Here is a 109,251-nt window from a genome sequence, read left to right as displayed (position 1 = left end):
TATGAGAGTCTCCCTTACATCAGGTGTCTCCATCATGCTGGTTCGTGGATCAGCAGGTGCATTATTAGTAACGGGTGGGGGGTACGACTAAAATCTGGGGGTGGGGGGACACAGCCCATGGCAGCACCCCCCCCCCCCCATAGATCTGGGCATGTTTTACCTTGTGAGTTTTGATTTGAATAGACTTTAGATTTAGCTGTAAAATATCCTGATCTCCAAAAATACTTTTACATGGAAAACTCTGCACCATGCCGTGATAATTCACACAGAAGAGCACTGCCCGTTTGCCCCATGCCACTAGGGGGCCCCCCATCAGGGTTGCCAGCCTCAGTAAAACCAGGGACAGTGTTTTTTTTTACATCTGTCCCTGAAATGTCCCTTACCGGCATCCTTTGGGTCTAAAAATCCCGAGATTATAGCTCCCCAGCCTCTCCAGTACCTTTTCAGTGTGTATGTGTGTGTATACTGTGTGTGTATACTGTGTGTGTATACTGTATGGCCCCGTAATCTATTGCCTGTGGGCCCCATAATCTCCTATTGCCTGGGGGCCCCATGAGTTGTCAGTCCGCCCCTGCCACCGAGTATCTTTCGGGTTGTGAGAAGGGTGACCACATTTCCAAACAGATATGCAGATATAGAACTCTTCTAGGAACTGATACCAGGTCACCAGCGCTGCAGGACATTCTAACCACAATGCCAGGTGGACGGGCAGCAGTTGTCGCCAGTGAGCCGCCAGGGACGGGCAGGCAAGGGTTAGCACGTTAGTCACCGGCAGATCAGCGTCTCATTTCCTGAGTGGAATTGTGAAATGTTCTCCATAAAATAACAGGTGATTCTGACACGCGGTCTGGAAACGGCGAGACGGACAGATAAAGCAATCGGAGGCAGATGTAGGAGGGCAACTTGAACAACAGGAAAGGGAAAAAAAACACTATTTTTAGGCCTCTCTATATTCCCCCCGCACATGTGATCTGCCCCCGGGGAGGAAATCGGCAAACGCCAAACAGATGTGGAGAGTCGGCGGCGTTTTCGTGTTTAATGCGCGGCGAGATGAGCCAACGCCAAAGATAAGCTGGAATCAATTAAAGGCGGAGCAGGAATTAGTATAATGTTGAGTATCGGGTGGGGAATTGTGTATCTGGCTACAACGACAAGGGGGGGGGGGGGGGGGAGGCGGAATAAATCGGAGGTGGAAGAATGTTACAAATTATATAACGTGCCGCCAGATCAGCAACACGTGTTTTACTAAACCGAGACGTGCGACTTATAAAATCGCCGCAATCACCAGAGATGGCTGTAAGGCTCCAGGCAGATATCATGATTGGTTCACACCTACAGGTGGGCGCGTTTCTCAGCATTTTTCATGCGCTCGTCACTTGCAGGGCAACCTACTTTTTTTTAATTAGTTGCCCTAAGCCCGAAAAATGGGAAAAAAATAAGTCCCTGGCTCTTTTACAAAAACGTGCCGCACTGAACGGCGTGGTGCTACGGCACCCAACAGATTGCAAATGCACGCGTTTCTGTGTTGGGCTGATAAAGACGGCTATGGATTTTAAAGGGGACCCCATGCCAAAAACATATTTTTTTTTGTGGTTTCCCCCCTTAAATCCATAGCAGACCCTTATCCTAGCATGCAGCCTGGCAGGAAATGTGGCAAGTGCCCCCCCCCCCACCCATCTGAACCATACCAAGCCACATGCCCTAAACATGCCTCTGCCCCAAAGCACCTTGCCCCCATTGATAGAGGGAAAGACGGGGTGGACAGCCGCACTACGAAAAAAACATAAGGTCGTCTTTATTGTAAAAAAAAATGATAAAAAAATACACTACAAAGCAAGCGGAACACAGGGAAAACAGCCTACGCGTTTCACACTCCGATTAGTGCTTAATCATGGCTAGCTACCCCCAACACCTTGCCCCCATGTTGGTGTTGGGGGTAGCTTGTCAGAATCTGAAAGATTCTAGCTTCCCCCATGTGAATGAGTGGTGGGCGGTGGAATTTTTTTTTTTTTTGGGGGGGGTGGCAAACAGTATGCCAGTCGGTAGCCCTTACCCCATCACTGGCGGCTTCCCCAGCTTGGCCTCCCTTTCTCCTGCTCTCATACGGGTCATCACAGCAGCGACGGCGGCGGCCTCCAATTCCTCCCTCCTCCTGCTCCTCGGCGTCCAATCGGGAGACTTCTCTTTTCAGGCCAATCGGAAAACGGGTCTCACACCCGCTTTTGATTGGCCGGATCGAGGATCAGTGTTTCCACAGCGAATGTTCATTTGCTGTTGTGACACATATGGGTGGGCTCCGTTGGCATTCTCTGCGACCCGACCCCCCCCCCCTATTTTGAAGACTATTAGAGCCTCCGGCTCCAATCAGGTGCTTTAAAAAATAAATAAAAAAAACCTTGGCCGCTGTCATTTATGCACCTGGTGTCCTGAAAGGGGCGGGACGCATGAACAGGGGGTGGCCACTGCGGCCGTGGATAGATTCAGGCTATGCCGTGGAGAGAGGGGGCTGCACCCAGGTGCCCCTAGTGGACGGGCCGGCACTGGTACATAGTACTCCTACTCATTCACAAGAACATGTCCCCCGATGTACACCGGCCGCCAACAAAACATAGGGGTATGAGCCATGACTAAGCACTAGTTAAGTGTGAAACGCGTCGGTTGTCCTGTTTTGTGGTTGCGGTGACTGTACATGTTCCAGCTTGAAAATAAAGACAACTTTCTTTTAAAAGTTTTTCCGGAGTGCGGCTGTCCATCTCTCTCTTCTCACTGCTATAGGGGTGGGGTCAGTTAAGAGCCTGGTATGGATTTGGGGGGGGGGGACCAGCCATTATTTATTTTTGGTGTGGAGTTCCTCTTAAAATCCATGCCAGGACCTGTTCTAGATTGGGGGAGGACCCCCGCCCCCCCCCCCACTCATTTTTTTTTATATATAACTTTCTAATGACAGCTCTTCTTTTCTTTACATTCTGCTGTCAGCGGGGAAGCCCACTGACAGCAGATGATCTATGGTCGATAAGGACGCGGCTGCCGCACGCTGCCTAATAACCAGATATTCACAAATTTATTTGGATCATTAATTACTTCGGATGCTTCAAACATCTGAATGAAACAAATGCATTTCGTAGTTTTGTTATCATTTATTTTGAAATTCGCTACAATTGTATCTGAGTTTCTAAATAACGGAAACTTCGTCCGAGTTTCTATTTGTAACAAAATGAACCGCAGACGTCTATTCATGAATTGAATATCTCAGTGCTGCCGACTGAATGCAAAATGTTGAATGATATTCTATTCTGGGCGCAGTGGCGTTGCTAGGGGGGTGGGCGATACCCTTACCTGGGTGACGCCCGCCAGAGGGCGACACCAGGCTCAGACTGGTCTGACTGGCACAGTCGCCACGGCTCCCTCATCCCCCACTCTCCCTGCAAATCACTGAAGGGAAGGAGGGAGCCGTGGCGACTATGCCAGTCAGACCAGTCTGAGCCTGGTGTCGCCCTCTGGCGGGCGTCACCCAGGTAAGGGTATCACCCACCCCCCTAGCAACGCCACTGCGTAGCAGAGACAGAGGTGCCCGGGGTCCGACTGTCACACATGCTGCAATCATATCTCTCTCTACGCTGGCTGCACCCGCCTCCTCCTCGGCTCTGAAGTTTCAAGTACACAGGTCAGGAGGAGGAGCCGAGGAGGAAGAAGAGGTATTAGCGCGCTACAGCACCTGCCCGGGGCCAAGGTATGAAATAACATGGGTATTGCCCCATATGATGGGGGGGGTTGCAGCATAGGCAGGTAACATCTATGCTGCCAGCAGTCATTTTAGAGGGGGAGAGTTGAGGATATGCACTAGGGGGTGCTTTGTTTTGGGTTAGAAATGACTAGAAGTAGAAGGAGGGGGGCAGATTTAAAGTTTTACCCCCCCCCCAGCACAATTCCTCTCCTCTCCCAAAGCACCCCCTAGCACATATTCTCTAACCAATCCCCCCACCCCCCAAATCAAAGATCCCATCTCAGGTCCATCCACCACCCCGATCCCATACCGGCTCCATCCACCGCCCCGATCCCATCCGAGATCCATCCACCACCCCGATCCCATCTGGGATCCATCCACCACCTAGATCTCATCCGAGATCCATCCACCACCCCGATCCCATCCCGGCTCCATCCACCACCCCGATCCCATCCCGGCTCCAATCCACCACCACGATCCCATCTCGGCTCAATCCACCACCCCGATCCCATCCCGGCTCCATCCACCACCCCAATCCCATCCCAGCTCCATCCACCCCCCTCAATCCCATCCTGGCTCCATCCATCGTGGCGGGTTGAGGGGGGAGAGCCACATGAACGCACTAGCCTGCTTAGTCCGGGGGGGGGGGTGACACCATGTTTTACCTCACCAGGTGACACCAACCCTAGTGATGCCACTGTCTGGGCAACTGACCCGCTTTGGTCGAATCCATCAAAAAACGAGCCTAAAGTGATAGAAAAGGAAGTTACGGCGACATAATCGTTTGCAGATTCGATTGTTTTCATCCAATCGCATGTTGGTTCGATATAATAATCAAAGCTTGTGTGGCCCCCATCGCTGTCCGGAGACAGATCGAGAAATGGTCCCCTTTACGGGTCAAACGGGAGCAAAGTGCGAGGTGTATGAAAATATTTTCACATCCCTGTTTGCCGAACGCGTCGCCTGCCAAGTCCTCCTGCCAACCATCGGTGGTGAACCACGCTGGTCAGCCCCGGTGAGGGGTCAGCGGGGGGAGGGTGGACTCTGCTCTCCGACATTTCCTGCTTTCCTAACAGAGGTGCAGATTTAATAACGAGGTCAATAGAGATCATTCGAGTGCATCTCCAGATGTTCAAATCACAAATCTGCCCACACAAGGGCCATAAATCCTCATTCCCGTCCAACTAGGAATATTGGGCGTCCCAACCTACCTTTGTGTGTTCCAGTTCCTCCTGTTATATTCTCCATAATACAAATCAATCCATCAGGAATGGTGGGAACCCCTCATAATGGGGCACAGGAATGGTGGGAACCCCTCATAATGGGGCACAGGGATGGTGGGAACCCCTCATAATGGGCACAGCGGGTGTACAGACCCAGGAACTCAGCACAGGGATGGTGGGAACCTCTCATAATGGGGCACAGCGGGTGTACAGACCAGGGAACTCAGCACAGGGATGGTGGGAACCTCTCATAATGGGGCACAGCGGGTGTACAGACCCAGGAACTCAGCACAGGGATGGTGGGAACCCCTCATAATGGGCACAGCAGGTGTACAGACCCGGGAACTCATCACAGGGATGGTGGGAACCCTCATAATGGTGCACAGCGGGTGTACAGACCCGGGGACTCAGCACAGGGATGGTGGGAACCCCTCATAATGGGGCACAGGGATGGTGTGAACCCCTCATAATGGGGCACAGGGATGGTGGGAACCCCTCATAATGGGGCACAGGGATGGTGGGAACCCCTCATAATGGGGCACAGGGATGGTGTGAACCCCTCATAATGGGGCACAGGGATGGTGGGAACCTCTCATAATGGGGCACAGGGATGGTGGGAACCCCTCATAATGGGGCACAGGGATGGTGGGAACCCCTCATAATGGGCACAGCGGGTGTACAGACCCAGGAACTCAGCACAGGGATGGTGGGAACCCCTCATAATGGGGCACAGCGGGTGTACAGACCCGGGAACTCAGCACAGGGATGGTGGGAACCCCTCATAATGGGCACAGCGGGTGTACAGACCCAGGAACTCAGCACAGGGATGGTGGGAACCCCTCATAATGGGCACAGCGGGTGTACAGACCCGGGAACTCAGCACAGGGATGGTGGGAACCCCTCATAATGGGCACAGCGGGTGTACAGACCCGGGAACTCAGCACAGGGATGGTGGGAGCCCCTCATAATGGGCACAGCGGGTGTACAGACCCGGGAACTCAGCACAGGGATGGTGGGAACCCCTCATAATGGGCACAGCGGGGGTACAGACCCGGGAACTCAGCACAGGGATGGTTGGAACCCCTCATAATGGGCACAGCGGGTGTACAGACCCGGGAACTCAGCACAGGGGTTGCTACCGGTTCCTTTCACATTTAATGATTTCTGTCTCTCAGAATAGTAAATAATGACATCAAAGATCTTTTTAACCATCAATAAATGAGGTATCCAGGGCCACCATCAGGGGGGTACAGAAAGTACACCTGTAAGGGGCCCGGTGGTCCTCAGGGCCCCGGATGGCATCCCCCCCTTTAATTTTTTTTTTTATATATTTTTTTTTCATCAGCATCCAAAACCCCCCTGACCTCTAAGGGGCCCGGTAGTCCCCAGGGATGGCATCCCCCTTTTTTTTATAATTATATATATATATATATATATATATATATATATATATATTATATATATATATATTTTTTTTTTCCCCCATCAGCACCCAAACCCCCCCCCCCACCTCTATGGGACCCGGTGGTCCCCAGGGCCCTGGATGGCAACCACCTTTTTTTTCCCCGTCAGCACCCAAATCCCACCCCCCCCCGACCTCAAAGGGGCCCAGATGCCCCCCCTTTTTTCCCCCCCATCAGCACCCAAAGCCCCCCCCCCCCGCTTCTCTGCTACAGGGGGCCAATGCCTGAAGCTGTGTAAGAGGCCCCATGATGGCAGCCCTGGGGGTATCTATCCCACTGTCCATCAATGTAGAGATTGTAGCTTATAATTCCTGAGATTGGAAAGTTGTTTGAAAGTTTCCTCCATATTAAAAAAATGTGGAGAAAATCCGCTGTATACTATATAAGAATGATTCACATTTATTCCTTTTTTATCTCAAGCAGCTCTCTGTTCATCTCTGGTAGACCGGTGCTCCCTCTAGTGGCCATTCTACATATGAACCCAAATAAAAGAACGATGATGACGACCAGAAGCCACGGATCTCAGAAATATGCACATAAGTATTTCCGTGCGAATGCGACCCAACTACGACTAGTGAGGGAAGGAGAAGTTGTAACCTCACACTATTTTTTACAGTACAGACCCGTCATTTACAAATAGGAAACGGAATCTTAATATTCACAAACTTATTTGGAGAGTAATGTTGGATCTTCTGTAAATTGCCAACCTTGGAGATCCCCGCTCCCCCCCAACTGGTGGCTTGTTATACCGCGTTTCCCTGAAAATAAGACCGGCTATTATATTCATTTTGGATAAAAAAAATTAAAAAAAACACACTAGGTCTTATTTTCAGGGGATGTCTTAAAAGTTCCCAGTCTTCTCCTCCCCCCCCCCCCCGTCAGGTCAGGAGTCAGTATTTTGACATTTTAATTCCCCCCCGAAAAAATCTTCATTAAAATCATTATACAATTCTGTGGTCTGTTTTATAGGGGGATTGTGCGGGTATAGGGTGCAGTGCGTTTCCATTTGTGGCAGTTTCATGAAAGAAGAAGAAAAAAAAAAACTGCCCGAGAGCCCCATGCCACTAGGGGGCCCCATCAGGGTTGCCAGCATCAGTAAAACCAGGGACAGTATGTAAAAATCAGTTTTTTTTTACATCTGTCCCTGAAATGTCCCTTACCAACATCATTTGGGCCTAAAAATCCCAATATTATAGCTGCCCCGCCTCTCCAGAACCTTCTCAGTGTGTGTGTACACCGTGTATATTCTCCTATTGCCTAGGGGCCCCATGAGTTGTCAGTCCGCCCCTGATCCCAGGTGACGTCAGCCCGCTCCGAACACTGCAGAGGGAGGAGCCGCAGACCTCAGCCGGAAAGAAGAAAGGAAGCGATGCAATCCCCGCTGACGTCGGCCTGCTCCAAACACTGCAGAGGGAGGAGCCACAGACGTCAGCGAGGAGGAGCGGCGCAGAGAAGAAAGGAAGCGCCGCAATCCCCGCTGACGTCAGCCAGCTCCGAACACTGCAGAGGGAGGGGCCGCAGACGTCAGCCGGGAGGAGCAGAGTCTAAAGGAATTCTGCAATCCCCACTGACGTCAGCCTGCTCCAAGCACCAAAGAGGGAGGGGCCGGGCAATTGTCAGTTAAAGCGACGCAGCGCCGAATCGCAAAAAAAGTGGCCTGGTCTTTGGCCAGCGTAATGATCCGGGGCTTGAGTGGTTAAAAGGCGCGGTCTGCTGGGATTGCCGTGCGATCCTGTTGCACAACAGTCATGGGAAAAAAAAAAAAAATTGCATTGCATTAGGAGTGGCATTGAAGGCCAATGGCACCCAAAACGCACGCCGCTCGTTTTTCATGCAATTTTGGAATCGTGGGCAGAATGGTTGCGATTCTGTTCACAGTTACAAATCGCAGAGTTGTGGGCGGGACCTCAAAGTACACAATACTGCCCACAATGACATAATAATACTACTACGGGTCCATTCAGTGATCTGGTACCGACAAAGAAATCTTTTTATTTCAGAAATGTAAAAATATTTTAAAGGTCAAAAAAAGAGTTTGGGACAAATGAACAAATTCTGTGTATTTAATAAATATCAGAGTTCTATCTTCTCCCTGTTGCTTTCCAATTCTTCCTCCTGTAAGAGAAAATAATAAAAAAAAAATGAATAAAAAAAAAAAAAACACAAATGGATACATAATAATACATCACATACAAAAGGAAAAATATTTATTGTAACCAAAGCTGATGATTTTCTGAATGAGGACTGAACTCCAAGCATGAAAAAAAATTCAAATATTCCTCAATAGTCATAAAAGTAAATAAATTCATGTTGTGAGAACCAAATATTGCCCGGTAATAGAATCAGTGACATCATCACTGGGCTGTACCTCCTTTGAAGAGCGGAGGGAGGGACCCAGCAGGCTTTACCAACTATAGAAAACGACAGGAGGGGCGGAGACAAGACCAACCACCCTGAACAAGGAGTGTAAGCAGCTGTAGGAGGGGCCTAGCAGTTCCACCCACCACAGGATGGGGCGGAGACAAGACCAGCCACCCTGAACAAGGAGAGAGCAGCTGTGGGAGGGGCCTAGCAGTTCCACCCACCACAGGATGGGGCAGAGACAAGACCAGCCCCCTTGCACGAGGAGAGAGCAGCAGTGGGAGGGGCCTAGCAGTTCCACCCACCAGAGGAGAGGCGGAGACAAGATCAGCAGTGGGCGGACTTTATTACAGGAAGTCTCACACTGGATCACTGCACAGATCTGGAATGAATACACAAATCACTGAGATTCAAAAATAATTCACGTGATTAATGGATTTTTTATTCCGGAGATCAGATTTATACTTGGTGGTGGTGCGGTGACTGTAATGGTGGGGTTGAAGGTGATTGCGGGGTGAAGGTGAAGGTGGTGGGGGTGAAGGTGACGGCGGGGTGGGGGTGAAGGTGACGGCGGGGTTGAAGGTGAAGGTGACGGCGGGGTTGAAGGTGAAGGTGACGGCGGGGGTGAAGGTGAAGGTGACGGCGGGGGTGAAGGTGAAGGTGACGGCGGGGGTGAAGGTGAAGGTGACGGCGGGGGTGAAGGTGGCGGCGGGGGTGAAGGTGAAGGTGGCGGCGGGGGTGATGGTGGGGGTAAGGGTGAAGGTGACGGCGGGGGTGAAGGTGATGGCGGGGGTGAAGGTGACGGCGGGGGATGATGGTGGGGGTGAAGGTGACGGCGGGGGTGAAGGTGACGGCGGGGGTGAAGGTGACGGCGGGGGTGAAGGTGACGGCGGGGGTGAGGGTGAAGGTGACGGCGGGGGTGAAGGTGATGGCGGGGGTGAAGGTGACGGCGGGGGTGAAGGTGACGGCGGGGGTGAAGGTGACGGCGGGGGTGAAGGTGGGGGTGAGGGTGAAGGTGACGGCGGGGGTGAAGGTGACGGCGGGGGTGAAGGTGACGGCGGGGGTGAAGGTGATGGCGGGGGTGAAGGTGACGGCGGGGGTGAAGTGGTGGTTGTATTGGGAATTATAAATTGTATTTCTATGCTGTGACTCCTTTAGAAGGGTCACTATTGGGCGCTCTGATCTGCACTCGCTCGTTTCTCTCTTCCTCTGATAAAAGAAGAAGCTGCCAGAATTGTGGCCCTTCCTGAGGTTCTGCCTTTTACTGGAAGAAATTCTCATATATATCCCCCCCCCCCCCCAATGTGACCCCCCCCGCCCCCGAGGCTGCATGATGAAGGGAAACGAGATTGTAGTGTTTATAGAAGGACAGAAATATCTTCGGCCGAATCTCAGATGTGAGAAGGAAAAGATATTCTCGTGTTTGGAGGAGAACAAGCAAAATACATTCCTTTTCCCTTCTGATCTACAGGAACATCCAATGATGAGCCACCATGTCTGCCATGTGTTGAGCCCCAGCAGCTTCTCTCAATTCTCGATGGCCAAGTTTGGAGTTGTAAAAAAAGAAAAAAAAAACGGATACAGTGTTTGTAAACACTATTCAGACAGGAAAACAGAGATACAAAGTAACGTTTATAAACATTGATCAGACGGGAGATAGAGAAAGAACATTAGTTCTCGGGTTCCGGCTCACCGTATAATCCCCGGAGATGAACTTCTGGCAGAATTCTTTCACCGTCTCGGCGGTGATCTCCCCGCGCGGCATGATGAGCTTCTTATTGCTGTCTGTGTTATATATGGAGATCAGAGGGAGGTCACTTCTCTGGATCTTAAAAAACCCGGCAATTTTCCGTGTGTACGGCTTTCCCAAATCCATCTTCACAAAGAGAACCTGAAGAAGAGGAGGAGGAGGAGGAGACCCCGACCGTCCAGAATTACCAACAGAAATCTATAGAGTGTTACATTGTTCTCAAAACTACACCTTATCACCACCTTATCCCCGCGTCCACTCTGCTGGAGGACTCCTTCCTCTATAACTCTCCTCTCCTGATATACTCTGCTGGAGGACTCTGCTCCTTCCTCTATATCTCTCATCTCCTGATATACTCTGCTGGAGGACTCCTTCCTCTATAACTCTCCTCTCCTTATATACTCTGCTGGAGGACTCTGCTCCTTCCTCTATAACTCTCCTCTCCTGATATACTCTGCTGGAGGACTCTGCTCCTTCCTCTATAACTCTCCTCTCCTTATATACTCTGCTGGATGACTCTGCTCCTTCCTCTATAACTCTCCTCCCCTGAAATACTCTGCACTGCTGGAGGACTTTGCTCCTTCCTCCAGAACTCTCCTCTCCTGATATACTCTGCAGGAGGACTCTGCTCCTTCCTCTATAACTCTCCTCTCCTGATATACTCTGCAGGATGACTCTGCTGCTTCCTCCAGAACTCTCCTCTCCTGATATACTCGGCTGGAGGACTCTGCTCCTTCCTCTATAACTCTCCTCTCCTGAAATACTCTGCTCTGCTGGAGGACTCTGCTCCTTCCTCTATAACTCTCCTCTCCTGATATACTCGGCTGGAGGACTCTGCTCCTTCCTCTATTACTCTCCTCTCCTAATATACTCTGCTGGAGGACTCTGCTCCTTCCTCTATAACTCTCCTCTCCTGAAATACTCTGCTCTGCTGGAGGACTCTGCTCCTTCCTCTATAACTCTCCTCTCCTGATATACTCGGCTGGAGGACTCTGCTCCTTCCTCTATTACTCTCCTCTCCTAATATACTCTGCTGGAGGACTCTGCTCCTTCCTCTATAACTCTCCTCTCCTGATATACTCTGCTGGAGGACCCTGCTCCTTCCTCTATAACTCTCCTCTCCTGATATACTCTGCTGGAGGACTCTGCTCCTTCCTCCAGAACCCTCCTCTCCTGATATACTCTGCTGGAGGACTCTGCTCCTTCCTCTATAACTCTCCTCTCCTGATATACTCTGCTGGAGGACTCTGCCCCTTCCTCTATAACTCTCCTCTCCTGAAATACTCTGCTGGAGGACTCTGCTCCTTCCTCTATAACTCTCCTCTCCTGATATACTCGGCTGGAGGACTCTGCTCCTTCCTCTATAACTCTCCTCTCCTGATATACTCTGCTGGAGGACTCTGCTCCTTCCTCTATAACTCTCCTCTCCTGATATACTCTGCTGGAGGACTCTGCTCCTTCCTCTATAACTCTCCTCTCCTGATATACTCTGCTGGAGGACTCTGCTCCTTCCTCCAGAACCCTCCTCTCCTGATATACTCTGCTGGAGGACTCTGCCCCTTCCTCTATAACTCTCCTCTCCTGATATACTCTGCTGGAGGACTCTGCCCCTTCCTCTATAACTCTCCTCTCCTGAAATACTCTGCTGGAGGACTCTGCTCCTTCCTCTATAACTCTCCTCTCCTGATATACTCGGCTGGAGGACTCTGCTCCTTCCTCTATAACTCTCCTCTCCTGATATACTCTGCTGGAGGACTCTGCTCCTTCCTCTATAACTCTCCTCTCCTGATATACTCTGCTGGAGGACTCTGCTCCTTCCTCTATAACTCTCCTCTCCTGATATACTCTGCAGGAGGACTAGAACTAGGCGCATGCACTGAATTACTGACCTTTCCACGCAGATCATTGGCAGCCTTTCGCAGTTCCTTTGTTATTTCAGCTTCGTTTTCAACATTGCTGTCACTGAAGAAGAGAAGGTGGACCTCAACCTCGCAGGCGATTAAGCCGATCGCAGACTGATAATAAAAAAGGAAGGATTAACAGTAAACCGGGAATCTCTTTTGGAATGTCAGTTATAGGGAGGAGAATAGGGAGAAAAGATGAAGAATGATAAGAGGACCCGAGCACCACAGCAAAGCATTAAAGTCCAGAGAGACACTTTTATTACAGTCAAAAGGTTCAAGCTGAATCTTTATCTGAAACTCTCGCGTTTCGGGGCTTCAGGACGTGCCCTCTTCTTCCAGAGGTGCCCTCTTCTTCCAGAGGTGCCCTCTTCTTCCAGAGGTGCCCTCTTCTTCAGGGTTTGAGAAAGGAAAAAAAGTGGCTGGATTGTGGACTTGGGGTATGGAAATCACAATCAGGTAACCTTTAGACGTGTCAAAACACTTTGATCCTTATACTCCAAGTCCAACATCCACCATAGTGCCCTGATGAAGGAGGTACCGCTGAACCTCCAAAATGCATTGGCTTTGTATTTTTTTTATTGGAATGAACTTCTTTGGATTTCGAATCCTTTATTGGGGTGCTCCAGCCCAATATGGAGTCGCCCCTCCCCCTTTACAGCTACAACATCCTCCCACTTTTCTTAGAAGACTTTCCACAAGATTTTGGAGGGTGTCTGTGGGAATCTGTATCCATTTGTGAGGTCAGGTACCGATGTTGTGTGACCTGGCTTCCATGTTGAGCCTCACGTTGGGCGCCAAAAAAGACTTGGCTCACCATCAACTTTCCAATTCATCCCAATGGTGTTCAGTAGGGATGAGGTCAGGGCTCTGTGAAGAACACTCAAGTTCCTCCACATTAAATGGATCAGTGTTTAAACCAGTGGCGGCTGGTGCTCGATTTTTTTTTATCGGGGAGCAAAAAAAAAAAATCAACCCCAGCCACTGTGCCAACTTGCTCAGAGGCGGCTCCTTAATTAGGCGGTCGCCTAAGGCCTGGCACTCACAGGGGCCTCGAAGCTGCCTAACTTACCCAATGCATTACCCCAGTTTTAAGGGACAGAGGACCTTAACGCTGCTGAGCGGGGCCGCCAGCGCCCCTAACAACCAGTGAATATCGGTGACACCACCCCTTGTGACGTCAATGACCCAGCATGCCCTCAGTCAATGACGTCACAAGGGGTCGGGTTCACCAGGTGGCCCCCGCCCCTTAGTTATTAAATAGCAGGATCTGGGGGCCACCTTCTTAAAGGGGACTTTAAGATTCCAATAAGCCCCCCTGCCCGCAAACCCCCCCACAACCACTGGACAGGGTTGTGGGGAAGAGGCTCTTGTCCTTTCATTATTTTTCCCCATCATGGGGGTGAGTGAGGCCTCATGTCAAGTTTTGCCTAAGGCCTCACAAAGCCTAGAGCCGCCTCTGCACCCGCCAACCTACCCTCCTCACCTATTGCACCTGCTACCCTACACAGGAGGCAGTGCACAGAACTCGGCCTCTTGTATCCCAAGGCTCCTGTATCCTCCCCCCCCCAGGATAGTCCAGAAGGGCACCGTGTGATCCTACCATGGGGTTGTAGTCCGCCACCAGCCTCAGCTCATTGATGGTCAGGAACCGGTACAATTTGGCTGTGTTGATGTTTTCGTTTTCGTTCACCACCAAGTCATCCCTCCAGTTGTCAGCCTGGAATTAAATGAAATATTAAAGAAAAAAAAAACTTCAGCAGAAGAATTTCCAGAAGTTTATATCAGTGCCATTTACATTTTAGATTTAGGGTTTATTTTATTGTAGCAATTCTTTATAGAAACCCAAAATATTTTCATAGTAATCAATAAAACACTGAGGGGGTGCAGCCAACGTCCTTCATCCGACCTTCCCAGCACGCCCCGTCTTTTCAATGTACCTTGGAAAAAAAAAATATATATATATATATATATTATATATATAGCGCCATTTCCACATTTTTTGTGTTGAATTCCCCCCAAAAAACAAATTTCCTGCTCCTTTGATTGGCTGATTGCTTTTTATAGCTGCGTTTCTCTTTTTACTATCCTAAGTCAGCTCATAGGATCATTTTCCAATATGGGAAGGTACTTCTCTTGGCGATCTTTGCCCAGGAGACTTACCTTGCGGAAGATGGTGATCGTGTTGCTCTTGATCTTGTAGTGCTTTAAGACCTGCGGGGTGGTGCTGGTGCCGTAATCCCATTCTGGGTGATTTTTCACCAGAGTCTCAAAGTATTCGATTTCTGGTTCCTCCAAGTCCTGCGAGAGATACGTACAGCATAAAAAACACCGGAAATCCTTGCTTTATCAGAGACTATATCCCAGAGGTTTTCAAAAGTTGTTCCCTCAAAAAACGTTATATGTAAAAATATGGACGTACAGGACGTCAGCGCGAGAGTAGCCGAGCATGCCCGACAATACACGAGTGTACTGCGCTTAGTATATGTCGGCGCAGTATTTAAACTCTGCGCGGGAAACGAGCGGGGAGGACGCCGCAGAAGGACGCCGGACCCCACGAAGAGGACACCCGAAGCCGCAGATGGACACCGGACCCGACGAGGCCACCGATGGACGCCGCGCAAGACACCAAAACTAAGTACAAAAAATAACTTTTTTCCACAGGAATTCGGGGCAACTTTAGGGGTGCGCGCTATACCCCGATAAATACGATTATATATATATATATATATATATATATATATATATATATATATATATATATAAAATTTAATATAAATGTAGTTTAAAAAAAGATTGACATTGAAAATAAATAAAACTGACCTCAAACCTGTAAAGTTTCCCCTAAAACACATTTCTATTGGATGTTGTCTGAAAATTATTGGACAGAAAAATGGCGACTTACCGTAAAAAAGCCGACCACGGCTATGTCAGTGGAATCGATGAACGCTTTGGCTGAAGGCACATCAGATAATACTGTCGCTTTATTTTCTGGAACTGCAAGATAGAAAAATATTTTAATGCCCGTTAATTTAAAGTGAAAAAATCTATACTACATTGACACAAGTATTGAGACGCCGACCTTTACACGCACATGAACTTTAATGGTGTCCCAGTCTTAGTCCGGAGGGTTAAATATTGAGTTGGCTCCGCCCTTTGCAGCTATAACACCTTCACCTCTTCTGGGAAGGCCGTCCACAAGGTTAAGGAGGGTGTCTATGGGAATGTCTGACCATTCTTCTAGAAACGCATTTGTGAGGTCAGGCGCTGATGTAGGATGAGAAGGCCTGGCTCGCAGTCTCCACTCCAATTCATCCTAAAGGTGTTCTATTGGGTTGAGGTCAGGACTCTGTGCAGGCCAGTCAAGTTCCTCCACCAAAAAAAATTGTGCGTTTCCCCCCCCACAATCCATACCAGATCCTTATCCGAGCAAATCAGGGCCGGAAACCTGAAGCATACCAGGTCAAATGCCCTCAACATGGGGGAGGGACGACGACAACATTCCCCCCCCCGTGTGGTGGGCGTCATGAATGACGATGGATCTACATCAGGGAACAATGTTTCTTTAATACAAGAATTTGCAAAAACTCTTGTGGCGTCTTTATTGCCTTTTTATACTTGTTGGTGACTGGGTCAGGGTACTATGCACCCCATACTTATCCACATAGGGGGGACACCGGGAGCTGGGGGCCCCCCCTTGTTAAAGGGGGGGCTTCCAGATTCTGAATAATCCCACTGCCAGCAGACCCCCACTGGCTGGGGTTGTGGGGAAGAGGTCCTTGTCCCCATCAACATGGGGGGGCCACAAGATTTTTTTTGTGATTTTGTTATTGCCGACAATTCTTGTTTGTACATTCAGCTGTCAGTGGGGAAGCCCGCTGACAGCTGATGACTCATCAGGAAGCCGCCGCGTCCTTCACAACCAGCTATACACAGTTTATTAGAGAAGAAAAAAGGAAAATGCCTGCAAAAATGTATCAAAAACATAAAAAAAGGATGAACTTCAACTTCAGAAGAACATTCTAGAATAATTTTTCACATTTTCAAGCCACAAACACCGTAAAATGATGAAACAATTTAATAGAATTACCGATGTTCTGATGGATAAAGGAAGGAAGTCCGGACACTAAACATTGAATATTCCCGGCGTGGATCTGCCTCGGCTTGGGACGCCTTCAGTCGGTCGGAAAGTTTTACAAAAGATAAAATCCGACCAGAAGGAAACTTTGTTACTATTCCTCTGCGGGAAAACGGCCAGCTGGGTCCTTGGAGACATTTCCTGGCAAACGCCGGAAAATATTCACTTGTTACTATTACAAAATTCTACTTAACGAGGCCCCGGGGGAGGGGAGCGCCGTCTGCTCCCACTGGACACTAATTTTCCCATTTAGTTTTAATGAGGAGCGATTATAATAATTTCCTTCCATCTCCTGGGACCTCAGATCCGTCTCTCCGCACCTGACGCCCTCTGCACCCGACGCCCTCCGCACCTGACGCCCTCCGCACCCGACAATTTGTAATGTGAGACAGATGATGGTTTTCAGAGATAACAAACCTGCAGGCAGCCGATACAGGTGAAGGATATCGGTGAGAGTGCGCGGAATGCGAATACTTTTGCTGGGGGGGGGGATAAAAAGGACTGGACTCTCTCACTTCAATGAAAAGCTGGTTTATAAAAAAAAAAAAAAAAAAAAAAAAAGCGTCAGTATGAGGGTTCCCACCATCCCTGTGCCGAGTCCCGGGTCTGTACACCCGCTGTGCCCATTATGAGGGGCTCCCACCATCCCTGTGCCGGGTTCCGGGGTCTGTACACCTGCTGTGTCCATTATGAGGTGTTCCCACCATCCCTGTGCCTAGTTCCTGGTCAGTAGTCCCGCTGTGCCCATAAGGGCCCCCCCATCTCCGTTCTGAGTTCCTGGTTCTGTACACCCGCTGTGCCCATTATGAGGGGTTCCCACCATCCCTTTGACAAGTTCCCGGGTCTGTACACCCGCTGTGCCCATTATGAGGGGTTCCCACCATCCCTGTGCTGAGTTCCCGGGTCTGTACACCCGCTGTGCCCATTATGAGGGCATCCCTGTGCTGAGGTCCCGGGTCTGTACACCCGCTGTGCCCATTATGAGGGGTTCCCACCATCCCTGTGCTGAGTTCCCGGGTCTGTACACCCCGCTGTGCCCCATTATGAGGGGTTCCCACCATCCCTGTGCCGAGTTACCACATCTGCACACATCTGCTGCTCATTATAAGGGTTTCCCACTATATAAGCTCCGATTTCCCAGGTTGGCACACCTGCTGTGTCCATTATAAAATATTTTCACCCTATTTGCACTGTGTTCCTGGGTCTGAACACCTATTGTGCCCATTATGACAAATTCCCACCATCTATACATGCCATCGAGTTCCTGCTTTGCCCAGCCCTTTATGCCCCTTTCACACTGGGGCTGGAGGCGCGTCGGCGGTAAAGCGCCACTATTTTTACCGGCGCTTTACCGCCAATTTTGCGGCGCTTTTCAGCCGCTAGAGCGACGGTTTTACCCCCTGAAAGCGGCCGAGAAAAGGTTAAAAACCACCTCAAAGCACCTCCGCAGATTTCAATGGGCAGTAATGGTATACACACACCGCTCCAAAGCAGCTGGATCTGCGGCTAGCAGGACTCTTACCGTCCTGCAAGCGCACCACTCCAGTGTGAAAGCCCTCGGGGCTTTCACACCGAATACACAGCAGCGGCTGGCAGGCGCCATTTTTAGTGCAATAGGCTATTGCCAATAGCGCTGCAAACTGCTCCAGTGTGAGAGGGGTCTAAGGGTGACTTGGAGAAGGTAGCCATGAGTTCTTAAAAAAAGAAGTAGGATTCACCAAACCAAAAATCAAGGGCCCCTCTGGAAGGTCACCCCAACTGGTCTTCCTTTTCTTCCTTGTCTAGAATATAAAAAGTCTTATCTGGTTGTGTCCCTCCAGCTCCAACACCCCTGAAACCCCAACTCCATTTCCTTCATGGAGCACAACACTGTAGATAGAAGCTCATGGTGGAGCTCCACAGATGATAAAAGGGGTCCTTGGGTTTAACCATCAGATTTAGTTTAAAAAACCGACCCCAGACCCACCATACCCCATCTCTTTAATTTCTTTCAAGGCCTTGAATAAAGAACCCCCATCATGGGGCGAGCACGTTGAAGGGCGGAGCCCTCCGATGGATGGAGGATTGGGGAGCTCATGGCACCATCGCCTTTTACATCCAGGTCTAGTTTTCACATGTATACAATAACAAAAACACCCAATATCAATTGGAGCTGCACAAATAATCGTTAAAAAATCGTGATTTCAATTCAACCCCCCCCCCCCTCACAATCTCTATTGCAGAGTTTCCAGAATCTTTCATGTAACAAGTGTAGAGACTTCTCTGCAAACTCTGGCAGTCTGCTTTACAAACAGTAAAGTAAGCCCAATTTTTTAGTTTAATGTGAGATGATTTTACGCCATGAGAGAATCGCGATCTGTCTTCTAAGCAAAAATAAATAAATTGCGATTCTCATTTTAGTCAGAATTGTGCCGCTCTAATATCATATACAACAATATCAGGATCATACATCAGGTACCTTCAATAGAAGTGACGTTCCCATCCTCTGTACATAGCGAAGTCTTCACCAAGTTGAGAAGAAGTAAAACCGATAAGATGGAGAGCATTCTTCTTCTTCTGTCCATTGGGTCTGGTGGTGGCCGGTCGCTGCTCGTCGTCTTCAGAAGTGACTCATTACACAGAGAAATGGTGACGATGCCGAAAGACCTTGAAGCTCTGAGAACCCAACACCTGTTCTCACATTCGACTCTTCGAGATAACAGGCCAGAGGTGATTGGTGGAGGCAGACCTGGCCGATTTCACACACGGCTTTCCCTGAATAATGCCGGGTCATTCAGGAGGAATTATCTGAGAACTTTGGAGATGGTCAACCTTGTAAACCCCCCACACACACACACAAGGGATCCCAATAGACAAGAACTCCCAGGCTGACAGTGATCTGGTTTCCATTAAAAAAATGGGATCAAAGAGGCAATTATCAAATAGAATTTTATTATTGCATTAGATTTTAGCACAGACGTTACAATTTACAGTAAGGATTTTCATAGAAAGCTCCAGAGACCATTCATGGGGGGGGGGGGGGTCAGGTTGAAATATACATTTTCCGAAGCTACGTATTAATATTTTAGGAAACTCATTTAAAAGAGGTCTTTGTATCTCAACCAAGATATTCGTTTAGGTTTTTGAATGAGCTGCATGGAGAACTCCTGCCTATGTGTTTTTTTTTGTGGTCAGGAAACCATGTGACCTCCCTGTCCCCCCCCCCCCCCCTTCTTCTCTAGAACTGCATGCTTTGAGGCCATCACTGAAGAATAATCATGTGCACACCAGGGGCGGACTTACCATTGAGGCACTCAGGCACTGCCCGAGGGCCCCATGCCACTAGGGAGCCCCATCAGGGTTGCCAGGCTCAGTAAAACCAGGGATAGTATGTACAAATCTGTTTTTTTTACATCTGTCCCCGATATGTCCAAAACCGACATGCTTTTGATGTGAAAATCCAGAGATTTTAGCTGCCCCGCCTCTGTACGGCTTCCTGGCTTGGTGGTCATCTGTAAGCCCGGGGGCCCCATAATCTTCTATTGCCCAGGGGCCCCCATGAGTTGTCAGTCCGCCCCTGGTCCACACCTAAAATATACTAGACCAGTGCACTGCCGAAAAAGGTGTTCATTTTCGTTATATTCGTTTTTTTGCATTTTTCAAAAATTCGGTAAATTGGAAAATTCTGAAATTTTCTAACTACCGAATTCTGAAATTTTCTAACCTCTCCGAATTCTGGAATTTTCTAACCTCTCCGAATTCTGGAATTTTCTAACCTCTCCGAATTCTGGAATTTTCAAATTTCCAAAAATTAGGAAATTCGAAAATGTCAGCATTAACAAAATTTGATAAAAAAACTAAATTTGGAAAGAAACGAATTGCACACGCCTAAAATATACCACACTATGGGATAAAAGACCGGGAAGCCAGTGGCAGTGATGGAGCACGGTAGTTGGGGAGCTTTGCTCATCATCACAATCTTGCAGGAAAAGGCTGTAAATTTAGCTCAACTGCCCGATGGAAAATCCTTAAACATTAAAAAAAAGAAATCACTTGTTCATATTTCAAAAACAGATTATATTTAATTGACCCATCAGAACTTATTTCTACATGGTTAGTCAGTGAGTGTAAATATATATATCAACATAAATAACCAGATTCTTTATATTCAATGTATTTGGTTGGGCAAGGGATCATCTGTAGAGGGACAAAAAATAGATATTTGCCAGCACACCATAGATTGACAAAAAGTAGCATCCAAATAGGCAATTTATTGCATGATCACAACATTAGAAGAGTGCAACGTTTCGGAATCACGCAGGACCCCTTTGTCAGGCATGTGATGACCTTGGATACCTGACAAAGGCGTCCTGCGTAACGCCGAAACGTTGCACTCTTATGTCGTGATCATGAAATTTGTTGCCTAAGAAGAGTGCAACATTTTGGAGTCACGCAGGACCCCTCGTCAGGTATGCAAGGACTCCGAAACGTTGCACTCTTATGTTGTGATCATGCAATAATACTACTTTTTGTCGATCCACGGTGTGCTGGCAAATATCTGTTTTTTGACCTGAACCAGTATCCAGCTGGTTGTTGCTGCAGCACCCAAACTTTGAGAGCTTATCCAGGAAAGTGTGCGATTGGAATATGAAGTATTACTATAGGAGGGACAAAAACACATTCATCCATTTGGTCAAAAACGAGCAAGCAAAAAAAATCGATCAAATTGGTCCACGTTTGAGTAGCTTTATGTGTCTCTGAGCTGGAAGGCAATTAAGCACGTTGGGCAATACAAAACAAGGGGAGGAAGATGGGTCCAGACAGAAGCTGCGGGAATAATGGACACGGCGGACACTTCTGGCCAATGAGGGACTTTAGGAGGCGTCATCCCACTCCTTACGGATGGACAGATTCCACTCCCAAGTTAGATGGTTGTGATTGTCATCGTCGGTGAAGAAGGACTTGTTGCGGTACGTTCCTCGCGATAACATTCCTTTGGGGGCTTCTTCTAAGGGGGTCAGAAACTCGTACTCTTCCACTCGGGGTCCGTAGCTTCCCACCATAAACGTGGCTTTGGCAACTGTGAGGAATAACCAGATAAAAAGAATTACATAGTTAGTCAGGTTGAAAAAAGACACAAGTCCATCCAGTTCAACCACAAAAAAATAAACAAACAAAATAAAAAAACACAATACAATCCCATATACCCAACTCCATACCCACAGTTGATCCAGAGGAAGGCAAAAAACCCCAGCAGAGCATGATCCAATTTGCTACAGCAGGGGAAAAAATTCCTTCCTGATCCCCCGAGAGGCAATCGGATTTACCCCGGATCAACTATACCTACAAATCTTAGTACTCAGTTATTTTATGTACACAGCCACAGAAATTGCAAATAAAATGGACAAAAAGGCAAAAAACGAAGGACAAAGGCATTTGGTTTCGGGGAGCACCGTGAGCTCTGCAGTTTCTAGATTAGTTCCTCATTTATTGCAAAAAAAATAATAATTATTTAGATTCCAAACGGCCAAGTGCAATAACGTGAGGAACTTCTCTAGAAACTGCGGAGCTTACAGCGGTTACTGGAACCGAATGCGTTTGGTCTTTCCCAAGCGTGAATGGAGGGCTGGGAAACCTCTACCTGTTCTCAGCCACAATGGAACTTGCTTACGTGTGTTGTGCATTTGTCGGTTGTGTATGATGGATGGTTGCCACACACACACATGATCAGTTACTTCCTCCAAACCTCTTCCTTCCCCATCACACAGCTGGAAAATGTTGTAGTCTTAGAACTAGTTCTTCATGTGGTCAGAAGTTCTGTTTATTGCTTGATAGAGTAGCCAAAAATTGTTCAATCCTCTGCCTACTTGAACACCAGATCAAGGGTTGTGCCGGTGGTTTGGGGGCCATCTTAAAGTGGTTGTAAAGGTTCAGTTGTTTTTCTATGTTTTAAACAACATGTCTAATCCTCTGCTAATTGCCAGGTGTGTTTTCCCCCTTTATGCCAAGGATTCATTAAGGGGGAAAAAAACACAAACCTTTACAACCCCTTTAAAAGGGGTTGTAAAGGTAAAAAATGTTTTCCCTAAATAGCTTCCTTTCCCTTAGTGCAGTCCTCCTTCACTTACCTCATCCTTCCATTTTGCTTTTAAATGTCCTTATTTCTTCTGAGAAATCCTCACTTCCTGTTCTTCTGTCTGTAACTCCACACAGTAATGCAAGGCTTTCTCCCTGGTGTGGAGAAAGCCTCTTGAGGGGGGTGGGGGCGAGCAGGAGAGTCAGGACGGCCACTAACACACAGCTCCTTTCTCTATCTGCAAAGTAGAGAGTGTCCTGACTCTCCTGCTCGCACCCTCAATAGGCTTTCTTCACACCAGGGAGAAAGCCTCACATTACTGTGTGGAGTTACAGACAGAAGAACAGGAAGTGAGGATTTCTCAGAAGAAATAAGGACATTTAAAAGCAAAATGGAAGGATGAGGCAAGTGAAGGAGGACTGCACTGAGGTTATTGAAGCCATTTTGGAAAAACTGTTTTTTTTTTTACCTTTACAACCCCTTTAAGGCTAAATATTGCATTGACAGCAGATGATTGCTTCTTCTACTTTCCACCCCCTGTACTATGCAGAGTAGCAATTTCCTTTTCAGTGCGCTTAGTATCCAGCCTCCCAATACTCCTCAGCTAATATAGGGCACACAGGCCCCCAATCATACTGCATACTGGGAGTATGGATTTTGTTCTACTTTAATTTATTTTCCCCATAATCCATTAATATGGGAAAGTCTACGATCACTAACCAGCCAACTTTGTAAAAGTAAAAAGTAATTTGTCAAAAACACAGGCAAAAAACAATTCCTCCACTGGCCTCTGCTAATAATCTCTCCACTCACTTCTGCTCAGTGTCCTCCACCCCTCTCTGCCAATCCCTCCACTGGCCTCCGCTCAGTGTCCTCCACCCCTCTCTGCCAATCCCTCCACTGGCCTCCGCTCAGTGTCCTCCACCCCTCTCTGCCAATCCCTCCACTGGCCTCCGCTCAGTGTCCTCCACCCCTCTCTGCCAATCCCTCCACTGGCCTCTGCTTAGTGTGTCCTCCGTCTGCTCACCCAATGAATAAAATGTAACATACGAAGCCGCCACACAACCAAGCTACATCACCAATCTTGTCTCAAAATATCACTCAAACCATCCTCCCAGGACTTCCTGCTCTCTATCCCTCTACCATTCTCAGACAACAAAATAGCTTTTCATCAACGTAAGCAAGATAAAAGAAAAAAAAAAACAGTCCATAGCTACTGGTATACAAAACTATGGCTCACTGCCACCAACACTTGTCCCTTGACAGGGTTTTAAAGTCCCCGCCGCTTCTAGGGTTCCAGAAAGTGCCCAAGAGCCTAACAGGGTCTCAGCTGTTCACAGCCTACAGTCTTCTCACAACTGTACTTCACAGACACCCAATGACTCCTTCCCGTTCCTCACCCCCCTTTCCCACAGGCAGGCTAACTCTTTCAATTTCAAAGTCCCCGTAATCAGGGTTGGAGGCCCTTTCCAACCCGAAAATCTATCCAAGACTCCCAATTCCCATGTTCCATATAACAATCTTGGGGAAAACTATAAGCAAGTGTTTACTGAACCACCCAGAAATCCCTTGCTCTGCATAGGCGAGATCCCCTGAGTACTTGTCATTCCTTTAAAGGGACACCACCCCAGAGGGGACACATTCCTCCCACCCAGGACAGATTCCTGGGGTCCTGTACACCACCTATTCGATAAACAAACAAACACACACACACTGTGTTACCCTCTCAACCCCTTTCAGACTTTGGCAACAAAAAATAATATTTGCCAGTAGAGCTTTACCTTTCACGCTGGTCCTGAAGGTTTGTTGCACATACTTTAGTCCCGACACGATCTCTCTGCACACCTTTAAAGACACATAGCAAGTTTTTTTTTAGTTCTTTATATTACAATGGATGTAGCAAAGTGTGTATTGTAGGTCATAAAGAACAACGAACCGTAAAGTGGATTTTCACTCGGTACTCTGAACCTTCTTTTAAGACAAACGTCGTCTTCTTGAGCGTCTCCAGGTCCTCTGCAAATGATAACCGGAGATGAAACAGAATCTGTACCGACTGGAGGAACTCAGTCACACTTCTATACGAATACGAAAGAGCGATGTATAAAAGCACCGCGACTGACGGCAACCAGGAATTATTTTTGAGGAAGATTATTGGGTGCACACAAAGTAGGATTTCTCTCATGTCATGTCAGAATGCACAACATGTTCCACCTTGAGGTGGATGGGCTACAACAGCAGAAGACCATATCAGCCTCCATGCCCATCAGCCAAGAACGGAAAGCCAAGGCTGCGGTGGGCACCGGATCACCGAAACTGGACAGTCTTTTTTCTTTCACACACATGGCCCCCCCTCCCCCCCGAAAATGTTTCCATTGAGAATAATAGCACAACTACCCCTCTACTCTTCATATCCGGGTGCAATCCTGGACTTCAACCTCTCCTTTCCACACCACGTCCAAATCTTGATGCCCTCATTGCCATAACATTTCCAAAATTCACTCCATGTTGACCAATGACACCACCAACCTACTAATTTACTCTCGTTATCTCTCTCCTTGACCATTACAACTCCTTCTCATTGGCCTTCCGCTACACAGGCTATCCCCCCTCAGTCTATCAAGAATAACTCAAGAGTCATCCACCTCCCCAACCACTCTGTGTCCTCCACCCCTCTCTGCCAATCCCTCCACTCACCTCTGTGTCCTCCACCCCTCACTGCCAATCCCTCCACTGACCTCTGTGTCCTCCACCCCTCTCTGCCAATCCCTCCACTCACCTCTGTGTCCTCCACCCCTCTCTGGAGGGATTGGCGCTTAGTGTCATCCACCCATCTCTGCCAATCCCTCTACTCAGTGTCTTCTGCTTTGTTTCATCCACCCCTCTTTGCCAAACCCTCCACTAAGTGACTGCCCCCCCCGACGTCAATCCATTGGTTGGCGTCTGCTCACCCAATGAATAAAGTTCAACATACAAAGCCACCACACAACCCCGAGCTACACCACCAACCTCGTCTCAAAATATCACCCAAACCATCCTCCCAGGACTTCCTGCTCTCAATCCCTCTACCATTCTCACCTACAGGACTTCTCCAGAGCCTCTCCTGTCCTCTGGAATTCCCATCTCCTACTCTGTCCTCATTTAGGTGATCCCTAAAAAAAGGGTGGGGGGTGGACCTTGGTAAAAAAAAAAAAATCTGAGGTCTAAACAGACCACTGATGTCTCACATTTGAGCAGGTGCCCCCCCCCCTCCTTTTGAACTGATGGCAGCATTAGTACTCACTGGGTGTATAGCATTGTGGTGTACTTTTTTTTTTACTAATCTGAGCTCCTGTGGACAAGGTATTTTCACAATCAAGGATATACACAAGAGGAATACAGTTCCACCAGCTAAAAAGTAGAACAGAAACCTAGGGCTCCACCTGCTGTCTACAAATGGTAAATATAAAAGGACTAAAATAAAACAAAAAATTATCATCTTCGTCAAAAAAGAATAAATAAAAAAAAAGGAGGGAATGAAAGTAATACTATTTTATTATAAAGGAAATGCAAGTCAGTTTATTGCCTGGCAAGTCATAACTGAAAAAAAAAAAAAAATTGTCCAAATTTTCATTTAAAATGGCCTTGGACTTTACAGAACAGTCAGATAAATAGAATATTCTGTTTGTATAAAAATAATAAATTTTATATTTGCCTGGGCTGTCATTTCCTTTAAATAAAATAACAAAAATTTAGCACATGAAAGATGTCACTTACGGGTGAGGTCCATGGTGATTGGTGCGGGGGCCGTGTTACAGACCAGCGTGAGCCGGATCACCTTCACATTTGGAATTGATGGATCTATAAAAAAGGAAAAATAAAAAATGTAATTTCAATATACATTTCAATAATTGTGTATTTATCAATGGAAGAATTGTTTTTACTGCACAGGTGCTGTACAGCATGTCTCATATCTGTCTAGTCTTTCCCACATAAATAAATGTTTCTTACAATACAGCTACAACCAGGCTAAAAATATTTGCTTACAGGAAACATTTAGGACTCAGAGACACAAGGTAGCCGTGGGGCCCAACGACACAACGTAGCCCTGGGTGTAATAATACAATGTATCCATGAGAGTAATGCTACAATGTATGGACGGGTATAGCACAGCGATGTAGAGAACATACAGGGCCAGATTCTCATAGATCGGCGTATCTTTGCGCGGGCGTAACATATCCGATTTACGTTACGCCTCCGCAACTTAGATGGGCAAGTGGTGTATTCTCAAAGCACTTGCTCTGTAAGTTGCGGCGGCGTAGCGTAAATAGGCCGGCGTAAGCCCGCCTAATTCAAATTTGGAACAGGGGGGCGTGTTTTATGTAAATAACTTGTGACCCAACGTAATTGACGTTTTTCACGAACGGCGCATGCGCCGTCCGGGGAATATCCCAGTGTGCATTGCTCCAAAGTACGCCGCAAGGGCGTATTGGTTTCAAAGTGAACTTAAATGACGTCCAGCCCCATTCACGGACGACTTACGCAAACGACGTAAAACATTAAAAATTCGACGCGGGAACAACGTCCATACTTAACATTGGTACGCCACCATATAGCAGGGGTAACTTTACGCCGGGAAAAGCCTAACGTAAACGGCGTATCAGTACTGCGTCGGCCAGGCGTACGTTCGTGAATTCGCTTATCTAGCTGATTTACATATTTCTAGGGGTAAAGCAGCGTACACGCCCCTAGCGGCCAGCGTAAATATGCAGTTAAGATCCGACGGTGCAACAGACTTACGCCGGTCGGATCTAATAGAAATCTATGCGTAACTGATTCTAAGAATCAGGCGCATAGATACGACCGCCCAGACTCAGAAATACGACGGCGTATCTGGAGATACTCCGTCGTATCTCCTTTGAGAAACTAGGCCACAGTGTATCATTTTACAGGAAGAGTTGTGAAATTTCCCCTCTGCTCTTCCTGTAGGTGACCGCACATCCTGATTGCAGAGTCAGCTCAGTGTACTGGGAATGCATCGAGTGTTTCCTCGGCTAGGACTCGGCTCATCTTTCTTCATTGCAGGTTCAATGAGAGCGGGAGGAAAACACGCACAACCCAATCCCAGCTCTGCACTTTGCCGCCATTGCTTCTTGTTAATGGTGATCAGATCCGAGGTAGACCCTCACACATTTCAGATTCATCCGAATATCTGCGAGGAATCTCACAATTTAGGGATCATCTGACTAGACATGTGCACACTGAAATATTTCGTTTCGCAATTTTGTTCGAAAAATACAGTTAGTTACTCCCAAAATTCGTTTTAATTTATTTAGTTTTTCGTAAAAAAAATGCATTCGTCCGAAAATCCAAATTAAGGTCTATTCTGTCATTGAAGGCTTATGGTGTCTGTCGAATGTTCTAAGAAGAAGAAGAAGAAGAAGAGAAAAAAAGAAAAGAAGATTCGACAGAATCTTTAAAAAAAAAAAAAAAAAAAAACACAACGATTCTCCATGTCGAATCTTCTTCATGTCTCTAAAATGGTCGAATCTTTTCTCTCCATGTCGAATCTTTTCTCTTTATGTAGAATAATATTGGACTAACTAATTAAGGTTAAGCACAATTAAGGTCGAACCTGCCATTGAAGGCTTATGGTGTCTGTCGAATGTTCTTTTCTTTTTTTTCTTTTCTTCTTAGAACATTCGACAGACCCCATAAGCATTCAATGACAGATTCGACCTCAATTGTGCCTAACCTTAACTCCATTAGTCCAATATTATTCTAGAGAGAGAGACGAAGAAGAGTCGACATAAGGGAGACATGAAAAGGAGTCGACAGAGAGAGACATGAAGAAGAGTCGACAGAGAGACATGAAGATTCAAATCTTCTTTTCTTTTTTTTTTTCTTTTTCCTTCTTAGAAGATTTGAATCTTCATGTCTCTCTCTGTCGAATCATATTGGACTAATAGAATTAAGGTTATAGGCACATTCGACCGCAATTAAAACTAAAATAAAGCATTTGTTTATGTCGGATCTTTCGGTTTTTGTTTTCTGTGCTTTCGTTGTCATTTGTTAAAATAACGAAAATAATCGAAATTCTGACAAAAACGAATGCACATATCTACATCTAACCAATAGTGACACACACACACTGGACATATCTACATGTATATACATTGATACCACTTATTGATATTATCCTATAGTATTTAAACATTTAAATACTTTTTTTTTTTCTTTTTTTGGGAGGAAATAGTGCTTTTCTCGAATTTATTCATGGACCTCATATCTCAAAACGAAAAAAAAGGAAAAAGATAAAAAAAAAATCTCCCTTTTCCTAGTAAGGTAATTATGGAACATTTTCTATGAATTTATGAAAAATTCACACTTCCGATTTCCAGGCAGCTGGTGGAGCTCTGAGCTTCCTTTCTGTAGGTTTACAACTCCTTTAGAAGCTCGTCTTCACATGCAGCTAAACGAGCCACTGGAACGATACCCCAACTAATTTGCATGGTTTCAAGTATAGATGGGGGGTCCAATTATAAAAACAATTCCCTTTGCAATTGCCTAAAAAATTTGCACTGGCATCACAAATATGTCCAATATGTCCATTTCCAGCTCCATCTAGTGGCCACAATGTGATGTTTTCCTGACAAATTTTTCCAAAATTGACAAGAAAAAGAAAAAAGACAAGAGAAAAAAAAAAAAAAAAAAAAAAGGACAAGACAGACAAGAAAGAAAAAGAAAGAAGAAAGAAAAAACAAGAAGAAAAGACAAGAAAGACAAGAAAGAAAAAGAAAAAAAGAAAAACAAAGAAAAAGAAAAAAAGACAAGAAAGACAAGAAAAAGAAAGAAAGAAAAAGAAGAAAAAAAAAAAAAGAAGGACAGAAAAGAAAAAAGACAAAGACAAGAAAAAGAAAAAGAAAAGACAAGAAAGACCAGAAAAAAAAAAAAAGACAAAAAAAGAAAAGAAATCGGTTTTCCTTTAAATATTTTTTTTACCTGCGATGACCGGCCCATCCCCCAGAAGGGATTTCTTGTACTTTTCTAGACTCTCGTCATCCTTGTCCATCTCCTGGATTTCCTGCAGTGATTTTTGGGGTGGAGGTTTATAGTTCAGTTTGGAATCCACCTCGTCATCGTCCTCCACCTCGGGTGTTACCGGAATGTTCTCAGACATCTTCACCTGCAAAAGAGCCAAAAAAGAGGTCCGTCATTCCGAGCCCACCAATCACTTTCCTCTACAGGGGAACACAGGAAGGGATCCTACAAATAGAGATCTGTAATGGTCACCGTAGAGGAGATCCCATCATTAAATCCATCCTCCGGCATCCCCTTCAGTTAGAACATGCAGAGGGGACACAATTAACCCCCTTCCCACATTTTTATAGCACTGATCGCTGTAACATTTTCAATGGTCCCAAAAATGTGTCAAAAGTGTCTGATGTGTCCGCCATAACGTCGTAGTCATGATAACAAGTCGCAGATCGCCGCCATTACTAGCAAAAAAAAAAAAAACATAAAACTATTCCCTATTTTGTAGACGCTATAACTTTCGCACAAAGCAATCAATATATGCTTAATGCGATTTTTATTAAAAATATGTAGACGAATACGTATCGGCCTAAACTGAGGGAAAAAAATATATATTTTTGGAGAAAAAAAAAAGAAAAGTTGGGATATTATAGCGAAAAGTAAAAGATAGTGTTTTTTTTTTCAAAATTGTCACTCGATTTTTTTTTTTTTTTTTTTGCGCTATAAACAAAACAGTGGTGATCAAATACCACCAAAAGAAGGCTATTTGTGGGGGGGGGGGGGACAGAAAAAAAAAACCATACATTTTGTATGGGTACAAAGTCGCACGATTGTCAGTTAAAGCGACGCAGTGCCAAATTGTAAAAAGTGCTGTGGTCAGGAAGGGGGTAAATTCTTCCGGGGCTGAAGTGGTTAATGAAAGCTCCAGGTATTAGAATGGATACAACTTCTGAAATGACATCCCACAGGTTGAAGCTTATATAAGAGTCAATGATCGGGGATTACATATCAGTGTTCAGTTTATGGGCGGAGCTCAAGACATTTCTAAATTCGGAGAGGACGGCCGATGTTCATTTCTTAACTCGTGTGCCATCAGCAGATAGGAGATGAAGAAACCACACAGGAGGAAGACCAACGCTCAGAGACACGCCCCCCCCCCCCCCCCCCCGTGTACAATTATCCAAGAAAAGAAGCAGAATTTAAAGAGAACCTGTCATCAGACTATTCATTTCAACAACACTCCTCCCATAAGATTATATAGGGTAAAAGCAGGGGAGGGCTGGCAGCCTTAGGCCTGGGGGGCAAGTCCAGTCAAGTGGCCCATAGAGCCTCTCCTTACATCAGAGCCAGCACAGAGCCTCCCCTATACATCAGAGCGCGCACAGAACCTCCCCTTACATCAGAGCGCGCACAGAGCCTCCCATATACATCAGAGTCCGCACAGAGCCCATTTACATCAGAGCCCATATACATCAGAGTCCGATGTATGGGGTGTTCTTGGAAACTTGATTTAAGCGTGCATGCTGTGGACTATTGTGTAAAGAGCATAGGCGTGCGCACAGGGTGTGCCGGGTGTGCCTGGGCACACCCTAATCACCCCAAGTGGGTGGTTGGGGTGCCAGTGACCAGTGTAAATGCCCCCATTATATTAAAGGCTAAGTTCAACTGTAGGAACACATTACACCTATACTTAGGATGTAACGTAATATGCTCCCAATCAACTGTCTCCCACCATCAGAGCCTCCTCCCTGTGACAGCAAGTGGCGTTATTGTGTGTTTGAGCTTTGGGGTGCACACCCTAATGCAATAGGCTGCGCACACCTATGGTAAAGAGGGTCTCTGCTCACCGAGGCTGAGCTATGTGGGAGACGGGACATAGCTCAGCTCTGCAGCCATCTACCTCGGAGCTGACGCAGGCACGGCTGCACAGTGGGAGGTGAGCGACGGCCGTGACCTGTGTTAACAGAGCTCCAGCAGGCACATTCCTGCTCTGCAAAAACAGCATTTGGTAGTGGCGGCCGGTGGCTGTGCATAGTGTCACCAGCCCAGGGGGAGATTTCCATCATGCCCCCCCTCGCCTGGCTAAAAGCCCCATGACTGCCGATGGTTACCACCATCTCAGATGTGATGTCAGCAGCCCAAACTCAAGTGTCTTGCTTTATTCTTCTGCATTCCCCCAGCTGCAGAAAAAGAAAAAAAAAGAAAAAAAGAAAAAGAAAAGAGGCCGACAGAGGAGCTGGGCCAGCAGAGGAGCGGGATATGACTTGCAAGGGGGGGGTAGTGATGGCTGTGCTAGAGAATTGACTCTTCCAGGAGTAGTGACATTTTCTAGCAACTAAGCATTTTAAATACAGCAGTACCTCGGATTACGAGCATAATCCATTCCAGAAGAGTACTTGTAATCCAAAGCACTCGCATATCAAAGCGAGTTTCTCCATAGGAATCAATGGACTGAATGAGTAGTTACCTGTGGAGTTGTGGGGGGGGGGGGGGGGGGGGGGTTTCTTGCAAGTGTAAATTTTGCCAAATTTCTGGAGTTGGGTTACGTTGATGACAGGGTCTCTTTAGAGATTAGATGGTGAACAGGCCCCCGCTGTTTCTTTTGGAACCATTTTTTTCCGGTTAACCCCCCTTTTGGTTCCATGCATAGACCCCTCTAATGGCTTCCATTGATCCAAACCAATTTCCTTCATAAAGGATCACATTTCATTGCAGCAATCCTATAAAAGGAGTAAATATTCTAAATAATTGCTTCTTTATTTTAAACATTTGTTTCTTTTGTATTTGAAGGCAACAGCTGTGATGTATGTGAGGGGGGTGGGGTTTAGTTTGCCATTTATTCATCTTAAAAACTCCCCTTAGTCCTAGAAAATATCTAATAGGGGATCACAGATCTGCACTCAGCTCATGTATCCGATCCCTTCCTATCACACAGAAGTAGATCCAGTACATCATTGGATGGGCAGCTCTGGACATTTTTTTGGATGTCACATATCTTAGACAGGTTCTCTTTATCTAGAACACGGGGGGGACTGGGGAGCTCTTAACATTTTATGGATGTTACATATCTTAGACAGGTTCTCTTTGTCTAGACAATGTTTGCCTGAGGCATGCAATGTACGGAGCGCTGCGTCTCGGTAATCCTGAACGCCATTTCAGGCACAGCGGCTCAGTCCGGGTAATTAAATCTCTTGACAATTATCTGCGGATAATCTGTGTGCAATCCAATCACAGGTGAGCATCGGGCAATGAGTGGCACGTGTGTGACAACATTCTGGATGTGCCCCCAGTGGGTGGACTGGGCCTTTCATGGATGTTACACATTTTAGACAGGTTCTCTTTATCCAGTACATCATTGGATGGGCAGCTCTGGACATTTTTTGGGGATATCACATATCCTAGACAGGTTCTCTTTATCTAGTAGACCAGCACACAGCGATATACGTTGACACAATGGCACTGCCGGGCATATGGACGTACCTGTACTTCCCCTTTAAGATGCGGCATTGTGGGCAAACGCACGCCGCAAGCTCTGCGGGTCCCACGGACTTGATGATTGCCACTCCTAGTGACAAGGACACTGATCACCGCTCCCGATTACAGGGAGCTGTGATCACTGTTGTGTCACACGTAGCCCATCCCCCACAGTTAGAATCACTCCCTAGGACACACTTAACCCCCTTCTTCACCCCCTAGTGGTTAACCCCTTCCCTGCCAGTCACATTTATACAGTAATCAGAGCATTTTTATAGCACCGATCGCTGTAAAAATGACAATTGGTCCCAAAATGGCGTCAAAGGTGTCCGCCATAATGTCAAAGTCATGATAAAAAAAAATAAAAAAAACACGCAGATCGCCATCATTATTGTAAAAATTATTATTATTGTAAAAATTATTATTGTAAAAATTATTATTATTATTGTTGTAAAATTATATTATTGTAAAAATTATAAAATTATTATTATATTATAGTAAAAATTATTGTAAAAATTATTATTATTGTAAAAATTATTATTATTGTAAAAATTATTATTATTATTGTTGTAAAATTATATTATTATTGTAAAAATTATAAAAATTATTATTGTAAAAATTATACAAATTATTATTATATTATAGTAAAAATTATTGTAAAAATTATTATTATGCCATAAAACTATCCCCTATTTTGGAGACGCTATAACTTTTGCGCAAACCAATCAATAAACACTTATTTCGATTTTTTTTTTTGCCAAAAATATGTAGAAGAAGAATACGTATCGGCCTAAACTGAGGGAAAAAAAACGTTTTATATATTTTTGGGAAATATTTATTATAGCAAAACAAATATTGCTTTTTTTTTCAAAATTGTCGCTCTATTTTTGTTTATAGCGCAAAAAAAAAAAAAAACGCAGAGGTGGTCAAATACCACCAAAAGAAATCTCTATTTTTAAAAAAAAAAAAAAAAAAACGTGAATTTAGTGTGGGAGCCACGTCGCACAACCGCGCAATTGTCAGTTAAAGCGACGCAGTGGCGAATCGCAAAAAGTGCTCTGGTCTTTGGCCAGCCAAATGGTCCCGGGGCTGAAGTGGTTAAGTGGACTGGGCAGCTCTGGACATTTCATGGTTGTCACACACCTAAGACAGGTTCTCTTTATCCCGTACATCATTGGAAGGGCTGGGCAGCTCTGGACATTTCATGGATGTCACATATCTTAGACAGGTTCTCTTTATCCATCTGTCTAGAGTAGACAATGTTTACCAAACCCACCCCGAGGCTTGCAATGTACGGATCGCGGTGTCTGGGTAATCCTGAATGTCATGCCCGGGCACAGCGGCTCAGTCCGGGGTAATTAACTCCTCACGACAATTATCTGCGGATAATCTGTGTGCAATCCAATCACAGGTGAGCCCTGGACAGCGGACAATGAGTGGCACATGTGACAACATTCAGATATGGATGTGCCCCCAGTGGGGTGTGTTTACATTACGAAGCTCCAATTGCATTGTGGGAACGGACAGTTTGCCGCAAACCTTTCAGACGGAGAGTCACCCCCAGGGGCACGGGATGTTCTATAATAGTAATGGGGGGGGGGGGGGGCAGCACAGTGGTGCAGCAAAAGGGTCGCTGGTTCGAATCCTGACCACAACACCATCTGCCTGGAGTTTGCATGTTCTCCCTGTGTTTGCGTGGGTTTCCTCCGGGTACTCCGGTTTCCTCCGACACTCCAAATACATGCTGGTAGGTAAATTGGATCTTGTCCAAATTGGCCCAGTATATATATGTATATCTGTGTGTATGACTGTGTCCCAGCGTGTCACGATCCTACGGGGTAAAATGACCGCACCAGCCAAGCAGACTCTGGCGATTCAGTTCGCATGAGTAGCGCTATACAAGTCATTCATTCATTAATTCAGTAATGAAATGATATGGTTCTATTATTTTCCATTCTACACAATTTTTTTTAATTATTTTTATAATGGGGTCTCTTCTGCCAGGGGGCCCAGGGCAGTTGTTCCTTTTGCCCCCCTTATAAATGCCTCCAACTAGAGGAGGAAAAAAAAAGGGAACACACTTCCAGCAGAGGTAGTGAGCATATCAAATAGAAAATCAAACAGATCTATAAAAAAAACAAAAACAAAAAAAAAAAACACAAAATAGACAAATAAAAAAATAAAATAGGTCAGACTTGATGGAACATTTCATCCCCCTCTATGTGAGGAGTTCACCTTCACCATCGCCAAAACTGACACTCGGAGAGCAAAATCACCTTAAAAGGAAATACGGGGACCACGGATCCGACCGACACGTGAAAGTCATATAAAAAGTCAGCTCTGCGCCTTCCTGTCACTCCTCCGCAGACGAGGTGGAAGATTTCACCTGCACCCCCCCCCCCCCCCCCCCCCCCCTGTGTGATGTCATACTGCGACTAGAATACCCATACACTGAAAATACATAGATCTGCCATCAACAAGTAACATCGATCAGACAGGAGAAAGATACAAAGTAACGTTTCTAAACCTAATCACTTGACTGCCGGAAGATTTACTCCCCTTCATGACAAGGCCATTTTTTTGCAATACGGCACTGTGTTAACTGACAATTGCGCAGTCGTGAAAAAAATAAATAAATTATATCTATATCTTTTTTTGTTTATAGCGCAAAAAAACGGACACTTTTTGAAAAAAATAAATAAAAAATTATAAAAAATGTAATGGTGGCACCATGTCAGGAGGTGGGTGAGGTGATGGTGGCAAGAGCCGATTGTGGCAGGAGGTGGGGGTGGTGAGCTGGCAGGAGCAGAAAGAGTGTGTGATTATATATATATATATATATATATATATATATATATATATATATATATATATATACACACACACACACACACACACACACACACACACACACACACACACACACTTTCTGCTATAAGAGACATCCAATAATAATAAAAATATATATGTATTCTGCTACATGTTTTTTGCCCAAAAAAAAATGAAATATCACAATAAGTGTATATTGATTGTTTGCGCAGTTAGGGCGTCTGAACTATGGGATATACAATGGAATTTTTAGTTCTTTTTTTTTGTTATACTAGTAATGGCAGCGACTTATAGCGGGACTGCGATATTGCGGCGGACAATCAGACACTGTGGGAACCAGTGACACCAATCGGTGCTAAAAATATGCACTGTCACTGTACTAATTACTAGAGGTGCACCAAAATGGAAATTTCAGAACCGAAACAAATAAAAAAATGTCAGGCCGAAAAACAAAAATTACTTTTTTTTTTTTTTTAATAATTGTATGCTAAAACACCACCCCCTGCTGCCATCACCTCCTGCCCCCACCACCTCCTGCCAGCTCTTGCCGCCATCACCTCCTGCTCTCACCACCACCTCCTGCACCCACCACCCCCACCTCCTGCCACAATCGGCTCTTGCCACCATCACCTCCTGCCCCACCACCATCACCTCACCCACCTCCTGACATGGTGCCACCATTACCTTTTCCACCATCACCTCATGCCCCCATCACCTCCTGCCAGCATTACCTTCTGCCACCATCACCTCACCCTCCCTTCCTGCCATAGTGCCAGCATAACCTTCTTCCATCACCTCATGCCCCCACCACCTCCTGCCACCATCACCTTCTTTATTACCTTAAAGCTGGACATGTCTGTGCTGTGCTGGGCTCAGGGCTGTGCTGTTCTGTCACGGCGCCGTCCTTTGCCTATGGTGAGTGCACTGCACGAGACAACGAGTGTCACTGCCAAAGTGTCCCTCCTGACTCGATCAGCTATTCAAAAATGGCGCCGGGTGGCGCCATTACGTACCTGCGCATTCGCCGCCCGGCTGAGCGGATACAAGCTTTGCCGAGCCCGGCTTCGGGAAAGCTTGTATTCGCTTAGCCGGGCGGCGAATGCGCATCTATGTATTGGTGCCACCCGGAGCCATTTTTGAATAGCCGATCGAGTCAGGAGGGCCACTTTGGCAGTAAAGGTTTATAAACAATGATACTTTGTATCTCTCATTTGATCAATATTTAGAAACAATGTTACTTTGTTTTTCTTTACCTCCCGTCATTGTTTCTAAACATTGATCAAAGGAGATAAAAAGATACAAAGTAACATTCTTTATAAACATTGATTAGACGGGGAGGATGGATACCAGTGGTGGTTGGTGCTCAAACTGAAAATAAATAAATAAAATAAATAAAAAAAACGCAGCCACTGTGCCCATCCCCACTTGCACTTACCCTGTATCGGTGGGGCAGCGGGTAACGGCGGCAATGTCCTCCACACTCCCCGATGTCTTCTCCGTTCTCTCTGCTATGATTGGACGCCTGATAGGCATCCAATTGGGTGGGGGGAATGGATTCCCTTAATTTGCATAGATTTCCTATCACTTCCTGTTTAGCTATGGGGCAGGAAGTGAAGGGAAATCTCCGCAATTGGACAGGGATTGTAAAAAAAATAAACTGACAGGGGCTATAACCCTCCCTTACTCTATCCAAAATGAAAAAAAAAGTGTTGCCTATAGTTCTACTTCAAGCACAAATTTCTGATAATTTTATGGAGAGGACTAAGAAGATCTAACCCTGTCAATGGTGCAGCAGGAAACATAGCACAGTGAGGAAGGTTTGTGTTCCAGGCTGATAGGACAGTCAAAATTAGAAGTAGCTTGTGTTACACCAACAGTGTAGCACAAGCCAGCGGGGACACTTTCTGTGCTGCCCCCCTGCAAAGTGCTGCCCTAGGCCTTGTTGGCCTAGGCCAGGATACAGCTTTGGGGCGAGCGAGCAATGGCGGCGGAGGGCGAGCAAGCAAGCAATGGCGGCGGAGGGCGAGCAAGCAAGCAATGGCGGCGGAGGGCGAGCAAGCAAGCAATGGCGGCGGAGGGCGAGCGAGCAAACAATGGCGGCGGAGGGCGAGCGAGCAATGGCGGCGGAGGGCGAGCGAGCAATGGCGGCGGAGGGCGAGCGAGCAATGGCGGTTGCTCCGGCGCTGCCTCGTGAGCGGGGAATTTGTTGAGCTCTTTAATTATCTCTTGGGCCGATCCTATTAGAGGATAACGAGGCGATTAGATGCGGGTCACCCAGCGTGACCAGAACATCCTCCCTCCATCACACAACTGACACCATCACAAGACATCCCCGCTATCTACATCATCAGACTTCCAATCAGATGCCTCCAATCATCCGCCAAACTGAGCCAAGACACTCAACTCCCGTCCCCCAGTGTGAAAGAAATTCTCATCACAGCTTCACACCTCGGCAGGAACTGAAACCTGACATCAGACTTCCTGCTTCTGTGACTTCTGGACCCCACCCAGCCATCGCACACAATGCATGCCCATCCAGCACTGGGCCCTCCCCCCAGCCATCGCACACAATGCATGCCCATCCAGCACTGGGCCCCACCCAGCCATCGCACACAATGCATGCCCATCCAGCACTGGGCCCTCCCCCAGCCATCGCACACAATGCATGCCCATCCAGCACTGGGCCCCACCCAGCCATCGCACACAATGCATACCCACCCAGCCATCGCACACAATGCATACCCACCCAGCACTGGGCCCTCCCCCAGCCATCGCACACAATGCATGCCCATCCAGCACTGGGCCCCACCCAGCCATCGCACACAATGCATACCCACCCAGCCATCGCACACAATGCATACCCACCCAGCACTGGGCCCTCCCCCAGCCATCGCACACAATGCATGCCCATCCAGCACTGGGCCCTCCCCCAGCCATCGCACACAATGCATGCCCATCCAGCACTGGGCCCTCCCCCCAGCCATCGCACACAATGCATGCCCATCCAGCACTGGGCCCTCCCCCCAGCCATCGCACACAATGCATGCCCATCCAGCACTGGGCCCTCCCCCCAGCCATCGCACACAATGCATGCCCATCCAGCACTGGGCCCTCCCCCCAGCCATCGCACACAATGCATACCCACCCAGCCATCGCACACAATGCATACCCACACAGCCATCGCACACAATGCACACCCACCCAGCCATCGCACACAATGCACGCCCATCCAGCACTGGGCCCCACCCAGCCATCGCACACAATGCATACCCACCCAGCCATCGCACACAATGCATACCCACCCAGCCATCGCACACAATGCATACCCACCCAGCCATCGCACACAATGCATACCCACCCAGCCATCGCACACAATGCATGCCCATCCAGCACTGGGCCCTCCCCCAGCCATAGAATACCATCTTGCCCATTTTTAGTGCCTCTGACCCTCAGTCCAGGTCATCCAGCTGCTGGTATCGAAGCATTCTTTGCACAAAATGCAAGTTTGATCCCCAGAACGCGAATCCTCCCCGGTCACCTGTTCATCTTAATCCGATGAGTAAAAGGGACAGGGCCCATGGACAGGCAAGCCGGGGAGGAAAGGGCTAGCTGATGCTGGACGTCCTCTAGCCAGGAAATGAGGCAGGGCTGTATCTGACTGGCTGAAGCTTCTAATGCACATGGTGAGAAGCTCACAGTGTGCAGTGATATCAGAGGAAGCCATTTTAGTCCAGGGGGAGGAGCCTGTACACCTGTGCAAGACTGAAGGTATAGTAACCCCTTGGTGCTGGCTGCCACTGGCCCTTTAAATGGGTTTGCTATGCCAGGAGGTGGGGGCGGGGCTTATGGCCATGTAACCACCGTGATTGGACAGTTTTCGGTAAGCCGCCGGGCAATGTGCCAGGAGCGTGCACGCTCTACACACAGCACTGTTGGCGATATTGCGCGCAAATATGCGGCCTCTCAGCGCCAAGAGGTTTAGGAAGGAATACCCGGCTCCGGTTCTTTTGTGTCCGATTTCGGATAAGGTCACATTTGCTGAGCCTGCAGGTATATCTGTGTGTTGTGTTTCCTCGACACCTGCCTGAACTCTGTGTGCTGCCTGAACTCTGTGTGCTGCCTGAACTCTGTGTGCTGCCTGACCCATAAGAAACACCCAGAGGAGCGACTCATAACCGTTCACCCCTCCTCCCCCATTTAAACATTTTAGAGGGTCCAGTCAGTGCCGGGACAAGGTCATCTAGAGCCCGGGGCGAACATTATGAGTAAGCAACCCCCCCCCCCCCAAAAAAACACAAATCCACCCCCCACTGACTAGGGTTGCCACCTGTACGGGATTCCCCCGGACAGTACAGGTTTTCAAACATGTGTCCGGGTCTCTGCCTGCCTGAGACCCGGACACATTATTCAGACCCGCCAGTGGCTCCCTGTGCCTGAAGCTGTGCTGCCACGGCCCGTGTGAGTCTCCATGTTCCGGGTGCACTCCTCTGGCTGGCTGCAGAAGGGACGAGGAGGTGGGGTTGAAGGCGGAGCCTCCCCATTCCCTGCTGCTCTATAGGAAAGTGTGAAGAGGTCGTGCTGACACCCCCCCAAAAATCCACCCCCCCACAAAAACACAAATTCAGCATGCTTGCCCCCAAACATAGATTCCCCCTCCTCCCAGGACAAATCCACCCCCCCCCCCCCCCAGCACAAATTTTTGCCACCTCATCCCCAAAATATGTTTTTTTTTTAAATCACTCCTAGCACAAATCCTCTACCCCCAAAACCTACCCTCCAAATCCCCTCCTTCTCCTAGCACAAGTCTTCTCACACGCCCAACGCAAATACCCCTGAACCACTGTTAGTACCCCCCCCCCCCCCCGAAAAAAATAAAAAAACTCACCCCCTACAGCAACATGAGAAGTTAGGAAGGGACCAACAGGGCCCAATGTGTGTGTGTGTGTAATATATATATACACATTTCTTTTTATTTTTTTATAAAAATATATTTGGTGGGTGAGATATTTTATAGCTCTGCATCTGGATCCCCCCCCCCCCCCCCCCAAATACCATGACTGCTGCAGATGGGTGTAGGTGGGAGACAGAATACAGAGATCTCATCTCCAGAACATGTGTATGTATGTATGCAGGGCCACCATCAGGAATTTTGGGGCCCCTTACGCAGCTTCAGGCATGGGCCCCCTGGGGCAGAGAACCGGGGGGGGGGGGGGTGCTGCCGCCTGAAATTGAGAAGCGAGGGGGTTGCCGCGAATTGAGAAGTGGGGGGGGGGCCCCTTTACAAGAAAATAAGAAATTAAGAAAAATATATAAAAAAAGGGGGGGTAGCCATCCGGGGCCCTGGGCCCTTTAATAAAAAAAAAATATATATATATATATATATATATATATATATATATATATATATATATATATATATATATATATATATATATATATATATATATATATATATATATATATATATATATATATATATATATATTTTTTTTTAAAGGGGGTTGCCAGAAAAGAAAAGAAATTACAAAAAAAGGGGGGGTTGTCATCCAGGTCCCTTACAAGTGTACTGCCTGTACCCCCCTGATGGCGGCCCTGTATGTATGTGAGAATATATATATATATATATATATATATATATATATATACACATACACACACACATATACATATACACATACATATATACACACACACACACAGGAACCGTTTCTATCTCCACATCGCTCACCTGAAATGACAGTTTTGGGTGGACTGACCCCCCATAACATCTTCTGGTCCAACCAAGTCAAAGCCCAGACATAATAATATCACATTGCCTGCTTAATAACCCTTATAGAAAAATAAAAAACTTGAAATTGACAGTTTATAGAAATTAAAAAGTACAAAAGGGCCCCCCCTCCTCCACACACGGACAGTCGTCTCCCTGTGACTGTTGGATGGAGAGACCTTTCCTCTCCTCCAACCCCACAGAGGCCCTTCCACATGCAGTTCCCCCCCCCCCCCCCCCCCCAAGCTGGCCACCCCAAAGTCCTCTCAATCTAAGGCGAGGTGCTCTGGGTCTACATAGCTGGTCAGGACTGGCAGGGCATGCTGGATCTTGTAGTGCCTCCTAGGTGGCCATTCCATAAGCTAAGGCGCCCCCCCAATAATAGTATATCTATGAAGGTTCTTACCGTGTTGCTGTCGGTGTCTTTTGGACTAAAAAAAGTTCTTTAATGTGTTTTCTCTGCCAGTTGAGAAAAGGGAAGGAAGCTGGTTAAGCAACCCCCCCCCCCCCACCCCACTTCTCATAAACCACACTGACAGGAAGTTTGCTGCTGCTGCACTCCCCGCTTCGCTAGCGCAGACTATTAATGAACGTCCTTCATATAATATCCGTCTCCTCTATGGAGTCATAAGTATTAGAAGTAAATATATCATTCTATTAATGGGACCAACCCAAGTGTGTGTCCAACTGCGGCTCAGACATTAGATTGTAAGCTCTTGTGGAGCAGAGAATGCTGCAGACTATTTTAAAAGTGCATGCAACCCCCCCCCCCCCCCCAAGGCCCCATTCACAACAGGGTATTCCAGTAACGCACATCGCCAAAATGCACGTTAAATGCGTTGCCGAGGTGCAGTGCCATTCATTCAAATGGCCTTCCAACCCCCCCCCCCCCAAAAAAATGGCGATGACTGTCAGAAGGCACGTTGGGGTGCAAATAAATGACACTGCCCCTGACTGACGCATTTAACATGCAGTAAAGCACATGTCAACGGTAATTAGGGTTGTCCCGATACAACTTTTTTTAGGACTGAGTAAAAGTACCGATATTTTTTTTCAAGTACTCGCCGATACCGATACGTTTTTTTAAATGTGTCCCCAAATGCAGCCATGTCCCCCCACATATGCAGCCATGTCCCCCCACATATGCAGCCATGTCCCCCCACATATATTGCAGCCATGTCCCCCCACATATATTGCAGCCATGTCCCCCCACATATAATGCAGCCATGTCCCCCCACAGATATTCAGTCATGTCCCCCCACAGATGCAGCCATGTCCCCCCCATATGCAGCCATGTCCCCCCCCCATATCCCCCCCCCCCATATATGCAACCATGTCCCCCTTACCGTACATGCTGCCGCGCCGTGCCGCCGCTTGGTTAATACGGGCGGGGAACATTACAGCTTTCATTTGAATAGCTGTAGTCTTTCGCGCCGCGCTGCATATAGACACTCCCCCTTGCTCGGGATTGGACAGTTCACCCGAGCAAGGGGGAGTGTCTATACGCGGCGGGAAACACTACAGCTATTCAAATGAAAGCTGTAATGTTCCCCGCCCGTATTAACCAAGCAGGGATGCGGCGTAGCGGCAGCATGCGTCGGCGGTGGGGGGAAGTATTCTATTTCGGTATCGGGGGTATTTGCGGGAGTACGAGTACTCCCGCAAATACTCGGAATCGGTCCCGATACCGATACTAGTATCGGTATCGGGACAACCCTAACGGTAATGGTAAGTGGTCCTAAATCTGCCTTCTAGTAGGGTTGGGGGACCATATCCCATCATATCATTTTTGTGAATTTGCTGCAAATTTTCTTCTCTGAAGACCCTGCCAGTAACAGCACTTCCTGTTACAGGCTGACAACACTAAGCTCCTCCCTCACAATTGACAGTGGAGTTGTCATCCTACACTTCTCGACCACGTCCCACCCGCCAGAATACAAAATGACGTGCGCAAAGTGTTTTAATTATCCTGACCGGATGTCGTATGACGTTGGTCAGGATGTGCCGCTATCGCACGCCACCTGTGGGGGAGGCACTACGGCGATGACAACTCAATATTGAACCCTACAGACTAGGACGCCATTAAAGTTAGAATTGCCACCTTTTCTTCAAGGCAAACCCGAACACTTTAGCGGCACAAGACACTCCCCCCCCCCCCCCCGTAGTATATACTACAGGATTATAAAAGACCTGGGACACCTTTGGGTGCCCCAAGGAGAGTGGAAATGCAGAACACACAATATGCCACCATAGAAGTCCAAAGAAGCAATGTGTACTGCATAGGAGGGACAATTATCCAACAACACATTTGGTATAAAGGTGGCTTTTTTTTTTTGAAAAGCTTATGGTGTGTGAACCCAAAAAACTCCACCCGGTGCAGAAAAAATGTGCACGCACACAAAGAGTGTTCACAAAAACGTGCAGACGTTACAACGTCAAGTGGTCCTCCTGTGAAGAGGGACCCAAAAACCCTGATCCCCCGGGGCGTTAGGCTCCAGACGGGGACTGAGGTCCGAGCAACCGAAGCCGACACGGACCCAACTTCCTCGGAGGGACTGCCGAAACAGAACCCTCCCAGTACTAGGTGGGGAGACCCAATGAGAGCAGGTGAACTAAGCCAGAAGGCCATGTCCACCTACTCCCAAGACGTTCAGGGCTGGCCCAAGGACCCGTACCCTACTAAATCACACAGTGAGACAAAACGTGCACAAAAAAAAAAAAAGACAAACAAATGACAAGCATAGGCAATACATTTAATAAAAGTGGGGGAAATGGATAGTGGAGAGGAGAGTGAAAGAAGTGGTCATTGTGTTATACAATGACCAGGCCCTCCGGCCAGGAATAAAAAAGTTCCTCCGGTCCTAGCCAAAAGGCCCGACCCAGGAGGCAGGTGCTAAAAAAAAAAAAAAAAAGCGTGTAGCTGGTCCTGCATCTCAGGTATTCTCAGATACCCCTGGACTGCCACTCCAGGGGCACATGCGCCATAGGCTTTTCCTTCCAAATCCAACCCCCCTGACCAGCCAGTGCAGCCCTCCACCCCTGCCAGCTAGAGAGCCCTTCGAGGTCTTCTTAGGGAGAAATGCCGCTCCAGTTAGCAGCCTCCGCCAATACTAGCCCTTCCAGACCCCCCCCCCCCCCCGTCAACCCAGCGGATTTGCATGGTCCTACCCCGACCCATCAGAGGGCAGTACCATCTCCTCCTACCGGATCGCCGACAGGGATAGCACTTACACCAGCCAGAAGGCCGGACTAGAACTCGGCAAAAAGACCAGACCAAGTGCAGCCACCCATCCCCACCAGGAGCACCCTTACAGATGGCTCAGACTCAACCATGGGCCGGCCCCCAGTATCTGTCGGGCAGCTCGGCGTAGTCCCTGCTGAAACCATCCTTCCAGGTGCAATGACGTCATTGGATTGCATCCACCCTCCCAATGGAGGTGCTTCAGCGCTCCTTGCATACTTGCCAACTGTCCTGTTTTTGCCGGGACATTCACGGGATTAAGACCTTTGTCCCGGTCTTATCGATTCCCGTGGAATGTCCCGGGAAATCGTTTTTGTCCTGATTTTTATTTTTACAGATTTGTATTATTTTTTTCCCCCGCCGCTAGAGGTCCGCGGCACTGGTCAATTCTGTCTCCGTCGCCATTTTACAGAAGACCAGCTAATAGGGGAAGAAACAAGAGGCGGAGCCCGGGTGGCTCGATTGTAATAGAAATGGAGCTCCATTTCTATTGGCCGCTTTCTTGCCACCCGGGCTCCGCCTCTTGTTTCTGTAAACACAGTGACCATGCTGAGCGGTGCTGAGGCCCGATGGAGAGTCCTGGGTCCCAGCGCTGCGCTATCCCTGTCTGAGAGTGAGACTCTGCTGTCTCACTCTCACTGGCTGCCTCTTATCATATTGTGCCTCCCGGAGAGTAAGTGACAGTCTGAGCAAGCAACTCTCCGGGTGGCTGCACGCCCACATGCATGTATGGGGGGGGGTCTGTACTCCTGGGGGGTGAATTGTCCTGGGGGGGTCTGTACAGTTGGAGGGGGGATGAATTTTCCTGGGGGGGGGTCTGTACAGATGGACGGGGGTGAATTGTCCTGGGGGGGTCTGTACAGATGGGGGGTTATCTTGGGGGGGGGGGGGGTCTGTACTCCTGGGGCTGGTTTGTCCAGGGGGGTCTGTACTGATGGAGGAGGGGTTGGTTTATCCTGACGAGGGTCTATACTGATGGAGGGGGGTCTGTAATGAGGGAGGACTATGGGGGGAGGGGGGTAACGCCATGTTTGTCCGGCACCGGGTGATACCAACCCTAGTGACACCACTGGTAACTGGGGACAGCTGATGTAAGGAGGGACTCTACTGGGGACACCTGATGTAAGGAGGGACTCCGCTGGGAATGTCTGATGTAAGGATGGACTCCGCTGGGGGCACCTGATGTAAGGATGCATTCTGCTGGGGGCACCTGATGTAAGGACAGACACTGCTGGGGGCACCCGATGTAAGGACGGACACTGCTGGGGGCACCCGATGCAAGGACAGACTCCGCTGGGGGCACCTGATGTAAGGACGGACACTGCTGGGGGCACCTGATGTAAGGATGCATTCTGCTGGGGGCACCTGATGTAAGGATGCATTCTGCTGGGGGCACCTGATGTAAGGACGGACACTGCTGGGGGCACCTGATGTAAGGACAGACACTGCTGGGGGCACCTGATGTAAGGACGGACACTGCTGGGGGCACCTGATGTAAGGACGCATTCTGCTGGGGGCACCTGATGTAAGGACGCATTCTGCTGGGGGCACCTGATGTAAGGACGGACACTGCTGGGGGCACCTGATGTAAGGACGGACTCTGCTGGGGGCACCTGATGTAAGGACGGACTCTGCTGGGGGCACCTGATGTAAGGAGGGACACTGCTGGGGGCACCTGATGTAAGGACGGACTCTGCTGGGGGCACCTGATGTAAGGACGCATTCTGCTGGGGGCACCTGATGTAAGGACGCATTCTGCTGGGGGCACCTGATGTAAGGACGGACACTGCTGGGGGCACCTGATGTAAGGACGGACTCTGCTGGGGGCACCTGATGTAAGGACGGACTCTGCTGGGGGCACCTGATGTAAGGAGGGACTCTGCTGGGGGCACCTGATGTAAGGACGCATTCTGCTGGGGGCACCTGATGTAAGGACGGTCTCTTCTGGGGGCACCTGATGGCATCTGGTGGCAGGTGACATGGCAGATGACACGCTCAGGGCTTCCAATGATTCAGCATTATGGTGAGTTGAATAATTTCATTCTTTATTACAAAGTAAAAATAGAAATAATGCGCTTCAATCACTCTGACACCATAACAACCATGGTGCCGGGATGATTGAAGCGCTAACACCAGGTATTTGGATTATCTATATCTGCTAATTTGTTAAACTTCCTGGAATGCACATATTTATATTGTGGTGTAGGATCTGGGCCTGCTGTCCCTCCATCCCTCTTTCTTTCTTTCTTTCTCCCTCCATCATCTCAGACTCTAACCACACCCCCTTCCAAGCCATGCCCATTCAAGCCACGCCCACTATCCCATGTAAACCATGCTTATTTTTCGCTTTGCGCACCACATTTTTCTATTACGCGATGCCACGCCCACAAATGAATGCCCCGCCCCTAATTATAACAAGGCTCCACCTACATGCAAAAAAGTGTCCCGGGTTTTTTTTTTGCAATGTTGGCAACTATGTCCTTGATAAGAACAGATACTACACTCGATCTTAGCCAAAAGGCCGAGAAGCGGCAGGGAAGACACCACGATCAGCACAGCCGGAGTGCAATGGCCGATCCTCGCCCTGGGAGAGCCACCATCATGATCATGGTGTCTCCCCTGCCACACCACACTGATCTCACATCTCTGAGTGTTGCTGATGTAACTCTGTGCCCCGTGCAGGAAACTTGTGGTGATGGAGAGATATTTGCTGTGTAGCAACTTATAGTGAGGAAGTTACTGAAATATAACAGAATGTGGAAGAGCCGCAGTGAAGCCCAATAAGGCCACATCATACCTATGAGGGATCAGTCTGAGGAGGTCCGAGGGTCCCAGGAGCTTTGCCGTGTAACCCAACAATACCACATCATTGGGGGGGGGGGGGGGGGGAGGCAAACTGAAAAATTCTGGGGGAAAAAAACCCCCATCAATTGCAGCCACTGTACCAAACGCAGCCACTGTGCCCATAAAACACTCCCACTGTGCCCCAAGTACTGCCACTGTGGCCCCCCTGTCATCTGCCCGGCACTTGTCTCGGGTGGGCAGTGAGCGGTGTCCGGTGTCCTCCCATCTTCCATGCCGTCTTCTCCTCTCCTGTGATTGAACGCCTGATGGGCGTCCCATCGCAGCGCCTGTCGCTTCAGCCAATCAGGTGACAGGTAACAGACCCGATGCACCCGATCGGCGGGTCAATGTTAGGAAAGCAAATTCCTTCAACTTTCCTAAGCTGAGTGAGAAGGAACGCACAGCGTTGCGCCCGCTTCTCACATTTGTGGGCGCCTATTAGATCGGGTGCATCCAAAAAACAATAGGGGGTGTCCGCAACAACCATAGAGCCATGCATTGCATGAATCTATCCATCTATGGCAGGGGTCTTCAAACTACGGCCCTCCAGTTGTTCAGGAACTACAATTCCCATCATGCCCAGTCATGTCTATGAATGTCAGAGTTTTACAATGCCTTATGGAATGCGTAGTTCTACAACAGCTAGAGGGCCGTAGTTTGAGGATCCCTGTGCTAGATCATAGGTGTCAAACACAAGGCCCGCGGGCCGAATCCGGCCATCCAGGCCATTTCATGTGGCCCTCGCACCTCCAGCCCTCCTCCAGACCCTTACTTTCTGCTTTTAAGCAATGCATCCAGCTTCTTCCCAGCAGCAGCATAAGGAAAGGGGGGTGCACTGTGATGTAAGGGAGGGTGGGGGACTCAACTTCTAAAGGTGGGGGGGCTCTTGACATCTAATGTAAGGGGAGGGGATGCGCTGGACATCTAATCTTACAGATACAAGCGGCCCTTTTGAGGACAATCATAATGCTGATGCGGCCCACGATAAAATTGAGTTTGACACCCCTGTGCTAGATTGATGCCTCCCCAGCCCTCTGACCCCCCTCTACACCCCAGATATCCCCCCAGCACCATTGGGACCCCCAATTTCTGGGCATCGTGGGCTCAAGCACCAGCTGCTTTGGGAAAAGTGTAGGGGGCCCCCTTCCATGCAGCTGGGGCCCCTGGGCAGTGCCCACTCATTAAGACAGCCCTGACGGGGATAGCGTGGTCATGGTAGCTATCTGCTGCCATAACAGAGATAACTCTCTTCAAAGTGAGGGACGTATATCGGCGTGCGGCGGCCCGGAAGTGGTTAAGGAACCATTATGCCCGTCAAAGGATCTGCATTTTCGTCTATCTGGTCCTGAGATTCACACAGCACAGCCCGGCCTAAAACAAAAAAACAAAAAAAACAAACAAGGAACCCAATGTTTAGTAACACTCACAGGTCACGATTGGGATTCATGGTCCTGGAATCTGGTGACATCATACGTGGACACATGGCGTTGATGTTGGGGGAGGTGTGAACTCCATCATGGCGGCCGGCGTTCTGGCCTTTGTTTGGTCACCTGCCGGCAGCTCCGTCTGTCAGAGGTCAGCAAAGTCTGGGATTCTTAATAGTTTAGCAGAGATAATCTTCACCTAATCTGCTTAAATTTCTCAGGAGTACTTCTAGGGGATGAGCGGGAGCCGCGATAGAATCCTGCGAGAGGCCAGAACTGTGAGTATCACCCCCCCCCCCCACCCCGGGAGGTCTGTGAAATAAATATTAAAGTGAAGGAATTGGGCTTAAAAGAAGCTCTGGAGAGGTCCAATGAGGAATCATCTTTAGTGTCAGGTGGAGAAACGCTCAAGGACCTTCCTGGAATTTTCTTTCAGAATTTGGTTTTTATGGAAAGTTTTTTTTTTTAAATCACCTATGAGATGCGATAAGCCTGGGATCTGTCCATGTACAGGAACTCGGTCAGGGCTCCAATCATATGGACCGCTGTCAATTGGGGTGTTCAGTTGATTGACTCAAGTGAAGAGTTAAGAAGTCATCCTGGTAATGTAATATACATCGAAATATTTGCCGTCCTTCCTATAGAATTTATAGTTCCTTCCTTCCGTCCTTCTGTTCCTTCCTTCGTTCCTTTGCTTAAGTGTCTCCTTCCCTCTTTCCTCACCTTCCTTCACTGAAACTTCTAGTTCCTTCCTGCTTTACATTTTTATTTCCTTCCTTCTGTCCTTTGCTGAAATGTCTTTCCTCCTTACCTTCCTACACGGAAAAGTCTAGTTCCTTCGCTGAAGTGTCTCCTTCCTTATCTTTCTCCACTAAAAATTCTAGTTCCTTCCTTTCTTCTGTCCTTCCTTCTCTTATCTTCCTCCACTGATATTTCTAGTTCCTTCTTTCCCTTCGCTGAAGCGTCTCCTTGCCTCTTTTCTTACCTTCCTTTACTGAAACTTCTAGTTCCTTCCGGCTTTCCAATTTAATTTCCTTCCTTCTGTCCTTTGCTGAAATGTCTTTCCTCTTTACCTTCCTACATGGAAACTTCTAGTTCATTTTTTCCTTCCTTTGCTAAAGTGTCTCCATCCTTAACTTTCTCCACCAAAACGTCTAGTTCCTTCCTTCTCTTCTGTTCCTCCACTGATATTTCTAGTTCCTTCTTTCCATCCATCCTCTGCTGAAGTGTCTCCATTCTTAAGTTTCTCCACTGAAACTTTTAGTTCCTTCCTTCCTTCTCTTACCTTCCTCCGCCGATATATTTCTAGTTCCTTCCTTCCTTCTCTTCTGTTCCTCCACTGATATATTTCTAGTTCCTTCCTTCTCTTCTGTTCCTTCTCTTACCTTCCTCCACTGATATTTCTAGTTCCTTCCTTCCTTCCCTTCTGTTCCTCCACGGATATATTTTTAGATCCTTCCTTCCTTCCTTCCTTCCTTCCTTTCTGTTCCTCCACGGATATATTTTTAGATCCTTCCTTCCTTCCTTCCTTCCCTTCTGTTCCTCCACTGATATATTTCTAGTTCCTTCCTTCTCCACTGATATATTTCTAGTTCCTTCCTTCCTTCTCCACTGATATATTTCTAGTTCCTTCCTTCTCTTCCCTTCCTCCACTGATATATTTCTAGTTCCTTCCTTCCTTCTCCACTGATATATTTCTAGTTCCTTCCTTCTCTTCCCTTCCTCCACTGATATATTTCTAGTTCCTTCCTTTCTTTCTCTTCCCTTCCTCCACTGATATATTTCTAGTTCCTTCCTTCCTTCCTTCCTTCCTTCTCTTCTGTTCCTCCACTGATATATTTCTAGTTCCTTCTTTCCATCCTTTGCTAAAGTGTTTCTTTCCTTCCTGCATTTCTAGTTCCTTCCTTCCTTCCCTTAGAAGTGAGGGTGGAAATTAATGAAAGTTCCAGAGAAATAAAATGAGTCATGTGTATTTATATTTCGCATGACAAGAGGTCAAAATAAAATCCTGGGCCTCAGTACTTCCTACAGTAATGCGTTTAACCCCAAACTGCGTTGGCCTTTTCCTTTGACCTCCTGTTCTGTGAAATAAAGAAGCATCTTTCCCATTCTCTCCACACTTCTTATATCTACTGAGGGATCCCTGCCATTGGTGGCCAAAGAGCGTCCTCTAAAGCTAAATCATATAATATGCTATATGATAAAAATTATCCATTTACTGGTTGGAAGTAGTGACTTCAAACTTCAGTAATTTTTCCGTTAAGCCGCCTGCTTGAGTACAGATTTAGAAAATATAGAAAATTACCTTAAAGTGGAGTTCCACCCAAAAATGGAACTTCCACTTTTCAGAATCACCCCCCCCCCCCTCTTGGTGTCACATTTGGCACCTTTTAGGGGGGAGGAGGGAGCAGATACCTGTCTAATAACCTGTCCACCCCCCCATCAAGTTCTCTGCAGCCATTACCTTTTGTACCACCACCTCTCCCTTTAGAATGTAAGCTCTATGAGCCGGCCGTCTTGTATTGAATTGTAATGTCCACCCTATACATTGTAAAGCACTACGTAAACTGTTGGCGCTCCCACTTCCTGGCATAGATCACCTCGGTGACCTATGCCACTTCCTGCGCAGACACTGTGCTCCCCCGCTGTCTTCTGGGAGACACACACGTCCCAGAAGACAGCAGGGACCAGCGAGGACGTGCAGCACGACTTGCGCATGCGCAGTAGGGAACCAGGGAGTGAAGCTGCAAGGCTTCACTTCCTGATTCCTTCACCCAAGATGGCGGCGGGGGGCAGCCAAGAGACGAGCGACTGATCGGCTTTGGCTGCCGACATCGCGGGCACCCTGGGCAGGCAAGTATCCATTTATTAAAAGCCAGCAGCTGCAGGCTGTTATATATATATATATATATATATATATATATATATATATATATATATATATATATATATATATATATATATATATATATATATTTTTTAGGCGGCCCTCCACTTTAAAAACAATATATAAGAATTGTTTGTATATTACTTATGGTAATTAACCCCTTGCCACCCAGGCCAACCCTGACACTTCTCTCACCCTTTTGCTAGAAAATTACTCAGAGCCCCCAAACACACACACACACACACACACACACACACACACACACAAGGGAATGAAAATGTCACAATGGTATTTGCACAGCAATTTTTTTGGAAAGAAACAATTTCATGAATAAAAAAAAAACAAAAAACTATTTTTTTGTATACTGTGAAAGATGATGTTACGCCACATAAATCGATACCTAACAAATTGCGCACAGAACCCCCAAAAAAAAAACACATTTTCAGCAGACACCAAAACTCCAGGTATCGGTAAGAAAGACAATTTCCCATTGTGAAGTACGTAAATAAAACAAAAAAAACCTAAGATTATCACTTGGTTCATGACTTGATGTCATGACGTGCTGACGAAACGCGTTGGGTGTGGTCTAGCGTGATAGGTCACTTCCACCCACAATGGAACGCAGGTGGAGGGCAAACTGGCGTCCCTGCTTCCACTCTTTTACATGTATATGCACTTGTACCAAATGATCATTTTTGCATTTTTTAAATAAATTTACATACTTCAGCATAAGAGGATTGTCTTTCTTACCGATACCCAGGGCCGCCATCAGGGGGGTACAGGCAGTACACCTGTAAGGGGCAGGGATGGCAACCACCTTAAAAAAAATATATATATATTTTATTAAAGGGCCCAGAGGTCCCCAGGGCCCCAGATGGCAACCCCCCTTTTTAAAAAAACATTTAAAATTATATATATATATATATATATATATATATATATATATATATATATATATATATATATAATTTTTTTTTTTTTCTTTTTATTAAAGGGCCCAGCCAGAGGTCCCCAGGGCCCCGGATGGCTACCCCCCGCTTCTCAATTTGTGTGGTAGCCTCCCCGCTTCTCAATAAATTTCAGGCGGCAGCACCCCCCCCCCCCGGTTCTCTTCTCCAGGGGGCTGTGTAAGGGGCCCCATAATTCCTGATGGCGGCCCTGCCGATACCTTAAGGTTTGGTGGCGTTTGATCTCCTTGCCGAATCGTGGCGACGAGCATCGGGATCTTATCTGTGCCAATCCGCTGTATGCGACTCCTGTAATGGGAGTCATATAGGATTGGGGGAGTGGGCTGTGTGACCGGTGTTCTAAGATTTTTAGTCACCTATTGTTGGATCAATCGATCTCTATGCACCATTGGAAATCATTTGATGGAAGTTGTTTTGGACATTTCTCCATTTCACAATATATTAACTCTTTGGACATTGTACTAAAAGTCTAATTTATATAATTGTGTACAGACTGGAGATATCCGGTGGTATTATAGGTTTTATAATCTATGTTTATATTGCTAGTTTGCACATTCGCTTTATGTTTGTTACTCTGTTAGGGACACCTAGTGGTCGTGAATTATCACTGCACTTTATCCATATATGTTTTGTTAAAGGAATTGGGTGCGCGGTACTTTACGTTTTTCACATTTATGTTTTTTTATCTTTGGAATGAGCAGCCCCTATTTAATTTATTTATAAATATTATACACATGCACCCATTAGCGCACTGTTTATTCCTCTTATTCCACGGCTGCTCTGATCTGTTTGAAACCAGCAGATATAATGGGGAGGTGCTCATGGGCAGAGCAATATACAGACCAATGCCCACCGGGTGGCACAGCTTGTAAGCATTGTAACCCGAGAAGCTGAAACAGTTTAGTAAAGTTTTTTTTGTTTTTTTTTGCTTCCCAGTTTGAGAGAGTGCCGGAGACCTTTCATATAATTGTGCAATTTGCCTTTCCCGGGTCCTTCTTCCCCTTTTTGCATGTTTTCAGATCAGAACTGCTGACATAGGTGTGCGCAGCCTAATGCATTAGGGTGTGCAGGGGTGGACTGACAACTCATGGGGCCCCCGGGCAATAGAAGATTATGGGGCCCCCGGGCTTACAGATGGCCACCACGCAGTGCAGAGGCGGGACAGCTAAAATCTCGGGATTGTCACATGAAAAGCATGTCGGTTTCGGACATATCAGGGGCAGATGAAAAAAAAAAAAAGAAGATTTTTACATACTGTCCCTGGTTTTACTGAGCCTGGCAACCCTGATGGGGCCCCCTAGTGGCATGGGGCCCTCGGGCCCGAGTGACTCAATGGTCAGTCCACCCCTGAGGGTGTGCACCCCAAAGCTCAAACACGAATATGTTTTACATGTATATTGTCCCGGTACAATTAAAGGGGAGTTCCAGCCAATTTGTATGTTTATTAAAAGTCAGCAGCTACAAAAAGTGTAGCTGCTGGCTTTTAATAAACAGACACTTATTTATTATTATTATTATTATACAGGATTTATATAGCGCCAACAGTTTGCGCAGCGCTTTACATCAGGGAAGACAGTACAGTCACAATACAATCAATACAGGAGGGATCAGAGGGCCCTGCTCGTTAGAGCTTACAATCTAGAAGGGAGGGTCAAGTGGAACAAAGGGTAGTTAGCTGTGAGGGATGATCAGATGGACTCAAATGAAAAAACAGTTATGTGTGGGAAGGGTAGGCTTCTCTGAAGAGAAGGGTTTTCAGGGATCCTCTAAAAGCTGATAGAGAAGGAGATAGATGGATAGATTGGGGTAAGGAGTTCCATAGGCATGGAGAGGCTCTAGAAAAGTCCTGGAGACGAGCATGTGAGCAGGTGATGAGAGAGCTAGAGAGTAGGAGGTCTTGAGAAGAACGAAGAGAACGTACAGGTTGGTATTTAGAAACTAGGTCAGTGATGTAGCTGGGGGCAGTGTTGTGGATGGCTTTGTAGGTAATTGTTAGTATTTTGAATTTAATTCGTTGGATGAGCGGAAGCCAGTGGAGGGATTGACAGAGAGGAGTAGCAGAGACAGAGCGGTTGGTAAGGTGGATTAGTCTGGCAGCAGCATTCATGATAGACTGAAGGGGGGATAGAGTATGCAGCGGTAAGCCAATGAGGAGGGAGTTGCAGTAATCGAGGCGAGAGATGACCAGGGAGTGAATTAAGAGTTTTGTGGTGTCATTGGTTAAAAATGGGCGTATTTTGGAGATGTTGCGAAGGTTGAGGCGGCAAGATTTGGACAGTGATTGAACGTGAGGCTTAAAGGAGAGTTCAGAGTCCAGGACTACTCCTAGGACCTTGACATGTGGGGATGGGCAGATAGTTGTACCATTAATTTTGACAGAGAGATCAGGGGAAGAGGCACGTGGGGGAGGAAAAATTATAAGTTCCGTTTTGGATAGGTTGAGTTTGAGGAAGTGGTGTGACATCCAAACTGATATATCCGATAGTAAATTAGTGATACGTGAGGAGAATGAAGAAGTGAGTTGAGGGGTAGAGAAATAGATTTGAGTGTCATCAGCGTAAAGATGGTATTGGAAGCCGTGGGAGGCCATCAGCTGACCCAGGGAGGAGGTGTAGATAGAAAATAGGAGAGGTCCAAGAACAGAACCTTGGGGGACCCCAACAGAGAATGGAAGAGGAGAGGAGGAAGTAGAGTTGTAAGCAACGCTGAAGGTGCGGTTGGATAAGTAGGTGGAGAACCAGCGAAGAGTACAGTCACGGAGACCAAAATTGTGGAGTTTTTTGAGGAGGAGTGGGTGGTCAACCGTATCGAAGGCGGCAGAGAGGTCCAGGAGTAGGAGCACAGAATAGTGTCCCTTAGTTTTGGCTGTTAGTATATCATTTGTTAGTTTTAGGAGAGCAGTTTCTGTGGAATGTTGAGGACGAAATCCAGACTGAAGGGGATCATGGAGGTTATTTTTAGCAAGGTGGACGCTCAGTCGGTTGTAGACTAGACGTTCAAGGAGTTTGGATAAAAAGGGGAGCAAGGAGATGGGGCGTAGGTTGTCAAGATTGGACGGGTCCAGTGAGGGCTTTTTAAGTATGGGGCTGACTAGTGCATGTTTCAAAGAGTTAGGGAAGATGCCAGAAGAGAGGGAGAGATTGAAGATGTGGGTTAGAGAGTGTAGAATCGAGCCAGAGGGCGAGCGTAGCATTTGCGAGGGAACAGGATCCAGAGCACAGGTGGTAAGATGGACGTTAGCAAGTAATTTAGCGACCTCGTCTATAGTGGTGGGGTTGAAAGAGGGAAGTAATGACTGTACCTGTAGGCATGAGGCGTGAGGCGTGGAGGGTATCTGAACAGTAGAGATCTCGTTGCGAATTGTATCAATCTTCCGCTTGAAGTGATTGGCGATCTCCTGGGCGGTGAGTGAGTTAGTGGGTGGAGGCAATGGAGGACGAAGGAGAGAGTTGAAGGTAGAGAAGAGTTGACGGGGACGGGATGATAAGTTTTTAATAAGGGTGATAAAATAGGTCTGCTTGGCAGTGAAGAGGCTAGAATTGTATATTTGGAGGGCAGATTTATACTGGGCGAAGTCTTCCTTGGACTTGCTCTTGCGCCACTGGCGCTCGAGAGCACGGCTATGTTTTTTCAGACTTCTAGTATCATTTGTTTGCCAGGGTTGAAGGGGACGGGGCCTTATTCTGCGTGTAGTGAGAGGGGCCAGTCTGTCCAGTGATGCTAGAAGTGAAGTGTTGTAGACAGAAGTGGCTAGGTCGGTGCAGGACAGGGGTGCAATTTTGTCATAGAGGTGGTCAGTCTCAGAGTATAGAAGAGAAGGGTTGATATGGTCCAGGTTTCTACGAGTAACTGTTAGGCATTTGGGGGGAGAGGATGTGGAGGAGAGTGAGAGAGTAAAATTAATAAGGTAGTGATCAGAGAGGGGGTAAGGATAATTGGAGAGGTTGCATAGAGTGCATAGGTGAGAAAAGACAAGGTCAAGAGTATTGCCTTCAGAGTGAGTAGGAGCATGTATCCATTGCTTCAGGTCAAAAGAGGAGGTTAGACTGAGAAGTTTGGAAGTTGCAGGAGTGTTAGCATTAGTAGGGATGTTGAAGTCGCCAAGAATGATTGTGGGGATTTCAGAAGAGAGAAAGTAGGGTAGCCAGGCAGAGAAATCATCAAGAAAGGAGGATACTGGACCGGGGGGGGCGGTAGATGACAGCTATCCTTAGAGAAACTGGGGAGAAGAGACGAATGCAATGCGCCTCAAATGAGGAGAGTGACATAGAGGGAGGTGGCTGAAGCACCTGAAAGGTGCTATGTGGGGCCAATAGGATTCCAACACCCCCTCCTTTGCGTCCACTGGGTCTGGGGGAGTGAGTCCAAAGAAGACCACCGTGAGATAGAGCAGCAGAAGACGTGGTGTCGGATTCATGAAGCCAGGTTTCAGTAATGGCGAGAAGATTAAATGAGTTAGCGATAAAGAGATCATGGAGGGGGGTGAGTTTGTTACAGACGGAGCGAGCATTCCAAAGGGCGCAAGAGAAAGGGAGTCTGGTCTTGGGAAGAAGGGAAATGGGAATTAGATTGTGTGGATTGCGACTGCATCCAGAGGGTGTAGGGCAATTGGTGCGTTGAGCACAGTTAGATGGAGGGCCAGGGTTTGGGGAGACATCACCAGAGGATAGGAGAAGTAGAAGGGTGAGGGAGGTAATGTGGGAATGCGATTTATATGAGGGGACATGCCCCAGCGATTTGGAGCATTGGGCATTTGGTTTTAGAATTAGCATGAGTTGGTGAGTGCAGTAATAAGAAGAGGACAGAAGTGAGGGTGATATATACAAGGTGTTGGGTGGCGAAGAGGGGTGAAGGGAAGACAGTTTAAGGATAGAAGACACAGCTGTCAGAAGCAGTGGTAGACAGTGCATTTTAGAAAGGGGAGGAAAAGTAAAACCTCCCAAAAAAAAAAAGTGATACCTGTATTATAAAAGACAAGGCATTTAATACTTCCCCGCCTTGTACAATCGCTGAAGTGCAGAGCCGAAGTGCTTCCACTTATAGAAACGCCCCACTTGAAGAATGAGCCCCAGACGCTATGAGCCCCAGACGCTATGAGCCCCCTGCTAATGCTTCCCCCTAAAGGATGCTTACATTTATACTGACAGAGATAGGGGGTGGGTGCATTTCAATTAGCTAATCAGGAGGTATTAAAGTTATGCTGATCAACAGGGCAAAATTCTTTGGTCAAAAACAGATCAGCAAGAGGGCAATAAAATTAATGGGCCGTGATTTTGGGTAAGTCAGAGGAGATAATAAAACATTGTAAGGTGGACAGATCTACAGAGGGTTAAGCAAAAGCAACATGCCAGTATTATCAAATAGACATAAACAAAACAGACAGCAATGTTTCAAATTCTAGGTGGATCTCAGACAGCTGAACATACCATAGTCATTTAAACTAGAGAAAACACATCAGTTTTCAATTCACTTACCTGCTCCAGCGCTCCAGCGAGCGGCACTGCGCATGCGCGAGCGGCCCGGCGCTGCGCCGTGTAATTGGCCAGGACATCGCCTAGGACCTGTGACGTGTCCTAGGCGATCGCCTACAGCAGCCCCTTCCTGAAGGCGATTAAGCTTAATCGCCTACAGGAAGGAGGAAGTGGGACAGGAAGTCCCACTCTTCCTGAAGCCCCCACTCCCCCCCCCAAAAAAATTACATGCCAAATGTGGCATGTAAGGGGGAGAGGAGTGGGATAAGAGGAAGTTCCAAATTTGGGTGGAACTCCTCTTTAATCTCCCTGCTGGTACAGTGAAGGAGAAGCAAGTAAGCACTTTTCTTATGGCAGAGCGGGTAAGAGGGAGATCTTTCCCATCTCCCCACTGGCACACAAAGCAAGAATGCCAATGTGCACTAGATGATTAGGGTGTGCCCAGGCACACCCTGTGCGCACGCCTTTGGCTGCTGACATTGTTGAATCTGCCTTGCAAAGTAATGTTGGGCTTCCGTTGTGTTGCTGCCCCCAGGTGTGCCTGCTCCCTGTTTATGAATTGCTGTCTAATATAAAAAAAATATATATTATATATATATATTATATATATATATATATATATATATATATATATATATATATATATATATATATAATTTCCGTCAACAGAGGTCAACGGCGATCTACCAGTCAATCCCCAACAGCTGGCGCCTGACGGGTAGATCAAGATTAGCCAGTATGCAGAGTAGCGCAGGAAGCGTCTGTTCTCTCGCAAATCACGCTGCGGCTGCTCCCCAACCACCCCCCCCAGTGGCCTCTTCTCGTCCATCCCCATTTGCCTGTGACCTCGTCCTTTCCAGATGATAAGAGAGGAGAGAGGAGGGTCTGCCGGGGGGGCAGGGAGCAGCCGCAGCGTGACTTGAGAGAGAACACGCGCTTCCTGCGCTACTCTGCATGCTGGCAGGTAAACGATGTGCCCTGATGTGCTATGCCCCGTGCCTTAATGTGGTGTGCCTTACCCTGATGTGATGAGCTTTGTACCATGCCCTGATATGCACTGTACCCTGATGTGTTGTGTCCTGGGCCGGTCTGGATGAAGTCCAGGGCCACATTTTTGTCCCAGTCCAGCCCTGGCTACAATAAAAGGGATGAGAGCGCCACAAAACACGAATGAGTTGGTTTTTCAAGATGAGGGGTAGAAAACCAACACACCTGAGGGGCTCATACCTCCTCCTTTATCGGGGGTTGAATGACAACAGTACAATGGTAATTAAGTATAGTTCCAAAGTCAACAGATAATGGGATAGTGCTTGGGGTCACCAGGTTGTCCCCAAGTTAATACATAAAACCTGGCCTGTTAGTGGGCCCTGAGGACAGGGTTGATGACCACTGCTCTAGACCAAAGGTTGTCATCCTTTTTTAAGACCAGGGTCTAATAATTTCTTCCAAAACCTTTCATGCCCCAACCGTAAAGAATAAAATGTATACTTGCACAATAATAGTATGGCAATGCGAAACTTAACATTTTTGAAGGCTCTGGATAAGGCTAAACATTACTGTGGAGTGAGGTAGAGGTCTCGTCAGACTTGGTGGCCCAGTAGGGCATGAGATTTCTGAAGGGGCATTGTTGTACACTGCTGTAAGCTGAAGGCACTATGGAGGGCTAAAGGCTCTACAGCAAGCGGGGGCTCTGTGGGAGGCACTGTAGGAGGTTGGGGAGCACTGTGGGCCACTATGGAAGCACAGAGAGTCTGGATGGCACTGTAGGAGGTTGAGGAGACCTATGGTAACTATGGAAAGTTGGGAGGCACTACAGGAGCTAGGAGGCCCTGTGGAAGTCTGGGTGGGACTGTAGGAGGTCGGGGAGAATTGTGGGTCACTATGGAAGGTTGAGAGGCATTATTGGAGCCAAGAGGCCCTGTGGAAGTCTGGGTGGGAATGTAAAAGACTTGGGGAGCACTGTGGGAGTCTGGGCAACACTGTAGGAGATTGTGGAGCACTGTAGGCCACAATGGAAGGTTGGGAGGCACTACAGGAGCCAAAAAGCACTGTGGGAATCTGGGCAGAGCTACAGAAGGCTGGGGAGCACTGTGGGCCACTATGGTAGGTAATATGAGAGCCAAGAGGCACTGTGGGAGTCTGGACGGCACTGTAGGCCTTTATGGAAGGTTTAGAGACACTATGGGAGCGAGGAGGCACTGTGGGAGGCATTATGGGAGCCAAGAAGCCCTGTGGAAGACTGGGAAGTACTTTTGGATGTTGGGAGCACTGTGAGAGTCTGGGCAACACTGTAGCAGATTGGGGAGCACTGTAGGCCACAATGGAAGGCACTACTGAAGCCAAGAAGCACCGTGAGAATCTGGGCGGCACTATGGGCCACAGTGGAAGTTGCTATGGGAACTATGAGACACTGTGGGAGTCTGGGCACCACTATGGAAGGCACCACAGGAGGTTTTAGGGATCTACAGCTGGCTGGGGGCCCCAGGATAGGGGAAGCTGTGGGCCAACAGATGGGGAACCACCGCTCTAGACTACTGCAGGGGCCACCACAGTTAACAGAAAGTTGCCTCTAAAAGCCTTAATCTGAGGTCCTCTAATCCTCAGCAGCTTGATTCTTGAGAGCTCCTCACACGTGGGATGGGTGGGCCTGACTCTTGCGCTCTGATGTGTTGAACAGCTTTTCTCTCTCTCTGTTTAGCATATCGGCAATCAAGGAGGATCTGAACTGGACCAGTGGCTGTTGGGAGCGTTTTTAGTGCAGGTTGTCTGTGTGTGAGAGACAATCAAGCAGCCTGCGGTTGGCCTGTATTCTCTCCGGCATTAAAACAAGGTGAGTAAAAGGGGGTTCTCAAAGGGGAAAGGGGGGGAAAGGACAGAAGAAAATAAAAAGAAGAAAAGAAAAAAAAGGGGTGGGGGGGGGGAAGAAAAAGAAAAAAGGGAAAATGAAAAGAAAAGGAGGAAAAAGAAAAGAAAAAAAAGGAAAAAGAAAGGAAAGACGGGGGAAAGGAAGGAACTTTAGCAACACCGTCCTAGATGATGAAAAATGTACAGCATGATTCCACTTATATTCTTCTATTAATTTTTATTCTCTAGTTTAACATTCACATGATCACTTTTTGTGATGAAAAAAAAAATGACATTTTTAAAAATGTCATTTAAAATGATCGTGTGTGGGCAAAATGTAATTTTATGTCTTCTGAAAAACGACCAAATTTTTTTTCGAACATGCTTGAATTTTTTATGTCATTTTTTAAAATGTCATTTTTTGTGTCATAAAAAATGATCTTGTGTGGGCAAAAATGACGTTTTAAACCCGCACATGCCCAGAAGCAAGTTTTGAGACGGGAGGTAAAACTACCATTCATAATGGAGTAAGCACATTCATCACGCTGTAACAGACAAAAAAAGCGCAAATCGTCTTTTACTAACAAGTAACCAGCTAAAAGCAGCCTCAAGGCGAATAGAACTTCCCCTTTAGGGTGCCGTCGCTTTGTTAATCATTTTCCAAAAATGATGGTGTGTAGGCAACATCATTTTTAATGATGAAGTTGGAAAAATTAAATTTTTTTTCCATCACAAAAAGTGATCGTGTGTACGGGGCATAAGCCTATAGCAAGATGTCACTATTGTATTTAGAATATTAAATATACATCCCATATGTTATAAAAAAAAAAGATAGGTGTAATTATATATATATATATATATATATATATATATATATATATACACATACACACACATACACACACACACACACACACACTGTATTTATTGGCGTAAACACACTTTTTTACCCCGAATATAGAGGGTAAACTGTGCCTGTGTGTTATATGCAGGAGGCTACGGATTTTTTTTTTTATATATATATATATATATATATATATATATATATATATTAGGGGGATGAGACTCAATGCCGGGACAAACTCAGTTTCTTTAGGAAAACTTCAGTTTTAATCCACAGGAAATTCCCAAACAGAAGGAAAAGTTCATCTTGCCACCAATCAAACAGAAATAAAGTTCCTCTCTAGCGAGCCTTACTGTGCCTGCAGTGTGACCGGTCCTTGGCTTATAGTAAATGTCCTTGTATCCAGAAATCCGGAGACACAAACATACTCTCCCCAGGATTAGGGGCAGCTGCCTTAATCAAGACCTGAAAAGAAAACCTGAAACTGCGGCCCACGGACTCCGGAGTCTGTACCACCCGGATCTCCATCAGACTCCCCCCCCCCCCTTTTACTTACCTGAGCCCCAAATTTCAGTGGGCGCAATTCCGCGTCACTCTCTTTACTGCTCTTCGTTGGATAGATTGATGGCAGCACAGCCATTGGCTCCTGCTGCTGTCAATCAAATCCAATGACGCGGGGGGCGGGGGCCGAGTCATACACTCTACGTCTATGGATGGCAAGTGTACGACACGGGAGCGCGCCCACAAGCTAACCCCCTCGGGAGAGAGCGTCGCAGAGGGGGTTATCTAATGCGGGGAAGAGCCGCCGTGGGACCCCAGAAGTGGAGAATTGGGCGCCGCTCTGTGCAAAACTAGGTAAGTATGTTTTTTATTTAAAAAAAAAAAAACTTGAACCTTTAATATCACTTTAAGCCCTGGTTCACGTTGACGTGATTTGGCGTGCGATTTGACATGTCAAATCGCACGCCAAATCGGCGGCAATTGCCGGCAACGGCTGCGTCCGAATCGGTGCGATACCGCATTTGGGGCGCCGCACCGATTTCCAAAAGTAGTTTCCTGTACTGCTTTTGGCGATTTTGGGGTGCGATTTCCATGGACATCTGTGCAGAAACCCGCAACAGATGTCTCTGAGATCGCCCCCGAAGTCGGGACTGACATGTGGGAATAAAATTGCGTGAGTCCAGCTGATCACGCGCAATTTCATTCCCGCAGTCAGTGTGAACCAAGACTTATGACGGCTTCTTTTCCCAGGGCTATTAAGGCTTTCAATGCAGGAATGAAATGAAAGAGGTCACATAGGGGGGGATATTTACAAAAGGCAAATCCACTTTGCACTACAAGTGCAAAGTGCACTTAAAATTACACTGAAAGTGCACTTGGAAGTGCAATCGCTGTAAATCTAAAGGGGAAGATTTGAAATGGGGGTGGGGGAGCTCTTCTGATTTTATTATCCAATCATGTGCTGTTTTTTATTATCCTTGCATGTCCCCCTCGGATCTACAGCGACTGCACTTCCAAGTGCAATTTCAAGTGCACTTTGCACTTATAGGCCCGGATTCACGTACGAGTTACGCCGGGGTATCTCCTGATACGCCGTCGTAACTCTGAGTCCGAGCCGTCGTATTTATGCGCCTGATTCTTAGAATCAGTTACGCATAGATTTGTGTTAGATCCGACCGGCGTAAGTCTCTTACGCTGTCGTATCTTAACTGCATATTTACGCTGGCCGCTAGGGGCGTGTACGCTGATTTACGCCTAGAAATATGTAAATCAGCTAGATACACCAATTCACGAACGTACGCCCAGCCGACGCAGTACAGATACGCCGTTTACATAAGGCTTTTCCCGGCGTAAAGTTACCCCTGCTATATGGCGTGCATGCGGCGTACCAATGTTAGGTATGGACGTTGGGCCAGCGTAAAATTTTTCACGTTTTACGTCGTTTGCGTAAGTCGTTCGCGAATAGGGCTGTGCGTCATTTACGTTCACGTCGAAAGCATTGGCTTCTTGCGGGTTAATTTGGAGCATGCGCACTGGGATACTTTCACGGACGGCGCATGCGCCGTTCGTAAAAAAGCGTCATTTACGTGGGGTCACATTAAATTTACATAACACACGCCCACATCTACCACATTTGAATTAGGCGGGCTTACGCCGGCCTATTTACGCTACGCCGCCGCAACTTTGGTTTGAGAATACGGCACTTGCCTGTCAAAGTTGCGGAGGCGTAACGTAAATAGGATACGTTACGCCCGCACAAAGATGCACGCTTCTACGTGAATCCGGGCCATAGTTTCCACTTGTAGTGCAAAGTGGATTTGCCTTTCGTAAATAACCCCCTTTAGTCTTATTTTATTGTCTTGTTTAGTTTTTGATATGAGGACAATTTTTATACTTTTATATACTTTTAGACACTTTTATATATATATATATATATATATATATATCTTTTTGGTATAATTGTGAGGAATGACAAATGTGTGGAAGAGAAATGTAATTTCATTGTGAATTTGTTTCTTACAATGACAATAAATCTTCTCTTATGAGGAGGCTCAGATTGTTCTCTAAGGAGATCACATGTTTTTGTTTTACTTATAAAATGAATATTTGCAACTTTCTAGTAGAAACATTTGATATCATTTGTAACAAGTTGTAGAGGATTAGCTGTAGCAAATGTTATTTGTTTTTAACCCCTCGCCACCCAGGCCGATTCTGACATTTCTCTCCTAAATGTAAAAATCTTATATTTTTTTGGCTAAAAAATTACATAGAACCCCCAAAAATTATATGTTTTTTTTTATCAGAGACCCCAGAGAATACAATGGCAACTTTTTATCTCGCACGGTATTTGCGCAGCAATTTTTCAAATTTGTGGGGAAAAAAAACAGTTTCATGCTTAAAAAAAACAAGCCCGGTACACCCCCCTGCGCACGCCTATGCATGTGTGGTTTAAACACCATTTTCATATGTGGGAGGGACTTATTTTATGCGTTCGCTTCTGAGTGCGAGCACGCGGGGACAGGGGAACGTTAAAATATATTTTAGGGGGTGGCAGTGGCAACCATAGATAGATTCATGCAATGCACAAATCTATCTATGGTGAGAGAAGGGTGACAGGAGAGGGGGGGGCGGCACCACTGGGCCATACATTGGTGTGAGAGGTGACAGGAGAGGGGGGGGCGGCACCACTGGGCCATACATTGGTGTGAGAGGTGACAGGAGAGAGGGGGGGGGGCGGCACCACTGGGCCATACATTGGTGTGAGAGGTGACAGGAGAGAGGGGGGGGGGCGGCACCACTGGGCCATACATTGCTGTGAGAGGTGACTGGAGAGAGGGGGGGGGCACCACTGGGCCATACATTGGTGTGAGAGGTGACAGGAGAGAGGGGGGGGGGCGGCACCACTGGGCCATACATTGGTGTGAGAGGTGACAGGAGAGAGGGGGGGGGGCACCACTGGGCCATACATTGCTGTGAGAGGTGACAGGAGGGGGGGGGGGCGGCACCACTGGGCCATACATTGGTGTGAGAGGTGACAGGAGAGAGGGGGGGGGCGGCACCACTGGGCCATACATTGCTGTGAGAGGTGACAGGAGAGAGGGGGGGGGCACCACTGGGCCATACATTGGTGTGAGAGGTGACAGGAGAGAGGGGGGGGGCACCACTGGGCCATACATTGGTGTGAGAGGTGACAGGAGAGAGGGGGGGGGCGGCACCACTGGGCCATACATTGGTGTGAGAGGTGACAGGAGAGAGGGGGCGCCGGGGGGCACCACTGGGCCATACATTGGTGTGAGAGGTGATAGGAGAGAGGGGGGGGGGGGCGGCACCACTGGGCCATACATTGGTGTGAGAGGTGACAGGAGAGAGGGGGCGCCGGGGGGCACCACTGGGCCATACATTGGTGTGAGAGGTGATAGGAGAGAGGGGGGGGGGGGCGGCACCACTGGGCCATACATTGGTGTGAATTGGGATGTTATTCCACAACGTGTCATCAATACATGTGATGCCCGTGTTTTGTCTTATTGATGTTCAGGAGCCACAAGTCACCTTCCTGTTGCCACATCTCAGGACCGCGCCCAATTCCCGCACCCCAGAGATATCCATGAGCCCCTCACACGGCTCTAATCCCGGCTTTCAAGGAACATTCTGCTCTTTCTTTATCCAATTAGAGAGCAGCGTCTGTCAGCGGGACGGATTATGGAGTTCCATTTATCTTACAAAGCCCTTGTGACCTTTGATGATCAGATCTCAGGGAATAATGGGATCAGGTACCAGGCTTTGTAATTATAGAGAGAGGGGATTACCTGAGAGCCAATCCCAAATGTTCTGGAGAGTTCTAGAAAACATACATGACCTTCCTGTGACCAGAACACAAATGTCATGTATGTGGGACTTCCCAGAGCAGCATGGAGCCAAAGGAGCTTATTATATTGTATACATTGAATGCAGCCCACCCCATACTTATATAAGGGAGTTCAGAATAACAAAAACAGGACAAGAATGTTCCTTACATTGGTGGTCAGTGAGAAGAAATAAGGTACAGGATACTGTGCAGACACACAGCGTGCCTGGATTGTGTGGTTTGTTCAACCACCATGCCCCCTCACCAATCACAGTCTGCCTCTGACACACCCCCTCCCAATCAAAGCCTGTCTCTGGCACTCCCTACTCCCAATCACAGCCTGTCTCTGGCACACACCCCCTTCCAATCAAAGCCTGTCTCTGGCACTCCCTACTCCCAATCACAGCTTGCGTCTGGCACTCCCCCTCCCAATCACAGCTTTCCTCTGGCACACACTCCTTCCAATCACAGCCTGCCTCTGGCACACACCCCTCCCAATCACAGCCTCCCTCTGGCACACACCCCTCCCAATCACAGCCTGCCTCCGGCACACACCCCTCCCAATCACAGCCTGCCTCCGGCACACACCCTTCCCAATCACAGCCTGCCTCCGGCACACACCCCTCCCAATCACAGCCTCCCTCTGGTACACACTCTTCCCAATCACAGCCTGTCACTGGTACACAACTCTTCCCAATCACAGCCTGTCACTGGTACACACCCCTTCCCAATCACAGCCTCCCTCTGGTACACACTCTTCCCAATCACAGCCTGTCACTGGTACACACCCCTTCCCAATCACAGCCTGCCACTGGTACACACCCCCTCCCAATCACAGCCTGCCTCCGGCACACACCCCCTCCCAATCACAGCCTCCCTCTGGTACACACCCTTCCCAATCACAGCCTCCCTCTGGTACACACCCTTCCCAATCACAGCCTGTCACTGGTACACAACTCTTCCCAATCACAGCCTGCCTCTGGCACACATCTTCCCAATCACAGCCTGCCTCTGGCACACATCTTCCCAATCACAGCCTGCCTCCGGCACACACCCCTCCCAATCACAGCCTCCCTCTGGTACACCCCCTCCCAATCACAGCCTCCCTCTGGTACACACCCCTTCCCAATCACAGCCTCCCTCTGGTACACACCCCTTCCCAATCACAGCCCCCCTCTGGTACATAGCCTTCCAAATCACAGCCTGTCACTGGTACACACATCTTCCAAATCACAGCATGTCACTGGTACACACCCCTTCCCAATCACAGCCTGTCATTGGTACACACCCCTTCCCAATCACAGCCTGTCACTGGTACACACTCCCCCCCTCCCAATCACAGCCTGTCATTGGTACACACCCCTTCCCAATCACAGCCTGTCACTGGTACACACTCCCCCCTCCCAATCACAGCCTGTCACTGGTACACACCCCCCTCCCAATCACAGCCTGCCTCTGGTAAACCCCTCCCAATCACCCAAGCCCACCCAATATTGAAGCCTATTAGAGCCTCTAGGTCTAGTCGGCGCTTCAAAAAAACAGCCCCTCCGCATTGGAATTCATGTACCGGTGTCCTGAAAGGGGCCGGACGCATGGATAAGGGTGACGGCGATGGACGGGGGGGCGGGCCAACCCTGGCAAGCAGTTAAAAGGAAAATTTTCTAACACAATTCTAAGTCTAAAGCCGGCGTTAATGGTCTTACCTCAGAGCTCCGTAGCTTTTAGATTTGCCAAATGATTGTCATTTATGAAGCCCTCAAGTCACGCCCACATTTTATTTTATTTTGGATAAAGTGAGGAAGGGTTCTCTGCTCTATAAAAAAAAATAAAGAAACTGATCTGGATACATTTTAACATCTGATAATTATAAGATTCTAACCACCAGTCACATACAAGAGATGACAGAGAGGGACAGCAAATTCATTATTATTCTATTCACCCAATGCTGTCCCATTCAAATGTATCAATCTTTATTATATCTTTATTACAAATGATAACACACAATGTATTTCCTTTAGATCCCGCCGTCTGAGAGTGGAACCCGCTATTGGTGACTATGAACTCCAGCTCCCCCGCCGCCAGCGCCCTGGCTCCCGGTAATGTCCAAGGTGGACCCACCACACCTCGCAAGGGACCCCCAAAGTTCAAGCAGAGACAGACCCGTCAGTTCAAGAGCAAGCCGCCGAAGAAGGGTGTCAGAGGGTACATTTACAGCTTCCCAAAAGTTTTGTTTCATTTTGATTCATTTTTTAAATAATTTGTTATTTGGAATTTAGTTTGATTCGTTTTTGGAATTTAATTTATTCACTTTCAAATTCTATTCAAATCTTTCGTGTTCAGTCAAATTTAATTTAATTTGACTGACCTCCAATCAAATTCTAATTCGCATTCAAATTTCGGAAGATGGTTACATTCTTTGGGGCAGATCCTCAAAGATATTACGCCGGCGTTTATACTATATATATTTTTTATCAATATATATATATATTTTTATCAATATATTTTTATCATTATATATTGTTATTAATATTTTTTAATAATCTTATGGACTGGGTTTATTATTATAACCTATTGATCAGCTGATCATGTGTTTTTTTTGGTGAAGATTCACCAGTATGCGGGATTTTTATCCCCTTCCATTGTATGTCATGTCTATAGTAATTCTTGTAATATTACTATCACCCACTAGGGGGGGTGATTATCTATGCCTTCTTTTATTTATTTTTGAAAGTGGTTGAGTAATATTAGGTGTATTTATTCTTCTCACCACTGGAGGCAGTGACGTGTATAGGCTATTAGTTGTTCATAATGAAGGTTGCATAAATGAATTGTATAATGTATTTTAACATTTAATTTGTTCCAAATGGTCTCGTATATATGTATTTTATTTGCTTGTAAAGATCACATTAAAATATTGTGGCTAAAGCGCACCAGTCAGCCGGCAATGATGTGAAGGATCCACCCCTCTGCTCTTGCCTCCATTGTCAGCTTGTATAAATAGACTGCTGACATGGTCACATGGCAACCCATGAATAAGTCCAGTGGCTATTGACGATACGCGTGGGGGAGAAGCCGAGTGACGCGATCGACGGTCGAATCCGTCCTTCTGAGGAGATCGTAGCACTGAGCGGCGTTCAATGACTGATTGCAGTTGAGCCTTTTTACCATCGAGGTTCCGTGAGTGCAATCATTGTATTGCAGGGTTCATTTCCCATTTTATTACGTTATTTGCACCATATATCTTTCTTTTCTCCTTATGAGCGGCTGATATCCTGTGTTAATCGGGGAGTCCAGAAGGAAAAGGTTTTATTTTTTTTTTATTTTTTTTTTTGCTATAATGACAGCTGCACACCAAAGGACTGTGGATCTCACACCTGTCTCCTATTAGCCTATGTACTGAACTGTGTTTTTTCCATGAACTATTTTTGCTGGTTCTATTTGAATTTTTTCACATTATAGTTTTTGAGTGGTTTTTGTTTATCTTTTGCACATATACCTCCCTGATTTGAGGTGTAGGGGGTTCTTATTTATGTATATGGTGTGTATATATATATATGTATGCAATTTTTTACTTGATTATCAGCGCAACACAATATTTTCTTGTTTATACTGATTTGCCGGCGTAATTTCAAATTTTGGTATCCACAAAACAAGATACGACGGCATCTGTGTTAGATCGGACAGGCTTACGCCTTAGTACACCGTTGGATCTAAGATGCAATTTTTTGGCGTCCGCTAGGTGGCGCTCCCGTCGTAATCCGCGTCGGGTATGCAAATTAGGATAAATAGGAGAAATAAAAAATATATATATATTTTTTTTTTTTAAAAGGGGGGTTGCCATCCGAGGCCTCTGGGCCCTTTAATAAAAAAAAAAAAAAAGAAACCTCTGGGCCCTTTAATAAAAAAGAAATAAAAAAAATATATAAAAAAAAAATAAACATTTATAAAAAAAAAAAAGGGGGAGTTTCCATCCAGGGCCCTGGGGCCCTCTGGGCCCTTTAATATATATATATATATATATATATATATATATATATATATATATATATATATATATATATATATATATATATAAAAGAACTAAAAATAAAAAAAAATAATATAAAAAAATTAACATTTTTTATTAAAAAAAAAGGGGGGTTTCCAAACCCGGGGCACTGGGGACCTCTGGGCCCTTTAATAATAATAATAATAATAATAATAATAATAATAATAATAATAACCTCTGGACCCCTAAAAAAATATATATATATTTTTTATAAAAAAATAAATAAAAAATGTGGGTTGCCATCTGGGGCCCTGTGGGCCTCCAGGCCCCTGTGGACCTCCGGGCCCCCTACAGGTGTACTGCCTGTACCCCCCTGATGGCGGCCCTGCACATAAACATGGCGCCTCAAGTCATACAGTAATTTATATTTGCTTTTTTAAAGCTGTAAACATTATTTTAATTTCCTGTATACATTTGAAGCAGTTTATATGGATGTGGAAGAAACAAGTGATCAAATACTTCTTCGGTAATGAATATTTTTTATTGGAGTAGTTTACAAAAAAAAAGATATCCCAGACCATAAATTATAAGTCTGTCGTTTTTATTGTGGAAATAAAACCCCTACCTGTGTTTTTTTTTTTTTTTAATAAATTACAATAAATACATATACAAATAATGATAACAAATAATATATCCGTCATCGTTGTCAAATAAATAATACAAAACTAAATATTTCTATGTCGGTATATTTATTTTTTTAGATTTGGTGACGACATTCCTGGAATGGAGGGACTTGGAACAGGTACGCTATAGACGTGATCATATCTCTTTTTGAATCTAATAAGTGCATGTTATCAAAAAAAATTAAAATCGATGAATTTGAAGGAGGTGGGCTTCCATCATAGATAAGTACATCAGTGAATCAGAATTTAAATGACCTCGGAGCTTTGCAAAAACAATCAAATTAAGGTGCCTCCATGCAACCCTTAGAAAAAAAAAATTAAAAAAAATTACAGGAATAAATATATATCACTCATACATAAAAAGATTAAAAAAAAAAACTGGAGCTCCACTGCAATAGTAACCTCTTGCCTCCTTCTGAATCTTAAGTAATTTGCTATAGAGCTTCATTATAATTTATTTATTATTATGATAGCCTTAATAATGTTGTTTTTTTCCCTAATAATCCATGGGATATTTCTGGAAATTAACAATTTGTATACTTTAATTTTAGGACTTCCTTTATACCGTGTTCTTCTCTTTCATTTGCTTTTGTTTACTATTCTTCCTATTGAATATTTAAATAATAAATACATAAATATCAGCTTAAAATTTATATTGAAAAAAATATTATTTTTATAAATTATATATATTTATATTTTGATATAATTGTCACTAATAATGTTGTTGTTTATCATCATTATTATTATTATTATTAATATTATTGTTATTAACAACAACAACAATATTATTAATTAAAAAATAAAGTAAAGATTACGATACCCATTTATTAGCTTTATGAACTCCCATCCTAAGAATGAAGCACAGAGCAGATTCAGAAGTTGGAGATGAAGCAATTTAACCACTTGCTTACTGGGCACATATACCCCCCTTCCTGCCCAGGCGAATTTCCAGCTTTCAGCACTGCGTCGCTTTAAACTAAAATTGCGCGGTCATGCGACGTGCTTCCCAAACAAAATTGGCGTCCTTTTTTCCCCACAAATAGAGCTTTCTTTTGGTGGTATTTGATCACCTCTGCGGTTTTTATTTTTTTCGCTATAAACAAAAAAAAGAGCGTCAATTTTGAAAAAAAAACCACAATATTTTTTACTTTTTGCTATAATAAATATGATTGGTTTGAGCAAAAGTTATAGTGGCTACAAAATAGGGGATAGAATTCTGTTTTTTTTTTATTATTTTTTTTTTTACTAGTAATACAGTGATCTGCGAATTTTGTCAGGACTGCGATATTGCGGTGGACACATCACATTTTTGGGACCATTCACATTAATACAGCGAACAGTGCTATAAAATGCATTGATTACTGTATAAATGTGACTGACAGAGAAGGGGTTAACACTAGGGGGCGAGGAAGGGGTTAAATGTGGATCCTGGGAGTGATTCTTACTGTGGGGGGAGGGGACTGACTGGGGGAGGTGACCGATGCTGTGTCCCTATGTACAAGGGACACAGCATCTGTTTCCTCTCCCTGACAGGACAAGGAGCTCTGTGTTTACACACAGAGCTCCACGTCCCTGCTCTGTCATTGCCGATCGCGGGTACCTGGTGGACATCGCGACCGACAGGCCCGCGCATTGGCATCTCGGGGACGTGCGAGCCCGCCCAGTAGCCGGAGGACGCGAGGCCGTAAAAAGATGGCCTCCCGGATTTATAGAGCCACCTGGAGGCTGTCTTTTTACTATGGCTCGGGTCTAAAGTAGTTAAAGCAATATCGGTATTTAAACCATTTAGTTGTAAAGTCCCCAACTCATAGATCCACCCAGTCTCATTATTTAAAATCTCTTTCCTCATACTAAAGCCCCACCCATATTTAGGGTGTAACATGTAATATGGTTGCACAACTTACATACATTTTAAGAAAATGCACAAACATTTATAATAACTCTATAAAAATAATGTTTTCTCTTTTGCAGACATTACTGTCATCTGTCCTTGGGAGGCATTCAGCCACTTAGAGCTACACGAGTTGGCACAGTTTGGTATCATCTAAAAGATCGTCGGAGGATCTGAAGATTTTTTTTGTTTTCAACTTTTCAAAAAAAACAAAAATAAAAAACTTTTTAACGCCATTCATTTCCTTGCTGATGACAAGATTCTATGCTTTTTTTTTTTTTGTAAAATGTTAACAAACCGACCACTTCAGTAACCAGACGCCAACGCTTTTCTTCGGCCTCTAGGGCTCTGCTCCTTCGTGTTCGGTGACCTCAGTTGGTGAAGACCAGGATGAAGTCTTCATTGCACACTTCTAGAACTTTTTATAAAGATGTAATGTGTGCAATCCGTGCCGTGGTCATAGCAGACGGCGCCCCTGCTTCTTGCTAGAAGTAGAATAGTTTGCACTTTGTCTATATAGATACAATGTATAAATTTGCTCTATAAATGAAAGTGTTGCCTCTTCTACCTCCGCATGTTTTTTTGCGCAACATCTCTTTTATATTTTCTTAGTTGTTATAAGCTGTATCTGCAGTTTTGTGTTGTAAGATCTGATGTACTGTAGACAATATTATTACTAAATGAGTTTTAAAGTTTATTTCAAGCCAAAAACTTTTTTTTTTTTATGCATGGATTGGGGAAGGGGTAGAACTCGTGTTGGTACAATAGGGGGCCCTGGGAGGAAGAAGCAGGAAGAGCCATGCTGATGAAGAGGTAAGAAGTCCCCTTCACCCCCCCGCTCTACAACTCCGATCTCGCGACCCCCCCCCGCTCAACAACCTCAATCAGCTTCGATCTTGGCGGACCCCCCCCCCCCCGTTCAACAACTTCGACCTCAGCGGCACCCCCCCCCCCCGTTTAACAACTTCGACCCCCCCCCCCCTGCTTCTCGGCTCCAGGGGGCCCCTCAATCAACACTCAAGCCCAGGGGCCCCCACCACCCTAAGTCCTGCCCTGCTTCCCACTCATGCCCGCTCTGACTTTTCTCTCCCACAAATAAAAATTATATTTTTTTTTGCTAGAAAATTACGCAGAACACCATACTCAGAATATTTTTTTTTTTAAAGCAGAGACCCTAGAGAATAAAATTGAATTATTTTACAATTTTTTTTTTTACGTCACCGGCAATTTTTCAAACGCAATGTATTTTGGAAAAAATACAATTTAATGAATTTGAATGCAAAAAAAAAAAAATACACTTAAAGCATAAAAAAACAATATATAACCACATCTTTTTGGTAAAAAATAGTAAAGATTACAAATATCTTTTTATTAGATCCACAATTTTTCAAACGCATTTTTTGGGGGAAAAAATACACTTTAATGAATTTGAAAGCAAAAAAAAAAAAATACACTTAAAGCATAAAAACACAATATATAACCATATTTTTGTGAAAAATATAGTAAAGTTTACCAATATCCATTTATTAGATTCACAATTTTTCAAACGCAATCTTTTTGGGAAAAAATACACTTTAATGAATTTGGATGCAGAAAAATTACACTTAAAGCATAAAAACACAGGGGCAGATCCACAGAGAGAGTACGCCAGCGTATCTACTGATACGCCGGCGTACTTTCAAATTTCCCGCGTCATATCTTTGGTTTGAATCCTCAAACCAAGATACGATGGCATCTGGGTTAGATCCGACAGGCGTATGGCTTCGGATCAAGATGCAATACTTCAGCGTCCGCTGGGTGGAGTTCTCGTCGCTTTCCGTGTCGAGTATGCAAATTAGCTATTTCCGACGATCCACGAACGCATTCCCTTACGTCGTCGCTAGTCGGCTTTTTCCGGCGTATAGTTAAAGCTGCTATTTTGCGGCATATAGTTAGACTTGCCATGTTAAGTATGGCCGTCGTTCCCGCGTCGAAATTTGACATTTTTTTTTTTGCGGAAGTCGTTCGTGAATCGGGATGGACGTAATTTACGTCCAGGTCAAAACCAATGACGTCCTTGCGACGTCATTTAGCGCAATGCATGGAAATTTAGGGACGGCGCATGCGCAGTTCATTCGGCGCGGGGACGCGCTTCATTTAGATGAAACACGCCCCCCTACTCGCGGATTTGAATTAGGCACCCTTACGCCGCAAGAGATACACTACGCCGCCGTAACTTACGGCGCAAATTTTTCCAGGATTTGAAGCAACAAAAAGTAAGTTACAGTGGCGTAGCGTATCTCCCATGCCCTGCGCCGGTGCAGATCTCTGTGGATCTGCCCCACAATATATAACCACTTTTTTTGGTAAAATAAAATAAAGATTACGAATACCAATTTACTAGATTCACAATTTTTCGAACGCAATTTTTTGGGAGAACATACACTTTAATGAATTCTAAAGCATAAGAGCACAATATATAACCAATTTTTTTTTTTGATAAATTATAGTAAACATTACAAATACCCGTTTATTAGATCTATGATTTTTCAAATGCATTTTTTTGGGAAAAAATACACTTTAATTAATTCTAAAGCATGGAGTGCATGATGGGATATATACAGTTTTACTAACGCATGTCAAAGTTGCAAAATAGTGCTTAGGCATTAAGATTTGTTTTACCCCTTATACTTGGCATAAGGGGTGAAATTTTCAAATTTTGACGCGGGAATGACGGCCATACTTAACATTGGCTGCGCCATGTTTTTGGTGGTTTATCTTTACGCCTGAAAACCCCTTACGTAAACGGCGTATCTTTACTGCCACGGCCGGGCGTACATTCGTGAATCGGCGTTTTTAGCTGATTTACAGCTAAAAACGGCCAGCGTAAATATGCAGTTAAGATACGACAGCGTAGGAGACTTACGCCGGTCGTATCTTAGCAACATTTAAGCGTATCTCAGTTTGAGCATACGCTTAAAGTTGTGACGGCGGGGATTCGGACTTACGACGGTGTATCTACTGATACGCTCGTCGTAAGTCTATATGAATCTACCCCTAAGATTTTAAATTGACGCAGAACGCTGCCTTTTTTTAATAATTATGGGCAGCACCCCGAAAAAAGACACTTCCAGCAGCTTTCAGTCAAGGGTCAGAGACTTATCTAAAAGCCGCTGAAGCCGATGTTTTTCCACAGCTGATTGCTCAGCGGCCAGGAGGGGACGGCCGAACCATCCCAGATCCACTCTAAGTGCATTTTTATAAAATGATTGATCGGTGTCTTCTATAAAAAAAAAGGTATTCTTCCTGGAAATAAAACATTTTCTTCACTTGTTTTCTTTGTTTCATTTGATTTTGGTGGAGAGTTTGGAAACATAGGCCCAGATCCACAAAGAACTGCCTTATCTTTAGGCAGGCGTAGCGTATCTCAGATACACTACGCCGCCGTAACTTAGAGCGGAGGTTCCTTATCAACAAAGAATTTGCGCCGTAAGTTACGGTGGCGTAGTGTAAATGTGTCGGCGTAAGGGCGCGAAATTCAAATGACTAAGATGTGGGCGTGTTTTATGTTAATTCATCTTGACCCCACGTAAATGACTTTTTCTTTACGTTTTTTTAATAAAAAAAATGCATTTTTCTCGTCATGAAAAACGGTCGTGTGTACGCGGCATAATCCCGGTTTCTCTTTGTTCTCAATAGAAGCTTGCGTGTATAGAGGTGTAAATCTTTTATCATTCCAAACTTATCCAACTTGTGATTGGGGCAAAAAGTGCGTCACTTTTATTCCTGTTCCTAGCAAACATCCCTTGTAATAGAAAAAAAGCATGACAGGTCCTCTTATATATGATATCTGGGGGGGTCAAAAACACCTCACATCTCATATTTACACTAAAATGCAATAAAAAAAATGTCATAAAAACAATAAAAATAAATTCCTTTTAAGAGTAGTCAACGCTATGGAGCCAAGTGGGGCCATCTTCCCCTCAGTTGGCAGCCAGCTAAGCAGGAGAGAGGACCTGATCATCTCCGTCACTACTGACGGCTCTGTTAAGCAGCGGAGACCACTGGAGCATGACGGGAGGGGGGGGGCCTCTCCCGCCCTGATAAACGTGATCTTGCGGCGAATCCACTGCAGAGACCACTTTTATCTTGAAGGGCCGCCATCAGAGGGGTACAGACAGTACACCTGTAAGGGGCCCGGTGGTCTCCAGGGCCCCGGATGGCAACCCCCCCTTTTTTTTAAACATTTTTTTTTGTTTGTCAGCACCCAAAGCCCCCCTGACCTCTAAGGGGCATGGGGGTCCCCAGTGCCCTGGATGGCATCCCCCTTTTATTACTAGTAAAAAAAATTAATAAAAAATAATAATTCTGTCCCTTATTTTGTAGGCGCTATAACGTTTGCGCAAACCAGTCGCTTATTTCGATTTTTTTTTTTTACTAAAAATATGTAGAATACGTATCGGCCTAAACTGAGGATAAAAAATGTTTTTTTTTTTAAAATTTAGCTATTTATTATAGCAACAAGTAAAAATGTATTTTATTTTTTTCAAAATTGTCGCTCTATTTTTGTTTATAGCGCAAAAAATAAAAACCGCAGAGGTGATCAAATACCACCAAAAGAAAGCTCTATTTGTGGGGAAAAAAGGACGTCAATTTTGTTTGGGAGCCACGTCGCACGACCGCGCAATTGTCAGTTACAGCGACGCAGTGCCGAATCGCAAAAAGTCCTCTGGGCAGGAAGGGGGTTTAAGGGCCAGATCCTCAAAAGGGATACGCCGGCGTATCTACTGATACGCCGTCGTATCCCTGTTCCTATCTTTGGAACTGATCCACAGAATCAGTTTACCATAGATAGGCAGAAGATCCGGCATGTGTAAGGGACTTACACTGCCGGATCTTAGGATGCAGTACCGCGGCCGCCGCTGGGGGCATTTCGCGTCGAAATGCCGCTTCGGGTATGCAAATTAGCACTTACGGAGATCCGCGAAGCTTTTACGCTTCGTTTTTTCTCCGTAAGTTTTAGTTTGCAAACGCAAAATTAGGGCTGCTTTTACAAAGTGTAAACTGTTTACGCCTTGTAAAAGCAGACCCTTCTGTCCAGTGACGCGGTTATTTTTTTGTTTTAAATTTTTTTTTTCCCGCCGTATCTTTTTTTTCCCCGACGCAACTTTATTGACCCGTCGCGATCCACAAAGCTCGGCGTAACGTAATTTCGCGCTATGCACGTCGGGAAAATGACGTCACGAGCATGCGCAGTACGGCCGGCGCGGGAGCGCGCCTAATTTAAATGGGAATCGCCCCCCATTTGAAGAGGAACGCCTTGCGCCGGCGGAATTTAAGTTACACAGCTGAAAATTTCTAGGTAAGTGCTTTGTGGATCGGGCACTTAGGTAGAAATTTTAAGGCAGTGTAACTTAAATGGGAAATTTTACGTTACGCCGGCTCTTTGTGGATCTGGCCCTAAGTGCCCAGTAAGGAAGTGGTTAAACAAAGCATTATATAACTAAACACATCAGATTTTAGTCGCCCTCCAAAGCACCCCAATGATTTTGCCAAAACACTGGATTCCATGAGCTCTTCCTCATAAACATGTACAGAACATCCCATAACTGAGCCTGAAGCCGACAGAAACAATAGAACAATGGATAAAGCCACGGAACAATAAAAACCTAATAAACCCGCCGCACCTCAACTATCTAGCACCGGTCTATGAGATACGTCTACAATATTCCAGCAGGGCGAGAAGTCAAATGATTTATCTTCATATAATTGATGAAGGATATTGTTCATAAATATTAAAATATAAAATTATGAGTGTTGCGCTGATACCAACATTTGCTGCTGTGAATACAATATGTGCCAATGATACCAAGTACACAAACTAAACAATATGAGGTACCAATCAATAGTGCAAAAAATGAGGAAAATTGCAGAGTGAATAACCCTCCTAATAACAAAAACCTAATGTACGTGAAAAACAGTAGAAGGAATAGGTAGTGTCACACTAGTTCCAAAAGGTCCTTTGATCAGCTACAAATCAGTACAATAGGCTTGACTAGGAGAGAAGCCGGAACCAGTCCTTTGATGTGATGTACTGCAACAACTGACTTTCCATTCATCCGGAATGAACCAGCTCATACAAGGAGAAAAAGAGACAAAAATAGTGCAAAACTGTATATAAAGGGGAACAAGGTAAGTAGTGTGGTAGATGCACTCACGAAACCCCAGATCAAGCTCAGCTTTCAGAAGACAGCTTTGAAACTGCCGCTCAGTGTTGTGATCTCCTCAATCAGATGAGTCTCCGTCGATCGCGTCACTAGGCTCCTCTCCCCACGCGTTGCGTCACTCGGCACGTGACTTACTCACGTGACATAGTACACACATAGTACCCTAAAATTGTCCCGAACAGAGTATTACACCCAACCAATCTCTGCCTTTCTCGTAGAACATACCCACCACTGGGGAGAGGTGCAGACTTGACCTTCCCCCTGGAGTCCTTTCAGCCGCTAGAGAGAAGACAGGGTGGCTGAGCTCACTCTGTCCTGTAGGAGAGGAGTGTGGAGGATATGACATTGTGCAAAATGTATAGGAGAGGAGTGTGGAGGGTATGACAGTGGGCAGTATGTACAGGAGAGGAGTGTGGAGGGTATGACAGTGGGCAGTATGTACAGGAGAGGAGTGTGGAGGGTATGATGGGGGCAGTATGTACAGGAGAGGAGTGTGGAGGGTATGACAGTGGGCGGTATGTACAGGAGGGGAGTGTGGAGGGTATGACAGTGGGCGGTATGTACAGGAGATGAGTGTGGAGGGGATGACAGTGGGCGGTATGTACAGAAGATGAGTGTGGAGGGTATGACAGAGGGCAGTATGTACAGGAGAGGAGTGTGGAGGGTATGACAGTGGGCGGTATGTACAGGAGAGGAGTGTGGAGGGTATGACAGTGGGCGGTATGTACAGGAGATGAGTGTGGAGGGAATGACAGTGGGCAGTATGTACAGGAGAGGAGTGTGGAGGGTATGGCAGTGAGAGGAGTGTGGAGGGTATGACAGTGGGCGGTATGTACAGGAGGGGAGTGTGGAGGGTATGATGGGGGCAGTATGTACAGGAGAGGAGTGTGGAGGGTATGACAGTGGGCAGTATGTACAGGAGGGGAGTGTGGAGGGTATGATGGGGGCAGTATGTACAGGAGAGGAGTGTGGAGGGTATGATGGGGCAGTGTGCACAGGAGAGGAGTGAGGAGAGTATGACAGTGGGCAGTATGTACAGGAGAGGAGTGTGGAGGTATGATGGGGGCAGTATGTACAGGAGAGGAGTGTGGAGGGTATGATGGGGCAGTGTGCACAGGAGAGGAGTGAGGAGAGTATGACAGTGAGCAGTATGTACAGGAGAGGGGTGTGGAGGGTATGACAGTGAGCAGTATGTACAGGAGAGGGGTGTGGAGGGTATGACAGTGGGCAGTATGTACAGGAGAAGAGTGTGGAGGATATGACAGTGGGCAATATGAACAGGAGAGGAGTGTGGAGGGTATGACAGTGGGCAGTATGTATAGGAGAGGAGTGTGGAGGGTATGATGGGGAAGTATGTACAGGAGAGGAGTGTGGAGGGTATGACAGTGGGCAGTATGTATAGGAGAGGAGTGTGGAGGGTATGATGGGGTAGTATGTATAGGAGAGGAGTGTGGAGGGTATGATGGGGCAGTATGTACAGGAGAGGAGTGTGGAGGGTATGATGGGGGCATTATGTACAGGAGAGGAGTGTGGAGGGTATGACAGTGGGCAGTATGTACAGGAGAGGAGTGTGGAGGGAATGACAGTGGGCAGTATGTAGAGGGCTGTTCACCCTTCTATAAGCAGTAGGGGTGGGGATTAATAAAGCAGCAGCAGGACTGAGCAAATTTCAGAGGGGGACACTGGGTTGCAGGCAATCAGTGTGGAGTAACCTCTAGCAACCGAATGGTGAGTGGTAATGTGCAGTAACCTCTATTAACCAAATGGTGACTTTTAATGTGTAGTAACCTCTAGTAACCGAATGGTGAGTGGTAATGCGTAGTAACCTCTAGCAACCAATCAATGAGCGACAATCAGTAACCTCTATCAACCAAATGGTGAGCGGTAATATGCAGTGACCTCTAGCAAGCAATCACTGAGCGGCAATCTGTAGTAACTTCTAGCAACCAATCAGCAAGCAATGTGAAGTAACCTCTAGCAACCAATTAATGAGCGGCAATTAGTGAGCAGCAACCTCTATCAACCAAATGGTGAGCCGTAATGTGTAGTAACCCCTAGCGCACGTCTTGGTACACAGATCAGCGTGTCAGACCAGCATCATTTACAAAAACCGGCTTGGGGTGCACACCCTGACCGTGCGCTGCCAGCCCGAAACTAGCCTGCCCAGCGTCTGCTATATGGGAAAAAAATATTCAGATCGCTTTTCAGAGAGCATTTGGCAGCTGATTTTAACCACTTTAACCCCACATTAGCATGCTGCAACCATGTACATTGCACACAGTTGTGGGGAACTTGCAGAGCGGCGCCATTCATTTGAATGGGTGACGTTCAACAGAGGGTATAATTCATGCCGCAGCTGTGAAGCAAAGCATTGTGGGTACAGAGTGTATACACCGGCAGGTGCTGCCTCTGTAGTTAAAGGGGATATTGGTAGAGGCACACAGGGGATGCCACAGGGGATGCCAGATTATCCCCTCCCAGCCAGCATAATTTATGCACAGCCTCTTTTTGCCGTGGCACGCTACGCTTGCCACAGGTCAATCTCCCCCCTAAATGTCCCTCATTCTCAACTTTAAAAGTAGTATGAAATATGTATATGAGAGGAGTATGTCCACCGTATAAGCTTCCCTTGCCCGGTTCCAGCAGTGTTGCCAACCGTCAGTATTTTTACTGGCAGCCATTTGTCCTCCTCATACTGCATCCCTCTCTGTGCCTGGTGTCCCTCTCTGTCCTTGTTGCACTGTGTCCCTCTCTGTCCTTGTTGCACTGCACCCCTCTCTGTGCCTGGTGTCCCTCTCTGTCCTTGTTGCACTGTGTCCCTCTCTGTCCTTCTCATACTGCATCCCTCTCTGTCGCCTGTGTCCCTCTCTGTCCCCGTCGCACTGCGTCCCTCTCTGTCCTTCTCATACTGCATCCCTCTCTGTGCCCGGTGTCCCTCTCTGTCCTTGTTGCACTGCATCCCTCTCTGTGCCTGGTGTCCCTCTCTGTCCTTGTTGCACTGTGTCCCTCTCTGTCCTTCTCATACTGCATCCCTCTCTGTCGCCTGTGTCCCTCTCTGTCCCCGTCGCACTGCGTCCCTCTCTGTCCTTCTCATACTGCATCCCTCTCTGTGCCCGGTGTCCCTCTCTGTCCTTGTTGCACTGCATCCCTCTCTGTCCTTGTTGCACTGCATCCCTCTCTGTCCTTGTTGCACTGCATCCCTCTCTGTGCCTGGTGTCCCTCTCTGTCCTTGTCATACTGCATCCCTCTCTGTCCCCATCGCACTGCATTCCTCTCTGTCCTTGTCATACTGTGTCCCTCCCTGATCCCTGTAGTGTGTGGGGGGATTTGTGCTACTTGTTCTCAACAACAGAAAAGTAACATTCACTTATAGCAAGGAATGAAGCTGTGATTTAAAAGAGGCAAGATTTCTAAAACAAAACTTGGTTTTACAGAGAAAAGACTTTCCATAAAAGGTAAATCTGTGTCTGTGTCGTTTGTTTAGGCCATAAATAATAATATGATATTAGGTGTTTTTTACTCCAGGAATGTATAATGAGTAGAGAAATGCTGAAACGATGGATTATTTAACTAAACACATTCGATTTAGTAGAATAAGATGATTTTGCCAAAATGAACAATGGATTTCATGAACTCGTTATCCAATCCACATAAACATCAGAAACATGGACAGAACATCCCATGACAGGTTGTGCCCAAGGCAGACGGAAACAATAGAACAATGGGACACGTAATAATAACCCCGCCCTCACCTCAAACTATCTACAGTGGTCTATGAGATACTTCTACAATATTCCAGCTGTGTGAAAAGTGAAATTATTTATCTCATATATTTTATGCGGAATATTGTTCACAAATATTATTGTCCCAAGTGAATGAGCCTTTTCTATTTTTCAGCATCAAATAAGTAGTTGTCCATCATTTTCTCAGACACCCCGTGCCCCTAATAGACAAAGGGGGGACTTACACATAAGAGGGGTCTGGGCTGCTGAGAAAGGAGTTTCCCGACCTCTCTTAGGTAAGCTGGGTTCCACGGGCCCCCCACCCAAAGTGACTCCCGTCACATATCTCTTCTTTCAGGAGCAGGCTCACACACAAAGGAGCCCCCGGACAGGTTGATTTCGGAGTTAGTCCATAGTACCACCCCACGCCCGTACCCACACAGTACACTAAACCAATTGTCCGAAACAGTACAGGAGAGGAGTGTTGAGGGTATGACAGTAGGTAGTATGTACAGGAGAGGAGTGTGAAGGGTATGACAGTGAGCAGTATGTACAGGAGAGGAGTGTGGAGGGTATGACAGTGGGCAGAATGTACAGGAGGGGAGTGTGGAGGGTATGACAGTGGGCATTATATACAGGAGAGGCATGTAGAGAGTATGACAGTGGGCAGTATGTACAGGAGAGGAGTGTGGAGGGTATGACAGTGGGCAGAATGTACAGGAGGGGAGTGTGGAGGGTATGACAGTGGGCATTATATACAGGAGAGGCATGTAGAGAGTATGACAGTGGGCAGTATGTACAGGAGAGGAGTGTGGAGGGTATGACAGTGGGCAGTATGTACAGGAGAGGAGTGTAGAGGGTATGACAGTGGGCAGTATGAACAGGAGAGGAGTGTGGAGGGTATGACAGTGAGCAGTATGTACAGGAGAGGAGTGTAGAGGGGATGACAGTGGGCGGTATGTACAGGAGAGGAGTGTGGAGGGGATGACAGTGGGCAGTATGTACAGGAGAGGAGTGTGGAGGGGATGACAGTGGGCAGTATGTACAGGAGAGGAGTGTGGAGGGTATGACAGTGGGCAGTATGTACAGGAGAGGAGTGTGGAGGGTATGATGGGGGCAGTATGTACAGGAGAGGAGTGTGGAGGGTATGATAGTGAGCAGTATGTACAGAAGAGGAGTGTAGAGGGTATGACAGTGGGCGGTATGTACAGGAGAGGAGTGTGGAGGGTATGATAGTGAGCAGTATGTACAGGAGAGGAGTGTGGAGGGTATGACAGTGGGCAGTATGTACAGGAGAGGAGTGTGGAGGGTATGATAGTGAGCAGTATGTACAGGAGAGGAGTGTGGAGGGTATGATAGTGAGCAGTATGTACAGGAGAGGAGTGTGGAGGGTATGATAGTGAGCAGTATGTACAGGAGAGGAGTGTGGAGGGTATGACAGTGAGCAGTATGTACAGGAGAGGAGTGTGGAGGATATGACAGTGGGCAGTATGTACAGGAGAGGAGTGTGGAGGGGTATGACAGTGGGCAGTATGTACAGGAGAGGAGTGTGGAGGGTATGACAGTGAGCAGTATGTACAGGAGAGGAGTGTGGAGGGTATGACAGTGAGCAGTATGTACAGGAGAGGAGTGGGGAGGGTATGACAGTGAGCAGTATGTACAGGAGAGGAGTGTGGAGGTAATGACAGTGGGCAGTATGTACAGGAGAGGAGTGTGGAGAGTATGACAGTGGGCATTATGTACAGGAGAGGCGTGTAGAGAGTATGACAGTGGGCAGTGTGTACAGGAGAGGAGTGTAGAGGGTATGACAGTGGGCATTTTTACAGGAGAGGAGTGTGGAGGGTATGATGGGGGCAGTATGTACAGGGGAGAAGTGTGGAGGGTTTGGGGTGTGACAGTGGACACTATGTACAGGAAAGGAGTGTCTAATGCCTATTGTCATAACCTCCACACTCATATGCTGTACATAGTGCCCACTGTCATACCCTCCACACTCCTCTCCTGTACATAGTGCCCACTGTCATACCCTCCACACTCCTCTCCTGTACATAGTGCCCACTGTCATAACATTCCTTCTGGAATAGTAATGACCAGAACCTTCTCCATGCTTCCCTTACTACAGAAGAATCATTGTACTATCTCAGGAAGTTAAAAGATTCTGTTTAGCAATATTGATCAAATATTGCCAGCTGGTCCTACGCAAAAAAAAAAAAACAAGTTCTGAAATGTGACCAGCGGTGACATAGCTCCGCCCCCCAGTCCTATAAATACAGGGGCCCGGGGCCACTACACAGTTCATAGCAGAGTTTGCAGAACATCATGATGAAAGCTGTGATCTCTCTCCTATTCCTGGGGCTCCTCTTCCTCCATGGTAAGTAAGAATATTTCTTATTATACATTGTGTCTTATTATCCGGGAGTCCCGTGTGTAACAATGTATTGTCCATAACACAACATCTACACCAGCAGGACACTGACTTTGTTTTCATTCCAATTTCTTCTCCTGAATATTTGTTACTTTATATTGAATCTCCTGCCGGGAAGAAATAAAATGCAGCCCACATTACACATTGTTAGGCACACAGTTAACCCCTTGATTGCTGCTAGATGTTACCCCCCTTCCAAACCAGTGTCATTAGTACAGTGACAGTATACAGTATTAGCACTGATCAGTGCATTAGTGTCACTATTGATGTCAGTTAGTCAGTTAGTGACCCTCCCAGATAGTGTCTGTTAGTGGCAGATTGTCCACCACACCATCACAGTCACACTATAAATCACTGATCACCATCATTTAACGTATATCACTGTGTAGAGCTGCACAATTATTTGTTAAAGAATCGAGATCACGATCTTAACACAGCATTTTCCTGATTCAGTGCAGAGAGTTCTCTGCACCAGCCGACAGCAGACAGCCAGCCAAGTTTATTGGAACATCGCTCAGGCGACATAAAGAGAAACATTGTAATATTTTTTTCATTTATAGTTCTGTCTGGAATGAAGTTCTGTCTGTAGATGAGGGCAGTTTAACCGCATAAAGCGGAGTTCCACCCAAAAATGGAACTTCTGCTTTTAGGATTTTCCCCCCTCCAGTGTCACATTTGGCACCTTTTAATACAGGTAATTTCTCCCACTTCTGGGCATTGATCGCTGCAGTATCTGTGGCGATCTACACCATGTCCGGCCCCTCCTTCGTCCCCCCCACTGTATTCTGGGAGACACACAGGACCCAGAAGACAGCAGGGACCAGTGAGATTGCACAGGGCGACTCACACATGCGCAGTTGGGAGGGAGGCTGCTTCACTTCCTGATTCCCTTACCGAAGATGGCAGCGCCTCCACCCGGAAGCCGAGGGACAGATCGGCTTCGGGTGAGGGCATCGCGGGCGCCCTGGGCGGGTATGAGTCCTAATATTAACAGTCAGCAGCTGGAGTATTTGTAGCTGCTGACTTTTAATTGAGGTGTTCTGTTGTCCTGGGCAGGGCTTGTCCTGGGCGGGGCTTGTCCCTGGGCGGGGCTTGTCCCTGGGTAGGGTTTGTCCCTGGGCGGGGCTTGTCCCTGGGTAGGGTTTGTCCCTGGGCGGGGCTTGTCCTGGGTGGGGCTTGTCCTGGGCGGGGCTTGTCCCTGGGCGGGGCTTGTCCTGGGCAGGGCTTGTCCCTGGGCAGGGCTTGTCCTGGGTAGGGCTTGTCCCTGGGCGGGGCTTGTCCTGGGCAGGGCTTGTCCTGGGCGGGGCTTGTCCTGGGTAGGGCTTGTCCCTGGGCGGGGCTTGTCCTGGGTAGGGCTTGTCCCTGGGCGGGGCTTGTCCTGGGTAGGGCTTGTCCTGGGTGGGGCTTGTCCCTGGGCGGGGCTTGTCCTGGGTAGGGCTTGTCCTGGGCGGGGCTTGTCCTGGGTAGGGCTTGTCCCTGGGCAGGGCTTGTCCTGGGTAGGGCTTGTCCCTGGGCAGGGCTTGTCCTGGGTGGGGCTTGTCCCTGGGCGGGGCTTGTCCTGGGCGGGGCTTGTCCATGGGCGGGGCTTGTCCTGTGCGGGGCGTGTGCCTGGGCGGGGCTTGTCCTGGGTAGGGCTTGTCCCTGGGCAGGGCTTGTCCTGGGTAGGGCTTGTCCCTGGGCGGGGCTTTGTCCTGGGGCAGGGCTTGTCCCTGGCGGGGCTTGTGATGTCAGTGGATGAGAGGCAGTGTGATGTCAGTAGAAGAGGTTGGAGGCTCTCTGTCTGTGTCCTGATAATCTCTCTCTATATTCTTCTAGGGGAGGCTCTGCAGTGCTATAAGGGATCCTGTACTGGGAGACCAACATGTAGCTTACCAGTGGAGATCTGTACAGGTGACCAGGACCAATGCGTCCGCAGATATGGGATTCGCACACCCAAGGGTATATCTGCCAATCACCGCGGCGGTAAGTGTCTTCTATATTATTAGACCCGTTCTTACTTCTTTATCATTTAAAGTAGCAGTCCAGACAACGTTTTTTTCTAATCCCCCCTCTGGCCCCCCCTTCAGCCCGGCACAGTTGTAGCGCCTCCTCTCCTGTAGTAATGGGGTGAATGGAACAAGTAGTATTGTGTGTATATAAATGTCTATAAAGAACAGAAAAAAGTCCAACTGGGGCATTCGTCTACGTCAAGTGGCGTTCAGGTAGTATATTGGCAGGTTAGGGTGATATATAGTGCCAGGTCAGGATGGTATATAGTGCCAGGTTAGGGTGGTATATAGTTCTAGGTCAGGGTGGTATATAGAGACAGGTCAGGGTGGTATATAGAGACAGGTCAGGGTGGTATATAGAAACAGGTCAGGGTGGTATATAGAGACAGGTCAGGGTGGTATATAGTGCCAGGTTAGGGTGGTATATAGTTCTAGGTCAGGGTGGTATATAGAGACAGGTCAGGGTGGTATATAGAGACAGGTCAGGGTGGTATATAGAGACAGGTCAGGGTGGTATATAGAAACAGGTCAGGGTGGTATATAGAGACAGGTCAGGGTGGTATATAGTGCCAGGTCAGGGTGGTATATAGAGACAGGTTTGGGTGGTATATAGAGACAGGTCAGGGTGGTATATAGAGACGGGTTAGGGTGGTATATAGTGCCAGGTCAGGATGGTATATAGAGACAGGTCAGGGTGGTATATAGAGACAGGTCAGGGTGGTATATAGAGACAGGTCAGGGTGGTATATAGTGCCAGGTTAGGATGGTATATAGAGACAGGTCAGGGTGGTATATAGTGCCAGGTCAGGGTGGTATATAGTGCCAGGTCAGGGTGGTATATAGTGCCAGGTTAGGGTGGTATATAGTGCCAGGTCAGGGTGGTATATAGTGCCAGGTTAGGGTGATATATAGTGCCAGGTCAGGGTGATATATAGTGCCATGTTAGGGTGGTATATAGAGACAGGGTAGGGTGGTATATCGAGACAGGGTAGGGTGGTATATAGAGACAGATTAGGGTGGTATATAGTGCCAGGTCAGGGTGGTATATAGAGACAGGTTAGGGTGGTATATAGAGACAGGTCAGGGTGGTATATAGAGACAGATTAGGGTGGTATATAGAGACAGGTCAGGGTGGTATATAGAGACAGGTTAGGGTGGTATATAGAGATGGGTTAGGGTGGTATATAGAGACGGGTCAGGGTGGCATATAGAGACAGGTTAGGGTGGTATATAGTGCCAGGTCAGGGTGGTATATAGAGACAGGTCAGGGTGGTATATAGAGACAGGTCAGGGTGGTATATAGAGACAGGTTAGGGTGGTATATAGTGCCAGGTCAGGGTGGTATATAGAGACAGGTCAGGGTGGTATATAGAGACAGGTTAGGTTGGCATGTAGTGACAGTGTGCATTGCTCATGTCAGAAGATTCCCGGGCTTTTGTGGTCTCTCCTCCTCTTTCTTCTTTAGCTGCGGGAGGGGGTCAGCCTGAGGGGAGGAGTCTGTAGGAGGAGTGGAGGAGGCAACCACACCCCAACCCCAGGCGGTCTGTAGTGGGTGGAGCCTGCTGGGCCCCTCCTGCAACTTTGCTTTCTCTCCTTGTGCAGGGTGACTGGTCTTGTCTCCGCCCCTCCTGTGCTTTTCTACAGGCAGCCTGTAGTGGGTGGAGCTTGCCACTGCCACGTCTACCCCCCCCCCCCCCAGGTATAACACTCTCCAGCATGTGACGCAAAGAAATAAAATGAATAGAGTTCACTTTATCAATTGTATTTCTTTGAGTCACATGCTGGAGAGTCTCCTACCTGGAAAAGGTTGATTGCTCCTGATTGGCCCAATGAATTTGCGCTGGAAGTGGAACCGACACATCAGGTTTAATATTAATTTAATAAAGTGGTGAAAAATAAATTAAAGTCAGCCGCTACAAACACTGTACTGCTGACCTTTAATATAAGGACACTTACCTGTCCAGGGATCCCGAGATGTCCCCCCCCCCCCACCCCGGGGCGATCCATCCATTGGCTCGGGTGTAGGCGTCAGCATTGCAAGTAAGGGAAACTGGGAGTGAAGCTTCATAGACTATAGATTTACTGCTGGTTTCCTACCGCACGTGCGCGAGTCTCGCTGTGCTTTCTGAATGGTCCCGCCATCTTTTGGGACACACAGAGGTCCCAGAAGTTGGTGAAGGGGAAGGAGGAGGGGGGGCCGGACATGATGTAGATCGCCGTGCAGCGATCTTACCAGGAAGAGAGAGCGAGTACCTGTCAAAACCAGATACCCGCTACCCCCCCCCCCCCCCCAAAAAAAGTGCCAAATGTGACAGTGGAGGGTGCAAACAAGCAGAGCTTCCCCTTTTGGATGGAGCTTCACTTTAACCAATTCACCCCCGGAAGAATTTACCCCCCTTTCCTGACCAGAGCACTTTTTGCCATTCGGCACTGCATCGCTTTAACTGACAATTGCACGGTCGTGCGACGTGGCTCCCAAACAAAATTGGCGTCCTTTTTTTCCCACAAACAGAGATTTCTTTTGGTGGTATTTGATCACCTCTGCGGTTTTTTATTTTTTGCACTATGAAAAAAAATAGAGCGACAATTTTGAAAAAAATATTTTTTACTTTTTGCTATAATAAACATCCCCCAAAAATATAAAAAAAAAACATTTTTTCCTCGGTTTAGTCCGATACATATTCTTCCACATATATTTTGGTAAATAAAATCGCAATAAGCGTTTATTGATTGGTTTGCGCAAAAGTTATAGCGTCTACAAAATAGGGGATAGATTTATGGCATTTTTATTATTCATTTTTTTATTTATTAGTAATGGCGGCGATCAGCGATTTTTATCGTGACTGCGACATTATGGCGGACACATCGGACACTTCTGATGCTATTTTGGGACCATTGTCATTTTTACAGCGACCAGTGCTATAAAAATGCACTGATTACTGCGTAAATAACACTGGCAGGGAAGGGGTTAACCAGTAGGGGGCGAGGAAGGGGTTAAGTGTGTCCTAGGGAGTGATTCTAACTGTGTGGGGGCTGGGCTACAAGTGACAACAGTTATCACTACTCCCGATGACAGGGAGCAGTAGATTAGTGTCCCCGTTCTGCAGCTCCGTGACACGCGATCGTGAGACACCGGCGGACATCAAGTCCGTGGGTCCCGCGGGCACAGAGCTCGCGGCAGGGGCAAATTCAAAGCAACCTACCTGTACGTTGCTTTGCGCAGCCGTGCCATTCTTCCGACATATCTACAGGAGGCGGGTGGCAAGCAGTTAATATTATTATTATTATTATACACTATGGGCTAGATTCACGTAGAATCGCGTAACTTTGTGCGGGCGTAACGTATCCTATTTACGTTACGCCTCTGCAACTTTTACAGGCAAGTGCAGTATTCTCAAAAAAAAGTTGCGGCGGCGTAGCGTAAATAGACAGGCGTAAGCCCGCCTAATTCAAATTGTGAAAAGGTGGCGTGTGTTATGTAAACAGGCTTGACCCGACGTGATTCACGTTTTTCCCGAACGGCGCATTCGCCGTCCGTGGAATTTCCCAGTGTGCATTGCTCCAAAGTACGCCGCAAGGACGTCATTGGTTTCGACGTGAATGACGTCCAGCCCATTCATGGACGACTTACGCAAGCGACGTAACTTTTTCAAATTTCGACGCGGGAACGACGGCCATACTTAACATTGATACGCCGCACTTACGCCAGCATATAGCAGGGGTAACTATACGCCAGAAAAAGCCTAACGTAAACGGCGTAACTGTATTGCGTCAGTCGGGCGTACGTTTGTGAATTCGCGTATCTAGCTGATTTACATATTTTGATGCGTAAATCAGCATACACGCCCCTAGCGGTCAGCGTAAAAATGCAGTTACGATCCGACGGCGTAAGAGACTTACACCTGTCGGATCTAATAGATATCTATGCGTAACTGATTCTAAGAATTAGGCGCATAGACATGACCGGCCGGACGCAGAGATACGACGGCGTATCTGGAGATACACCGTCGTATCTCCTCTAAGAATTTGGCCCTATTTATATAGCGCCAACAGTTTACGCAGCGCTTTACAATGTAATCATATGAAAACAATGTAATTAATGTACGATGAATACAATGTAATATGATTATTATTACATATCATTCCCAGTACGCAGGTCATTTTCATTTTCTTTTCCCCCAAACATTTGGGCGTTGATGTGTGAAAATCCGTTACTATTGTGTGGCCCTCTGGACGTGTCGGGGGCCGCATCGGAGACCCTCTATAATTTTTAAGTTGACCATCGCTGCTTTAACCCCTTAAATACCAGGACAGCCATAAACATACCTTGGTAGCAAAGGGGTTAAAAGGAAGATGAAATCCCAACTCACCCGACACGGAATTTTCTCTTTCTCTCTGTCGCGATTATTGAATCATTTCCTTTCATTTGTTTCTAATCGTCTTTTATTACATTCTGTTGTAATTTCAGAACTAACATGGACCACCCAGGGGTGCGCTACAAAAGCAACCTGTCTGGAGTTGAAACCAATGAAACATCATTCAAGGTGCTGCTCTGGAGACCTCTGTAACGCTCCAAAAGAAATGTGATGGGGCGGAGCTCACTACGGGATGGAGGGCGGAGCTCACCACGGGATGGAGGGCGGAGCTCACCACGGGATGGAGGGCGGAGCTCACCACGCCAAGGATGTGATCAATCATTACATTTCCTGCCTGATTTATAAATCCCAATCAATCAATGTTATATTATCTGCTCATCACCTCCATAATAAAATCATATGCAGTCATATATAAGAGTCGCACTGTTTACTCCTAATCAATATTCTTATCAGATATCTCCAATCCTGTAAACTGATCATTTCATCATTTATTTTTTTAATCATTTACATACAGTCTGTATAAAGTCCAAAACCATCATAAAGTTATAAAATAAATCAGCCCCCTTATGTATAAATAGATAAGGGGGGGATATGATCTCCATGTATAAATATATAAGGGGGGGATATGATCTCCATGTATAAATACATAAGGGGGGGGGGTATGATCTCCATGTATAAATATATAAGGGGGGGGATATGATCTCCATGTATAAATACATAAGGGGGGGATATGATCTCCATGTATAAATACATAAGGGAGGATATGATCTCCATGTATAAATACATAAGGGGGGATAGGATCTCCATGTATAAATACATAAGGGGGGTGATATGATCTCCATGTATAAATACATAAGGGGGGGTATGATCTCCATGTATAAATATATAAGGGGGGGGATATGATCTCCATGTATAAATACATAAGGGGGGGATATGATCTCCATGTATAAATACATAAGGGGGGATATGATCTCCATGTATAAATACATAAGGGGGATATGATGTCCATGTATAAATACTTAAGGGGGGATATGATCTCCATGTATAAATACATAAGGGGGGATATGATCTCCATGTATAAATACATAAGGGGGGGTATGATCTCCATGTATAAATACATAAGGGGGGGTATGATCTCCATGTATAAATATATAAGGGGGGGGATATGATCTCCATGTATAAATACATAAGGGGGGATATGATCTCCATGTATAAATACATAAGGGGGGATATGATCTCCATGTATAAATACATAAGGGGGGGATATGATCTCCATGTATAAATACATAAGGGGGGATATGATCTCATGTATAAATACATAAGGGGGGGATATGATCCTCCATGTATAAATACATATGGGGGGGGATATGATCTCCATGTATAAATACATAAGGGGGGGGGGGGGTATGATCTCCATGTATAAATACATAAGGGGGGGATATGATCTCCATGTATAAATACATAAGGGGGGTATGATCTCCATGTATAAATACATACGGGGGGGGGTATGATCTCCATGTATAAATACATAAGGGGGGATATGATCTCCATGTATAATACATAAGGGGGGATATGATCTCCATGTATAAATACATAAGGGGGGGATATGATCTCCATGTATGAATACATAAGGGGGATATGATCACCAAACATCATACAAACATATATATCTGTTAAAATGTATTTAAAACTCACATGTGGGACAATAATAAGAGGCACATGGTGGAAGGTTGTTCGTCCCGGTGGTGAATCGATCGATCGCACTGGTCCGGGGTGGAGAGATGTCCTGACGCTCTGACGGCGGTGGTTACAACGCACAGCATTCACGATATCAGCGCTGCCATCTAGTGGGAAAAATTGATTACAACTTCAACCGGCTGCATTCACTTGTTATCCAGGGAGAAAACTATTTTAACGGCAATTGAAAATAATATCAGATATCACACAGTACATCTCTGTCATTAATATACATATTAAATTATCATCAGAACAATTCACAAAAAAGTAAAAATAGAGATAGAAATAATAATAATAACAACATCACTGGCAATGAATCCTATGGGGCAGATCCACAGAAGAATTACGCCGCGTATCTCTTGATACGCCGCGTAATTTCAAATTTTGCGCGTCATATCTTTGTTTTGTGTCTACAAAACAAGATAGACTGTATCTCGGATCGATCCGACAGGCGTATGTCTTAGTACGCCGTCGGATCTTAGGTGCAAATTTTCGATGGCCGCTAGGTGGTGTTTGCGTCGAGTTCCACGTCGAGTTCCACGTCGAGTATGCAAATTAGCTAGTTACGGCGATCCACGAACGTACGTCCGGCCAGCGCATTTTTTTTACATCGTTTGCGTTCGGCTTTTTCCGGCGTATAGTTAAACCTGCTATTATGAGGCGTACTCAATGTTAAGTATGGCTGTCATTCCCACCTCGCATTTTGAATTTTTTACGTCGTTTGCGTAAGTCGTTCGCGAATAGGGATTTGAGTAGAATGACGTCACCGTCTTAAACATTGGCTTGTTCCGGTTTCATTTCGAACATGCGCACTGGGATACCCCCACGGACGGCGCATGCGCAGTTAAAAAAACCCGTTTACGTCGGGTCACAACGTATTTGCATAAAACACACCCCCATCACAGAGATTTGAATGCCGCGCCATTACGCCACCAAAGATACACTACGCCGCCGTAACTTACGGCGCAAATTCTTTGAGGATTCGGAAAAAAAAATAAGTTACGGCGGCGTAGTGTATCTTAGATACGCTACGCCCAGCGGATTAATACGCGAAGGTACATGGATCTACCCCTATACCTTTATTACTATATTTGCTAAGTAACGGGTGTTATATTACTCAAAGGGAAATTTTTATTTTGGGAGGAGAAATTGAGGAGTAAAGAGGGAAGGGGGGGGGGTGTAGGGAGATTTTTTTGGTAGATTAAAATAAATAAAAACATGGCAAATCCATCACCTGATCCACAAAACCATGTATTGAGGATATAGAGTTTATTGAGTTTATAATGTAAACTCAAAAACAAGGGCCGAGAACACTAATACACCAAAACTCATTATATATTATGGTCACTTACTATTATAAGAGTTTCCCACCACCTCTGCCATCTTATTCCCCCGATTCATCAAACAAAAGGGGAAAATACATTTTCTGTGAAGAGAAGGGAGGGAAAAAAATAATGTTAACCTGGATGTTACACAATGGTGGCTTCTTCTAATTCTTCATTTAGACCACTCGGGGATCGGGTATTAAGAGAATAGATCTAAAATGTTTCACGCTCACAGTGCCTATGGAATCTCTCAGCATCCGAGAGGTTCCTTGTTATCTGCTCAATTACCCAAACTTCCAATCCTGCAGATCATTGTTTATGGTGTTTAGCAAAATGGCGGGGGACACCGTGTTCGTCTGCTTCTACCCATCTACGGGGTTCTCCAAATCTTTCTCTGAGTGGGCGGATCGTTATCCCTATAGATAGTAAATTGCAAGGGCAGCTTAAACAATATACCACATGGTCAGAAGAACAGTTATAAAATTCTTCAAACTTGAAGGTTTTACCTTTGGCGGAATTTTTTTTTTTAACAAATGCGCAGGTTTTGCATAAAGTTTTTTGCACCTATACATGCCTGCCAGAGCTGCGGAGAGGGAGTACCCAACAGGGGTTTTAGTTTGCTTGGGGTTTTTTTATTTTTGAGATTGGGTGCTTTTCTGTAGGTTATTCATGGTTGTTCTGGGAGAAGGGGTTTGAGGTGAGGATCCTCAAGTAATATTTTCCAATGTTTTCTCAAAATGTGCTCCATTTTTTTTGTGTTCTTTATACAATCTGGTGATGAATCGAATAGTTTGATCAAATGGTTCTGTCGGGAAAGGTTTCACCTGTTGGTGGCGCTGTCGGTTCTTTGGATCGCAGTGCTGGTGTCTCTTGACAGTCTGCAGTTGTCAAAGTTTATTTTCACCTGCTGCTGTCACTGTTAGATCTTTGGGCCGCATGTCCACCAGCGGGTGTCTCCTGCCAGGGTGGAAGCTTAGATCACCCCCTGCGATCAGGGCTGATCGCAGGTGTGTGTATATATATATATACCCGCTATTGATTACACTCAATGCCTTGGTATTGCCTTGAGTCCTGATCTGAACCTGAGCCTGAACCTGTTCCTGTTTTTGTGATCCTGATCCTGTTGATCCTGTTATCCTGTTTCTCTGCCCTGCAGCCTGATCCCATCCACCTTCTCCCTGTCCTGCTCCTTGCCCCCATCTGCTGATCTCCTGTGTATGACCCCGGCCTGGCTATGTTTATGATTCCGGTATTCCCCTTTTATTTGTTCTTGGTTGTGTACTCTGTTGTTGTCTGTGGGTCACCGTCTTGTTGTTGGTTTATTGTATACAGAGTGTATACGCTCTCAAAGCAGCATACGAAGGAGAATCTTGTCTTCTGATACTGTTGGACCTAAGCGCAGCATTTGATACAGTAGACCACAAATTATTGCTGACTCGCCTAGGTGAAGTAGCTGGAGTCGCTGTCTCGGATCTACCCTGGTTCTCCTCCTTCTTGGAAAACCGATCACAAATAGTGAAACTTGGTCCTTTCACTTCTGAAAAACGCACAGTGTCATGCGGAGTCCCTCAGGGATCCCCCTTGTCGCCTGTACTATTCAATATCTATCACCCTAACTTCAAGAGGGAAGTTTCAGGAAAAAATCTTTCCACAGCCCCCTTTGTATAACACGCAGGTACAGTTTTCCCTCTATTGTATTTTCAGGGTAAAAGAGTGAGTGTTATACACCAATAAATACAGTACTTTATCACTTGTCTGGGGTCTTCTCTGTACGAGTCTAGTGCCAAAAGAAGAGATGTGTGACGGGAGTCACTTTGGGTGGGGGGCCCATGGAACCCAGCTTATCTAAGAGCTAAGAGAGGTCGGGAAACTCCTTTCTCAGCAGCCCAGACCCCTCTTATGTGTAAGTCCCCCTGTGTCTATTAGGGGCACGGGGTTACAGAGAAAATGATGGACAACTACCGTATTTATCGGCGTATACCGCGCACTTTTTTGCCCTGAAAATCAGGGCAAAATCGTGGGTGCGCGAAATACGCCGATACCCGCTTTCCCGCGCCGAGGAGGAATATTGTAGAAGTGTCTCAGACATAGACCATTGCTAGATAGTTTGAGGTGGGGGTGGGGTTATGTGTTTAACGTGAAGTGCCTGTATCCCATTGTTCTATTGTTTCTGTCTGCCTTGGGCGCAAACTGTTATGGGATGTTCTGTCCATGTTTATGTGCTTTAGTTTACGAGTTCATGAAATCCAGTGTTAGTTTTGGCAAAATCATTTTCGTGAACTAAAATTGAATGTGTTTACTTAAGTAATATATTTTTTAAGCATTTCTATAGAATTTAAAAACTCATTATACACTCCTAGAGTAAAAAAAACACCTAATATCATGTTATGACATCTCCAGAGCCTCTCCAAGCCTATGGAACTCCTTACCTCAATCTGTTCGTCTTTCTCCTTCTCTATTAGCTTTTAGAGGATCCCTGAAAACCCTCCACACTCCTCTCCTGTACATACTGCCCACTGCCATACCCTCCACACTCCTCTCCTGTACATGCTGCCCACTGTCATCCCCTCCACACTCCTCTCCTGTACATACTGCCCACTGTCATACCCTCCACACTCCTCACCTGTACATACTGCCCCCATCATACCCTCCACCATCCTCTCCTGTACATACTGCCCACTGTCATACCCTCCACACTCCTCTCCTGTACATACTGCCCACTGCCATACCCTCCACACTCCTCTCCTGTACATTGTGCGTACTGTCATCCCCTCCTGTACATACTGCCCACTGTCATCCCCTCCTGTACATACTGCCCACTGTCATCCCCTCCACACTCCTCTCCTGTACATACTGCCCAATGTCATACCCTCCACACTCCTCTCCTGTACATACTGCCCACTGTCATCCCCTCCACACTCCTCTCCTGTACATAGTGCCCACTGCCATTCCCCCCACACTCCTCTCCTGTACATACTGCCCACTGCTATACCCTCCAAACTCATTTCCTGTACATACTGCCCACTGTCATACCCTCCACACTCCTCTCCTGTACATACTGCCCATTGTCATACCCTCCACACTCCTCTCCTGTACATAGTGCCCACTGTCATACCCTCCACACTCCTCTCCTGTACATACTGCCCCCATCATACCCTCCACACTCCTCTCCTGAACATACTGCCCACTGTCATACCCTCCACACTCCTCTCCTGTACATACTGCCCACTGTCATACCCCCCCACACTACTCTCCTGTACATACTGCCCACTGTCATACCCCCCACACTCCTCTCCTGTACATACTGCCCATTGTCATACCCTCCACACTCCTCTCCTGTGCATACTGCCCCCATCATACCCTCCACACTCCTCTCCTGTACATACTGCCCCATCATACCCCCCACACTCCTCTCCTGTACATACTGCCCCCACCATACCCTCCACACTCCTCTCCTGTACATACTGCCCCCACCATACCCTTCACACTCCCCTCCTACACACATTTCCTCTTGTCATACACTGCGCTCTCCTCTAACGCACGTTGTGATTTTCCTAACCTCACCTGTTCCGGAATGGAAACACTTAAACACAACCATGTTGCAGAATTCCGAACATTCCTTCTGGAATAATGATGACCAGAACCTTCTCCATGCTTCCCTTACTACAGAGGAATCATTGTACTGTCTCAGGAAGTGAACAGATTCTGATTAACAATATTGATCAAATATTGCCAGCTGGTCCTACGCAAAAAAAAAAAAAGTTCTGAAATGTGACCAGCGGTGACATAGCTCCGCCCCCCAGTCCTATAAATACAGGGGCCCGGGGCCACTACACAGTTCATAGCAGAACCTGCAGAACTTCATAATGAAAGCAGCGATCACTTTCCTATTCCTGGGGCTCCTCCTCCTCCATGGTAAGTAAGAATATTTCTTATTATACTATTGTGTCTTATTATCCGAGAGTCCCGTGTGTAACAATGTATTGTCCATAACACAACATCTACACCAGCAGGACACTGACTTTGTTTTCATTCCAATTTCTTCTCCTGAATATTTGTTACTTTATATTGAATCTCCTGCCGGGAAGAAATAAAAATCAGCCCACATTACACATTGTTAGGCACACAGTTAACCCCTTGATTGCTGCTAGATGTTACCCCCTTCCAAACCAGTGTCATTAGTACAGTGGCAGTATACAGTATTAGCACTGATCAGTGTATTAGTGTCACTATTGGTGTCAGTTAGTCAGTTAGTGACCCTCCCAGAGAGTGTCTGTTAGTGGCAGATTGTCCACCACACCATCACAGTCACACTATAAATCACTGATCACCATCATCACAATATAGCATCTATAACTGTGTAGAGCTGCATTATTAATAGTTAAAGAATCGAGATCTCGATTCTACCCCCCCTCACGATCTTATCACAGCATTTTCCCGATTCAGTGCAGAGAGTTCTCTGCTCCAGCCGTCTGCTGTCAAGAAAAAAAAAAACAGCCAAGTTTATCACAACATCACTCAGGTGAGATAAAGATAAACATTGTAACTCTTTGTTCTTTTAAAGATCAAAGGAAAGAACTTCTGTCTGTAGATCTTAAAGACTTAAAGGCTCGGATTCACAGACACTGGCGCATATTTATGCCGCCGTAGCGTATCTCCTTTACGCCACGCCGACGCAGCGCAGAGAGGCAAGCACTGAATTCACAAAGCACTTCCTCCCAAAACTGCGCTGGGTTTCCAAGGCGCAAGTCGGCATAGGTGGAAGTGGGCGTGAGCCATGCTAATGAGGCGTGACCCCATGCAAATGATGGGCCGAGCGCCAGACAGATACGAATCGCCAACTGCGCATGCGCCGTCCCGTGGGCGCATCTCAGTGCGCATGCTCACAATCACATCAGAACAACTGCCTAAGATACGTCGGATCACTGCCTGCGACGTGAACGTAACCTACGCCCAGCCCTATTCACGTCCTACGTAAACAACGTAAAATACGTCGGCTTGTGTTCCCTTTGCATGGATGCTGCTGACTTACTCCTCCTTTATGGGGCATAACTTTACGCCGGACGTATGACTTTACGCGCACTGCGTCGGACGGACGTACAGTCGTGTATCGCCGTATCTCCCTCATTTGCATATGTGAATAGAAAATCAATGGGAGCGCCAAATACGTCCAGCGTAAATATGCGCCCACTCTACGCCGGCGTAGGCAAGTTACGTCGGTCGTATGAAGCCTGTTTTCAGGCGTATCTTAGTTTCTGAGTCCGGCGCATAGATACGACGGCGCATATTTGCACTTACGCAGCGTATCTCGAAATACGTCGGCGCAAGTGCCTTGTGAATCCGGGCCTAAACCTTTTTCTGACTTTAGTTGCTTCCAAATCAAAAGCCGTATTTTTGCTAAAAAATTACTTAGAACCCCAAAAAAGTATATAAAGTTTTGTAGCAGAGACCCTAGAGAATAAAATGGATGTTGTTGCAATTCTTTTATGTCAGACTGTATTTGTGCAGCGGTTTTTCAAACGCAATATTTGTGGAAAAAATACACGTTTAAAAAAAGAAACAGCAAAGTTCGCACAATTTTTTTGTATTATGTGAAAGATGATGATACACCGCGAGAATCGTGATCTTTATTCTAAGCAGGAAAATTGTGATTCTCATTTTAGTCAGAATCGTGCAGCTCTGTAAATTCCAGTATATACAGTGCCTGAAAAAAGTATTCATACCCCTCTATACACAGTGCCTGAAAAAAGTATTCATACCCCTCTATATACAGTGCCTGAAAAAAGTATTCATACCCCTCTATATACAGAGCCTGAAAAAAGTATTCATACCCCTCTATATACAGAGCCTGAAAAAAGTATTCATACCCCTTGAAAATTTCCCACATTTTCTCATGTTACATCCAAAAACGTAAATGTATTTTATTGGGATTTTATGTGAGAGACACAAAGTGTCACATAATTGTGAAGTGGAAGGAAAATGATAAATGATACAAATACATATGTGAAAAATGTGGGGGGAGGGGAGGGGGATTTGTATTCAGCCCCCTTTTCTCTGATAACTAAAATCTAGAGGAACCAATTGCCTTCAGAAGTCACCTAATTAGTAAATAGAGCCTGCCTGTGTGTCATTTCATCTCAATATAAGCTTAGGTTCACACTGCTGCGAATTCAAAATCGCGGTAAAATGCGTAAATGTAAAATTTTACCGCGATTTCGCGGCTGCGATTTCGCCGCGATTTCTGCCGCAATTTAATGTAAATCGCGGCCCGAAATCGCAAAAAGTAGTACAGGAACTACTTTTTGAAATTGCAGATGCGGCGTCGCACTGATTAGGACAGTGCCATTGCCGACAATTGCCGCCGATTTGAGATGCGATTTGACATGTCAAATCGCATCTCAAATCGTTCCAAATCGTACCCAGTGTGAACCAGGGCAGAATACAGCTGTTCTGTGAAGCCCTCAGAGGTTTGTTAGAGAACCTTCGTGAACAAACAGCATCATGAAGGCCGAGGAACACACCAGACAGGCCAGGGATAAAGTTGTGGAGAAGTATAAAGCACAGTTAGGTTATAATAAAATCTCCCAAGCTTTGAAGATCTCACAGAGCTTCTGTTCAATCCATCATCGGAAAATGGAAAGAGTATGGCACAACTGCAAACCTACCAAGACATGGCCGTCCACCTAAACTGACCGGGCCGGGCAAGGAGAGCATTCATCAGAGAAGCAGCCAAGTTTGGGGCGGTACAGGGCAGGCTGGGGTGGTACAGGGCAGGCTGTGGTGGCACAGGGCAGGCTGGGTGGTACGGGGCAGGCTGGGGTGGTACAGGGCAGCTGGGTGGTACAGGGCTGTTTGGGGGGTACAGGGCAGGCTGGGGTGGTATAGGGCTGTTTGGGGTGGTACAGGGCAGGCTGGGGTGGTACAGGGCAGCCTGGGGTGGCACAGAGCAGCCTGGGGTGGTACAGGGCAGGCTGGGATTGCACAGACATATCAGCTAAAAAAAAAAAAAAAAACACGGGATGGTGTCACCCCTCTAGCGGGTGTCACCCGGTGCGGACCGCACCCCCCTAGCAACGCCTCTGTATATATATATATATATGTATATATATGTGTAGATATACATACAGTAAACTATTATATATATATAACCATATTCACTGTGTAAGTGTGTTTTACTCGTCTGGAGGGACATTCCATGAAAGCAGGTAATACTATTGTTTATTTGTTACTGCATATTATGTGCCTGCTAGTGTGACCCCCCAGCCCAGCAGAGGTCATAATACCATACCCACTAGATTTCCGATGTGTCAAGGGAGGGAGTAGATCCCAACAACAACCAGCGGCTCCTTCGGGGGTAGCGCTACAGGAAGATGGATGGAGACAAATACAGGACAATCTTAGAAGAAAACCTGTTAGAGTATTCAAAAGACTTGAGATTGAGGGGGGGGGGGGGGTTCACCTTTCAGCAGGACAACAACCCTAAAGTACAGCCAGAGCTACAATGGAATGGTTTAGATCAGGGATTTACAATTAGCGGACCTCCAGCTGTTGCAAAACTACAAGTCCCATCTTGCCTCTGCCTCCGAGTGTCATGCTTGTTGCTGTCAGAGTCTTGCTATGCCTCATGGGACTTGTTGTTCTGAAACAGCTGGAGGTCCGCTAATTGCATATCCCTGGTTTAGATCAAAGCACATCCCCATTTGCTTGTGACATCATCTGGGATGGACGAGAAGAGAGGAGGGGCCGTCTGGGAGCTGAGTGAGTGCCGTGACAGGAGAGAGAACATATTACACACACTTCCTGCGCTACTCTGCATGCTGGCTGGTAAACAATGTGCACCATAATGTGCCCTGTGCCCTAATGTGCTATGTGCCCTGTGCCCCTTGTCCTGATGTGCTATGTGCCCTGATGTGCCCCATGCCCTGATGTGCTGAGCTCTGTACCGTGTTCTGATGTGCACTGTACCCTGATGTGTTTTGCCCTGGGACAGTCTGGATGAAGTCCAGGGCCACATTTTTGTCCCAGTCCAGCCCTGCTTGGGGCTAGGAACCAGTTTGTACTATAGAACCAGAGCACAGGTAAAAAAAAAAAAAAATTATGTAGGGAAGTCAAACTGCAAGAGCTGCCCCCTCCGAGTTGGTACTTAACATCAAAGCACCCTTGAAGTAAATGTAGAGAACTGAGGACATCACATTGATCCTAAGGTGGGCGTTGTGTCAGTTGCTGCTCCTCTCTATCAAGCCAATGCAGTGCAGCCGCAGGATTTTCAAAGTTGCCATTGGCAATGACTTCCAGCTTTGCAGGATAGAGCATTAGGTATTGGACGTTGAGGGTGCGTAACCTTTTCTTTATGTCAATGAATTCGGATGTCTCTGCCTCTGTACCTCCCCTCAAAAATCCGGAAGCAGGGAGACCTTGGCGTCATCCACTTTGAGGGTACCTCCTGCTCTAGCTTTATTCAGTATGGCATCACAGTCTTTATAATTCAGGAGGCGGAAGAAGAAGGGACATCTCGCCCAAAAGTGTCAGTGAGCCATGCTTCAATGAAGGCCACAGGGTTTTTACCCGCTGCCCGTTCAGGGACACCCACTGCATGAATGTTATTTCGGCATAAACGATTTTCCATGTCCTCCAGGCGGGACGCATTAGCAGAGGCCACTGACTGTATGTGTCTGACATATCTCTGTAGGGGCTGCCATTCACCCTCTAATGTACTAAGGCGTCCCTCCAGGGCAGAGGTGCGCTCCCACAATTTCTGCATACCATGCCTGATCAGGGATATTTCAACTTTTATACCCTTCAACTCCCCTGTTAAGTCAGCAATAGAGGAACTACATGTAGTCACTACAGTTAGTATGTCCCTTGATGTGGGCTGGGGGTCAGCGCTGTCTTGCTGGGACGTCAACGCCATATTGAAGGCCTGAGGCCCAGTACTCACATGAGATGTAGCCTGTGTGTCATCCAGAAGCCTGGGGACGCCATCCAAGGATCCCATGTCCACTTCGTTGTACCCTTACCCAGGATCGAGCAGCCGGGGAGATGACAGGTCCCTCAGGTAGAGGCTTTTGCCAAACATTTGTTGTGCTGCCTCCTTCGCCGAACGGACGGGAGGCCGCCGTCATGGCTGTGAATGTTGGGCAGAAGCTTGGATCCCTCTCCTCATCTGGCCATGGCAACGCGGCAATATACTCAGCCGGGTGTAGTGTCCCAGGTCCATTCGGGAAAGGATGGCGGTGCTATAGTCAGGATTGTGCAGGATACACAGTGGAGCTAGACCCAGCACATCTTACTGCATGCTGTGTGTAGCCACGCCCCAATTAATCAACAACCTAACAATAAGGGTGGAACCCTTTAATGTATGAAAATTGCAATAAACTTCAATATTACCACAACACTGGTCTCTGTTATATGTAACATCACATAAAATACACAACTGAAAAAATACACAACTAAAAAACCCCTCCTATAGATATTTGCCATACAGATTAACTTCAAGTGCAATAATTCCAGTGATATGCGATTTCACATGTAATACACATCAAAATGAGAATAAGACATACATTTTTTTTAAAAGCAAGGATGGTGGAAACCCCTCTACAGAAAATTGCAATACAAATTAACTTCAAGGTCAACAATTTTTTAGTTGGGAGGTTCCCACCATTATAGCACTTTTCATTTTTTAGATTGTTACACTTAATTCTTTATGTTTTCATTACTATTATAATGTCAAGTTTTGCACTTGAAGTTATTTTCCACCACCCTTGCTAAGTCCGTGTCTTTTTGGACCTCTGTAAAGGCCAATCAAGTTCCTTCACCCCAAACTCGCTCATCTATGTCTTTATGGACCTTGCTTTATGCATTGGTGGGCAGTCATGTTGGAACAGGAAGGGGCCGTACCCCAAACTCCTCCCACAAAGTTGGGAGCATGAAATTGGTCAAAATGTCTTGGTATGCTGACGCCTTAAGAGTTCCCTTTGCTGAAACTAAGGGGCCAACCCAACCCCTAAAAAAAAAAAAAACCCACACCATAATCCCCCTTCCCCCCCACACCATAATCCCCCCTCCACTAAATGATTTGGACCAGAGCACAAAGCAAGGTCCATAAAGACATGGATGAGCGAGTTTGGGGTGGAGGAACTTGACTAACCTTGAAGGGGTTAGCTGTGATCAGCTGAAAAACAGCCTGTTTCAGTTTATTCGTTGTTTTCATTAAATTGAATGCTCAAAAAATGTTTTGTCTCACTCTCATTTCTCCTTGTTGCATGTTGAAGCTCTACTTGGAACCTTGTTAAGATCCAACAATGTAAAATATGATTTTTTGCCATTTTTCAAGTGGTCTTAAACTTTTGATCAGGACTGTATATATATACATACACACACACACATACAGTAAATACATGCATGTGTGTTTGTGTTTGAGCATAGGGGTGCACTAGGGTGACCACGTGTCCCGGATTGCCCGGGACAGTCCCTTATTGTGGAGCTCAGTCCCGTGTCCCGGGTACATCCATTGCGGGACAATACATTCTCCCGGTATGGAGTGACCCCGGCCGGCCGATGCAGCCGTTCAGAATTATGTGTTGCCATGTCTGTCTCCTCTCTTCCTGGCTCTCCCCTCTCCCGCCCCACCAACGATTTCATCCTATCAGCAGAGCAAGGGGGCGGGAGAGCTGCACAGTCAGCAGGATTGGAGGAGTCTTCACAACAGCTCCTCCCGCCCCCCTGCTCTGCTGATAGGAAGATAATGCTGTAGATGCTAATTGATTGGAGGAGCGGGGCAGGCAGTGAGTTAGTCTTGCAATGGATGGAGGTGTAGGTTGGAGATTGCGATGCTGTCTCCCTGCTAGACGTGCAGTGTAACTAAGGCTGTGACTGTGATCTGGCACTGCTCGTCTCTCTCTCGTGACAGAAATGGGGGCAAAGCGCTGCCTGTGTCTGTGTCTCCGAGTCCCCCCCCCCCCCTGCTTCCCAGTCCTCAGGTCCCTCCTAGGTGCTCGTTCAACTTCAGATGCTCTCCCCCTCCCCCCTAGCTCTGATCCAGGTCCTTCTGTTCCAGGCTGTGCAATGCCCAGGATCCCCTTTAACACTGCTCTCTGCTCCTCCATTGAACCCTGTGTGGGAGCTCTCTCCTTCCCTGCACCCAGTCACCACCCCTCTACTCTACAGAACCCTGCCCCCAACCAATAGTACCCTGCACCCCTCCACAGAACCCTGCCCCCAACCAATAGTACCCTGCACCCCAATCCATAGTACCCTGCACCCCTCCACAGAACCCTGCACCCCAACCCATAGTACCCTGCACCCCTCCACAGAACCCTGCCCCAACCCATAGTACCCTGCACCCCAACCCATAGTACCCTGCACCCCTCCACAGAACCCTGCCCCCAACCCATAGTACCCTGCACCCCTCCACAGAACCCTGCACCCCAACCCATAGTACCCTGCACCCCTCCACAGAACCCTGCCCCAACCCATAGTACCCTGCACCCCTCCACAGAACCCTGCACCCGACCCGTAGTACCCTGCACTCCTCCACAGAACCCTGCCCCCAACCCATAGTACCCTGCACTCCTCCACAGAACCCTGCCCCCAGCTCATAGTACCCCACACCCCTCCTCAGAACCCTGCCCCCGACCCGTAGTACCCTGCACCCCTCCACAGAACCCTGCCCCCAACCCATAGTACCCTGCACCCCTCCACAGAACCCTGCCCCCAACCCATAGTACCCTGCACCCCTCCACAGAACCCTGCCCCCGACCCGTAGTACCCTGCACTCCTCCACAGAACCGTGCCCCCAACCCATAGTACCCTGCACTCCTCCACAGAACCCTGCCCCCAGCTCATAGTACCCCACACCCCTCCTCAGAACCCTGCCTCCAACCCATAGTACCCTCCACAGAACCCTGCCGCAGTCCATATTACCCTGTACCCCTCCACAGAACCCTGCACCCCAACCCATAGTACCCTGCACCCCTCCACAGAACCCTGCCCCCAACCAATAGTACCCTGCACCCCTCCACAGAACCCTGCACCCCAACCCATAGTACCCTGCACCCCTCCACAGAACCCTGCCCCCAACCCATAGTACCCTCCACCCCTCCACAGAACCCTGCCCCCAACCCATAGTACCCTACACCCCTCCTCAGAACCCTGCCTCCAACCCATAGTACCCTCCCCAGAACCCTGCCCTAGCCCATAGTTCCCTGCATCCATCCACAGAACCCTGCCCCAACCCATAGTACCCTGCACCCCTCCACAGAGTCCTGCTCCCCTCCAAAGAACCCTGCACCCCTCCACAGAACCCTGCACCCCAACCCATAGTACCCTGCACCCCTCCACAGAACCTTGTGGCAGGCTTTGGGTGGCAAGTGGCACACAGCATCTGGTGGAAGACTACAGGTGGGAAGCGACAAACTGTATCTGGTGGCAAGTGACAAGCTTAGGATTCCCACTGATTCGGCATTATGGTGAGTTGAACTATTTTGTTTTATATATTACAATGTAGTAATATTAATAATTGGATTTGATCATCCCGACACCATATCAAGCATGGTGTCGGGATGATTTAAGTGCTGACATCAGCCATTCACCCGACAAATCACCCGCCACTGAATTCCCTGTCAACCCAGAGACTACATTCCTCCCCCCTTCCACAAGATCATTCCCCCATGCAAAAAAAGTTGGGGACCGCTGTTCACTTCCTCCTAGCACTCTATGAAATCATATTGTTTTGGGAAGGGGGGGGTGTCCCTGAATGGCAGTTTGAAAATGTGGTCACCCTAGGGTGCACTCCCCAGTGCAATAGGCATGCATAAAACATAGCAAGAATGTTAACATGCAGTTACACTTCTCTTGGGCAGCTTAGATGTCATATTGGGTCACAAACACTCCATCTATTGTTTCACCAAAACAGTCTTCTGACTCCATCGCCTGTTCCCTTCAGCCAAGAATCTTCAATACCGTCTACTGCTTCCAATTTCCTTCATAAAATTCAAGCTTAGGAGCCAATCCAAAAAGGGGGACAATTGGGCCATTTTTTAGTTGAAAAATAATAAATGATCCAAACAAAACTCCCATTAACCACTTTTCCTCCCTTCCGGCTCAATGTCAATTCGGTCACCTTTGTCATTCGACTTTCATAAAAGTAGATATAAGAATATGAGGCTTGTGATTTAAATATGTAAATAGGTCAGGTTTCCAGTCCTATAACTGCATATATGGAAAAAATTGTTTGAACAAGAGAGTCAAACCAAAAGAAAGGACTATAAGGAAAAACACCTGACTAAATAATTATTCAAAAAGTAGAAAATTTTTTTTCATAAAAGGCAGGACATTGGAAGTCCATATGCTAACAAACATCATGGAAGAGGAAACCTTTCTGAACCAGAATTGATAATTTGAATTTTTTTATCAACATTTGATTTGTCTGATATTAACCTGGTTGACAAAGGAGGCAAAATTATCATTACCGACAGGTCAAAATACCGACGAAAGTGTAAAAGAATTATGAAGAATAAGGAGTGGTATGTAAAGACTTCTAAGGATGACAGTTTAAAACTATATCTTAAAAATCAAATTTTTTTCTTTTAAAGGTAGACAACCCTTCACTTCAAAACTTCAATGCTCTCCCTAAGGTACATAAACTTCTTTCAAATCCACCAGGGAGACCAATTATTTCTGGAAGTGGTTCTTTCTGCAAAAAAAAGGCCAACGTGTTGATTTTTTAACTAAAAAACATATTAATTTGCAGGTGCTTCGGCAGCGGTGACCATTCATTTCAATGGGCAAGAGCGGTGGAGGAGCGGTGGAGGAGCGGTGTATACATATAGGCCCATATTCTCTCTAAAAATCCACGGGCTGCGCTTAAGGCACTTACACTCCGCTGTCCCAACTTACAGGAGCAAGTGTTGTATTCCCCAAACACTTGCTCCGTAAGTTGGGACGGCGGAGTGTAAATGCCCCGGCGTAGCCTGGCGGATCTCCAAGGGGGCGGCTTCTATTCAAATTAAGCGCGCCCCCGATTCTAATGAACTGCGAATGCGCCGGGCTTCAAAAAGCCCAGTGCGCATGCTCCAGTTCTCGGCGGAAAACGTCAATGCCGCTGACGTGTGCGTCATTGACGTAAAGTCCTGAGATACTCCATCGTAACTTCACTGAGAATATGGGCCATAATACATATATTTGGATTTGAGGACTACCTCTGTTTGTACATGCAGTTTTGTAGTTTGATATATACAGGTTTGCATATGTCGGTGTATGCGTTGTGCCCATTGCAGCCCCCTCTACATAAAGGTAATGGGAGTCAGAGAAGAAAAATGTATCATGAGTGAGTAAGAATATAAGAAG

At 46.6% G+C, this 109,251-nt stretch overlaps 3 protein-coding genes and 1 pseudogene across 7 annotated transcripts; 1 reads left to right on the top strand and 3 right to left on the bottom strand.

Moving 5' to 3' along the window:
- Window positions 1–8,372: 8,372 nt before the first annotated feature.
- ERP27 (endoplasmic reticulum protein 27) lies at window positions 8,373–19,283 on the bottom strand. Its single transcript, XM_040358684.1, has 7 exons — window positions 19,019–19,283; window positions 15,328–15,419; window positions 14,586–14,723; window positions 14,026–14,142; window positions 12,411–12,536; window positions 10,465–10,662; window positions 8,373–8,525 (listed from the first exon to the last, which is right to left on the bottom strand). Exons 1-7 carry the CDS (start codon window positions 19,122–19,124, stop codon window positions 8,484–8,486), a joined length of 819 nt encoding a protein of 272 aa, XP_040214618.1. The 5' UTR covers window positions 19,125–19,283; the 3' UTR covers window positions 8,373–8,483.
- Window positions 19,284–20,720: 1,437 nt separating this feature from the next.
- Window positions 20,721–62,654, bottom strand: ARHGDIB (Rho GDP dissociation inhibitor beta). Of its 2 annotated transcripts, none has more exons than XM_040358679.1 (6): window positions 62,573–62,654; window positions 29,594–29,777; window positions 26,369–26,452; window positions 24,552–24,628; window positions 24,397–24,460; window positions 20,721–21,619 (listed from the first exon to the last, which is right to left on the bottom strand). In XM_040358679.1, exons 2-6 carry the CDS (start codon window positions 29,769–29,771, stop codon window positions 21,414–21,416), a joined length of 609 nt encoding a protein of 202 aa, XP_040214613.1. In that variant the 5' UTR covers window positions 29,772–29,777; window positions 62,573–62,654; the 3' UTR covers window positions 20,721–21,413. The 2 variants fall into 2 exon arrangements, with proteins under 2 accessions (XP_040214613.1, XP_040214612.1); XM_040358678.1 differs by lacking the exon at window positions 62,573–62,654 and adding an exon at window positions 42,103–42,188.
- Window positions 47,373–47,470, bottom strand: LOC120946314 (annotated as a pseudogene).
- Window positions 49,382–73,823, top strand: PDE6H (phosphodiesterase 6H). Of its 4 annotated transcripts, none has more exons than XM_040358680.1 (5): window positions 49,382–49,483; window positions 61,230–61,361; window positions 68,583–68,766; window positions 71,314–71,354; window positions 73,207–73,823. In XM_040358680.1, the coding sequence occupies exons 3-5, from the start codon at window positions 68,621–68,623 to the stop codon at window positions 73,281–73,283; spliced, it is 264 nt and encodes an 87-aa protein (XP_040214614.1). In that variant the 5' UTR covers window positions 49,382–49,483; window positions 61,230–61,361; window positions 68,583–68,620; the 3' UTR covers window positions 73,284–73,823. The 4 variants fall into 4 exon arrangements, with proteins under 4 accessions (XP_040214614.1, XP_040214617.1, XP_040214616.1 ...); XM_040358682.1 differs by lacking the exon at window positions 49,382–49,483 and adding an exon at window positions 49,707–49,807; XM_040358681.1 differs by lacking the exon at window positions 49,382–49,483 and adding an exon at window positions 59,475–59,495.
- Window positions 73,824–109,251: the final 35,428 nt, after the last annotated feature.

The sequence above is a fragment of the Rana temporaria genome, chromosome 7, assembly GCF_905171775.1.
Source record: "Rana temporaria chromosome 7, aRanTem1.1, whole genome shotgun sequence".
NCBI classification, from domain to species: domain Eukaryota; kingdom Metazoa; phylum Chordata; class Amphibia; order Anura; family Ranidae; genus Rana; species Rana temporaria.
The sequence above is the reverse complement of the archived record's forward strand: the minus strand, read 5'-3'. Positions and strand labels throughout refer to the sequence as shown.

Coding starts and splice junctions, on each gene's coding strand:
- ERP27 (XM_040358684.1), bottom strand. CDS start 19,124: ATGGACAGAAGAAGAAGAATGCTCTCCATCTTATCGGTTTTACTTCTT. Junction 14,724..15,327: donor CCGTGGTCGGCTTTTTTACG/GTAAGTCGCCAT, acceptor TATCTCTCGCAG/GACTTGGAGGAACCAGAAAT. Junction 8,526..10,464: donor TCATCTCCGGGGATTATACG/GTGAGCCGGAAC, acceptor TTTCTCTTACAG/GAGGAAGAATTGGAAAGCAA.
- ARHGDIB (XM_040358679.1), bottom strand. CDS start 29,771: ATGTCTGAGAACATTCCGGTAACACCCGAGGTGGAGGACGATGACGAG. Junction 26,453..29,593: donor GGATGGGCCGGTCATCGCAG/GTAAAAAAAATA, acceptor CCTTTTTTATAG/ATCCATCAATTCCAAATGTG. Junction 21,620..24,396: donor CTTCAGGACCAGCGTGAAAG/GTAAAGCTCTAC, acceptor TATTCCTCACAG/TTGCCAAAGCCACGTTTATG.
- PDE6H (XM_040358680.1), top strand. CDS start 68,621: ATGAACTCCAGCTCCCCCGCCGCCAGCGCCCTGGCTCCCGGTAATGTC. Junction 68,767..71,313: donor CCGAAGAAGGGTGTCAGAGG/GTACATTTACAG, acceptor TTATTTTTTTAG/ATTTGGTGACGACATTCCTG. Junction 71,355..73,206: donor AATGGAGGGACTTGGAACAG/GTACGCTATAGA, acceptor TCTCTTTTGCAG/ACATTACTGTCATCTGTCCT.